The sequence below is a fragment of the Chionomys nivalis genome, chromosome 9 (assembly GCF_950005125.1).
Source record: "Chionomys nivalis chromosome 9, mChiNiv1.1, whole genome shotgun sequence".
Taxonomy (NCBI): domain Eukaryota; kingdom Metazoa; phylum Chordata; class Mammalia; order Rodentia; family Cricetidae; genus Chionomys; species Chionomys nivalis.
Window position 1 is genome coordinate 22,023,071 of NC_080094.1, and position 113,408 is coordinate 22,136,478.

Genomic DNA, 113,408 nt, shown 5'->3' on the forward strand with positions numbered 1-113,408 from the left:
TTGCTGAAGGGGTTATAGACCCTAGAGGGGAGTGTACTGTTACCATTTTCCTCAGTCAATAAAGTTTCTAATTGTATTCTAAGCACTGATACCCGCAGGGAAGTGCAGCTCTCCTCACCAAAGCAGCTTCTTTTTGCAGCACACAGAGGCTACAGCAGAGATCCACAACTGGTCAAAATCCAGAGAATGAGTGACAATGTATTGTTGGCCCCAAGGTTATACCTGTGTAGGGGACACAGAGGTCCTTGTGCTCACAGGTAAGCAGTACGATGGGGTTGTCTCTCAAAGGAAGAGATGTATAACCTGCTTCCCACCCAGAAGACTGGGACTGGATGTGCTGTATAGCCCGGTGACTTGTGGTCTCTGTATGGCCAGGTCACTCCTGACTCCTCCAGACTCTTGTGTTTGTCTCAGTCATCTTCCCTAAACCCTTCTCTTGAGCATTGTTTCTCAGTCACTAGAACCCATCTTTACAGAAGAGGCCACATGGACTTTACAAAGAGTGTTGATGTAGTCAAGCCTTAAGATTTATTGTATGCATGGGATGAAGTAATTACCATGAGGAATCTTTTTTCAAAATTGTGCTCTGATGAAATACGCCTAAAGTAAACTGCCCAGGGTGAGACTCTAGAAGTTTGGACTAACTACTGAGTCGTGTTGAACCAGACTCCCTCTTACCTCACTTGGGTGACCCTCTGCTGGCCCTGGGGGTCACAGAGACCCCCACACATCTACAATGCAACCCCTAACCACCAAGGCTTAGGAAACATGGGAAGAAGGATCAGGAGGATTGTTGTTTTTTTTTTTTTTTTTTTTTTTTTTGGTTTTTCGAGACAAGGTTTCTCTGTGGTTTTTGGAGCCTGTCCTGGAACTAGCTCTTGTAGACCAGGCTGGTCTCGAACTCACAGAGATCCGCCTGCCTCTGCCTCCCGAGTGCTGGGATTAAAGGCGTGCGCCACCACCGCCCGGCTGATCAGGAGGATTGTAAGAGCCGGAGATGCTTCGCCCATGAAATCTCAACAATATGGTCACCTCAACAAGGCCCACGTAGTAACAGCAGACATGCCAGCCTGGTTAGGGGAATTTCTTAAGGCTCCACCTCTAGATGAAGCATTACAGACAAACAGTGGCTGCTGAGAGAGGAAGAATCAGTTTTCCAGAGGCAAACATACTGATAGGTCAGTCCTAAGCACGTGTACATAAGAGCTACACTAAGTGGGCTCGGTAGGGTGTGTGCACATGCAATAATTAGTATAGAAGAGGTCATGACTTGGAGAGGGAATGATGGGGCACAGGAGGAGTTGGAGAGGGAGGGGTGTTTGGAAATAATATAAATACCATGTATGAAATTCTCAAAAAGATTAAGTTAAAAAGCAACCTTTCTTGCCAAGTATGGAGTTCCATGGTGGTTGTTTAGCTTTTTTGTTTGTTTTTGAGTGGTTTTTAGGTTTTAGGGACAGGATCTCCTATAGCCCAGGCTTGCCTCAAACTCACTATGTCATGATGACCTTGAACCTCCCATCTTTCTGCCTCCATCTCCTAAATTCTGAGGTTAGAGTAATTTGGGATTAAACCTATGGCCTCCTGCATGCTAGGCAAGTATTCTACTACCTGAGCTACATCCCCAGTTCTTCCTAATGCCATTAGTGGGACATAAAAGCTGACTCAAGGAGGAGCCATGTTATAGAGCTTGAGGTGTATAACGAGACCCAGTTCTTCTGATGGCCCAATCTTATCTATCATTGCTGCCCTGTACATTCCTTGCATTTCAGTCAAGCTGACCAAATTACAAGTCCTAGGACACACCATTCCTTCCCACTCCCTAAATGCTGACCATGGGTTCCAGTTTCTGTCTCAGATCCTCTTTTAAAGACTACCTCTTAGCCGGGCGGTGGTGGCGCACGCCTTTAATCCCAGCACTCGGGAGGCAGAGGCAGGCAGATCTCTGTGAGTTCGAGACCAGCATGGTCTACAAGAGCTAGTTCCAGGACAGGCTCCAAAACCACAGAGAAACCCTGTCTCGAAAAACCAATAAAATAAAATAAAATAAAGACTACCTCTTCAGCAAAGGGCTTCTGTCCTCCCTCCTGAGAGATTCCCCAGTCCCAACTCTTTCCTACTGTGAAAGTAACAGTGGTATGTTCTTTTCAGGCTTAAGAGCACATCTATATCACCTTTCCTTGCCTGCATCTCTCCATGTGTAAGAACTCAACAAAAGTTCTGCACATAGGGAGTAATTAAAAGGAATAATTGGGAGTCTGGATGGTGGTGGTACACAGCTTTAATCCCAGCACTTTGGAGGCAGAGGCAGGTAGATTTCTGAGTTCAAGGCCAGCCTGGTCTACAAGCGAGTTCCAGGACAGCCAAGCTACACAGAGAAACCCTATCTCAAGAAACAAAACAGTGAGCTTGGTCTACAGAGCAAGTTCCAGGACAGGCTCCAATGCCACAGAGAAACTCTGTCTTGAAAAATCAAACAAACAAAAAAAGGAAGGGAATAACTGGGCCAGGGAGATGGACCAGTGAGGAAAAGCTTCTTGCCAAGCCTGACCAATGACCTGCGTTTGATTGCCAGGCCCCACGTGGTAGAAAAAGAACAGTCACTCCTTCAGGCTGTCTTCTGACCTACACATGCATGCCTTCTGGTTAAGACACACAAAATGCAACTACTATATGTAGGCTAGGGATGTGTTCAACCTCTCATTAATTCGACAAATGTAACACTGGGGACAAGGGGTTCATCCAGACAGTGTGTTTTTGTTCTTTGTGAAACTAGGTCTCACTGTGTAGCTCAAGTTGACCTTGAATGAGAAATTCTCCTGCTTCAGTCTCCCAACTATTGGAATTACAACTGTGTGCTCCCATGCTTAGCCCCAGGACAGAAGAAAGGTTGGAGCCAGGTATGGTGGCATACACCTTTAATAGTAGCATGAGGGAGGCAGAAGCAGGTGGATATTTTTGTTTGTTTTTACTTTTTTTTATTTTTTATATTTTGTTTTTCAAGACAGGTTTTTGTGTAGTTTTGGATCATGTCCTGGAACCCACTCTGTAGATCAGGTTGGCCTCGAACTCATAGAGATCCATCTGCCTCTGCCTTTCAAGTGCTGGGATTAAAGGCGTGTGCCACTACCATCTGGCACAGGTGGATATCTGAATTAAAGGCTACCCTGATTATATAGTGAATTCCAGGACAGCCAGGGCTATACAGAGAAACTCTGTCTCAACTTCCCCGCAAAAAAAAACAAACCAAACCAAAAACAAACAAAAAAGTTTTTTTTATTTATTTATGTCAACCTGACACAAACTAGGGTCATCTTAGAAGAAGGAACTGCAGTTGAGAAAATGTCCCAGTCACACTGGCCTGTAAGCAAGCCTGTAGGGCATTTTCTTGATTAAAGATTGATTTAGAAGGGTCATGTGAAAAGAAGGATCATCAGCTGAGAAAATTCCACATAAGATATGGGTGTAGGCAGGTGTACAGGTGTGCCTACACCTGTAGGGTGTCTTAATTAGTGACTGATAGAGGAGAGACCAGTCTATTGTGGGCAAGGACAACCCTGGACTGGTGGTCCTAGGTACTATTAAAAAAAAAAAAAAGCAGGCTTATCTGGAGCTTCCATGGCCTCTGCATGAAGCTCCAGCCTCAGGTTCCTACCCAGTTTGAGTTCCTGCCTTGGTTTCCCTCAAGAGACCCCAACATTTTGGGGATGCCAATACCATGGGACGACCATCAAGGACAGCAGCTGTTATGGAGTGGTGACTTAGGATATGAAAGTCAAATAAGCCCTTCCCTCCCCAAGCTGCCTTGTGTCGAGGTGGTTCATAACAGCAGTTAACCCTAACGAAGACAGAAGCTGGTACTGTGGACTGGGGTATTGCTTTGACAGTCCTGACCACGTGTTTTTCGGAGGACTGTGGAATAACTTTGGAACACTGTTCTAAAACAGCCATTGGGTGTTCAGAACGGGATGAATAGTTCTATAGGAACTTGGAAGATGAGAATTTGAGAGAAATATAGATAATGGAGACCTGGCTTATGAAGTTCCAGAGGGAAGTCTGAAAGTCACTTAAAGATTCTATTGGGGCCATTGCATATTTTGAATTAAGACTCTGTGGTGTCTGGTGAGCTAGGGATGAAGAATTGACTATGATTAACAAAAAGATTCCAAAACCTCTAATAGGAAAATATTGCTTTCCTGTAACAATTGACACTGGTCAGTTGGAACTGAGAAATTAGAAGAGCCCAGCATTATTGAGGTGAAATCTTCTGGGAATTATTTCTGCAGGGTCAACACACAAGAAGTATTCTAGGAGGAGCCTAGATTATACCTCGTGCTGGCAGCTGAACTTGGTTATTTGTAAGAGTCTCTCAGATGGTAGTGATTTTGAAGGCTCGAAGGGGTCGTGGAGAGCAGCTGTGAGAGGCCAGGAACACTCGCTGGTGAAGGTAGCAGACCCAGCAACAGACCCAGGGTTGAAGGGGTCAAAGAGAGAAACTGAAGCTTGGTACCATGAAGAGAGCATAAGAGAGGCTATTGGTGAAAGTGCAGTCCAGTTGCAGCAAGAGACCCCAACCACATGGTATTGGCAATGCCAGTACCATGGGACGACCACCAAGGACAGCAGCAGTTATGGCGCGGAGCCTGCCTGAGCCTACAAGACAAACTCCGTGTGCTGTGGCAAGCTCTTTGGAGGAGCCCAAAAGATTGTGAGTCCCAGAAGTCTGATTTTGCTTTTTCAGACTGTGACCGTACCCTAGTTTCTCCTTCTTGAAGTGAGGAAGTGTTTAATTTTTTATTTTACAGTAGCCCACAGTTGAGGGACTTTGAACTTTTAAAGAGGGTTTTGAGTTTTATAGAGACTTGATTTTTAGAAACTGATATTTTAAAAAGGCCTTGATGTGGGAAATGATGTACGCTGTGAACATATTTTATTTCCATTGGCTAATAAAGAAGCTGCTTTGGGCCAATGGTTTAGCAGAGTAAAGCCAGGCTGAAAGAGATACATAGAGAGAGTAGGCAGAGCCATGTAGCCACTGAAGATGGACACGCCCAAACCTTGCCGGTAAGCCACAGCCATGTGGAGATACACAGATTTAATAGTTATGGGTTAATTTAAGATGTTAGAACTAGCTAGAAATATGCTTAAGCTATTGGCCAAAGAGTATTGCAGTTAACATAGTTTCAGTGTGATTATTTCGTGGTCTAGGTGGTTGGGAATGAACAAGCAGTCTCCCCCTACAAGGCCTGAATTTTTAAAGTGTTTGAATTTATAGTGACTGTGAGCTGTGGGACTTTTACCCAGGCAGTGGTAGCACAGCCTTTAATCCCAGCACTTGAGAGGTAGAGAGGAAGATCTCTGTGAGTTCAAGGCCAACCTGGTCTACAGAGTGAGTTCCCAGGACAGTGAGAATTACACAGAGAAACCCTGTCTCAAAAAATCCCCCCAAAAACCGGGCGGTGGTGGCACACGCCTTTAATCCCAGCACTCGGGAGGCAGAGGCAGGCGGATCTCTGTGAGTTCGAGACCAGCCTGGTCTACAAGAGCTAGTTCCAGTACGGGCTCCAAAACCACAGAGAAATCCTGTCTCGAAAAACCAAAAAAAAAAAAAAAAAAATCCCCCCACAACAAACAAAAACCTATGAGACTTAAATTTCCAATATATTTTATATTGTGTTACTTATTAATATGAGATCTTGGGGATGAACAAAGGTTATTATTAAATATTGTTGTAATAGTGTGTCAAGCTGACAAGGGTCAATAGTTCTGACTAGTTTTATGTCAACTTGACAAAAGCTAAAGTCGTATGAGAGTAGGAAGCCTCTGTAAGATCGGGTTCAGGCAAACCTGTTGGGAATTTTCTTAATTCCTCCCCAAATTGCTTTTGGTCATAGTGTTTCATCACAGCAATGACAACCCTAAGACATCGCCCTCAGTTACTTATGGTCATGGCATCTCATCACAGCCATAGACAGAAAACCAAGGCAATATCCCTGAAGCTTCACAGGCTAGCAGGGACCACCCTAAGATTCCCGTTTGCTCCATCCGTACCCTATCCCAGGTCCCATCCCATAAAGATGAGATACAGGCTGAAGCTCCTTGCCATCCTGCAGATGGTACAGGCAGAGTTCTGTGCTGACAACAGGGACCTTATCCCAGCCCTCAGCCCTCAATCCTTCCCCCCCCATGACCTCCTTCCCTACCTCTCAGGTCTCAGTGCTTCCCCACCCATGACCTCCAGGCCTTCCCCCTGTATGTTTGACTAAAGGGAAGGGATTGCTGAACCTGCTGGGTGAGCCAGTGAGTCATGGACAACACAGGTGGGCAGAAGGGCAAGCAGGCAGACCAAGAGCCAGAGGCTCGGTGGCCATGGCTCTGACCGTGTGTGTGAGGCACATAGCAGGGCTGCCGGGCATACATGACCGACAAGTGAAGCTCTGCTTTCGGGGTGAGACTTGCATGGATGGTCTGAGGGTTGTTAGAATTGGGGAGCCTTGCATTTTCATTCCCTAGATCTCCAACTTAAATCCTTGCTATCCCTGTAACCTGTCTCCCTCCTCCCTGGCTTCGACTTCTTTCCCTGTTTTCTACTTCTCTTTAAGCCTGGCTGGGGAACTAGACACTGACCCATGGGTGGATAAGGTAAATGATTTGTGTCTATGGAGGGCTGATAAATAACTAGTTTCACTTGTGTCTATGGAAGGGCTGATAAATAACATTTTTGAGCAGGCTTTACCCAGAAAACAAGGAAAATTCACTGTGGCCGAGAAGCAGATGTTGGTGAGGTCTGTATAGCCAGTTCCTAGCTGGAAAGAAGACAGTATCTTTTTTTTGGGGGGGGGCTCCATACTGGGGCACAAGGAGTCATTCCTGGGCTTGGAAGGTGTGGTCTCCAGAAATGGTGTGAGTCTCAGACTTGAAAGATTTGACCTGGTTTGAGACGTCAGTCTCAACACTAGCGGGATTAATTCTTGATTGGCAGTGAGTCCCAAATCAGCCCTAGACTGAAGTCAACTCCATGTTGGGTGGGGGTTGTTCTAGGCTTGGGAGATCAGTTCTAGAGGTAGCCTCATGTTTGGACTGTTGGGGGTAGACTCTGCAAGGGTCAGCCCAGCATCTGGTTATGAGTGTGTCTGTCTCCAGCTGTTTCGTTGGCCCCACTATGGATCTCCACTGGCTGGGGAGAGTCTGTCTGTACAGGTGGTCAACTGCAGCCGTGTGTTCAGCTCCAGGTAAGCAGAGCTGGAGGAAGCCAGGGAGTGGCTTGGTGTCACCACCTGGTTCACTCTTCAGCTCTACGCCTTTCTTCTAGGCCCCTTGGGACCCTGGTGATCTCCCTTCAGCAGTTGCAAAGTGCTGGGCACTTGGTGCTGAGGGAAGCCCTAGTGGATGAGAAACTCCGGGTGTCCCCAGTAAGTGCCACCAGCCCACCATCAACAAACCTGGGACTTCTCCAGACAGAGGGTTCGATTTAACTGAGGGGAAGACTTGAGCCAGACACCAGGGGCAACAAGCACCCCAGCTTAAGCTCCCTTCCGGTAGCCCTTGCCCGAGTCCTACATGGGCCAGAAGCAGGCTATTTCTGAGACCCAGAGGGTGTGGTGAGTGCACTGTTGCTCCTTGGATCTGGGGTAGACTCACTTTTTTTCTTATGGACAATGATGTACCCGGTAGGCTGGCCTCGAACTCCCAGAGATCCGCCTGCCTCTGCCTCCCGAGTGCTGGGATTTTAAAGGCATGCGCCACCATCGCCCGGCAAGGTTGCCTATCCTTAGAAGAGGTAGACTTGGCTTCGAACCTCAAGTCTGCCACTTCCCACTGGAGAGCCTAGAAGAGTTCAGCACCTCTAAGCTGTTTCCTCATTTACGTAATGGAGAGCCAGACTTACGTTTTTCTTTTTATATTTTTAAATTCAGTCATTGGTTAAGTTCAAGGATGATGTTGAGCAATAGGGATTCAATGGTAAGCAAAACCAAATAGAGATTTGCTTTCTTGAAGCTCAGTAGCTGAACCAAGGGGGTCCAACACTGAGCGAGCATCCATGTAGGCAGAAGTGAATCCGCTGTTGGTGAGAGTTACAGAAGGGCTGGTAAGTGTAGCACAAATTCTGATTATTCTTTTTCTTTTTCCTTTTTTTTTTTTTTGGTTTGTTTTGGTTTTGGTTTTTTGAGACAGGGTTTCTCTGTAGCTTTGGAGCCTGTCCTGGAACTAGCTCTTGTAGACCAAGCTGGCATCGAACTCACAGAGAACCACCTTCCTCTGCCTCCCGAGTGCTGGGATTAAACGCACGTGCCACCGCTGCCCCGGCAATTCTAATTGTTCTTAATTATAAAAACTCAGAGTCAGCCGGGCGGTGGTGGCGCACGCCTTTAATCCCAGCACTCGGGAGGCAGAGGCAGGCGGATCTCTGTGAGTTCGAGACCAGCCTGGTCTACAAGAGCTAGTTCCAGGACAGGCTCCAAAACCACAGAGAAACCCTGTCTCGAAAAACCAAAAAAAAAAAAAAAAACAAAACAAAACAAACAAAAAAAAAAAAACAAAAAAAAACTCAGAGTCAGATATCAGGGTCTGAAAGTTGAAGGATCAGAGCAGCAGCAGAGCAGCCAACCACTAGAGTTCTTAGCTCTACCAGTGCTCAGACCAAAGTGGTGATCCTGTCTCTACGACTCCTCAGACTGCATGCTCAGACTGAATCCTCAAACAATATCTCTCTCTACAAAACCTCAGACTGCATCTGAACTCTGTCTTCTTCTGCCTTACATTCTTCTTTCCACCCAGCCACGTCACTCCTGTCTCCACCTCCCTAGGGCTGGGATTAAAGGCCAGTGATCCCGAGTGCTGGGATCTGAGCTCCATTTCTCTTTTAGACAGATTTAATCTCACGAGGGCCCAGAGTGGCCTTGAACTCACAGAGATCCAAAGGCCTCTGTCTCCTGTCTCCTGAGTGCTGGGATTAGAGGTGTGGCCACCACCGCCTGGTCTCTAGTGGTTTAGCTCTGATCTTCAGGCAAGTTTATTTATTAGATTACAAACAAAATATCACTACAGATAAGAGTCTATGAGAGTATAACCAGTTTGTGACCTATATGGGGAGGTCAGAAGAGTTTCTCTGGGGAAACAATGCTTGGGTTCATAACTGAAGGTTATAGATGCTAACTAGGTAGGAATGAGAAAGTTCAGACAGAGAAGCCTGATTATGTAAAATGGCTGTGTGCTGATGGGGGGCTTAGTTGGGGTGCTGAGCAGGACAGAAACCTAGAATGAGATGGAGCTGCAAGAGTTGTCAGGGACCAGCCATGCAGAGCTGTGAAGGCCAAGAACAGAGAAAGAATAGGCTCAAGAGGTAACTTGTACATTGAAATTGAATTTTGTTTCTGTTTATTAAGTGTTTGTTTTGTAGTTTCCAGGCTTAGATTTGTTTGTTTTCAGTGCTTCTGAGTCCAATACCCAAGCCTTTCTGAATGCTAGGCAAGTTCTCTGCCAACTGAGCTGGATCCTCAGCCTTCAATCCTTTTCACTTATTTCCTTTTTTATTAATAACTGAGTGAGGTAGTGCACACCAGTAATCCCGGCAGAGGCAGAGGCAGGTGGGTCTCTCTGAGCTCCAGGCCAGCTTGGTTTACATAGTGATTTCCAGACCACACTAAAACGTTGTCTCAAAAAATTATTTTAAGCATTATTTTTAAGATTAATTTATTCATGTACTTTATGTATATGAGTGCCCTGTCTACATGTATACCTGCATGCCAGAAGAGAAAATCAGATCCCATTATAGAGGCTTGTGCGTCACCATGTTTGTCCTGGGAATTGAACCTAGGTCCTCTGGAAGAGCAACCACTTCTTTTAACACATGAACCATCTCTCTAGTCCCTTAAACATTTATTTATTTAATTAGTTAGTTATTTTGGTTTTCTGAGACAGGGTGTAGCCCTGATTGTCCTGGAACTCACTCTGTAGACTAGGCTGGTCTCTGAACACAGAGATCCAACTGCCTCTGCTTCTTTTTTTTTTTTTTTTAATTATTTATTTATTATTTATACAATATTCTGTCTGTGTGTATGTCTGCAGGCCAGAAGAGGGCATCAGACCTCATTACAGATGGTTGTGAGCCACCATGTGGTTGCCGGGATTTGAACTTAGGACCTTTAGAAGAGCAGGCAATGCTCTTAACCACTGAGCTATCTCTCCGGCCCCTGCATCTGCTTCTTGAGTGCTGGGATTAAAGATGTGTGCCACCACCACCCAATCAAACATTATTTTTATTTATTTATTTATCATGTATACAATATTCTGTCTGTGTGTCTGCCTGCAGCCAGAAGAGGACATCAGATCTCATTTCAGATGGTTGTGAGCCACCATGTGGTTGCTGGGAATTGAACTCAGGACCTTTGGAAAAGCAGGCAAAGCTCTTAACCGCTGAGCCATGTCTCCAGCCCTCAAACATTATTTTTTTACGTGTGAGTGAGCATATGTGTAGAAGTTAAAAGACACCTTCTAGGAGTCGGTTCTCCTCCTCCCCATGTAGGTGCTGGGCATCAAACTCAGGTTGCCAGCAAGCAGCTTTGAACCTACTAAGCCATCTCCCCAGACCGTTGCCCTTAGTTCTCAAGAAGGTTGTAGATATTTTAAAAATAATATTCTTTATTAATTCTATGAGAACTTAATACATTGTATTTTGATCATATTCATTCCCAGCTCTTCCCATATGTCTCCTGTCCACCCTCACCCCCTTTCCCATCCCACTGTGCGTTTTCTTTTTCTTTTTTTCATCCCGACAATAGTTCAGTTCGTGTTGCCCAACTACTCTTAGGAGCAGGGCCTGCCTTGGTGTGTAGTTGACCTACCAGGGGTCATGTCATTAAAACTGACTCCACCTTTTCTAGCAGCTACCAAATGCAGAAGATGCTGACATTATTGATAGTCAGAGAGGAACTCATTGCTACAGACATTGCCCAAATGGTCTCTGTTTGCAGAGGGCGTGTAAGGCATTGTCCTGGTACTCTCTTAGCCCCATGTCAGTTTGAGGGGACCCACGGGCATCCTATCTCTTTCAGATCCAGGTGGAGCTTGACTTAAAGTATCAACCCCCTGAGGGAGCTGCTGGAACCTGGGCAGAGGAGGACTTTGGAACACCCATTCGAGACAGGTAATCTTCTAGAAACTTAAGCAACTGGCCCTGAAGAGAAAAAAAGGAGCATTCACCTCCTCTCTGGATCTGCTGGGCACTGTGACCCTGAGTGGGTTCTCACAGTCAGGTCTCACCCTCTCTGTTTCCCCTCCCAGCTCAGAACTGATCATCCCCAATGTGGGCTTCCAGGAGTTGGAGTAAGTATGTGGGAGCTGACTGCGAGCCACAGGGGTCAGTCCGGGGGTTAAGAACCAGTGATGCGGAGTTAGTTCCAGGGTCTGAGATTTAATTAATAAGGTCAGAGGTCAATCCTTGCAGTAGGTTTAGGTTCTGAAATTAGAATGATGTGATAGCATATACCTTTAATCCCAGGTGGATCTCTGTGAGTTCAAGGCCAGCCTGGTCTACAAAGGGAGTTCCAAAACTGCCAGGGCTGTTACACAAAGAAATCCTGTCTCAAGAAAAAGAAAAGAAAAGAAAAAGTCCCAGAATAAATGTGTGTGGGTGGTCAATCTGAAGGTCAAAGGTCAATCCTAAAATAAGCAGAAACAAGGGATGTCCAGCAACAGTTGACAGGCTAGTCATGACCTTTGAGGGCTTTTCCCATCAGGCCCGAGGAGGCCCGGCTGGAGCGTCGGGCTGTGGCTCTGGGCCGGAAGCTAGCTCGAAGCCTAGGAACACAGGACGACGGAGAGAATGAGCTGGAGCTGGAGGGGGAGGAGGAGCCTGACGTGGAAATTTCTGGAGTGGTGTTCAGCCCCCTCAAAAGGTAAAGTGTTCTCACGCCCTGTCAATGAGTCAGGCTTCCTCATACATGTAAGGCCACGCCCATCCACACCGGGGGAATGAGGGGAAAGGTGGATACTCTGGCGTCAAGGGTCATTCCCTTATAGGCCCAGACACGGTCATAGTCAAAGTCAGTTATAGTGGCTCACACCAGTTTGTAAAGAAATTTGATTACGACAGGTTTTTTCAGTGTGAGAGCTCTTAGAACAGTGCTGGCACCTAGCAGATCTCAACCAACTTTGTCTGAGCAAGCAAACGGGTTCAGAGCTCCAAGACTGAGTCAAACTCTGGATGTAGGCCTGAGATGAAGGTAGAGCAGCGCAATCTGAGAGGACTTAGACTCCAAAAGCTCATGGTGCAGAGACCGCATGCCAGCAGCAGGCAACTGCGTGTGTGTGTGCGTGTGTGTGTGTGTGTGAGGAAGGTGAAGTAACGGTGACCCTATGCTTCTCTCTACAGCCGCACTCTGGGCCTGCCTCATGGGGATCCCTTCCAGGTGTGCAGAGCCCAGGACTTCCAGGTATGGCTCTTGTGCCATATTCTAAGCCTCGTGGAACCTCCCAGGGTTCTCCCCTTATCCAGGCGGGTCTCACTCTCCTCCCTCTTTTGTATTCCTTACCTAGGTCGGGGTCACCGTACTTGAGGCCCAGAAACTGGTGGGAGTCAGTATTAACCCCTATGTGGTTGTGCGCGTCGGGGATCAGCGCCGCGTGACCACAACACAGCGTGGAACCAATTGCCCCTTCTACAACGAGGTGAGCACGATCAAGGAAGAGGGCGGGCCTGAGATAATGGGGGAGAGGGGTGATCCAGACAGACCTCCTCCCTGGAGAGGGCGGGGCCTGGGTGCAAAGACGCGGGTTCTGTGACTGAAGAGTGTGCAGGCACCTTTTAGGAAAGGGACCCGCATTTCTTTGCATGATTTCGGGGCCAGCTGAATGAGCCCGTCCACCTAACCTTCCCTCCCTTCTCTTTTCTCACTCAACCCAGTACTTCTTGTTCGAATTTCACAAGACTAGGCTCCACCTACAAGACTTGCTGCTGGAGATCACTGTGAGTGGGAAAGAAATCTATGTCAAGAAAGGGGCAAGCCGGGCGGTGGTGGCGCACACCTTTAATCCCAGCACTCGGGAGGCAGAGGCAGGCGGATCTCTGTGAGTTCGAGACCAGTCTGGTCTACAAGAGCTAGTTCCAGGACAGGCTCCAAAACCACAGAGAAACCCTGTCTCGAAAAATCAAAATAAATAAATAAATAAATAAATAAATAAAATAAAAAATAAAAGAAAGGGGCAATGCCCAGCTGAGTACGTAGGTGGCTGAGGCAGAAAGAGTGCCAGGAGTTCAAGGCCCTGCCAGGGCTATAGAGTAAGACTCAACGAAGGGGCAGGGAGTAAGGGACTAACAAAGCACCAGGACTAACTCGTCTCTCCCCAGGCTTTCCACTCGCAGACTCTCCCATTTATGGCCACCAGGATAGGCACCTTCAGGATGGATCTGGGCGTGGCCTTGGACCAGCCAGGTACTGAACCCTCCTCTCATTCAAACTCATTCACGCGCACGAAGACTCCAGAAGCTGAACTCTGGTCACTCGTCCGTGCTGTCGCTAGCGCACTAACTTCTGAGACAGCCGTCTCTTGTGAAGGCTGGCCTTCCTTGTACTCAGGCTATTCTCTCTATGGGGACAGGCTGCTTTGACCCAAACCCCAGCCATTGTCCAATGTCCTGAAAGGACTCACTCCTCGTTCTATCCCTCTGTCCTTAGATGGGCACTTCCATCAAAAGTGGGCTCCTCTGCATGACCCCCGTGACACCCGCTCGGGGACCAAGGGCTTCGTCAAGATCACCTTGTCTGTGAGGGCACGTGGGGACCTTCCCCTTCCACTGCCACCTCCATGCCCGGGGACCAGTTCAGATATTGAGAAGTGAGCTGGAGTGCTGTGGGAATGGAGAACTGGACGAGGCCTGGCCTGGGGGTGGGGTCAGAGGATCAGAGGGGCTCAGGCTCCAGCTTTACTCCTCAGCGTGGGCTCTTCCTAGGAATCTACTCCTGCCCCGTGGAGTGCAGGCTGAGAGGCCATGGGCTCGCCTGCGGGTACGCGTGTACCGTGCAGAGGGTCTTCCCACAGTACGCACGGGGCTGCTAGGCAGTCTGGCCCGCGCCCTGCATGACCAGCACGTTCTCCTGGACCCCTATGTGCGGGTGAGCTTCCTGGGACAGCAGGTAAGTGACTCCTGTCCCCCTCTGCCACACCTCGAGTTTTTAAAAAAATTATTTGTTAAAGATATCTTCATTTGCTGGGCGATGGTGGCACACGCCTTTAATCACAGCACTTGGGAGGCAGAGACAAGCCAATCTCTGTGGGTTTGAGACCAGCCTGGTCTACAGAGCTAGTTTCAGGATAGGCACCAAAGCTACAGAGAAACCCTGTTTTGAAAGAAAAAGAAAGAGGAGAAAGAAAGAAAGAAAGAAAGAAAGAAAGAAAGAAAGAAAGAAAGAAAGAAGAAAAGATATCTTTATTTATTCATTTTGAGACATGGTTTTGGAGTTCAGAGATCCACTTGGTAGGATTACAGGCAAGCGCCACAGTGCCTGGCTATTTTTATTCTTAGTTATGTGCATGCAGGACTATCTGTGTGGTGTTCTGTGCACTTGAGTACAGGTGCCCACGAAGACCTGAAGAGGGTGTCAGACCCCTGCAGCTGGAGTCACAGATGGTTGTGAACTGCTCCAAAAAACAAACAAACGCTCCCTGGAAAAGCAATCGCTCTTAACTAACCACCGAGCCATCTCTCCGGCCTTTATAACTTGTTCTGTGTATGTGTGTGGGTGCGCTGAGTGCCATGCACACGTATGGAGATCAGAGGACAACCTGCAGGGACAACCGTATAGGACCCGGGGACCAAACTCAGGTCATTACAGAACCATCTTCTGGGACCCGCACTGACCCCCTCCACCCGACTTTCCTTCAGGGTGAGACTTCGGTGCGTGGAGAGGAGGCGGCGCCCGAGTGGAACGAGCAGTTGAGCTTTATGGAACTCTTCCCGCCACTAACGCGCGGCCTTCGCCTGCAGCTACTTGACGATGCGCCGCTCGTGGATATGGCACTCGCCACGCACGTGCTGGATCTGAGGCAGATCTCGAACTCTGGCCGCGCGGGTGAGCATGACTGGTCCGTGTGGGGCACCGTCTGCCGTAGCTCACATCAGCCCCTCAGAACAAAGACCATCCTTAAAACACGGGCGCCCTAGACAGAACCATCCACTCCCCAGAAGGAACTGTTCTAAGCCAGGCTCCTCCTTCCGACCATGACCCCGCCCCTGGTTTTACAAGCTTAAACACAGTGGCTGCTCCAGTCAAGCCTTGCTATGTAAGGACCACTCTGAAATCTGAGGCTTCAATATCCACCATCCAGCACCCCAATTACCACATCAGTAGTTCCGCCCCAGCCTCAGCTTCCCTAAAGCCCAGAGAGGTTCTCAGTTGGCTACTGTTTGTCACAGGTCCGTGCCCTTCTCCCCCTCCCCCCCACCCACCTGGAGGATATAAAGGTGTACTGTCCAGAGCAGTCTTCATTTACCCTGTGCTCCCCTCCAAAACCTGTTCTTGCCCTCCACAGCGGGGTTTAAACCCACTTTCGGTCCAGCCTGGGTGCCCCTCTATGGCTCGCTCCCCAGTGGCAGGCTCCGGGATGGTCTTCAAAGTCTCAACGAAGGCATTGGAGAAGGCATTTGGTTCCGGGGCCGACTTCTGGTAGCTGTGTCCATGGAGGTGTTGGAAGGCAGAGTTGAACCTAAGTCCCCCCAGACCACACAGGGGTCCAGATTATCCCGACTTGCTGGAAAGAAGAAAAAAAAGAAAACCAAGCAGGATCAGACACCTGCTGCCGTGCTGCAGCCTGTGGATGCCAGCGCCAGTGGGGATGCACCTGAGATTCCCAGTGCAATGGAGGTGGAGGTGGAGGAGTTGCTGCCTCTGCCAGAGGTGGGGGTTGTTGGTGGTGCCCCTCAGCTCTGGGCCCGTAAATCCCTTTCTGAGCATTAGACATCATGATGCTGTTTCCAGTTTGGGAACGTGGATATGAATTTAGTGTATGTGCACATGTGTGCTGATGTGATACATGGTTTATACAGAAGGAGTGGGCCAGGGAGAATCAGTCCCCTGGACCAATGTATGGGGGAGCTACCAGGGGCCAAGGGGGAGGTACGACACACCAGGAGCCCCTGGGACCTTAGTTGGTATCTTTCTGTGGGCATTGTGAAGAGCAGACTGCTCCTTGGGAGGATGGTAGCTGATCTAATTCTCTTTCCTAGAATGCCCTGGCATCCTGTGAAGATTTCCTGCTCTTTGCAGTGGTCTTTGAGGCCACCATGATTGATCCTTCGCTGGCCAAGCAGCCCATCAGCTTGGAGATTTCCATTGGTGTGTGACCTAGATGGGCACTGAAGGTCATGGGATTGAGAGTGGGCCCTCTTGTTTCAGACTTTAGGTTACAGGAGGAATGGTCAGCTTCAGGGATAGTGGTGGGTTCTGCTCTTACTGAGAGAGAGGCTGCGGAGGAGGAATGCATCTAACCCTCAGTTCTGACCTTTGATCCTCTGTGGGGCCAGGTCATGCAGGACGCAGAGAGGAGCAATTGGGCCAAAGGTCAAGGACTGATGAAACTCAAGATAGCACACTGGAAGCTCAACCTCTCCTGGGATCAGAGGACAGAGGGTCAGGGCAAGAGAAGGAAGAGTTGCTGGGGACGCCTGCTCAGTGGCCTGAGCCTGTGGATGGCAATGGGTGAGTGATCCCAGTGACTTGTCAGAGGGTATAGACAAGCCCCCAAGCACTCAGGATGCCCCCAAACCCCTCCCTTCTCTCTGTTTGGCCCAGGCCATACCTCTGCTTGCCTCTGCGTCACCGAAAGCCTTGTCTGCATGTATGGAGCCGCTGGGAGGATTACACTTGGCGCCTGCATTGCAGCAACAGTGTGCGCAAAGTAGCAGAGAGGCTGGTGAGAGCAAGGTGGCCCCAGAAGGGAAAAGCCCAGCCACAGGGCACCCAAGACTCAGCTTTTGAAGGCTTCAAAATAGACACAAATGGGGTGGAGCTCATACCTTGTTGGTGTAGGACCAGGACATGGGTGGACAAGCCTCAAAGTTTCTAGGCAAACTTAGGGGAACAAAATTGTGGGAGCTTGGAGAGGGGTGTGTAGAGTGATGGATGGGAGTGGAGACAGAAGGGCTAGAGAAACCAACCAGTGGTATGAATGGGTGGGGTATGGGCCAGGGACCCTCAAGACTGACTTCTGCTGGAACCCACACAGGACCAGGGCCTGCAGGAGGTTGAGAAGATGCAACGCAGGTCGGGGCTGGGTGCCTGCACACGATTCAAGCAGACTCTGGAAGAGCTGGTGGCTGGGAGCAGGTGAGCTGAGCTGAGTCAGTCCTGAGAGCTGCCGATCCCTGGCCAGTCTCGGGATGTGCAAGAGACTCAAGGTCTAGACCAAGGGTAGTTTCAAGCTGCATTTACCCAGCACCTACAGAAGAAAGAGAACGAGAAGTGTCCGTATCAATGGAGCGTGATAGAAATCACAGGGTGTTGGGCTCCTACAGGCTTATAAGGCTTCTCTTCTCTCCTATGTCCTGAGAAAGGAAAACCTTACCCTCCTCCATCCAGCCTGGCCAGCTTCTGCACCCATTTGTTGGTCTGATTCATTGCTTCCCCAGTTGCCCCTCTGTGAATCTTCCTTCACCTCCCGCATTAACTAGTTCTGCTGTCATCCGACTCACCTCATCCTTAACTAGTCCATTCCCAGTTTGACTAGTTGTTGCTCTAACCACATGAACAAGTTCTAGTCCTTTTCACCTTTCACCCACACTGCTAGGAATCTGATAACTTGCCCCAGATGCTTGAGACACTTTACTCAAGAGTTTTCTCTTTATTCAGCAAACACTTGTGGCACTTGCTATGCCATGGCAGTGACCATGGTTTCTTCTCTGGGTGACAGGAGAGAGCCACTGAAGGTCTTGAAATTCTAATTTATAACTTTAGAAAGGATGAGTGGGAGAGAGATGGTGTGAGAGAAGACAGGATTGCTAAAGAAGGTGTTGTAATAGTTTAGGAGATAGGAGATGAACTGAACCATGCAATGAAATGAGGTAAACAGATTCAAAGGCAAGTGAGCTGCATGCCCGGCATGCATAGAACCCCGGGTTCAATCACCAGCAATGCAGAAACCAGGCATGGTGGTGCATGTTTGTAACCCCAGCACTTGGGAGGTAGAGGCAGGAGGATCAGAAGTTCAAGGTCAGCCTCAGTTTAAGACCAGTGTTACATACACAAGATCATTGTCTATAGAAAAAAAAAAAAATAAACAGCCAAGGGTTCACAGTTGGCATTTGCAGAGCATGGCTAGATGTACAAGAGGGAAAAATGTGTTCAGTCACAGATCTTAGTCCAGTATCTGTGAAAAAATATTTCTCCAAAATGACTTAAAGAAGAATTATTTTGGAGGTACAGTTTTGGGGGTATAATTCGTTGCAGCAGGGCAGGCATTCTAGCAAGAGCAGGACACAGGTGACCACACTGCATCTACATCAGGAAGCGGGGTGACAAACGCGTGGGGCTCAGCTCACCTTCTCCATTTTATTCAACCCAGGACCTCAGCCCATGAGACAGTGCTACCCATAGTTCTAGCGGGTCATTCCAGATAAACGTACCCAACCTAAACTGGACAGTGGTGGTGCACACCTGTAATCCCAGCACTTGGGAGGCAGAAACAGGAGATCTCTCTGAGTTCAAAGTCAGCCTGGACTTCAGCGCTAATTTCAGGAAAGCCAGGGTTATACAGAGAAATCCTGTCTTGAAAAAAAGTGTGTGTGTGTGTGTGTGTGTGTGTGTGTGTGTGTGTCGGGGGGGTTGGAGAGATGGTTTTGAGTTTAAGAGCACTGACTGCTTTTCAATTTCCAGCACCCATATGGCAGCTCACAACTGTCTGTAATGCCAGTTTCATGGGACCCAACACTCCCACACAAAAATACACATGCAGGCAAAACACTAATGTTCATAAAATAAATTTAAAATTAGAAAAAGACAATTTTTGCTTGGTTGTTTGTTTTGTTTTTCGAGACAGGGTTTCTCTGTGGTTTTGGAGCCTGTACTGGAACTAGCTCTTGTAGACCAGGCTGGTCTCGAACTCACAGAGATCTGCCTGCCTCTGCCTCCCAAGTGCTGGGATTAAAGGCGTGCGCCACCACTGCCCAGCAAAAAAGAAAAATTTTTTAAAAGGCATGTTTACATTGAGATTGTTTACAAAGTACATCTGGCCTCTTTCATAAAGATGGGTGCTGTTGGCTCAGAGAGAGTGCCCAAGATTTTGGATCTAGGGAGATTGACTGGGATAAACATGCCTGTGGGTATCAGGATTGGTCTGGCCCTACGATAACACAGAAGTGACTTAGGCTGTCGTAAAGTACAAGTAACATCTTTCATGAGGGTGGGTTTTAAGGCTTACAAGCAATGTTCAAGGTCTTAGTGGGGAAAGGGCTGGGATAAGTAAAATATAAATTTTGGGAGATACAGACAGAGCCTGGCTCATCAGACAGCAAAGGATCACCAGATTGTATATTACTGCTGAGAACCTCATTCCACTGAAGAGATAAGTAATGTGTTTGACTTTCCCCGGCTTCCTCAGAGCTTATCTGTGTGCACAAAGATATGTTACTCTCTGTAATTTATGGAGGAGCAAAGAGGCCAGTGTGACTTGGGTTGTCCTTCACTGGGCAAGGTGTGTTTAATGAGGATGGAGATAATGGACCAGGTGTGCCGAACCTTTTAGGCCATTTTTAGAGTTTGGAGTTTCACCCTTAGATGAGAAGCAGCTGCAGTAGAACAAAATAGATGGAAAACAGTTGACAGCATTCTGGGTGCTTCTGAGAATGTTCTGTGGCGTGAGTGAGGAAGTGATGGCCTGAGCAGGAAATGATGACCACTAGCCGGGGTGATCCTGCAGGAAGATGGGAGAAGTGGTCAGATGCCGGATGCTAGTGTATACAACCATATTACATGCATGTAGTGCTGGACATTAAACTCAGCGTCATTCATGCTAAGTATGTGCTCTATTGCTAAGTCATATACCCATCCTGATTCTGAATTTTTTTTTCCTGAGGCATGTTCTCTCTGTGACGTAAATATTACAACCCTGGATGGAAAGGTATCCTGGCAGTTGGAAGCAAAGGAATACCTGTATGTGTTACAGCTCAGAAGGGAAAGGTATCCTGGCAGTCTGAAGCCAAGGATTACCTACAGCTCTGTCCCAGTGGGAGACGGTTTCCCCAGCAAAGTTTTACAATGCTGGCTCCAGGAAAGGTTTCCCTAATGCAAGTGTAACAACTCTGCTCCAGCTGGCTTGTCACAGTTCTGCTCTGTTCTCTCAGCTTCCCCGGAGTATAACAATTCTTCCCCGGAGTATAACAATTCTTCCCCTCAGAACAATTCTGCTCCAGCAAGGGAAAGTTTCCCCAGCGGAAGCATTACAACTTACAACTCTGCTCTGCTGGTGAAAGTTGTTAGAGCTCTGTGTGCTAAGGGAGTTTCAAGGCAGAAATGTATCAGTTCTGCTCTGCTCCAGATGCAAGAGCTGCTACATCTCTGCTCCGCTTGGGGAAAATTGTTACCACAAGCCTTATCAAGAGATTTATTCCATTGGAGGAATCCAGGAGAGTGGCTGCTTCTGCCAGGGTGGAAAAGGGCAGCCCCAAACTGAACTGATACAGGGCTTATACATGACTTCCCCCCCTCCCCCGAGACAGGGTTTCTCTGGATCTTTGGAGCCTGTCCTGGAACTAGCTCTTGTAGACCAAGTTGGCCTCGAACTCACAGAGATTCGCCTGCCTCTGCCTCCCGAGTGCTGGGATTAAAGGTGTGCACCACCATCTCCTGGCACTGGTTCTGGATTTTTAAGAAAGAATGTAAATAATTTGCTGATAGATTAAGGTAAAATATGACAGAGCATATTTTTGACTTCTATGTGTTTTTTAAAAACACCCTTAATTGCATTTTTTTAAAATTTTATTTTTAATTGCATGCATCTGTGTGTATGTGTGCATACATGTGCATTCATACCATGCTAGGATAAGGAATTTAGAGGACAATTTGTAGAAGTTCGTTTCTCATATTGTTAGGCTTGGCAGCCAGCGTCCTTTCCCCCTGTGCCTTCTCAACAGCACAGCTTTGATGTGTATTGGTTGGAGGAGGTCATTGGAAATCATGCATTTTGTGTGGTGTTGGTGGTATGTTCCAGCTCTTTTTTTTTTTTTTTTTTTTGAGACAGGGTCTCACTACTTAGCCCCTGGCTGTTCTGGAACTCTCTAAACTCTCTTTGTAGAGCAGGCTGGCCTCAGACTCACAGAGATCCATGTATCTTTGCCTCCCAAGTGCTGAAATTAAAGGTGTAATATACCACCTCACCTGGAAGTCCAGTTATCTTCTAGATAGGCTGGTGGAGACTAAAGGCATTCTTCTCTGATTTAGTGCGGGCATAGGACTCTCCCAGAAGGTAAACAAGTAGGGCCTGACACTGTAGGCCTTGGGTGGACAGGCAGGACTGGTCGTAGAGGGTAGGCAGGCTAGGATCTGTGGTCATAACTGAAGTAGCCAGGGCAGCAGATGTTAAATATTGGCTGCCGCAGGTTTCAAACACCAGCCTATGCTTGGTCATTTGGGCACGAGGCTCTCTGAGGAAGGCCTGTAAGGGTCAGGAAATAGGAGGCACTTCCTGAGGGAAGTGATTCTGGCATCCTGATCTTGTCCCTGGCTTCTCTCTGCAGACAGTTTTGCCTCGGTGCTGAGCGCAGGACGATGACTCGACCCAACGCCCTGGATCGATGCCGAGGGAAACTACTGTCACACAGCCTGGTACAGGCTGGGGACGGGAAGGAAGTAGGGCACCTAACTGAGTTCTTCTACTCATATTCTCTTCCTGCCCTTCCAGAATCTGATGGCAAAGCAGGGATTGCAGCTTTTACGGGGCCTGAGGCAGAGCAACATGCAAAGGAAGGTGACCCTGGCCAAGAAGCTCCTGGCAAAACTGCATTTCCTAACTCAGGAGGTGATGTCTTGCCTACCACACTTTCCTACTCTGCGTCACCCCCCACCCCAGTTCTGGAGACCTTTGGGCATATGGAGCAGTTGTCTTTTGGATGGTACCATTTTATGTTACCTGCTTCATGTGGACGTCAGGGATGAGGAAGTGAGGGATCAGCCAGGATCCAGAGTTTGAAGGACAGTTGACCAACTTGCCTGGATGTGACCTCCTTTGTTTGGTACAGTGGCTAGCTGGGATGGATGAGGAGAAATAGTGCTTTGGGACACGTTCTGCGCCCAGCACCTGCTTGAGTTATCCTCTTGGGCGGGGTCTGTGCCATTTACAGGCAGATAATGGAGGCTGACTTCCAGCCGTCAGGCACAGCGGTTAAGCAGCAGTAGGAATCCGAGCACATCTGATAGCTGGAGTTTGGTGTGATAGACATAATGGGTGCCCACGTGTGCAAATGCCCAGGGCTGGTAGGCTTGGGCAGGTGGAACCCAGCACGGGAGGGAGGAGCAGGAGAGGAATGTCACTAAACTGAATCTTAGAGCAAAATTAGTCTTCCTTCCCTTCCATCCTCCGCTTTTCCTCCTTCACTCTTCTCCTTCCCTCTCTCTCTCTCCTTCCCTCCCTCTTTCCCCCCTTCCCTCCCTCTCTCTCCTTCCCTCTTCCCCCCTTCCCCCCTCTCTCTCCTTCCCTCTTCCCCCCTTCCCCCCTCTCTCTCCTTCCCTTCCACCCTCTCTTTCCTTCTTTGCCCCATGATAAGCATGCTTTACCACTGAGTCACACCCCTGTCCCGTCTTTAAAATTTGTAATGAAAACCTCCCTTTGTCAAATGACATTTGAGGACACAAATATGCATTCTGTCTAGTTTCATTGCCTTTTTAAAAGTTTATTAATTTTACGTGTATGAATCCTTTGCCTGTGTGTATGTTTTTCTGCACCATGGTCATGCTTGGTGTCTGTGGTCAGAAGAGGGCATCAGATCCCTTGGGACTGGAGCTACAGATGCATGTGAGCCACCATGTGGGTGCTGGAGACAGAATCCAGGTCCTCAGCCCTGAGCCAGCTCACCAGTCGTAGCTTTGTTGTTACGTGTTGTATTATTTTGTTTTCTTTGCGGTTATTGGGAACTGGACCCTCAGTTGGAAATGGGGAGTTCGTGTCCAGAGGGTGCTGAGTTTCTACTTTGTAAGATGATAAGAGTTCTGCATGGCTGTCAGCACAACTGTGAAAGCCCTTAACACCGTTGAACTGTAGACTTCAAAATGATGAGGGCAGAATGCTGTGTGGAGACATTAGGTGGTCTTAGAGTTGAGGTGCCCTGTGATGCTTCCAGGAGGAGCAGTCAAGGAGCAAGTGACCACAGGACCAAGGGTTCAGGAAAGTCAGGCCATTTGAACTACCCATACAGCCTAAGCTTCAGGCCCAAGGAGTATCAGCTCCAAACTCCCAGGTAACCCTGCCCTCTGCTTGCAGCCGCAGCCACCCCTCCCTGATGTGCTGGTCTGGATGTTCAGCGGCCAGCGCCGTGTGGCCTATGCCCGCATCCCTGCCCAGGATGTGCTGTTCTCTGTGGTTGAGGAGGAGCGAGGCCGGGACTGTGGGAAGATCCAGAGCCTTCTACTCACAGTGAGGCGGGTCTGGGGTGGAGGTGCTGGTGACAGAGTGGGGTCATAAGCAGGTCAGGGCATCAGAGATGGTGGCTCCCAACCAGGAGCTCCATGACTGTTTCCAACTGTCCAAAAGGACAAAAGGAGGTTATGGCTTTGTCCAGGTCAGCTGAACAGCAAACTTATCTGCCCTGGGCTTATGCTGGCCCTTTGGCTAACACACAGACAGGGTAATGAGGAAGGAGAGTGACCATTCTTGTAAGCAGAACTGGGTTACAGACAGAAAATTTCCAAATGAGCTGTGTCTAGAAAAGATACTCAAACAGGTTTCTAACAAAGAGAAGCTGTGACCTGCATATGGAAACTGCCTTTTCATTTCCCCGCCACACAAAATAATCACACAAAAACTATATTAATTACAACTCTGTTTGGCCGATGGCTCAGGCGTATTTCTAGCTAGCTCTTATTGGGTGGTTATATGGCGTCTCTCTGACTCTGCCTTCTTTCTCCCTGCATTCAGTTTAGTTTTCCCACCTATCTATATTGTGCCCTACCATAGGCCGAGGCAGATTCTTTATTAATCAATGGTAATAAAATATATTCATAGTGAACAGGGGGAATCCTACATCAGTGACCTTTGGAGTAAAGGACAGAAAATTTAATATTTATTTATTTATTTGTTATGTATACAATATTCTGTCTGTGTGTATGTCTGCAGGCCAGAAGAGGGCACCAGACCTCATTACAGATGGTTGTGAGCCACCATGTGGTTGCCGGAAATTGAACTCAGGACCTTTGGAAGAGCAGGCAATGCTCTTAACCTCTGAACCATCTCTCCAGCCCGGACAGAGAATTTAAATGTGTTGAGGATAGAGGGGACAAAGGAGAGAGGACAGATTATGAACCTGGGGTTAGAGCTGTAGGTATAGGAAGTAGGGTGGTGTAAGGTGTGTGTTGGGATGGAGGGAATGAAGAAGGACAGAAACAGAGGGCATGCTTTCTGGGGAGCTTGGGTACCATTTGGCAGAGAGATTTGGGGCATGCTTTGGGAGGCCCAACATGCCTCCATCCCACACAGGCACCTGGGGCCGCCCCTGGGGAGGTCTGTGCCAAGCTGGAGCTCTTCCTGTGGCTGGGACTGGCCAAGCAAGCCAAGGCCTGCACCTCTGAGCTGCCCCTAGATCTTCTGCCTGAACCCTCAGCTGGGCTGCCTCACAGCCTCTACCGGGACGGTGAGTATGGGGCCAGGGGACAGTCAGCCTTGCTATTGGTCCTCCATGGGGGCTCATGAGTTGGGAAACTCCAGTGGTTCCCTGAACAAGCATGGCCCCTTCCTTCTCATCCCAGACTTTAGCTACTTCCAGCTGCGGGCTCACCTGTACCAGGCCCGGGGTGTGCTGGCAGCAGATGACAGTGGCCTCTCGGACCCCTTTGCACGTGTCCTCATCTCTACCCAGTGCCAGACCACACGGGTGAGGGCCAGGCTGGGGCACAGACGGAGGGGTTCACTCTTATCCAAGGCCCTAAGTTTCTCTTTCCATTTTGGGTGTCCAGCACAGGGCACTAGGTAGGACCAGGTTCTGACTCAGACAGTGGAGAACAGGAAACCATTGTTTCCTGGGGTTAACTTTAGGGCTATGGCAGGAAGATGGCAGATGACCACAGGGAGACACCAGGGCTGGACACCCATGCCTTCGGTAGCAAACAGTTAAAGTATCTCTTTGACTGTCCGCTGGTGTGTGTACAAAGTCCCCTTCTGATCTGCCTTACCTCTTTTTCTGCATGGTTCTCAAGGTCTTGGAGCAGACACTGAGCCCCCTGTGGGATGAACTCTTGGTGTTTGACCAGCTGATTGTGGATGGCAGGCGGGAACACTTGCAGGAGGAGCCTCCGCTAGTGGTCATCAATGTCTTTGACCACAACAAGTTTGTAAGTGTGTCCCCTCCCTGAACCCCATTTCCAGCCTCTTCATCCCTACTGTCTTGATACCTCCCCTTTAACTTCTGAGCATCTCATCCCCCAACATTTATTTTTTTTTATTTTTTTTTTTTTTGGATTTTTCGAGACAGGGTTTCTCTGTAGCTTTTGGGGCCTGTCCTGGAACTAGCTCTTGTAGACCAGGCTGGCCTCGAACTCACAGAGATCCGCCTGCCTCTGCCTCCCGAGTGCTGGGATTAAAGGCGTGCGCCACCACCGCCCGGCCCCAACATTTATTTTTGAGATAGGGTCTCACGATGTAGTCCTGGCTGGCCTGAAACTCATAGAGGTTATCATTTTTGTTTCCTAAGGGCTGGGATTAAAGATGTAGCCACCACAACCAGTTATATCTCCTTTATTTCCTCCCTGCTTTGCTCCCACAAGGGCCCTTCTGTGTTCCTGGGCAGGGCACTTGCAGCCCCAAGGGTAAAGCTGATAGAGGACCCATATCAGCGCCCGGAGCTGCAGTTCTTCCCACTGAGGAAGGGATCACAGACCGCTGGAGAAGTCATTGCTACGTTTGAACTAATTGAAATGGACTACAGCGGCCACTTCGAGGTTAGAATACTCTGGCCTGGCTAGCAGGATGTACACATTCTTATTCATTAGGCCATGTAGTCTCAGGGTGTCCCAAGGGTAACTGTCTAGTCTCTTTCCCAAGAGAATGTGTCTCTAGGGTTCTCTTGGGGTGACCTCATGTACACCCTGACCCCACAATTATAGATGTACATACATCCAAGGCTTATCTTGCCAGGATTCTAGCCCTAGAGAATCCAGACTGCTGTTCATCCTGGGTTTATCCTTCGTGAACGCCTCAGGTTCCCTCACCACTTTCTGTACACACGTCTGCTTTCTGGGAATTCCTTCCTATACATCCAGCCTTGTCTGGCTGCCCTGCATTTCTGCTTCACAGAGACTGTCTTAGCGAGGGTTTCTAATGCTGTGAAGAGACACCATGACCATGGTAGCTCTGATAAGAAAACATTTCATGGGGTGCCTTACAGGTTCAGAGTTCTAGTCCATTATTGTCATGGTGAGACATGGCGGCATGCAGGCAGATGTGGCGCTGGAGCTGAGAGTCCTTACTTCTTGACTCATAGGCCACAGGAAGTGAACTGTTTCACTGGGTGTAGCTTGAGCATAGAAGACCTTGAAGTTCACTTCCACAGTGACACACTTCCTCCAACATCAAAGCCACATCTCTCATTAATGCCATTCTCTTTAGGGGCCATTTTTTTTTAACCCACCACAGAAACCCATGACCCATCCCTAAGCCTAGGGTTTCTCTGTTTTGACATGAATTCTGATTTATTTTTTCTTATAGCCCTCAGTGCCTAGCGATGTGGAGCCCCAGGATCTGTCATCCCTAGTTCAGCCCATCTCCGGACACCTGGCCCTGCCTCCACATGTGCGCCCTGTGCTCCGGGAGTTCCGTATTGAGGTAAAGACAAGCACGCAAGGCCTCTTTTTCCTTCCCCCAGCCTGGAGGCCCCATGTCAGCTTCAAGCCCTTCAGTCTCCCCCTTTCCAACCTTAGGTGCTGTTCTGGGGTCTGCGAGGCCTGGGTCATGTGCACCTGTTTGAAGTGGAAAGGCCCCAGGTTGTTCTAGAAGTGGCAGGGAGACGCGCGGAGTCTCAAGTTCTGGCCAGCTACCGTGAGAACCCTAACTTCACAGAACTTGTTCAGCATGTGACGGTGGTAAGGAGAGGCCGGGACACGGGCTGTGGGCAGTGGCGTGGAGCAGGCAGTAGGTAGTGAGGTCCAGATGGCTATGCTACACTGATCAGGAGCAGCGTTCTCCATTAAAGACTAACTGTTTGGGAATCTCATCTGCAACTGTTCAGCTTGGCTGCTATAGGGGAAACAGCAATAGACGGAGTAGAAATGCCCACAACTGTGTTCTGATAGAACCTACAAAAGCTGGCAGTGGGAGCCATGAACATGGCTATGGTTCCCTGACCTCTGAATTAACCTGTGGACCGGCAGCATTCTCTTGCCTCTGTTGAATGGAAGGATTAGCCAAAGTCCTGAATGATAAATAAAAGAAAATCCCTCCAGTCTCTGAAATACAGGCATGAGAAGGGAAATACAGTCTAGGGCTTCAGAGACGGCTCAGCCACTAAGAGCCAGCGCTGCTCTTCCAGAGGAAACGGGTCCCTAGCAGCCACATCAGTGCAGCTCCAGGGTCTCTGACATCGCTGACCTCTCTGGGCACCTGTCTTGTGTACATGCCCTACAAAGACACACATGTACACACACACACACACACATAGTTTAAAATGAAATATTTTTTAATCTTTGCAAGCTATCTACTCAAGATGGGGGTTAATATCTAGGAAATATAAGGAACTGCAAAAATTAAACACAAAACCAGTCAATCCTGTTCCTGATATTCAGTGGCAAAGACCCACTATGTAACTCAAGCTGTCCTCAAACTTGTCATGCATCCCATGACTCCCAAATACTGGAATTACAGGTGTGTACCACCACACCTTGGGCATCAAAGACCCTAGTTAATACTATCACCTTATGTCCCACGTGATGCGTTTATGGGAACATATATGTTCAGACTATACTAAGGGGTTCCCTTTCATTCTTTATTCCAAGGCTCAAGTGGGGCAGCACACACTTTCCCGTTGTGCGTCTGAAATGAGTTACTCTCCTGTTGAGCTCTGTGGTCTGTAGATAGGTCAGTTGGGTCAACCTGCTTCACAGCGAGTCTCACACCTCCTGACCAAACCTTCGCTGTCATCTTCTATCTAGTTATTCTGCCCATTATCAATGTAAGGGCATTGCGATCTCCAGCTGTTATCTGTTCTATCTAGTTATTCTGCCCATTATCAATGTAAGGGCATTGCGATCTCCAGCTGTTATCTGTTCTATCTAGTTATTCTGCCCATTATCAATATAAGGGTATTGCGATCTCCAGCTGTTATCTGTTCTATCTAGTTATTCTGCCCATTATCAATATAAGGGTATTGCGATCTCCAGCTGTTATCTGTTCTATCTAGTTATTCTGCCCATTATCAATATAAGGGCATTGCGATCTCCAGCTGTTATCTGTTCTATCTAGTTATTCTGCCCATTATCAATGTAAGGGCATTGCGATCTCCAGCTGTTATCTGTTCTATCTAGTTATTCTGCCCATTATCAATGTAAGGGCATTGCGATCTCCAGCTGTTATCTGTGTCTCTCCATCACCGCTCCTTCTCAGCTCCGAGGACTGGACCCTCTGAACTGTACTCGCTAGACAAGTGCGGCACTGCTTGGCCACCCCTGCCCCAGCCTCGTCTGTCACTTTTTACGTTATTTTGAGTTCTGTTGTTTGGCACATCTTTGTTTACAGTTGTTTTAGCTCCCAGTTTACCACTGTAGAATATCATTTTGTCTCCAGTAATTATTTTGTTCCTCGGCCCATTGATGACATAGATATTCCCTCACTGAGACGCTCTTCCTGGGTGGTTCTAGGTTGTACCAGTTGAGAAAAAGTCACGAGTGTGGATACTGATTTTTCTTTTTTCTTTTTTGGCCTAGCTCTTTTAGACCAGGTTGGCCTCGAACTCACAGAGATTCGCCTGCCTCTGCCTCCCAAGTTCTGGGATTAAAGGTGTGCACCACCACAGCTGGATACTGATTTTTCATAATTTACTTCAGATTTTTTTCTCATTTTTAGGACATAGTAGCATACTTCTGTAATCCCTGGACTTAGAAGGCAGCAACAGGAGAATCACTGCAACTCTGAAGCTAGCCTGGTCTACATAGCAAGTTCCAGGCCAGCCAAGGCTACATAGCATCTTACTAAAAACTTTTAAAAAACTAATAATAATTTAATTCCAGGGAAAGGTAGAAGCTTTTCTCTGATGTAGCTCTATTTTTCCTCCTCTTTGTATATAATGAGCCAGTGATCTAACTAGTGGTATAATCACAGTCTTTGTCCTCCTTGGGTGCCAGGGATAGTTAGGCAATCACTTGGTCAAAATCCATACATATTTTAATGGTTCTGACTATATCTGCAGGTTGAGCATTCATCCTCTAAGAAAAACGCTAACCTGTGTTTCTGGTCACACTTCATAGGTGACAAAGTCCCTTCATATCGCTGTGTCACCATACTTAGAACAGTCCGTGAGTCCAGGGCTGTGTCCCCTCTTCAACTGGGGTACAGAGTCAGAAGGCCACAGTGACTGACAGTGTGGCAGAGCTGAGCCCAGAATGCCCTGTTCCCCACCACTTTGAGCTCCTTTCCTCCTTCCCGGGGCTGGGAATCACTTCCTGTTTTCCTGTCTCTAGGACTTGCCAGAACAGTCATACCTGCAGCCTCCACTCAGCATCCTGGTGATTGAGCGCCGGGCCTTTGGCCGGACTGTCCTTGTGGGTTCCCATATTGTCCCCAACATGCTGCAGTTCACACTCCAGGGTCATGAGGATCCCCCTGAGGAGGAGGAACCAGAGGAGGATACAAGAGACCTGGTGCCAAAGAGACCTCAAGGTTAGGAGTCTTTCTCCATAGGAGCCACAGATAGAAGCCCCTCTGGGTCCTGGTAGCAATGGCTCCAGTGGAGCACCCAGTGGGGCTTGGAGTCTGATGTCTACTGGCCTGAACTCATGGGCTCTCTTCCCTTCTCCCAGGAGAGCAGTCTCGAGACCCCTTCGGGGCTGAAGCAGGACTATCCAGCCGGATCCTGAAGGTAATGGGATTCCTGAGGCTGGAAAGGGGTGTTAGGGTCTGTAGTGGTGCTGGCTGAGAGCAGCAAGGGCCTCTCCACCTCAGGCTCCTCTGAAGAAGCTCACCTCAGGGCTCCTGGGTCAAGGCCCCGAGCTGGAGGAGGACATCCCAGATCCAGAAGAGAGGGACTGGTGGTCCAAGTACTACGCCTCGCTGCAGGAGCTCCAGGGGCAGGTGGGTGGAGCAGGGCCTCAGCAGGAATGGAGGGGCAAAAGACGGGGGAGTCTCGTCCAGCAGACCCTGCGTGCTCCAGAGCTCTTGGTTGCAGCCTTCTCCTCTTTCACATAATTTCAGTAGTTGGACATTTTTTTGCCTCCCAGCGCTCTGTTGTCTAACAAAATAGAACATGAACCCAGCATGGTGGTGCACATCCTTAATCCCTGTATTCCATCCCTGTGAGTTCGAGGCCAGCCTGGTCTACATAGAGTTCCAGGCCAGGCAGGGACACAAAGTGAGACCTGTCTCAAAAACAAATAAAAAATGAGTGCAGAATTCTAGCTCTTCAGCACATACCAGCGAGCACCTGGGAGTTGGTAACAGAAGGGTCAGGAGTTCAAAGTCAGCTTATACCAACATGAGACTCTGTCTCAACTTTAAAAAAAAATTTTATTAATAGCCACATTAAAAAATAAAAGGGAGCCGGGCGGTGGTGGCGCACGCCTTTAATCCCAGCACTCGGGAGGCAGAGGCAGGCGGATCTCTGTGAGTTCGAGGCCTGCCTGGTCTACAAGAGCTAGTTCCAGGACAGGAACCAAAAAGCTATGGAGAAACCCTGTCTCGAAAAATAAAAAAAAAAATAAATAAAAATAAAAATAAAATAATAAAAGGGAAAATAAGAATAATTTTAATAATGTTTTATTAACATATATAAAATATGGTTCCAACCAGTAATTATCATAAAAATTAATAAGCTATTTTACATTCTCCCAGTAAGTCTGGTATGTGGTGTGTAGACTGACCTCATTTCAAGGGCTCAGGGACCCTAAGTGGGTGGCGGTGACTGATGACAACAGCATAGGACAATAAAGGCCACTTTAACAAAGAAGTGGCTGCGTAGCTGGAGGGAGGGTGGGCCAAGGAGGGGAGGGGATCTCTGACCTGCCTTTTGATTTCAGTCCAACTTCGATGAGGATGAGATGGAGGACGCTGGGGACCCAGGTGAGAGTTGCAACTTTTTGCTCTTGCTCTATCCTCACACTCACATTCTCTCTCTCCCCCCCCACCCCCCCGAGATGTTTTCTCTGTGTAGCTTTGTAGCCTGTCCTGGAATTCATTCTGTAGACCAGGCTGGCCTCGAACTCACAGAGACCCACCTGCCTCTTCCTCTGAGTGCTGGGATTGAAGGCGTGCGCCACCACCACCTGGCTCTCCCCGCAGTTCTTACCTCGCTGCTGTTTTCAGATGGCACCCACCTCATTTCTGCGGACAGGGAGGCCCAGGAGCAGGGGAGAACTGATACCAAAGTTTCTGGACCTCGGAAGAAAGCAATCGCCACCTTGAAGGTGATGGGGTGTTGGGGAAAAGGATGCCCCTTGGACTTGGGGTACAGAGTTGTCACTGATACCCCTCACCTTTCAGATCTACAACAACTCCTTAGAGGAGGAGTTCAACCACTTCGAAGACTGGCTGAATGTGTTCCCCCTGTACAAAGGGCAAGGCGGCCAGGCTGGAGATGGAGAGGAAGGATCTGGACACTTTGTGGGCAAGTTCAAGGTATACTTCGGGGAAGAAAAGGAGGCTGAGAAGGGACTGGAAAAGCTTACAGGCTGGAGAGGTGGCTCTTCAGTTAACGCTGGCTGCTCTTGCTGGGGACCAGGGTTCCATTCCCAGCACCACAGGGTGCTTCCCTAACTCCAGTTCTGGGGAATCTGACACCCTCTTCTGACCTCGGGGACCAAGCTCACAGACGTACATGCAGGCAAAGCACTCACACATAAATCTAATGTAATTGTCTCCCCCACCTCAGGGTTCCTTCCTCATTTACCCTGAGTCAGAGGCAGCATCTTTCTCGGAGCCTCAGATCTCCAGGGGGATCCCCCAGAACCGGCCCATCAAGCTTCTGGTTAGAGTGTATGTCGTGAAGGTAAGTGTCCTCAGTCCCTGGCTCATCCCCATGGCAACAGAGGTAGGCCGGCTCCTTCAGGGTACCTCTTCCCCTCACAAAGCTCGTCTGTGGCAAGACTTATGCACACTTTGGTCTAGGAACAGGGCGGCTGAAAGGTGTAGTGTGGGATCCCCAATCCCAGAATGCCTTTTGGTCAAATGCCCTATAACTCCTTCCATTGTATGTCTGTCATGCAGACAGCAGGGCCCTGGAAGTTTCTTAAAGGAGTCTTGGGAAGAAACAGGGAACAAGCAGGTTTCTGTCCCTCTGTCCCTCTCTCCCTGTCATTGGAGCAGATGCTATGACCTGACTTAGGGATTCTAAGGCATCACTGGAAGAGCCACTCTGTGTCACCATCTGACCCTCCTAGGGTAATGCTAGGTAGTGAACTCATCCTGACCGTGTCGTCTAGCAATGTGGTAGACAGGGTGCTCTGAGTTGGAGGCCTTTGTATGTCTAGACATGTTAGATGTCTTTCCAATGAACACAAAGCTTTGACGAAAGGGGAATTTCCCTTTTCGTTGAGCGAGGTGGCTGTAGTTTCAAGACAACCATGGCAGCTCAACACTGTTTGTCCACACCTGAACCTTGACCTTGGGTTCTTAGAGTCTGAGCAAAGGAAGGGCTGGAAACCAGACCCTGAATGAAGCAGGACCTCCTTGAAAGCTGCTGAGAGGCAGCTCGCCCGCGGGGAAGAGAAGCCATTTTAGGAAACAGGGTCTTTCTGGGGAATGTGTCTTTAGAGTGACCACACATCAATTTAAGACTGAGATTTATATTATCTGTTCAATTCAGAAAACTCAGTTCTGAGAGCTGAAGTTTGGCTCAGAACACTTGAGCCTTGGGGTCCATCCCCAGCACTAGGCAGAGGAAACAGCAATTTTAGGATCATATTTGTAATCACAGCTCTCAGGAAGCCGAGATAGGAAGATTACTGTGAATTTGAGGCCAGTCTGGACTACATAGTGAGACTAAAAACAAAAAATCAATAACAACAACAAACAACCCCAAGCCATAACTGGGTGTAGTACACACCAGTAATCCCAAAATTTGGAAATTGGAGGCAGGAGGATCGAAATACCAAACCAGAACCCGAGAGATGGCTCAGCAGTTATGAGCACTGGCTGCTCTTCCAAAGGACCAGGATGGATTCCCAGAACCCTACGGGAGCTCACGAGCCTCTGGAACTTCTCTGTTCCAGAGGATCTGACACTCTCCTGGCCGCTGCCTGAAACATGCATGTGTCACATAGACATACATGCAGGCAAAATACCCATACACATAAAATAAAGTTAAACCAAAAATTTACCAAGTCAGAGGAGTCAACCAACCAAAAACAAGGAAGCAAACATAAAGAGCCAAACAAGTTGGTGTGGCTGATCACGTCTGTAATCCCAAGACTGGAGAGGTGGAGAGAGGTCAGTTGGCTCATTGGTCAGCCAGGCTAGCCAACCTAGCTGGTTCCAGTCCTGTGAGAGATGCTGTCTCAAAAACAAAACAAAACAAAACAAAAAACAACAGCAACAAACCAGAAAAAAAAAAAAAAAAAAAGATGGCCACGGAGGACCAACACCTGCGGTTGTGGAGTCATCCTTGGACCTCCCCATGTGTGCACACACGAAGCTAAGGTAGGACTGTGAGTTCAAGGCCAGTCTAGAACTGGAGCCAGAGCTTTCCCAACATACACAAAGCTCCAAATTAACCTCAGAATCACACAAAGCTGGTGTGCACATGCCTGCAGTCCCAGCACTCAGGAGGTGAAGACAAGGTTGGGAGTTCAAAGTCATCCTCCGCCACAAAGCAAGTTTGAGGGCAGCCTGTGCTACATGACACTGTCTCAAAAGTGCATAGAACCAGGAGATGACTCAGTTGGTAAAGTGTTTGCTGCGCCAACGTGAAGACTTTTGGGTCCCCAGCACTTATGCAAAATGTGGGGTTTGGCAGTGTGCACCCATAATTCCGGCACAGAGAAGGTGAGGTCAGGATGGCCAGTTAGCATGACTGGATCAGTGAGCTCCTGGTTCAGTGAGAGACCAAATCTCAAAAAACAAGGTAGTGATTGAGGAAGGCGTGTACACATATGTGCACACACACACACACACACACACACAGGAATACTTAAAAAGAGGCAGCTGAGGATGTGGCTGTATGGTAGAGCCTTTGCCTAGTATTCAGGGGGCCCTGGGTTTGATCTCCAGTCCTGAAAAAAGGGTGACTGGACAGTTTGAAGGAAAAAAAAACAACCCACATATTTCTAAAAATAAAAAGTTACCGTAAAAACAAGTGCCCAGTCACACAATGGGTGAACAACAGAGTATATTATACAGCTGAAAAAATGAATAATGAAGATCTCTGTGTCCTTGAATAATTCCAGATAGGAAAGTGGGAAGGAAGATGAGTAGTGTATTCTTTATGTAGGTGAGAAACACTGACCTTCACTTCATAATAAAAGTCCTGGAGACTCAGTGTAGCAAAAGCAAGACAGATTTATTTTTCAGTTTGGAAGCCAGGCCCCAACGTGGACAAAAGGCAAAAATGACTGGCATGCCAATTTGGCAAAAGTAGTGAGTTTGATATCCCTTATCACATTTCTCTGCCCTCCATCACCAGCCTCCAGTTCTCACTGACCACACTCTTTAGGGCAGTACAATCTTCCCAATGTCTGGTATGGTCCCCTCCCCAAACTGCATCCTATTGGTGCATTCTATGGGTTGAGTCACAGAGTAGGTTTTTCTAACTTTACAATCCCCGGCTGAACTGTTAACGTTGGATAGGCACCGGCAGCTGGCTGGGGAAGACGGGCCCTAGTGCCACCTGCGTCTCTGATGCCCCAGTGAGTTCTAAACACACCTCATACTGTGGATGGTTCTCACACTGTAACAGAGAAGAGGCCGGGGCTGTGATGTGGCTCAGTCAATAGAGTGCTTGACCAGTGTGGAGGAAGCCCTGGTTTGACCTCCCCCACCTTGCAAAATCCTGTGATCGGTCCGACAAGGGCTTCAGTTTCAAGGATGGTGTCTCTCCTGACTCCACTGGATTTCAATTCTACCCCCTAGGCTACCAACCTGACTCCCGCGGATCCCAACGGCAAGGCAGACCCCTATGTGGTGGTGAGCGCTGGCAAGGAACAGCGGGACACTAAGGAACGCTACATCCCCAAGCAACTCCACCCCATCTTTGGAGAGTGAGGCTGGACCCTGGACTTGAGAGTGGGGGGTCTGGGGCTCCCCACAGGCTCTTGCCCAGGCTGCTGACTTGGTGATGGTGGGGAACTGGACACCGCTACCCCAGGTCCCCTTGGAGGGCGTGGAGCTGTCCTTAGCCACTTTTCTTTTCTGCCCAGGGTCCTGGAGTTGAACATCTCCCTTCCAGCCGAGCCAGAGCTGACTGTGGCCATATTTGATCATGACCTTGTGGGCTCTGATGACCTCATTGGGGAGACCCACATTGACCTGGAAAATAGATTCTATAGCCACCACAGAGCCAACTGTGGGCTGGCCTCCCAGTATGATGTGTGAGTCTGGCAGGGCCCATTCCTGAAGCGAACACATTCAAGTTCACATTTCCCTTTAGAATGCATTTAATCTTATTATATTTTGAATGTTTGAGTATATTCACATATAGTATCTGGGGACATGTGTTCCACAACATGTGAGGGTCTGAGGACAGACTTGGGTGTTACTCTTCTCTGTCCATCTTAGGAGGGAGGGTCTCATCACTGTTGTGAGCCAGACTACCTGGTTCATGAGCTCACAGCGTCTCCTGTCTCCACCTTCCTCTCCCATGGGAGTGCTGGGATTACGAATACTTGCCCTACGTGTCAACTTTCATGTGGGCTGTGGGGATTTGAACTCAGGTCCTCATGTTTATGCAGCAAGCCCTTTACATGCTGAACAATCACATCTCCCCAGCTGTCACAGCCCCGTTCTTGTATCCAAGCTACAGTTCTTACAGAAGGGAAACGCCTCTCATCCCTTGCAAATTGTCTCAGCTCAATAGCCAAGACTTGAACTTGGGTACTGGGGTTTTGGTACTAAGTCATGTGACCTCTTTGGGCCCCACTGTGCCCACACACTGCTCTAGCTCATGCATTGTCCTCTTCTGCCTGCAGGGACGGGTACAACGCCTGGCGCGATGCCTTCCGGCCTTCACAGATTCTGGCGGGATTGTGCCAGCGCTGTGGCCTCCCCGCCCCAGAATACCGAGCTGGGGCTGTCAAAGTGGGCAACAGAGTCTTCCTGACACCGTCCGAGGCCCTGCCTTCAGGTACTAGACCCTCTCTGCTGGGCAGGCCACAAAGAGTACGAGGGAGACAGACTAAGACACAGGATACAGCAGGTGCCAGGCTACTATGCCCAGGAGAGCCCACTGATGGCAGCAGGCACAGGGATGGTTTTGAGTTTGGCTGAGTAAGGGCACAGTTCCTCGATGCAGGGAGAAAATGATCTTAGGTAGTAAACCCCTCAGCACACAGGATACAGAGATCTATACAGTCTGTGGCTATGGAATTGAGCTCAGACTTCAAGCGGCTGGTGGTCTGGTCTCTAAACAGGGTCTGAGTAATCGTGACGGCTGGCTCTTCACAGGTAGTAGCTTTAGTAGCAGCACCCTCCCCCAGCTCTTGCTTTTTGTGAATGGTGGACTTGTTCTCCCAGGCCACAGGCTATTTTGGGGGGTGTGGGGATGGGGGTTGGGAACATAGCTGTTAAGGAGGTCTCTACATAGCTCTGTCTGTTCCTGGAACTCATTATGTAGACCAGGCTTGCCTCAAACTCCTGGAGATCCTCCCGCCTCTGCTGGGATTAAAGGTGTGAGCCGCCCTGCCTGGCAGACCACAGGCTTTATTGAATGTAGCATTAGTCTCAGCTGAACTGAGGAGGTGACAGGTCCACATCCCCCTGTTTCAGACGGCAGAGATCCCAAGGTGAGAAATGAGGCTTCTGAAGAGGCTCAAGCATTGCTCGTGCTGCAGCGTTGGCAGGAGATGCCAGGACTCGGGATCCAGCTGGTACCCGAACATGTAGAAACACGGCCCCTGTACCATCCCCGCAGCCCAGGGCTGCTGCAGGTGAAGGGCCCCGACTCCCCAAGACTCCTGACCCCGGACCCTTTTCCCAAGCCACACTCTACACTGCTGCTAACCCTGGCTCCTGGTGTCAGTGAGAACCTGCAATGGGCTGCACACCCTATCTCCAATTCTGGTCCCACAGGGTCCCCAGCCCTGAGCCAATGAGGGTCAGGCCTCCATCCTCACTCACTAAGGTTCGGGCCTCAAGACCACATCCTACTCTTTGACCTCAGTTTCCTCTCCCTGAACCCAAACCTAGTCTTGGCTGTGGGACCCTCATTTCAGACTCTGCCTTCATCCAAATACCCCCAAATCTGCCCAGTCTGCCCAGTAACTCCTGCCCCTGGCTCTTTTCCCCCTGGGGACAGGGCAGCCACCAGATTCAAGGCTGTAGGGGAAAGGGTTCTTCTAGCAAGACCCTGCAGCCTGGTTTTGTGCTTTTAGGGATCCCTTCATATGTGGATTGACATCTTCCCCAGTGATGTGCCTGCCCCACCCCCAGTTGACATCAAGCCTCGGCAGCCAATCAGGTGAGAGAATTTTGACCCTTCTACTCTCTGAAAATCTGAGCCCCCACTGAGCCAAGACTTCTGACTTAGGCTCATGGGCAGGTGTGAGTTCTGGGTGTCTGGGCGTCTGTATCTTTCAATACACCCTGTTCCTGCCCCAGCTAGCCCAAGCTAGCCCGAGTGCAGTTCTGTGAGGGTGTCGTCACTCAGACACTGGTCCAGATGCCTGGTGACTGTCAGCCGTGTCCTTTTCCACCTCGGGCTCTGTCCCTCTCGGGGAGGATCCTTTTTTTTTCTTTTCACGTTTTCATGTGCATGGCTCTTTTGCCTGCATGTTTGTATGTCTGTGTATCGCATTCAAGCTTAGGGCCTGCACAGGTCAGTAGAGGGCGCCAGATCCCTCTAAACTGGAGCCACAGATGGTTGTAAACCACATTGTGAATCCTGGGAACTGAACCTGAGTCCTGTGGAAGAGTAACAAGTGCTCTTTTTACTGAGTCATCTCTCCAGCCATTCAGAGAGCCTTTTGAGCAGAAATAAAACCCAATCCTATTAGACAAAAGCTGAGAGCCACTTCCTATTGTCTGCTGGGGGTTAGATGCTCCTCTCTGAAGCTGTCACCATGGGCAAGGCTGGAATACCACAGATTGGCCAGTTCTGGGTGGTTCTTCCAAACCTAGAGTCGGGTAGATGCCTATCTCACCAGAACCGCATAGACTGACAGTGTGGCTGGGCAGAGTCAGAGGGAAAACTGGTAGGGTAGTGTATGCCTGTCTATATTCCTTGTATAGAAGGCAGAGACAGCAGGTTCAGGAGTTCAAAGGGCAGCCTCTGTTTCACAGAGAGGTCAAGGCTAGCCTGGGCTACATGAGACCCTATCTAAACTAAACAAAACCAGAGAGAATCAATAAATGAAGGGAAGAAGAGATGTCCAGGCAACCCCATGACAGCCATGGGGCCGTTCCGGGGAAGAACCAGGTTGTTCCAGCACTTTTCTGCTGGTTCTTGTCCCTTCCATCTCTGGCTGTCTTTTCTACTCAGACTTTTCAGTACCCAGAACTTTGGATGGCGTGTCATGTGACTAACCCTGCAGCTGGTGGATGTTGAATCACTCAAGGTTTCAGGCTCCTGACTCCAAGAATTTAGGAAGCAGAACCTCCTGGTACTGCTTGAGTCAGAACTCACCTGGTGCTGCCATTGCTGTAGTGGGGCGTGGTCAGTGACATCTGACCCCGTTACCCTCTGCTTCTTGTCTTTCGCGACAAGGCCTCATGTAGCCCCAGCAGGTCCTTAACTAGTTGTGCAGCTGTGGATGACCTTTGAACTCTCGATCCTCCTGCCTCTCCCCCTCGATACATGTACCACTTGCCATGTATGTGTGCTAGAGACTGAACACAGGACTTCATGCATACTAGGCAAGCACTCTACCAATTGAACAATGATCAAAGATTTTCTGGCTGTTGTGGTTTGGGGACAAGGTTTCATGTAGCCTCAGAGATGAACCTTGAGCTCTGATGCTCCTGCTGCCACCTCTGGAGCAGCCGGGATTACAGTCCTGTGTGCCACCACCTCAGTCTAAGAGTCACTGGGGAACCAAACAAGGGCTGTAGTGTGTTAGGGCCGGACACTCCCAGGATCCTTCTCAACAGTCAGAAACCACTGTGTCCCCAGTTATGAGCTCAGAGTTGTCATCTGGAACACGGAAGATGTGGTTCTGGATGACGTGAATCCGCTCACAGGAGAGATGTCGAGCGACATCTATGTGAAAAGGTAGGGCTGGCCAAACGGTTGTCCTAAGGGAACTGTAAATGGGGACCGTGTCCAGGCCCTCTGTGCTCCGGGAGCTGAGTTCTGGGTGTGGCCGCAGCCCCAATACCCATCTTGCCCTGGGCTGTGTCTTTCCTCACCCAGCTGGGTCAAGGGGCTGGAGCATGACAAACAGGAGACAGACGTCCACTTCAACTCCCTGACTGGAGAGGGCAACTTCAATTGGCGCTTCGTGTTTCGCTTTGACTACCTGCCTACGGAGCGGGAGGTGAGCGTCCGGCGCAAGCCCGGACCGTTCGCCCTGGAGGAGGCTGAGTTCCGGCAGCCAGCTGTGCTGGTGATGCAGGTTTGGGACTACGACCGCATCTCCGCCAACGACTTCCTTGGTACTTAGCTTCCCTAGCCTCAAGCCTACGTTTGATTTGTCCTCGTTTTCCTTGCCTCCACTGTTTTTTCTCTGTCCCTTGGTTCCTACTCCGACCCAACTTTGAGTCTTGTGATTTTAGACCCCAGGCTTGAACCATTGCTTTCTACCTGACCATGGTGTTCAGGGGGCATGATGTAGTAACCTCCTTTCTACTCAAGTCTTTCCCCCGGATCCTTCTGGAGTCGCTCTGGATTCACATTGTGGCCTTTGATCCTTGCTTTGGCAGCATGGTCCCTCAGTTGGGACCTGACAGGCTGGTAGCTGACTGGTTAGGAAGTCTATAGCTGTGGCCTGACCATGGTATTTTCCCTTTTGGTACTCGGCAACACTCGGGAGTTGCCTCGTTGACCCCTCACCCTAACCTCGTGAGTTGTGCTCTCACAGGCTCCCTGGAGTTGCAGCTACCAGACATGGTGAGGGGGGCCCGGGACCCTGAGCACTGTTCTGTTCGACTGGCCCTTGGTGAGGCTGGGCCAAGGTGCAATCTGTTTCGCTGTCGTCGATTGCGGGGCTGGTGGCCGGTAGTGAAGATGAAGGAAGTGGAAGATGTGGAGCGAGAGGCCCGAGAGGCTCAGGGTCGCAAGAAACGGAAGAGGAGGAGGAAGGGACGGCCAGAGGACCTGGAGTTCACGGACACCGGCGGCAACGTCTACATCCTCACGGTGCGTAGTGTAGTGGCTAAGGCCTGGCTCAGGGCTGGACTGTGTCCACTGACGGCCTCACCATCTCCTTCTAGGGGAAGGTTGAGGCGGAATTTGAACTGCTGACTGTGGAGGAGGCAGAGAACCGGCCAGTTGGGAAGGGAAGAAAAGAGCCTGAGCCTCTGGAGAAGCCCAAGTAAGTAGCGGGAGCTTAGGGAGGTGGGGCCGCTGGCAGGGGTTTCCTGGTCATGTGACTCCATCCTTCCCCAACAGCCGCCCCAAAACCTCCTTCAACTGGTTCGTGAACCCCCTGAAGACTTTCGTCTTCTTCATCTGGCGCCGGTACTGGCGCATTCTGGTGCTGCTGCTGCTGCTGGCGCTCATCACTGTCTTTCTCCTCCTTGTCTTCTACACCATGCCTGGACAGATCAGTGAGGTCATCTTCAAACACTAGTCCAAGGGACCAAGGACACACCTCAGGGTGCCAATCTTTCAACCCTGCTCCGGAAGTCCTTTCTTCCAACATGAGCTCTAGGGTCCAGTACTTGAGTTTAATAAACCTCACTGCGGACCTGGTCTTTGTGGGTGGTAAAGGTCAAACGCTCTCAGGGATTTGCTAGAATGCACAGGGATGGAAGATGGCCTACTTACCACCCCGGGGAAGAACAAGCCCTAACGGCTGAGTGGACTGTGTCATCTGGATCAGCCCTGCAGCAGCCTGCTTTGTATTCCTGCTGGAGGCTGGGTCCCTCTGTCTGCTCATGGTGCTGCCTTCCATGACATCTAAGCCTTTTGTTCCGTTAACTTTTTGCCAACCTCGAGAGCAAGGATGCCTACTAAAGCTTTTATATGTATGAAGAAGAAAGAAATCTCAACCCAAATTGGCTTAAGCAAAAAAGGGAAATTATTGGTTTGGTTGGCTGGCTTCGGGTAGCTTGTTACAGGTCTTAAATGTATCACTGGCTGTTACTGCCTCCTAGCTTAGCCCTGCTGCCCCCAGAGGGCAGTTTATGATAGGCAGGGCCCCCTGGAACTGGAGATCACTGTGCAGCTCCCTTGCCTCCCTCCTCCGGAGGGGCCTAGCTTACCATGGGTACTGGTGGCTGGTTACCTTCCTAAGAGCATGGGGTAGACCAATATTGCTCCTGAACCACAGAGGCTGAGAGGACAGGTGGGTTACCAGAAGGACCCCAAGTTAACAAGGGAAATGGTCCTGGGTCAACACCCCTGACTGCTTGGTGATAAACAACTCTGGACAATCAGATCACCTGGCCCTCAGGCTCTGTTGTCATTGCTGTACTTGGCTTCCTGCCAGTTTTAGGGGAACACGATCTGATGAACTGCCTGCTGCCCAGTGTCTTGGCTCCCTGGGCTGTGGAGCACTGAGGCCTCTGGATCACGATTCTCAACAGAGATAAGGGCTCTAATAAGAAGCCCTGGTTAGGTCCTGAGCTAAGGGCTGTGCTGGTTGTGCTCTAGAACGGCAGTACCAGCTTCCTCCGCCTTGCTTTAGCGTTGTTCCCTAAGGACTTTGTAAAGGTCCAGCTAATCGCTCAGTGCGAGACACTACGGAGCTCAGCGGAGAGCAGAAACATCGGTGGAGCAGAACCGCATAGCCCTCTGCTTTAGCTGTCCATCACTGCACAAGGGATACTCTAGCCTGGACTTGGAGCTCTGGAATAATGGCACTGGTGTCTTCTACTTCACAAGCCATAGTTGCTCCAAGATATTTTTCCCTAGAAAGGTCTATCTGGTCACAGAAGAAAAGGGCCTAAGGACATGGCTGGGAAGTCATATTAAACGGGATGCACGTGTGGGACTCACAAAGGGCTGGCCCCAGCCTGTCAGTCATGATGGACTTCCGTGTATGACCACAAGGAGGGGCTGTTGTAGGTTTCAGCCAGATCCCAAGAACCACACTGAGACCAACATTACTATCACAACATTTATCACCCCGGGCTGACTCTGGAGAGGAGGCATAGGAGGCAGGGAAAGAGGCTGCGGAATAATCACAGGGGACAGAGGAAAGGAACGACGGGGAAGGATGGGGACTACGTTGTCTTCCCTAGATCGATTTTCTTCTGGATGGCTCGAGTAGAGTGGTAGATGAGTGAGTCGATGAGTCCAGCCACTGGGGGAGAGACCACGGCTAGCACTGGACCCCGCAACGTGGACGCCTGCACTGTCATCTGCCGGGCTAGGCTAGCATTTTCCTTGGCCCTTAAGGTACCCTCTTCCCCAACCAAAGCCTGGGACATTGCTGAGGATGTCACTCAGCAGGGGAACACCTGCCCAAATCCACAGCACTGGGAAGCTTGGGGCCCCACTGCCCAAACAGGCACCTTGGGACTTACCTGTAAACATGCCCCCAATGATGGCGCACACACCCGTTAGGAAGTGGGTGAAGGACCTGCAGGAAGACAGGAGGGCGTGGTCGGCACCCTACTCTCAGGCTCAGAGCCTTGGCTGCTCCCACTCCCTGCCCTCACCTGTGCTTTTCTGTCAGCTTCACCATCATGGGGGAGAGTTCATAGAGCACGAAGACCCCTGGCAGGCCCTGGTCCCCCAGCAGCCCATTAGCAACCTTCTCATGCCTGGTCACAGAAAACTGGTTTGTCCTCAGCACCTGTGGTAGGAACGGAAGCAGAGGCAGAGTGAAGTTACAAGCTGACTCAGGGCTATGCTGAGCCTTGTCAAGCCTGGCAGTGTATGAAGGGACAAAAGAAGCTTCACACTGGTAACCAGCATCGCGAGGCCTGCAGGCCACGCAGGCCCCTCTGGCTATCCTGGTTTTCCTTCCGGTCACCATCTTAGGGTTTTTACCTGTCCTCCCTCCAACTGATTGATGCTTTCAGGTGGTCCAGGGATGAGAAGAAACTCTTGCAGGCAGTACCCTAAGGCTGAGTGAGATTCACTTCCTTGCCCCTCAGCCCTGCCACGCCACTCCACAGACACTGCTCCACAGACCGAGCAGGCCCAGGAGGCTTGGCCCCAAGCCCCATGCCAGCACAGACAATGGGGGTCAGTAGCCACCCAAGGACTGTCTGTAGGCAGTGTGGGAAGCAGGAAGACCAAATAGTGTCTGTCCTGTGTCTCCAGTGAGGGCATCACTAGCCCTGGGGCCTCGGCTTTGCGTCCATCACACGGGAGAGCACTACCTCACTCCCAGCTGGAGGAACCACAAAGCTGGACAGCTCTACTCGCCACTCACCTCCCCATCCACTTTCATGTACACCGTGGGTACCACCTTCACAAAGTACTGGAACATCATGGAGGCTGTGAGGAGAAGAAAGCACAGGGCATAGGTGCCAGGCAGGGCTTTGGTGACAGAGGAGGCTACCTCCCAGGACGGTACCTTGGGGTGCAGTGACATTGGTGTGGTCCAGGGGGTTCACAATGCCCGGGTAGTCCTCCCCGAATGACAGGTGCTTGATGTAGTGGGTCATGTTGATCTGCAAGCAACATCAGTGTCTGAGGCCTGACAGCACGCAACCCACGCACAACTGTCTAGACTAGCAGAGAGGGCTGCCTGAGCCCGTCAGCACAGCTGGGCAGAGGGGAGGGTGAAGGGAGGGGCTGTGTGGGAGAGGCCATGGCTGTAATGGAAGAAATGCCTACACCAGGCATCTGTTTTTACTGAGGGCTCCCTCCTCAGCCCACACGTTCCTGGGGCTAGAGGGCTTAAGGTAGAGCTTCACAGCCAGTGAGTGCACAGCAGGTACTAGTCCTGCCCAGGTGCCTCAAGGGATGGAGGCCTAAGCCAGAAGCCCCCCATTTGCCAGCTTTCTTAAGGGACAGTTAGAAATGTAAATCTGACTGTGCCACACCCCTGGTTAAGGAGAGCCAACAGCTGCCTTCTGCTGAAAGGGCAGACTCCTTAGTGTGGCTCTAGTCCCAGGGTCTCTGGGCCTGCCAACTGTGCCAGCCTTGGCCATCTATATCCACCCTGGTGGTTTCCTAGAAATGTCACACTTCATCTTGGCTTTGCTCCGAGCTTCCTTCTGTTGAGGATGCACCTATACAACTGTCTCTGCCCTTGGTCTGCACACCAGCAGAACAGAGTGATTTCTCCCCATTTCAGACATGAGCAGGGCCCAGTCTCCATGCCATCTGCCCTCCATGGTTTCCACCTGGTACGTACATTGTCAAGGCCGAAGCTCTGCAAGTCATGAACTAGGAAAGAAGAAGAAAGAGTCACCAGCAGGCAGGTCCAGGTTCCTGGCTACTCCTGGGTCTTGTCTCAGGCCATCCTCCTCCCTGTGGGGTATGATGCACCTAGCTCCTCTCTGACCCCCGTCACCCACAAGCTGGTACCTCTGGTCCTGCTTCAGCACAGCTGGCCAGGGCCTGCCCTGGATCTGGGTGAGAGTTCAGAGCCTCCCACTGGGGTGGACAGGAACACAGATCTCTCTCCCGGAACAGACAGGGAGCTCCAGGCACTGACTCCAAGCTGGGCTTTTATTTCAGGAAACAAAACCCATCAAATCCCGGGACTCCCTTGCTTCTACCCTCAAAATTCCCCAAAGAGAGTCTCATGGGTTCCCTGAACCAGCAATTTCTTCCCTCCTCCTAGTCCCAACTGCCCACTGTAAGGAACCCCACATCAAAGGCTCATCCTAGGGGTGAGTCACCCAGCAGCCAGGTCAGAGAAGGCTCTATCCCAGACCCATCCAAATCTCCCTCCCATTCTAAGAGGGCAGGCTGCCTTAGAAGTGGGGGGAGGGCCACTTACTCTCCACAGCATGAACTGCAGCATGGGGGAGGGGAGGAGAGAGGAGGAAGAGAACAGAGATTCAGAGCTTCACAGTGAGATCTATGGAGCGAGACCCATGGGAAGAGGAAGGACAGATAGTCCTGCTTCGGCATAAGGGTCTAGCCCCAGCTAAAAGGCCTCTTCCAGGGCCAAAAAGGCATAAAAAAGGGCTTAAGTACAAAAATAGCCAGCCTGAGAGCCTCCCAGCTGTGTGACCTGGGCAAAGCACTTGGCCCATGTTCTCTGCAAAGGGCTGTCCTGAGGACCTAAAGGAGGCTACTGGTCAGCCTCATGATGGTATACGCCCCTCATCAGTCACCCTGCAGTCAGCAAGGATCTTAGAACTGCGGACTCACGCAGATGCCCGGCCACAGGCCACTGTAGCTTGTACATGAGCATCCTTGTACTCAAGAGTCAGCTGCCCTGGGGCTCATGACCCGAAGACAGACCTAGGCAGAGGTGCTGCTGCCCACCAGCCCCACCTCCCAAGTGTGCACAAGGCCTGGAGCCCACAGCTTTACACAGTGACACGGATGTCTCCCTCGAGTCTCAGGAAATCCACTCTACTCGGCAAACTCCAGAGTAAAGGATTGCAGAGTCTGCAGGGTGCTCCAGGCCGCCTACCTCTCCACGTGCCTTTCCCCCACTGCAGGCACAGACTACACAAGAAACTGTAGGACCCCATGCCTGCTCAGTCACATAGAGCAGCTCAGGACCACCCGGTCCTGCTCGTCCTCTGGACCCCTCGTACCCGGTAGCTGTCCCCTAATGTGACCGTAACTCCCACCCCACCCACAACTCGCCAGGCAGCAGAGACACTTGTCAGCCTCCACGTAGGCCCTCCACTCTTCTGCCTCCTCCATGGCCTGGCTTTCTCTTCCAGGCGCCAGCTCCATGCTATCGTCTCAGTTACTACTTGATCTCCAATACTTTCCCCTCTGTGACCAAAAGAGTGGTCCTTCTGGCTCCTTACTGCCATTTTCAGATTGCTGTCCCCTGATCTTCTCAAAGTTCCTACTTGTTAAACATGAAATTCTACCAGGCACCCCCAGGACAGTTTCAGCAACTAGCTGTCCATCCTTTATGGTACTCAAGTCACACTCGAGCCTTCCAACATCCTGCCCTCCCAGACCACCAGCTGCTGGTCATTAGCAGTAGCTACACGCTCTCTAGCTGCAACCACAGTACCCATGCTCCGACTCCCGGCTTGCTAACTTCTTCCTCTTCCTCCCATCCCCTCCCTCCAGTACCTGTGGTAGTCTCTTGTACCTCATGCTTCCACTCCGCCCCCAAACTTCCCACAGCCCAGCTCTACGATGGCCTCTTCATACACTTCTGACTCCCTTGTCTTTGCAGCAGAGAGCAACACCAAACCCAGAAAGCCCCACAGGTGTTGCCTCTCTCTGATCTCCAGCACGCCATCCCCCTCTCCTCAGCCTTCAGCTAATGACTTTGCGTCCCATGCTAGAGAAGCCAGAAGAGACACTGCCCTGTCAGAGCCAGCCTTTCTCCAGAGCCGCTGCGGTACAGACGATGGTGCTCGTCTCTAGCATCATTTCTGCCCTTTCCACAGGTGACATCCAGCACACGAGCCGTCTGATGGCCTGCACACCAGTGCCTACACGTACTGTCACTTCTACATCAGTCATTCTCAACCTGGGGTTTGCGATCCCTTTTGGGTCTGAACAACCCTTTCACAAGGATTGCCTAAAACCATTAGAAACCACAGAAGGGGGCTGGAGAGATGGCTCAGCAGTTAAGAGCTTTGCCTGCTCTTCCAAAGGTCCTGAGTTCAATTCCCAACAACCACATGGTGGCTCACAACCATATGTAATGAGGTTTGGTACCCTCTTCTGGCCTGCAGGCATATACACAGAATATTGTATAAATAATAAATATTTATAAAAAAAAACCCCACAGATATTAAGCTGGGTAGTGGTGGCGCACGCCTTTAATCCTAGCACTCGGGAGGCAGAGGCAGGTGGATCTCTGAGTTTTAGGCCAGCTTGGTCTACAAGAGCTAGTTCCAGGACAACTAGGGCTACACAGAGAAACCCTGTCTCGAAAAACTAAAAAACCCAAACAAAACCAGATATATTCATAACAATAGCAAAATGACAGTTATGAAGTAGCAACAAAAATAATTTTACGGTTAGGGAACTGTATTAAATACGAGGAACTGTATTAAAGGGTCACAGCACTAGGAAGGTTGAGAACCAGTGCTCTAGACTGACAATGGCAACGATGACATCTATCTAACGCAATCCTATTTCTAGTTGTAGCCGTGTTCTACCAGGGCCATCAGAGACCACTACACTAACATCCCACATTCGGCTTTTGCTAGGCATCCAGAAGCACCCACCCTTGGCTCTCAGGATGCCGCGCTCCTTGCTCAAGCTCCCATCTCACCAGCCGGCCTTTACAGTTTCCTCCTCGGTCCCCACACTGCTGGCCTCTAATGCAAGAGCCCTGAGTTCCCTTCTCCAACAAACTTCACCTGCATGGGGAATTCATGGAGTCCCATAGTCTTAAATCTGTGGGAGGCTCAATGTCTGTCTCCTGGCTAGTCTCTGTCCTCGAACTCCAGGCAAACACTCACTTCATCCCGAGGGCCCACGGAATGAGAATCCTATTGGTCTGAAGTGTCAGAAGCTGAGGATCTCTCTACTCACACCTTCAAACAAGTGCACCACCCTGAGTCCTCTTCGTCTCCTAAATGATCATTCTAATCACTCTACAGAGCCTTCCTCATGTCTCCTAAAAGGGAGTTCCAGTCTTCCCACTATTTGAGCATGAGCTCTGAAATTATCTTGGCCTCCTTTGTCCTTCTCTGTCACATCTATCAGCTGCTTCTGAGCTCCACCTGTGACACATCTAGAACCCAGTTCTTCTCCAGCTCCACCACCACCGCTCGCTCCGCCAGGACTGCTCACTGCCACCTTCTCACTGACCTCTCCTGTCCTGTCCTCTCTCCACCAGCCTTGCACATGCCATCAAGACCTCCTCACTGACCTCTCCTGTCCTGTCCTCTCTCCTCCAGTCTTGCACACGTCATCAAGTGCTGCCTACCACGTGCCTTCATCTTTCTCTTCTGGAGACAAGGTCTTGCTATGTAGACCTTGTAGCCTGTAGATTCAGGCTGTCTTGGAACTCAGAGATCCCCGCCTCTGCTTTTGAGTGTTGAGATCAAAGGTTTTCACCACCATGCTTGACTTTACTTTTAAGGAGAAATCAGATCACACCCCCTGAAAACCCTTCCTGGCATCTCACACAGCACAGAAGCCTGGGGCCTCTTGCGCTACAAGGGTGTCCTCTCACCCTGAGTCAAGCACGCTCTTCCGCTCACTCTGTTCCTGGTCACCCTTTCTTACTGCTCCAGGCACTTGCCAAGCGCACTCAGGCCTTCAGGACCTATGGCTGCTCCTCTCTCTCCTTGCTATGCTTCTTTGGCCATCAGCCCTGCTGCTGCTTCACTGTGCTCAGGAGTAACCCACAGTCTTTCCTTTTTTTTTTTTTTTTTAAATTTATTATGTATACAATATTCTGTTTGTGTATACGCCTGAAGGCCAGAAGAGGGCACCAGACCTCATTACAGATGGTTGTGAGCCACCATGTGGTTGCTGGGGATTGAACTCAGGACCTTTGGAAGAGCAGGCAATGCTCTTAACCACTGAGCCATCTCTCCAGTCCCCCACAGTCTTTCCTAAGTCACCGTAACTACAACGGCAGACACACTGTCCCTCAGCTCTCTCTAGTCTGCCTTGTTTTCGTCCACATTATTATTTTGAGACCAGGTCTCACTATGTAGTCCTGGCTAGCCCAAAACTAACCATGAAGACCAGGCTGGTCTCAAACTTAGAGATCTGTCTGTCTCTGCCTGCCAACTGCTAGAATTAAAGGTGAGCACCACCATGCTTGACTTGGTCCACACTATTTTTTCCTTGTGGCTTTTCAAGAAAGGGTTTCTCTGTGTAGCCCTGGCTGTCCCGGGAATGTCTCTGCTAAACAGGCAAAGCAAAGTTTGGCCACATTACTTAATAGTAGAGGATATATCATGAATTTTATAAATGTTTCTTTCTTTCTTTTTTTTTTTGGTTTTTCGAGACAGGGTTTCTCTGTGGTTTTGGAGCCTGTCCTGGAACTAGCTCTTGTAGACCAGGCTGGTCTCGAACTCACAGAGATCCGCCTGCCTCTGCCTCCCGAGTGCTGGGATTAAAGGCATGCGCCACCACCTCTTGGCTAAAGAGTAGACCGCCCAACGTGGGGCTCGAACCCACAACCCTGAGATTAAGAGTCTCATGCTCTACTGACTGAGCTAGCCGGGCGTCCTAAATGTTTCTTTTTTCCTTTTTTTCTTTTCTTTTCTTTTTTTTTTTGTGGAGAGAGGGTGCTGAAGCAGGGTCTCATGTAGCTAAGGCTAGTCTCAAATGTGCTCCGTAAGTGATGATGACCTTGAACTGCCCCTTCTGTCTCTACCTCCCAAGTGCTGAGATTACAGGTATGTGGACCATCCCCAGATGTCTGTGTGGAATATTCTGAGTGCAGGGACTTTGTGGACTGCAGTATCTTTCTATCTAGACTAACATATGGTACCCAGGGGGTGATGACCAGATATCTAAGGAACGCACGCATAAACACAGCTCAGTGTACGGAGCCTGACTTCCAATCCGGCTTAGCATAACCAAAGCCTCACCTGCAGTCACCTGACTGGGGAGGGAGTCTACCAATTAACCTGGGCTCTGTGCTACCACCCCACTCCTGCACCACACAGGCTGGGGGTCAAATCCAGGGCTTCATGCACGACAGGTGAGCACTCTACCGACGGAGCAGAGCCCTGCCCCCGAACTCCTCACAACTGTGCTGACTGCTCAAAGCTAAAGAACACTGGCCTTAGCGAGGGGCAAGCCAACCTGCACGAGGGAACCCGACAGCTAGACACCCAGCTGGTTCTGGACCACTCACCATGCACATGGGACTGTTGGAAGCTCTTCCCAGGGGCAAAGTGGAAGTTTCCAGCCACCTGTAGGGGACATGTCCTCTCACTCTCCACTTCAGCTGTGGAGTCCTCCCAGCCTGACTCGGCCCAGCCACCTCGCCTTTTTCCCTCCTGGTACCTTGTTGACTTCCAAGAAGCCATACACCTGGCAGCCTTCATTCTTCTGCTCCTGCATCTTCTGGCTGAAGCCTTCTCGTCGACACTGCTCAATAGTGTCTGGGTTCTTGAAGGCCCAGCCTCGACGGCGGTACGCTTCGCGCACATCCTCGCAACTGTTACAGCACCTGCAGGGAAGGAGGGATGAGCACGAGGCCAGGCTGGCACTCTGGGAAGGAAAGCCCCAACAGCTGTCTGCTGCCGAGGCTCTGTCAGCCTCCTCCCTGATCACCAAGCCTTCTCGCTGTCTCCTCACTGTGAGCAGAACATTCAGAGCACACCCCTATGCTGCTTGGGGCTGTGACCTGTCGTAGGAGAAAAGGCGGTGGATGTCCTTAAAGCCAATGAACTGTCACACAAAGATGGTTAAAATGCAAACTTTCAGCTCCACATACTACTACTATTATTGTCTGTGTGTGTAGGCCTGTGGATTCCAGGGCCTTGTGCTTGTTTGCCACTGACTGTAACACAAGCCTTACTTCCCCCAATTTCTTCCCTAAAAAAAAAAAAAAAAAATCAAGTCGGGTGGTGGCAGCACATGCCTTTAATCCCAGAACTCAGGAGGCAGAGGCAGGCGTATCTCTGTGAGTTCAAGGCCAGCCTGGTCTACAAGAGCTAGTTCCAGGACAGGCTTGGAAAGCCACGGAGAAACCCGGACTTGAAAAACCAAAAAAAAAGGGGGGGGGGCTGGAGAGATGGCTCAGTGGTTAAGAGCACCGCCTGCTCTTCCAAAGGTCCTGAGTTCAATTCCTAGCAACCACATGGTGGCTCACAACCATCTGTAATGAGATCTGGTGTCCTCTTCTGGCCTGCAGGCAGAGTACTGAAAATACTGTATACATAATAAATAAATCTTAAAAAAAAGTCAGGGCTGGGGAAACCACACAGCTGTTAGCACATATCAGAGGCTTAATAGCATAGCTTTGGCCTTGTACTTCAGGGCTTTACCTATAACATACACTCGATCCTTATATGACCACTGCAAGGAACATGTTCCTATCCTTCTTTATTAACAGATGGAGAAGTAATGTGGCCTGGCCTGAGGACAAGCACTGAGAGGCTGGCAGCTAGACTCCAGAATCTCCTTTGAGCTGCTTCTCCAGGCTGAGAAGCAACAACCAACCACTCCTGCCGTCTGCCGAGGTCCACAGCTGTCAGGGCAGGCCTACTTATCAGCCCTCATCATTTGAACCAGGATCAGTGACAGGGCATACACCCTACCCCCTCTAAACTCTTAGTCCGTCTTTCCAGGCCGAGCAGAAAGACTGATGAGAACCCACTCCCTACCCGGGGCTCTGCTCACTTGATATCTTCTGATTCAGCTCCGTAGCAGCTCTCACAGCGGTTGGGGTCCAGCGAGTCTGGGTCAAACACTGTCACCTCGACTTTCCCAAGTTCTGAGGAGAGGGCAGAGGCAAAGCACAAACAACTTGAGTAGACACAGTGACATCACGAGTCCCTTGGCCACTGGGGTGGGAAAAACCAAAGGAAAACCAAAATCTAATATTTATACAACATGAATGATGGTCAGGAGTTAAGCGCTTTACATACACCGAGCGCTAATAAGGAACAGATAGGACTCAGCTAGCACAGCTGCTACAGGTAACTCTACCAGGTCTCACTGCATTGCTATAAGATTGTGAAAATGGGTTGGAGCTGGGCATGGTGGCGCACACCTTTAATCCCAGCACTCAGGAGGCAGAGGCAGGTGGATCTCTGTGAGTTCAAGAAAAAAAAAAAGGAAATGTACATAAGGGTAATGGAGACAGCTGCCTAGAAACAGGAAGTGAAAGTGAGCTAGCTATACAAGGTCCTTCATACACATTACTGGTGATCCCCAACTTACGACGGGGTTTACATATGGATAAACTATCATATCCCGAAAAAATGCACTTAATACATCTAAAATACTGAACGCCATAGCTTAATCTAGCCCGCCTAAGACATGCTCAGATACACACACAGCTTACAGCTGGGCAAACCCATCTGGCACAGAAGCTATTTCCTAACAAAGTACTAAGTATTGCAAATAACTTCCTGACTCCTTTACTGAAAGAGAGCAGAAAGGTTGTATGGGTGCTTTCACACCCTCACAAAGTCAGAACATTGTAAATGGGGAACCATCCGCCCGCAGCTGAGCCTTTCTCTCTTGTATGGGGAACTACAGTTTACTACTTTATTGCTGATGCTCAGAGACCGCATGCAGGATGGCGCTAGATCTGAACCCAGGAAATTCTACTTGAGAACTTAAACTCTTAACCTTAGGCCACGTGCATTGCAAAGGGGGAAAGCCCTTTAGTCAATGCTTTGGGAAAGCAAACACATGACAAGCTTCTATCTATGGAAGACCCCTGCTCAATCTTGAGAGTATGATAACCAAGTAAAGTGTTCTGCTCTTAACCACCAAGCCATTTCTCCAATCCCTAAGGTATTCCACTCAATGTGCTGATACAAGAAACATGATTCAACAGTCTTGATTCTTAACAGCCGAAGAACCCTAGGCAAGCCAGCTGACTTCTGTCTAATGTGTCACTGAGCCTGCAACAGTCCACTTCTGGATGATAGTGTGAGTGTGTCCAGGTCTAGGATTGGAGACCTGCCCCCCCCACCTTGGTTACCATGACGTTCTGCCTCTGAGCTCACGGGGATTCCATCCTTATCTAGTCGTTTCTTGAACAGGTTGTGCTCCACATCCAGCTGCTGCTCCCCGGCCACGTCCATGGCATCGATGCTCAGATCTTGAAAGAGAGAGGTACTATGTATGACTCCAGGGACCTGGAGATCGGAGCTTTGATAGGAAAGACGTATCTCGTGGAAGAATTGAACTAGGGGCATGAGGATGACCTGGCACCCATTCGGGGATCTAAGGCTAGAGGTGTAAATCTGGACGCCCACCTCGTACACCCAAGAGTCCAACTCCCACCCACAATCAGGTACTCACAAGCACAAGGCATGTGCGGGAAAAGAACATCGATGTTGATCTTCAGTTTATCTCCCCGAGACTTGTCCACATAAAGCTCAGGATGCACCTGCAGAGACACCCTCTCAGTCAGATTGGGCCTTACCCCTTACCCCGCTTTAAGGGTCCTACCCTTAGAACACCAAGCCCCGCCCACGTTCTAGGGCACGCCCCTTACCTCAGTGGTGAGATAATACTGCAACTCGGACAGGAACAGCAGGAGCATGAGAAGGCCACTGACTATGGTCACTGCAAGGCGGGAGCGAGATTTGGAATGGCCTGTGTCCCACCCCTCAGCCTCCAGCAGGCCAGGGAGAGTGCGGGAGCCCGGGTCAAACGCGGGGACAGCTCCCTCCCCACCACCCCTCCCGCTCCGAGACCTACCCGTGGCGCCCCCGCAGGTCTTGACCCGGAAGTCCTCCAGAGTCTTGGGGTAGGCATCGAACTGCTTCAGCTTCCCCAGCGCCTCCATGGGGACCGCCCGGAAAGGGGACACTAGCCGGCCCGCCCCTTTAGCCTCCCGTTTCCGGCCTGGGGTCTGGGCCACGCCCCTCGCTGTCTCGCGCAGACGCGGCAGTGCCTACGAGGGCGCCACCCTTACCCGCCTTCTTACAGGCTGTGTGGCCTGTGGGCGTTGTCCCGCTCCCTGGCGAGGATTGGGCAGGACCCGGAGGTGGGCGGGCCGGGAACAGGGAGGGCGGAGCTTGAGCGATGCCCCAGTGCTAAGCGCTTCTCGTCGGACCTTAGAACCTGCTAGGAGAGCGCTACTGACAATTCTCCCGCAGTAGCTGCAGCAGCATCAGTTCGAATTGGTTCCAAGTGCAAATAATTGTCCCCCGCCGACCGTATCGGAAAGTCCAAAAGTGGCTCCGAGGTGTTTCCAATGCGGTTAAGACTCGAGAATCTCCGCCCTGAGAAGTGGCGAGTTGGCTCAGCGGGTGAAGGCGCTTGCTGCCAATCCTGATCACCTGAGTTTGATCCCCAGGACCCACGTGGCCGAAGGAGAGACCTGATTCCTGCAAAATGTCCTCCTGACCTCCACACGATTGCCGTGGCACTCCCGTGGCCGCACACAAATAAGTAAATATATTTTTAAAAATTATTTTTAAAAGAAAGTGGGAGTTAGCTTTCATTTTTCTCAAGCGCAAATTGATCAATAATGGAACCCAGTTCTACTGGACCTCAAAGTACCCTGGGTTCTTAACTCAAAAGCTCCCCAGCGTTACTCCCAGTGCTTTCTGGGTTATCCCAAATCATTGTATAGAACGTAGGCAGTTCACCCACCCTTTCCACCCCTCCAGGCCTAGGCTATAGAGTGGAAAGTAAGCCAGCCCTTTTTCGCATTCTCTTGTGACCCATTGGCTGTAGAGGAATGACTTCGGCTTAATCCAGCTGTGCTGACTAAAACGAAGTGGTCCTGAGTTTTATTTTGAAACAGGGTCTCCTTGTGCTGTCCAGGCTGGCCCAGAACTCCTGGACACCACCCGTCTCAGCCTCGCGGCATCTCATGGGAGGTTTTTGTTTTGAAGGTTTATTTTTGTGTACGTGTATCTGCATGTGTTTCTATGAAGATAGCAGAGCTCATTGGATCCCCTGCTAGACTTAGGGGCAGTTGTGAGCCATCCAGTGTGTGCGTGCCGGGGACTGAACCAGGGTCCTCTGAAAGAACAACAAGCACTCCAGGGTCAACCACGCTGAGCTCTTTCTTAAGCCCTGAGCTTAAAGGTTTTGATTTAGAATTCCTGCTTTGAGTCATAAATCTCTTTAGGAATCCCATGCTATGCTGTTGAGTGGTTATATGCCCATAATAGCCAATGGTTTCCCTTCCACCTACAGAGTTCTTCAAAGTTTTTTTTTTTTTTTCTTTCTCGAGAAGGGGTTTCCTTGTGTAGCCCTGGCTGTCCTGGAACTCACTTTGTAGACCAGGCTAGCCTCGAATTCAGAGATCCACCTGCCTCTGTCTCTAAAGTACTGGGATTAAAGGCATGAGCCACCACTGTCCAGCAAAGTTTATTTTATTTTAGACAAGGTCTCACTGTGTAGCCTTAGCTGGTTTTGTATTCATAGAGATTTGCTTGCCTTTTCCTCCCGGGAGCTGTGATTAAAAGCATGTACTGCCATACCGAGCTCTGAAATGTTTTTATTAGTATATACTGGTTATCCACAATAATAGGTTTCATTATAACATCTTCATACATATATATTAAATGTATTTCTATCATACATGCACACACACACACATACGAGTGTACCCAGTTAGGCACCCTTATTTCTCCTTCACTGACAGCCAGGCTTCCCTTCTGCAGAGAGCACTCAGCAGAAAACTATGCTCTCTCTGTCTGTTCCAACATCTTCCCTCTAGGCCCAGTCAGAGCTCTCCCTGGGGTCAGGAAAATGGACAGGGGGTGAAGGTGATGCTGGAGCCAGCGTGGAGGAATGCTGGCACTGTCCATGGCCTCAGCCCCATGTCCTTCCAGGAGGTGAAGTCAGTCTGCTGCCTGCCACATGAGCTCTTGTCTGGGCCAGACATGGAGTACTGCTAGGTCTTCTGGGGGCTCGTCTTGTGACTGAGGGCTCCCTACCTGAACTGGACACATGAATCAGCACCCCAGCAGGAATGGACATACATGGTACCACGGCACTGTAACTGGCTGTGCTTCAAATTCGGGGAGCATGGCTGCCTTCAAGGACCCCCCAACTGCCCCACCTGCCACCATACAGTTGGAGGATGGACCTGTTTTGAGGCATGTTATGAGAAGACCGTGGGGTACCTGAGGAGGACCAAGCTCTCTGGTGGCTGGTCAGTGGACAGCACTGGGCCCTGAGCTGCTCACTTTCCTCCCCAGGCCCAGTTCATCCCCCATCCTTTGGCTTCTGTGTGCTTCTCTCCTCTCCAATCTTGGCCCCTGGGCTCACCCCACCCCCACCCCCAGAACTGATGGCTGGTGCTAGAACCCCAACTTCTTCTGCTGTTACCAGGACATGAGCTCAGTAAGCGAGCTTGGAAAAGTGTGGAAGGAGCTATAAGAAGTGATTCCCAGGCCCCTCGTGCACCTTTTTGATTTCCTCTGTGTGCCCTGTGTCATGCTGGGGAACTCTGGCCGCAGCAGGATCAACCAATTTTACATGGCTTTCCGTAGGTACTAAGGAGAAGGTAGGCCGGTCAGGCTTGCCCCAGGTTCTGTCAGTTTCTGCCTTGTTCCCAGGATAAGTCAGGACACCACCCGCAGCTTTGAGGAAGGTGTAAGGAGCAAACCCCAGGACCCTTCACCCGTCTCAGGAATACCAGGGTTCCTGGAGGCAGAAGGGGTCCCCGGATCTTGCTGATCCGGTGTCCCAAGTGAAAAGGTATGGAGATAGGCTGGACATTCTCAACATGGAGGTATGAGAGTTCTTGAGGAGGAGGGGGGAATGTGGGGATCTCTGCTGCCTTGCTGGGCACATCTAAGGGATTTTCTTAAGTCTCAAGAACTTTCTAGAATTTCACCATCTCCAGTTCTTTCTCAACTGTAGATTTTGGGAGAGGGTCTGATTTCCTCGGAGGCATGAACAGAATAAGGTACAGAGGATGCGGCTCTGATCCGCAGTGGGCAGGGACTCAGGCTAGCCAGGGCACAATTATAACATGGGCAGCTAGCTAGATAGCCAGGGTGAGTGACCAGTGCTGGAACTCACGGTCTGGTGTGCATGGTCAGCATGATCTCATTGTATTACCTGATTTCTTAGCATGGAGGACAAAGTTCTGTGTGCACAGTCATCCCCCTCTTCCTTCCTCTCCTGTTCTGCACTGATTTTTAAAAACTATTTTCTGTGTATGAGTGTCTGACTGCATGTGTATGTGTGTGTGCGCGCGCGTGCGCGGGCACCATGTGCATGCCTGCTGCCCTCAGAGGCCAGAAGGGGAAGCTGGATTCCTTGGAAATGGAGTTACGGGTGGTCCTGAGTCACTGTGTGGGGGCTGAGAACCAAACACAGGTCCTCTGCAAGAGCAACCAATGCTCTTAACCCCTGAACTACCTCTCCAGCCCCTACACAGTTCCCCAGCTGCCTTTGGCCTTTTCAGGGCCCTTCCCTGTCTGGAGTCCCCTTCCCAGGGCACAACAGGGACCAGCTAGCTGATGCTCTTTTTGAGGTCCAGGGTGAGTCTATGAGAGTGATTATCACCCTATGTCTTCCCTAGAAGGGAAGTTCTATTCTCTCAGCTCTAGAAACAGCCTGTCACTAGATGGCGAAAGAGGGAACAAGGGCTAAAGGACAGGACTCAGCTGCTGACGTGCACACCCCACTCTCATGTGCTAGGCCTCCCTCTCTGGATTTGAGTCTGAACAGCAAAGTAAGTGGTTCCATTATGGTGTTCAGACCAAAGCCCACCCCCCCAGGTCCTGCCTGCATGTGTGTAGGTGTGTGTATGGACAGGCACTCACATGTAGGCCTTCATGGTCAAGAATACAAAGCGTGGGAGCACATGCACAGCGTGCTCAGCTCAAGCACAGAACACCGGTGATGGGGGAAGCTTTGTTAACCAATCACCTCTAAGAAGTGGAACCTAATTAAGGCGTGGCTACCTGGAGCCCAGGAAGAAAAACTGGGATGGACCAGGTGCTCTCTCTCTCTCTCTGGGTGATTCCTGCAGGACACAGTAGAGCTTGGACTTCCCATTCTTGTGGCGTGAGTTTCCCCTTATAATAAGTAAAAATAAAATTGTTTATCTCCAAGCTGGCCTGGTTATTTCATCAATCAAGTTAACAGTTACACACTTACTGTCTGGGTTGCAGCTAGAAGCCTGCTGTAATCTGGTTCTAGCCTTGGTCCCACCCTCTGCCACAGACAGACACAGACAGACACAGACAGACACAGATACAGACACAGATAGACCAGCCCCACCAGGGTGCTCAGCAGCACTCTCGGGTGCCTCCCTCGTTTCCTTGGAATTTCCACAGGACTTCTGCTCATATGCAGGACTGTCTAAACCGTTAACGTGTTACCTGGTTCTCCTTTTGTTTATTGTTTATATGTACGTGCACATGTATGGGCATGTATGTGCTACTGCACATGTGTGGAGGTCAGAGGGCAACTTTCCCTACCATCGTGTAAGACGGGATAGAACTCAGGTTGTCAGGCTTGGCAGCAAGTGTCAAGCATCTCACCAGACTTGCTACACGGTTCTCATCAGTCACCCTTGAGGCTGGACCAGGCTTGGCTTCTGTAACCTTCCCAGCTAGACAGCATCTCATGCAGTATGTTTCTCTCCCCCCGCCCCTGCCCCGGAGACAGGGTTTCTCTGTGCTGCTTTGGAGTCTGTCCCGGAACTAGCTCTTGTAGACCCGGCTGATCTCGAACTCAGAGATCCGCCTGCCTCTGCCTCCCTGGGATTAAAGGTGTGCGCCACCACTGCCCGGCGCAGTATATTTCTTAATTGCCCTGATGTCCTGCTTCCGCCCAGCTACAGAAGTGGAGACAGCAGCCCAGGATGGATGCAGAGACCTGGAATTTATTGATGAAGGGGAAGATGGCGGAGACACTGAAGCCAAGAAGGCAGTGAACACTCCTTGCACTCAATGCATTCAGGATGCTCCTGCCCAGGACAGAACACCCACATGCTGCTGGGGCCTTCAGGCTTAGTACAGACTGTGGTTGCTTCAACAGGGAAAGACAACAGATGCCCACGGGCAGGGCAAGGCACTTCTTGGGTAACAGTAGGTTAGCAAGCAAATGTGATTTGCCTCATTCCCATGTGAGATGCAACCGCCTCCAGCCTGGAGGGTTCCCATTTTCTTCCTGGGACTATCAGCTGACCTGGGCCTTCTAGCTGGGTAAGAGCTAAATCTTGCCTTTGGCAAACCCGCAGCTGTTGCGAGGAGCTGTGACCCCCCTCTGCAGTCATCTGATGTGTGCCCCCTGGCTGTGGCTGCTACCTGGGCGTAGTGTGAACAGTGTTCAGACTGGGATGTAGCAGGGCTGGTCCTGGGGAAGTCAGACTCTGACTCAGGGACTCATCCAGCTTCCGGGTCTCAGCCTCCAGAACAGTGGCCTCGGGGGCCTGGGCCACTGTGAGGAGGGAGTGAGACAGGCTGTGATGGAGGCCTGCCAGCTCACGGCTGGTCTGCACCGATCGCGCAATGTACTCCTGCCTCTGCTTCCGCTCCAACGCCAGCTGGGCTCGCAGCAGGGCTACCTAGTGGACAGGAAAACCAAAGAGGAGAGCAGTTGAAGGTTCTGAAGCTGTCCTGGCCCTTCTGCTCTGTGCTCTTGCAGCTCCACGCTGGAACCAACTCTGTATGTATATGAATCTCAGAATCAGGCTCTGGTGTTAGAAGAAGGGTCTCATGGACTCCAAATCCAGTGATTCCCAATGCTGACTCCACAGTTATGATGGCTGGTTTAATGTCAACACAATCTAGCACCTGAGAAGACCTCAGTGAGGGACTGCGTACATCAGGGTGGCCTGTGACACGTCTGTAAGAGACTGCCTTACTGACATAAACAACGTGTCTATGGTCCTGCACTGTAGTGAGCTAAGCAGTAGGCATGCATGCATTCACCCTGGCTGCTGACTGTGACGCCACTAGCTGCTTTGACTTCCGGCATCCTCTACTTCCCTGCAACAATGGATTGGTACCTGGAATTGAGAGCTAAAACAAACCCTTTTCCTGTCCATGGCTGTCATCAGGGTGTTTTATCGTGAACTAGGACAACAGATGACATGGGGCGCTACAAGCATAATTAAACTCAACAACTTTATTTTCTTTAATTTTTAAAAGATTTACTTTAAAAAAAAAGTGTATGACTGTTTTGCCCGCACATATGTATGTGCGCCATGTGTGCCTGGTGCCTACAGGTCAGAGAAGCACATCAGATCCCCTGAAATTGGAGTTGGGGGTGGTTGTGAGCTACCATGTTGGTGATGGGAGCTGAACCTAGATCCTCTTAACTGCTGAGCCATCTCTCCAGCCCCTCACTAACATCACTCAAGGGAAATTTACATTTGCTCAAATACCCAGAGTTTTAATTTTGATGATTTCAATAATGTGTGTGCTCAGGCTTAACCACAATCTAATCAACACATAGAACACTTGGATCAGGAACAAGTTCCACCACATCTTTGGGAGGAAACATTCCAACTTAACTAGAATGGGGTGAGGCCCCAGTATCAGTGTTTTTCCAAAACTCCTCCCCCATGTGGCTCTAAGATACTGCCAAGGTTGAGAATCTCCAACTAAACTTCCATGCCTCAGACGGGAACGGTGAGATGGCAGACACGGTGAAGTGACTGGACTCTCAGGACCATCCAGAACTAAGGTGAGGGGAGGGCCTTAGAGGGCAGCTCTGAGGGACACACCAGGAAAAAGCAAGTCCCAAGGCTTGTCTCAGACTCTGAGTCAGGGGCTTCACAGAAATGTAACAGACTACAAAGCACAGCCCAGGTCCAGCTGGACTCAGCCCGCCGACAGTAAACACTGATTCTGAGAGAGGCTCAGGAATCCTATCTATCTCTTCATTACTCCTACGTAGGGCAGGAGAAAGGTGTGGAGAGGAGGAGGGAGGAGAAAGAGGAATGTGGGACCTTTAGGTAAGGCATAGGTGACAGGAGGCGTTAATTTCCTGGATATGGCAGCTTGCCTGACCGTGTCTGAGTCCCTCTGCTACTGTCCAAGTCCTGCCTGCCTTCAGCCGCGGGCCAGGCCTCAATGCTTCCTGTCCTGTTCTGCCCCGGACCCTCTGTGTCTCCTCTCCCTCTGTGAGGACGGACCTGGAGGCTGCCCCGGACCCTCTGTGAGGACGGACCTGGAGGCTGCCCTGGACCCTCTGTGTTTTCTCGCCCTCTGTGAGGACGGACCTGGAGGCTGCCCCAGACTTTCTGCCACCCTGCAGGGGGAGCTGAGACTGGATCACATTTGCCTCCTATGGAGATCAAAATTCTCTGGGGTCGAAGATTCTCCCTCTCAGCTGGAAATACACAGACACAAAACTCACTGCCTGAGTACAGTGAGGGAAAGGGGGAATAGAAGATGGATCCTTCCAGAACATACCTCTCTCTGAAGCTCAACCATGTGCATGCTATCCGAGGAACCCCTCTGACCTCCTCTTCCATCCTGAGGGAGATAAAAACAGACCTGTCAGAATGGGCTGTCCGCTCTGGAGTTTCTACAGCACCCACCTCTGCCCCTGGCTCAAGGCCAGAGAGGCTTCCAGGGTCCTATCTGTTGAGCAGGCAGTGCTGAACTCATCCCACTCCTGGGAGGTGGCAACATCCTGAGGGCCAGGAGTACCTGAACTGAATGAAGCCTGAGGCATGGCTCCAGGCCAAGGGGAGGCCCTAGAGGGCCCACAGCAGCATCGTGGGCAGCATCTTCTGTGAGGAACCTTTTTTTTTTTTTTTGGTTTTTCGAGACAGGGTTTCTCCGTTGCTTTGGAGCCTGTCCTGGAACTAGCTCTTGTAGACCAGGCTGGCCTCGAACTCACAAAGATCCACCTGCCTCTGCCTCCCAGGTGCTGGGATTAAAGGCGTGCGCCACCACCACCCGGCTGTGAGGAACCTTTTTATTTAACATTAAGGATTCATGGTGGATCTGTTTTGTGGCAGCCTTGGGATGAAGGCAAAGAAAGTATCTGCCCTTGGGAAATATTCATTAAAAGTGGGGTGAAGCTGGAGATGTTCATGATGAGAAGCAGTTCCTCGGCCCATGCTGATAGGAACAGCTTACCCTTCCCTGAAAATGGGCTCTGTGCCAGGACATATCAGAACACTAACATTGTAAACTTAGAACTAAGGGGCTCGTAGATGTGGAGCTGTGGTGAAAACCCTGGGCTGGAAAGCACAACACAGCCACTGGACGCCGGGGACTCTGGGTAACCGGGGAACCTGAGGCACTGCTCTGGGAGTGAGCGGATCTGAACCCACTGTCCCTGACTGCAGTTACCCACTGATGTCAGACCTCCTCCTAAGGCAAGGACAGACAAGCCGGAGGGTGGGGGCGCTCTCTAAATTCGAGTGGCTGTCTCTATGTCTATACTGGCCTGGGATATGCACTACAGAGGGTTGAGTCTCTATAGGGGCAGGAAGAAAGAGGCAGGGGAAACAGGTAACCTGCTGTGTAGGGGATGAAGCCATCGCTTCTCTCATCTCCAGTGATCCTACTCGGGATGCACGCATGGACTCCCTTTTCAGCTTCCTCCGTTCTCGCTCCACCTGCCAATACGCAAGAGAGAAACACATCTTGATTTGGAGTCAGCACATGTGCAGGGGTGAGTGCGGAGAGCTGGAAGCCATGGGCAGTGAGACTCCTGCCTGGGCTGGGGGGACGACATAAGGTAGGAAACACAGAAGTGCTCCTGGTACAGAGGAGGCCGGCCGGCTTTCAGGCTGGCTGTGTGGGTTGTTCGTGAGCTGTCCCCACTGTCATAGCTAATCTGCTCTCATGCATGACCAGCAGGCTCCACAGACAAACATTGCTGTAGCTTAATAAAACTCAGAAACGGGCACAAGAAATGGAAACTTGGGGCCCCAGAGGGGCACTGCCAAAGCTCCAGACCTGCTCTAGTGCAGTCCGCAGCTGTGTGTTGTGGTGTTGCAGCTTGCTCCGGTCAAACTCCAGCTGAGCCACTGCTTGCTGCAGACGCTCCAGCCTTTGTGTCCACTGCTCCTTCTCCTCTGCCCCAGGACTAGGCTCAGCCACAGCTACCTGCAGGGGAGACCCAGGATGCTCATCCAGGCAGCCCGACAGACAGGGAGAAGAGATGGAGGGAAAAGGGACCAATTTGTCAGCTTGGGTCAGAGGCCCATTCCTAAAGGAGGGAACAAGCTGCTGACGGGCTCCTCCTACGCCACGGGGCCCAGCTCACCTCTCCAGGCTGTGTGTCTTGTCCATCTTTGGGCCCCTGGTCTGCTCTGCTGGCTGAGCGTGGGCCACATGACTGCTGCTCCTCCAGAGCCTGTCTGCTGAGCACCAACTCCTCCTGAGGTTCAGAGCCAAGGACAAAAACCACTCTATGCCAAACTCATATCCAAGGTTGTCTCCTCTTCTACCCTCTTCATAAACAGACCATGTTCAAGATGGAAGACAGACCTGGGAGTGTGTGTGTATGTATGTGGTATGTGTGTGTGTTTGTGTGTGTGAGAGATAAGCTCACAGGGAAAGGAAGAGCCACATGGTCTAACCCTGAGCCCTCCTCAGATTGTCAGAGCTAACCACTTCAACCAGATGTCTGACTTTGGACAAGCTCAAGTCCCTGACTGCCATTTTTCAACGATAAAATGGACAGAGTATCAGTTCCTTCGAGGGTAGTGAAAACTGAGAACAATGGAATGTAAAAATGTTTAAATATGTAAAATGCTAAGTGGTAAAGAGAACCTGCTGCTTTTCCAGAGGATCCAAATTTGGTTCCCAGCACCAATTGTGGCATAGCTCACAACTGTCTCTAACTCTAGCTCCACAGACTCCAATGCCCTTTTCTGGCCTCCATAGGCACCTACACATACCTACACATACCTACACACACACACACACACACACACAAGCAACAAAGCAGCACAGAGACACCTGTCTTGAAAAACAAAAAAACAACAACAAAAAGCCAATCTTAACCAAAAGCAATCTACAGATCCAATGCAATGCCTAATAAAATCCCAGCAAAATTCTTCAAAGACCTCGAAAGAACGGTACTCAACTTCATATGGAAAAACAAAAAACCTAAGGTAGCCAAAACAATCTCGTACAATAGAAGAACTTCTGGAGGCATCACAATCCCTGACTTCAAACTCTACTACAGAGTTACAGTACTGAAAACAGCCTGGTATTGGCATAAGAACAGACAGGAGAACCAATGGAACCAAATAGAAGACCTGGATATCAATCCACACATCTTCGAACACCTGATCTTTGATAAAGAAGCAAAAAATATCAAATGGAAAAAAGAAAGCATATTTAACAAGTGGTGCTTGCATAACTGGATATCAACATGTAGAAGAATGAAAATAGACCCATATCTATCACCATGCACAAAACTCAAGTCCAAATGGATCAAAGACCTCAACATAAAGCCAGCCACACTGAACCTTATAGAAGAGAAAGTGGGAAGTATACTTGAACACATTGGCACAGGAGACCATTTCCTAAATATAACCATAGCAGCACAGACACTGAGAGAAACAATTAATAAATGGGACCTCCTGAAACTGAAAAGCTTCTGTAAAGCAAAGGACATGGTCAACAAGACAAAACGACAGCCTACAGAATGGCAAAAGATCTTCATGAAGAATGGATAAGGAAAATGTGGTACATTTACACAGTGGAGTACTACACAGAAGAAAAAAATGACATCTTGAATTTTGCAGGAAAATGGATGGAGCTAGAAAACATTATTTTGAGTGAGGTAACCCAGACACAGAAAGACAATTATCACATGTACTCACTCATAGGTGGTTTTTAAACATAAAGCAAAGAAAGCCAGCCTACAAACCACAATCCCAGAGAACTTAGATAACAATGCGGACACTAAGAGAGACTCACATAGATCTAATCTACATGGGAAGTAGAAAGTAGAAAAAGACAAGATCTCCTGAGTAAATTGGGAGCATGGGGACCTTGGGGGAAGTCTGAAGGGAGGAGGGGAGAGATAGGGAGGGGAGCAGAGAAAAATGTAGAGCTCAATAAAAAAAAAAAAAAAGACTGTTCCTCATATGGTGACCTCCACCCATAAATTGATTTTGTTGCTACTTCAAAACTATAATTTTATGAATCATAACACTGATATTTTTGATGGTCTAGGGCAACCCTGTGAAAGGGTCATTTGATCTCAAAGGGGTCTGGACCCACAGGTTGAGAAGCACTGTCTGTAATCAACCACCTACTTTCAAGTTCACCCCTTCCTATCACAGGCCCTTCACTGAGCTGCCTGCTGCAATGTCCCTGTGCGTTCCCTCGGTGCCTCACTCTACTTTCAAACCCAGTTCACCCTCCTCAATCCCGCTTTTCTTCATCTTCGTGGGCTGCTCCTGCACTGTGCCTGGCTAGTTCCCTTCCAGTTCCTTCCAACTTAACCTTAAACACTACTTTTACCAGAAAACCATTTGGTGCCACCCTTGGGAAGCCTGGGTGTCCCTGAAGCACGCTCAGAGCACACTGAAATGCCTCTATCCGGCATGGTCCTCAGTGATTACAGTAGCTCATCTGCTCTGCCAGCTGAGGAACAGAAGGGCTCACCACCTCGTTCTCTCAGTCTGAGGTACCACAGGCAGGCAATCAGCTAACAAACTCTGCCCCATGCCTGTCTCTCCACACAGTGACTCACCTGTAGCCGCTGCTGTTCTGACTCCCTCTCTAGGACAGAGGCTTGTAGGAACACAGCTATCTCCTGCAGACTGCTGATGCTGACCTTGCTCTGGGCCAGGGACAGTGCCAAGTTCTGAGCCTTCTCCCTCCATTCGATCTCCCTGGCTTCTGTCTGCCTCAGGGCATTCTGCAGCCGCTCCAGCTCCTGTTGTGCTGGAGGCGACTGTGCAGCTGGCTTCTCTGCTGGGAAGGCTCTGAGGCTTGGGGAAGAAGTGTCCAGACTTTGCCTTTGCTGGGCCTCCCTCAGCATCAAAATTTCTTCTTCCTTTTGGGCTAGAGTCAGCTGTAGTTCCCTTAGGCTTTCCACAATGTCCCTTGCCTCCTCTTCTCTCTCTTGTTCCAGACCTTGCTTCTCTTGGATCCCATTTTCTTGACTCCTCTGGGCCAGAGCCTTTTCCAGCAGCCGCCCCTGCTCCTCCTGCTGCCTTAGCTCTTCTTCCTTCTGGGAAAGGGCCTGTTGGAGCTGCTGCATAACCTCTTGGTGTTGGAGAGCCTGGGCCTGGATCTCACTTTCTCGCTTTCTCAGGGCCTCCTCCAGCTGCCGGGCTCGTGCCTGGCAGGTGTCCAGGGTAGCTTGCAAGGTGGTAGTGCTGGCCTCCAGAGTGCAGCTCAATTCAGCCTGCTCAAGGAGACTCTGCTCTTTGTCCTGCAGGGCAGCCTGGGCCTTGCTGAGGGCCTCCTGCAGAGCCTCTGCCTGGCCCCAGGCAGCCTCCTCCTGATGGCGGGAATACTGATTTTCTGCTCGCAGAGCTGCTAGCTCTTGTTCTTGTTCTGTAAGTGTGGCCTGGGCCTGCAGCCAGCTGTCCTGCAGGGTCCTGGCTTCGGCCTCATGCTCCTGTGCCTGTTCAGCACACTGCTGTTGAAGGGCCAGCACAGCCTTCTCGAGCTCCCGAGACTCAGCCCTTAGGTCTCCCAGCACCTCCTCCAGGGCCAGCACCTGCCGTCCCTCTGCTGCCAGCTCTTCCTGGAGCCTTTGCACCTGTTCCCTGTGATCATCGAGCTCCCCCTGGCGCTCCTTCATTGTCACGTGGGCCTGCTCCAGCGATGCCTGCAGAGCACTTGCCTTTTGCTTCATGCTTTCCTCCTGATCCCGGGTCTGCTCCTGTTCTTGACGAAGGGCCTCCAGTTCTTGGTCCTTCTGGGTCAGAGCTCCCTGGGCCTCCTCCAGCTGACCCTGAAGTGCCTGCTCTTTCAGCTCCCCTTGGTCCTTGGCTTCCTGGAGGTGCCGCTGCAGGCTCGCTATCTCCTGTTCTCGGTGGGTCAGGAGCAGGCTAGTCTCACCCATCTTCCTGTGCAGGCCTTGGAGCTGCTGCTCCAGCTGGCTGGTGTGTTCCTGCAGTTCCTGGATGCGCTCGTGCTGGCACTCAACCTCCTTCTCCTTATCACGCAGAATCAGCTTCAAGTGCTCCAGGCTCCCACGCTGGGCTTTACTAGGGCTCTTCCCATCGTCTGCCCGCTCGTGCATCAGCTGCCGCTGGGAGGCCAGCTCCTGCCCACGCTCTCTCAAGGAATGCTTGATCTGTTCCAGGTCTTCCTCCAAGATCTTGGTCTGTAGCGTCCTCTGATCTTCCAGAACCTGGATCCTCTCCTTCTGCAGCATCAGCTCCTGGCCCTTCCTCTCTAGATCTTGAGTCAGTTGCTCTTTCTGTTTCTGTAGTTCCTTAATCTGCTGGCGCTGAGTCTTCACCTCCTGGTCCCTCTCCTGCAGCTCTCTCGCCAGACGGGTGCCGTGGTTCTCCAGATCATGGAGCTTGGTGCTTTGTGCCTGAAGCTCCTGGCTCTTTTCTTCCAGGTCCAGGGTGAGGTGGGTTAGAGCCACCCTCTGCATTTCCCTCTGGTCCTCCAGCTCCGCAATCACTTGCTGCTGGCCCTCCACTTTGTGACGGCTTTCCTCCAGTTCCAGGGCCAGGCATTCCAGTGTCACCAGCTGCTTTTTCAGATCCTGAATCTGCCCCCTCTGGGACTCAATCACTTGAGCCTTCTTCTCCAGTTCCAGGAGATGATGTTCCAAGACACCCCTCTGGGTCTCCCGGTCTTTCTCCAGTTCTCTGATCTGGTCCCGCTGCAGGCACAGCTTCTGCTCCCGCTCCTGGACGGCCATGGGCAGGTGCTCTAACACCGACCTGCACTTCTCCAGCTCCTGAATCTGTTCTTGTTGCAGGTCTACCTCTTGACTTCGCTGTTTCAGGTCCAGGGAGAGCAGCTCCAGAGCTGCCTTCTGCATTTCCCGCTGCTTCTCCAGGTCCTGGATCTCAGCCTGCAACGTCTCTACCTCCCGTTCTCTGTTAGACAGGGTCTGGGCCAGCAGGGCTAGATTCTCCTGCAAAGCCTTCCCCTGGGCCACTTTTAGCTCACCTTGCTCTTGCAAAGCCTGGGCTCTCTCCCGCTCACTCTCGACCTCCTCATTTTTCAGTTTCAGTGCTGAGCGAGCCGTTCTCAGATCTTCTTCCAGGACACCGGCTGCACTTGCCTGAGCCCGGGCTTCTGCGACACATGTTTGCAGATGTTCAATCTGGGCAGTCAGCTTCTCCTTGGATGCCTGAAGCAACTCTCGCTCATTCTGGAAACAAGAGGCAAAATGCTTTAAGACAAGATAACTTCCTTTTTATTTTGGTCTTTTGAGACAGGGTTCCTCAGTGTAGCCCTGGCTATTCTGGAACTCATTTTGTAGACCAGGCTGACCTCGAACTCAGAGATCTGCCTGCCTATGTGCTTACATTAAAGATGTGTGCCACCACTGCCTGGCCACAATTATTATCAGAGTGAGAGATACTGTCACTCTGATATTGGCCTTTTATTTTATGGCACCATCAGCGACCAGGTCTTAGCAAGGACTGAAGTGATGTATTCCACTTACGCAGATCCTATACAGGAGTGTCCCTACCATCTTCCAGGGCTCCTCTATGTCCAGGGGAGATAGCCTGATGCAAAGAGCTTTCTAGACCCCGATCTTCCAGAGCAAGGAATAGGAATAAGAGTCTAATCTTAATTCAGAAAAAGTAATTAGATGAAGGTTCACTATGACCTTCATGATGGGAAGGTGGGAGGCATATGAGCACAGGCCAAGGTGGGTCTGAGAGGCAGGATCGTGAACTCTAAACTCTACTCCTGAGGCACTCTTCCCCAGATCAGCACTTTACCTGAGCTTCCATTTTCTGCAGCTCTGCCTGCCGCAGGCGACTCTGTAAGGATACCACAGTCTCGTGCAAGTCTCTCAGCTCAGACTCCAGGGAGTTCTGTTTCCCTTCCCACTTGGATTTCTCTTTGAAAAGAACAGAGGTGCTGGAGTCAGGTGCATGGGCGCAGGTGGGAGAATACAAGGGTGTAGACCAGATGGAGGACAGGGATCAGAATACCAGGGGAACACAGCCAAGGAGGAGAAAATGACACCCAGTGTCCTGTGCCTTCGCCTGTCTATCAGCAGCTGCTTCCAGCCTCGCACCTGTGTCAGCCGCGGGCCCTGGCACAGCATGGCACGGGCTGCCAACCGTCCTACACTTCCTATCCTCAACACCCAGGGGTCCTCAGATCCGTTCTCTAGACACGAGAGGCAGTGGTCATGACAGCAGCAGCCGCTTCTAATCCCAAATCATATGAGTTTGTAGGTGGTTCGAGTCTGAAGATGCCCCAGGACAGCTGTGTGTACAGACCTCAGAGAACCCTAAAAAGGCTCACCTCTTTCCTTCTGCAATAGGACTTCAGAAGGGAACAGTCTTGAGGCTCCTTTCCTTTCCAGGTGGTACCCACCCCTCCAAGTCCGTGGCAGAGGGACAGGACAGCATGTTCTTCCTGATTCCCCTGCCTGGCCTTTCTCACAGTACGTAAATTATTCTCACAATAATCCTTTAGTCCTCAAAGGCTAATTTTGAGGGCATAGTGGGAAATGATAAAAATAAGAAACATGGATAAATGATGACAAACACAATTTTATGGTCTGATAGTTCCGGCCCAGGGTCACCAGGATTTTGTGCTTGAAAAGAAAAAAATCTTTGCATGGGCTGAGGCTCAGAAGGGAAAAGTTCTCACTACTACACCTGACTACTTAGGCAGGATGCCTGGGGAACCTGTGAGGTAGAAGAGAGCTGGTTTCCACAAATTGCCCTCTGACCTCCACATGTGAAATGGCACACCCTCCCCCCCACAGTAAATGCAATTTTAAAAACTAAAAAGCAAAACCAAAACCAACTCCCTGCAGAGACGAACAGCGGCCAAAGCAGCGACTTCCACCAGACTTTGAAATCTGTTCCTTCTAACTCCTTCTTCCAGTGCGCCCACAAAGGCCAAGCAAAGGGGAACTAGAGTTGAAGAGGCTCACCGTCCCTCACACGTGCCTTAGCTTGTCTTCCGTCCCTGTCACCACCTGCTCTTGCCTCCTGTCAGCCTGCTGCCCCGAGCATCTCACCTTCCCTGCTCTGTGAGAGCTGTCTTTTCAGGTCCTGCAACTCTGAGTGGACCTGGCTCTTCTGGGCCTCCGTATCAGCCAGGTGCTGTGTCAGCTTCAGGATCTGGTCCCTCAGGTCATCCTGGGAAAGGAAGGGCAGGGTTGAGCTCCTGCTCTGTAGAGCTCAAACTGTCCATACTCTGCAGTCTCTGCCACCATGACCCTACTCTCTAAACCAGTTCTCAAGCTTGCTAAGGCTGTGACCCTTAAATACAGTTCCTCTTGTTACAGTGATCCCCAACCATAAAATTATTTTTGTTGCTACTTCATACCTGTATCTTTGCTTCTGTGACGAATTGTAACATAAATATCTGCTATCTGACCCCTGTGAAAGGGCCGTTCAACACCCAAAAAAGTTGCGACCCACAGGTTGAGAACCACTGCTCAAAACCCTTCTGCATTTAGTTCCCTGAAGGGCGGGTGAACCTGAGGGGCACCCCTGGGCCTATGTTCTTGTTGTTATTTCAGATGTCTCACATAACCCAGGCTGGTCTTAAAGTAACCACAAAGTCTAGGTTTGTCTTGAACGCCCGATCACCCTCCTGCCGAATTCTGGGACCACAGGCCTGTGCCACCCCACCTGGATTATTTCTTTTGAAGTAACTGCTCAGTGTCCTATTCCAGCCACTCCTTCTCTCTTAGGAACCCCTCACAGTTCAGAACACGGTCACCTCTCCCCTGACATGCTCTAGCCGTGTGTGAGCCAGTCCTTCTGTCGGCTCCACGTCAGAGTGAAGCCTGGGCTCCCCATGGAGGACTCCTTGAAGGCGGGCTGGGTCTTTACATTCTGTATCAGCAGCTCTGAGTGGTGGTGCACAGGCAGCTCTCAGTACTGACTAGCAGGCACAGTGAGGTGGAGTTAGCTCAGTCTTAAGCCTAGAATGTTCTTATAAATGGTGACTTCAAATTCCAATGCTCCCAGCTTACCTGACTTCTCAGAGGACTCGGTACTATGCATAAATTCTCGGACGAGAAATGATACAAAATAAAACCCATGTGTTGTGTTGAAGGGTTTACAGTGTGGAGGGCTCCTTCAAGACCCCCACTCCCAGCAGTGGGGTGTGGAGTGCTGTGTGAGGGCAGAGGCGGCAGGGGAAGGGAAGCATGATCCGCCCACTTTCCAAGGGAAAACAAGGCTCCAGAAACCCAGATGCTTCGGTTACGTCTGTCGGGCAGTAAGCAACCCGCGGAGTGACAGAGGCCGAGCTCAGGATGAGCAGCACCCTTTGACCCATCTTCCTCCATGCTACCAGTCTGTTTGAGCATCGTGGGGAAAGTCAAGAAAAGGAAGGAGGAAAGCAGAGGACATACCCGGGCCTGCTGAGCCTTCCACAGGTCTTGATGAAGCTTCTCGAGAGCCAATGCTACAGCCTCGGCTGACAGGGTGGTCAGGAGGGGCCCTCTCTTAAAGAGTCTCCTAGCTCCATTCTGATCTGAGGAAGAGAGGAAAACACTTCTCACCTGACTGCCACAGTCAGAGGCAGCCGTCCCTCCCCAGACAGGGCCTTGGCCTTCCTGCTGGCTCCCCTCTCCAAAGCATCCCTTCTAGGTGGTCCATTCGTACACTTTCCATTAGCCCAGCGGTTCTCAACCTTCCTGATGCTGCGACCACTTAATACAGTTCTTCATCTCGTGGTGACCCCAACCATACAATTGTTTCGTTGCTACTTCATAACTATAATTTTACTACTGTTATGAACTGTGATGTAAATATCTGATATGCAGGATGTCTGGTATTTGACCCCAGTGAAAGGTCATTCAACCCCCACAGGCCGAGAACTGCTGTGTTAGATAATGCTGGCTGTTGGCCGCTATGCTTTCAAGTGCAAGCTGAAATTTTTTTTTTTTATTTTTTTTTAAAAGATTTATTTATTTATTATGAATACAATATTCTGCCTGTATGTGTACCTGTACCCCTGAAGAGGGCACCAGATCTCATTATAGATGGTTCTGAGCCACCATGTGGTTGCTGGGAATTGAACTCAGGACCTTTGGAAGAGCAGGCAATGCTCTTAACCGCTGAGCCATCTCTCCAGCCCCCCAAGCTGAAAATTTTTTGTCATGTTTTAAAGACAGGATTTATGGAGCCCAGGCTGGCCTGAAATTTACTAAGTACTCAAGGATGACTCTGCACTCTCAATCCTCCTATTCCAACCCCCACCCGAGAAGGCACCATGATACCCAGCAACTCACTATGGAGCTCAGGCTGGGAGCACTTAAAATTCTACAGAGCCCTGAGTGCTAGGGTTCCAGGCAGGCACCCCACATTTGGCCTAGCTCTTTATGTTTATAATCCTGGAAAAATTCTAAGGTAGGACTTTTAACACTTCCATTTTATAGTCAAGGAAAATCAAGTTCAGTGAGGTTTAAATGGTTTGCCTGCTACCAGACAGACTGGGATTCAGGCTACCTGGAAGCAGCTACAGCATTTGCCACCTTAACCTCGATGCTATTTTACAAGACTTAGCTCTCATCTGGCTTCCTCACCTTTCTCAGGGTCCCACAGGGAAGGAGCAGAGTCGCCCCCGCCACTCAGCTCAGGCCGGCTCTCACATGCAGACCCCAGGGCCTGCTGCAGAACAGAGTAGAGGCTAGCCAGCTGGGCCTGGGCCTGCTTCTCTGGCTGCCGTTCTGCAGCCAGTACCTCCAGCTGGCTCTCAGTGCTGTGCAGCTGCAGCTGCAGTTGGGTTGCCTTGGCCTCCTGGGCCCACAAAGAAGAACGTAGCTGCTGCTCTGTGATGCGTGAGGCCTCCAGCTCCTCCAGCAGCTGTGCTTCCCGGGCTACAAAGTCCGCCTCCTTTTCCTTCACCTCCTGCCTCAGTAGTCCCACCTGCCAGAGGAAGTAGACTCCCTGAGCGAGCACGTGGCACCCTTTCCTCAATCCTCCCGCACTTGACCCTGGATGGGGAGGAGTCCATTGGGCCCAGCTCTGCGGCAGGTAGCAAGGGCCCTGAAATGAGTAGTTCTGACAACTGGGGGTGACCAACATTTGACACAAGGGCTCAGGCTATACTAATAGGACCTGGCCATGTTCCCAGGCAAACAGATATGCCGGCCCCCGCAGCGACTTTTAACTCTGCGCTGAGACCTCGGCACGGGCTAGCCAGACTGCATGACGGCAGACCCGAGTCCCTTCTCTCTCCTTCCCAATGCCATCTCTCCTCCAGGCTCAGGTTTGGGTCTCAGTGAGCAAATTGAGAATGGAAGTCATCTTGCTGGTGCTTACCCGATCCGGGTGGGGTATTTGCTGATGCCCTCCAAGTCCCTCCTGTTGTATTTTGCCAGCTAGATAAAGCACATTTGCAAGTGATTGTGCAAGAATTCGGCCCACTTGGGCACTCTGGGAACGCTCTGTTCAAGATGTCAGGTTCCTCACAGAGAACATAGCTCATCTATCTGTAGGTCAGGTTCCCACCTGGCCTTCCCAGCCTCACTTTTCCCCTACTGGTGGGGACACTGAGGTCCCTAGCCTATCCCGTTCTTAGGACAAAAACGATTCACCCAGCCCCTCTAAGAGCACGGCTCAGTGGGGCACCTGTACACTGAGCTCTCTCTGCCCTTCCTGGGCCTCCTGTATGTCCTGGCGCAGGGAACTCAGCTCCTGCTGTCGAACAGAGTCGGCTTCTTGTAAAACCTGGAGCCTTCCTTCCTTTTCCACCAGCGACAGTGCCAGGCTGAAAACACAGGTTGGAGAGGTAGGGGTGAGAGCATGCTTCACCTGACCGTTCAAGTCAGGGCATTGCTTGTTAAACAGAAACAGCAATGCTGACTGGAGGGGTCAGTAAAAACTGTCTATTTAACACCTACTAAGGGCTCTAAGGGCTCCTAGGAACTTCATACATATGAGGACTCATTTCACTCAAATTTACTCTTCTCTGATAAATTATACACACATTTCAAATATATATCTGATAAATATATGCACATATTTCAAATTCACTATATTCCCATCCCTCTGTGCTCCCAATCCCCCACCCAATCATCTCTCTCTGTCCCCTGGCTCTGGGAATGGCTCTTTCATTTACAGTCACAGCATGGAAGCCATGACCATTCCAGTTTCCTCTTCATCCTACCCACATCCAATCTATAACTGTATATAATTGGATTAACCCCATAATGTATCTTAAGCTCTTATCTTCTTCCCTTCCCTTCTACTTTCTTGCCAACTCTCATTTGGACACCTACACCAGCCTCCTGACTTGTTTTTAGGACGCAGTTGTTACTATCAAAGAGATCATCCCTTCCTTCTCAGACCCCTGGGGCACTGAGTGTATGCTGCTCCCCATTCTGAATGGGCTCATGCCGCTCCATGTTCCAGGCCATTTCAGTCTCTTCCAACACATCGGAAGTCTGACTATGTTGGTTTCCTTACTTGAAATCCTTACATTTTCTTGCTAAATGTAGCCTACAAGCTCCTTCCCATGGACTTTAGCAAACATGGTCATACCACACTGTGGCTTCACCGAACACTGAATGCTTGCATTCGCCTCAGGCCTTCTGCTCTTCCTGAGCAGAACTTTTCGATTGCAGGGGTGGCTCTGTTTCATTGTTTAGCATTCTGTTTGCTTATTTACTGTGTGTGTTGAGGGGCATATGGAGGTCAAAGGACAACCCTCAGGAGCGGGTCCTCTCCTTCCATTGTGTGGCTCCTGTAGACCAGACTCAGGTCACAGGCTTGGCAGTAAGCATCCTTACCAGCTGAACCTTCTCGCCAGCCCTAGTATTCAATTTATTTTTATTTTTTAAATTTTTTTTTTTAGGATAGGGTTTCTCTGTATAGCCCAGGATGTCCTGTTACTCACATTGTACCCGTGGCCAGCATCAGAGATCTGCCTGCCTCTGCCTCCTGTGTGGATAAAGCTGTGCACCACCATGTGTGGTTTCGCATTTAGTTCAAATGCAACTTCCAGGGAAAGATTTTTCCATATATCTTTCTAAAGCAGTTTTTTTCTCTCTCTCTTTCTAGTAGCACCTTATCTCTTTCCTCCATACCATATGTAATAATCTGTAACAGCTTATTTAAAAAATTATTCGATTAAAAATTTCCTCACAGAACATAACTTCTATTGGGGTAGGGTCCACATTGTAATAGACAATGGTCCATAAAAGGTCTTCTCCAAACATGTATGAAATAAAACAAGTGTAATATTTAAAGCAGAGACCATGTCCACTCTCGGCGGCTCCAAGTGTAGCCAGAGTGAGGCATGGGGAGGGAACCTTGTGCAGAAGAGCCAATGCCACTGTGACTACGCGTGGACGGCAAGCCACCCCTCTGGCTTTCCAGCCTACCTGGCTTTTTCTTTCTCCAGTTCCTTCTGAATCCGGCTACACTCCTGAGCTTCTTTCACCTTCTCTTGAATCTCCTGTCTCACCAGTCTGTGGGAGTCATCCTGGGTTACCAGCTGAGACTTCAAGTCCTCTACCTGGAAGGTTATGAGGCTGAGATGGCAAAGCCCAGGGAGCCAGGTGGGAAGACACTTCCACCTAGGGCTTTAGGCTCCTACACCACACCAGTCAGAGGCCTGTCTCCACACTCTGGAGGGTTCACTCGTCCTTACCTACCTTGTTTTCTTTTTTACATTTACTGTGCATGCAAACACTCAAATACATGCTACGACATGCTTGTGGAGGTCAGTAGACATTTGGTAGGAGTTGGTTCTGAACTATCTAACTGACGTGTGCACACACACACCATTCTTTTCCTTTCCTTTCCTTTTTTTTTTAAAAAAAGACAGGATTTCTCTTTATAGTCTGGCTGTCTTGGAACTTGCTCTGTAGATCAGGCTGTCCTCAAACTCAGAGATCCACCTGCCTCTGCCTCCTGAGTGCTGGGATCAAAGGTGCCACCAACACCTGGCTTCATACCCTGTTCTTAATCATTCTCTTCTCCCAGACCCTTCAGCCTGTTTGTCTCCACAGCCTTATAAATGCTATATAAATGCAGACACAAATCTTGGCTGAACACAACTATACCAAAAGGCAAAGGGATGGGCAAGACCACAGTGACTGTATACACACACACACTTTTTTAAAAAATAAAAACTCACAGTATCCTCTGCTATTGGACTCTGAGAAGCAAAAGTCATGTGGTAATACAGGTTTAGGTGAGGACAAGAAGGACAGCTGACACTGGCTTGTCTGAGAAGTCTGCTTATGGTCACTCCAGACAAAGATAACAGTAGTCCCAGTATCCTGTGACATCTCCTCTGGATATCCAAGTTTGCAGAAGTTTATATAAACCGTTAAATATAGTGGTATCTTTGCTCTGTAAATACGGTGTGTGTGTGTGTGTGTGTGTGTGTGTGTGTGTGTGTGTGTAGGTAACGGTTAATGTGAGTCTTCCTCTATCATTCCCACCCTTCTTTTTAGAGGCAGGGTTTTCCTCTTCCTAAACCTGATGTTTACTTTCAGCAGATTAGCTGGTAGGTGGGTTCCAGGGAACCCCGTTTCTGCCTCTTCAGCCCCAGTATTTTCAGCACATGTCACTGCACCCAGCTTTTCACAAGGGGGCTAGGAATCTGAACTCAGACCCCTATGTACATGCGGCAGGCACTGTATCAACTGAGCCAGCTTCCTAGACTGTTCTTGTTTTAGAGACAGAGACCCACTATGCAGTTTGGATTGACTTCAAGCTCAACAGTCCTCCTGCCTCAACCTCTTAAGTGCTAGGATTAAACTATATAGTATTTGACTATAACCTATTCACATTCTCCTATACATTTTAAATGATCTCCATATTACTTACCATATTGAATACAATGTAAACAGTACCTAATGCACTGTAAACACTATGTAAACATTAGTTAGTGAATAAGAAAAGGTCTGTATATTTACAGTACAATTTCCTCCCAATATTGGCTGTTGGTAGAATCTGTGGATAAGGAGTGCTAATTATAATCCCAGAACTCTGAGAGGCACACGCTCAGCTCTGAACACCCTTCAACTCTAGCACTCATTTCTGTAGCCTGTCCTTGTCCTCCAGGGGTTGGCTGTGGTGGGAAGGGCTGTGGGGCAGGTAGAAAGGACGGACCTGCTTCTGTAGATCTACCCTGTCCTTCTGGAAGGCGGCACACTCCTCCCTGTGCTGCTGGGCAGCCTCCTTCAGCTCCTGCTGTGCTCCCTGGAGCTGGGTCTGCAGCATGCTGGTGGTCTCCTGCAGAGGAGAAAGGTTCAGTGAGTGCAGAAAAGCTTCCACAGGAGCTGGCTCCCCAGATCTGCGGTGTATGAACACCGTTTGCTCCTACTGAGTTGGCAAAGCTGAGGCAGGAACTAGCAATGCAGTTCCCCCCTCTATTCTCACACCCTATTTCTCCTTCTTCCACATGACTGCATGGGCTCAGTCAACCTTTTGGACAGCCCAAGTTTGTGACTGACGCTAACCCAGACTCCCTAACAGCCTCCTGAACATACCCCTCCTTCCATTTGATTGCATACACACATGCACATACTTCCACTTAGTCAAGTACTGTATTAAAAGATATCCTGGCTAGGCATGGTGGCACATGCCTTTAATGCCAGCACTAGGGAGGCAGAGGCAGGTGGCAGCTACATAATACAGAGACCATGCCTCAAAAAGATATTCTAGGCTGGCATTGTAATTTAGTAGCTGAACATTTGCCTAACATGTACAAGGCTTCAGGTTTGATCCCCAGAACTACAGAAAGATAATGATAATAAAAGAATAAATACTTAAATATGTATATAGAAATACATAAAATGATGTATCACGGGGATTGGAGAAATGGTCACTGGTTAAGAGCACTTTGCTCTTGCAGAATACCCAGGTTCAATTCCCAGTACCCACATGGAGGCTCTTAACTGTCTGTAATTCCAGTTACAGGGGAATCTGACACCCTCTTTTGGCCTCTGCAAGTACCAGGCATGCACATGGTATATACACACATACATGCAAGTACAACACTCATACATATAACATAAAAATAAATAAATAAATCTTTTAAAAAAATCAGGTGTTGGGGCTGGAGAGATGGCTCAGAGGTTAAGAGCACTGACTGTTCTTCCAGAGGTCCTGAGTTCAATTCCCAGCAACCACATGGTGGCTCACAACCATCTGTAATGAGATCTGGTGCCCTCTTCTGGCCTGAGGGCATACATGGAGGCTGAACACTGTGTATACAATAAAAAAAAAAAAAAAAAAAAATCACGTGTTCTCCCTGCTCTTAAAATACCAGTCACCAGTTTTCCACTGGCCTCAAAACAAAACCCGAGCTCCTGCTATGGCTAGAGAGGCCCCTCTCATCCCCTCCCCTCTCTCCTGTGCTATCCCCGAGTTTATCCACTAGAGCCATGTACCTCTTTTTGTCCTTGAATTTTCCAAGCCCCTTTCTGTCTATTACAGGGCCCTATGACAGTGAAATCGTGTGCATATTGTGTCCTTCAAAAACTACCCTCAGTGGGTACAGGTGCTTGCTGCCAAGTGCAGTAGCCTGAGGACAATGCCAGGGTCCTATATTGTGGAAGGAAGGAACCAACTCCTACAAGTTGAATTCCACATGCATGTCGTGCCATGTGCACACGCATATACACATACACACAGAACAAAAAAACAACTAAAACTGCCTCCTCATAGCAAGCCCTGGGGTTCGATCCTTAACAATACATAAAACTGGGTCTTGTGGTTCACACCTGTAATCCTGGCATTTAGGAGGAGGCAGAAGGACCAGACCCAGGAACCTTCCATACCTGCTCCTGTAACTTCTGAACCTTCATGTCCTGCCTCAGCCTCTCCAACTGCTGAGTAGCATCTGCCAACTCCTTCTGGGTCTGCAGCAGCGTCTCCAGCAGGGACACTCTCTCTTTCTCTGTTTCCAGCTGCATCTGTGGACAGGCAGGAAGGGCAAGGGTTTCAAGGCTCCGGATTATCATGCTGACCCGGGAGGCCATAAGCCTATCACACCTGCTCCAAGTTCTTCCAACAAATAGGATGGGGGCTCAGAGCAAAGGAAAGTCTAAGACCATTAACGCAGAACCAGGAAGTGCCAAGATTGCCACTGGTTTGCAAGCACACAGGATGTGGTAAACGCTGGCCCTCCCTCAGGAAGTATGACATACTGCCTGCTGCAGCTAACTGCTACGAGCCCACTCATGAGCAGCGCAGCGGTAACTACACTTTCTTCAGGAAGCCCCGCCAAAGCCTGACCTTAGGAACAGGAAAGTGGGAAGACTGGGGAATCACAGGGGGCGATCCTAATACTCCAGCTGCTTACTTGGTACAGGGCGCTGTCAGCCTGGGTTCGCTCCTCTTCCCTCTGGGCGCGGAGAGCTTCGGTTTCTGTCTGTTGCTCTCTCAGCCTCGCTTCCAGCTCTGTCCTCTCCCTTTCTAGGGTCTCCAGGGTCTTATCCAGCTCCTGCTGAAGCAAGGAGCGCTCTTTCTCCTGACCATGTGAAGGAAGCCACAGTTAGAAGCAGAGGGTGAGCAGAGGAGGCAGGAGAGCTTGTTTGGAGTTCAAATCTCTGCACTGCCTCATGTGACTTAGGGACAGCTGTCCGCCTGCTAAACATTTCTGAAGGGAGGCTTGGTGATCCCTGCCTTATCAGTCTCACTAAAACTGAAGGGTCAAGTGAGATTTGTGTTTTAAAAAATGATGTATAGGCCAGACAGTGGTGGCGCACGCCTTTAATCCCAGCATTCAGGAGGCAGAGGTAGGTGGAACTCTGTGAGTTCGAGGTCAGCTTGGTCTACAAAGTGAGTTCCAGGATAGCCAGGCTGTTACACAGATAATTCCTGTTCTCAAAAAAACTAAACAAAAACAAAAAAAGTAGAACAGTAGTATAAAATATCAATCACAAGACCATCGTAAATGACAAACCTTACATTTGGGTTCAGAAAGCCAACTGCAAACGTATATGAATGATGAATTTTAATGGTAACAAATGCTTAAAAAAACCTAGAACAAAATTAAGCTATTTGCTCCATTCTGTGATGTCAAAACAGGAAGTAGTAGTCTATCACTGCTGGTTAGACTATGACCAGAATATTTTGCTATTCAAAGTGCCACATTCTGAGCCAGCAAGATGGCTCAGAGAGTAAAAGAACTGGCTGCATCCTCTTGAGGACTCGAGTCCCACCCTCAGAATCCACACTGGAAAGAGAACCAACTTTCAAAGCCATCAAGTGCTAGTAATCCCTAAGCTAGAAGTTTGGCCTCAGGAGCCCCAACCTCCTCCACGCTGGAATTTTTAACTGGCTTGATCTTGTAGGTGCTGGGAACCAAACATGGGTCCGCTGAAGAACACAGGACCTGCCTCCTGGGTTCTGGATTACAGGCATGCTCTAAGTACCACGTATAGCTTTTGACTATTGGTTACTTGCTTTTAAGTATTTATTTTTCTGAGTGTACGCATGCCACGTAAGTGTGTGCGCGCAGGGGCCGGGGAAGGCTTTAGGACCTCTAGAGCTGGCTTTCAGATAACCGTGAATCACCTGAAGTGGGTGCTAGGAACCTCTCTAGCCCCTTGACTATGGCTTTAAGGCAGGTTTGTTGGCAAGATCGCAGGCAAAAGTTTGCCCACTTGTATAATTATGTGCCTTGAAAACAATTGTTGAACAGTGTCCACAAGGTTCCTCTACTAAGAACCAGGCATAATACCCACTAAAAACTCCAAAGTAAAAGATATTATAAACCTCTCATGAGCTAATGGCCTCAGTTTCCCTGGAAGGACTAACTGTCATGGTGGTCCCTTCTCTTTTCCTTTCCACACTTAGATAGTCCACACTTAGGTAGTCAGTTGTCTCTGTCAATTGTTTCACATTTTGGATATCTCTCGATTGTTAAATAATATTTATTCCCTTCTCAGATCTTTGACGGAGTTGAAGATTATATAATTGTAGTTACTCTTTATGTTATTTAGACTCCTTGAGATAAAATGTTTAACAAAACTTTTGTTCTCAATATTGTTTCTTATATTTATTATTTGTTATTATTGTATATAGTTCTATTTGGTTTAGTTCTATCTTATTTAGACAAAAGGGGGAGATATAGGGATATAGCCCCACCCATTGGGGGCGTGTTCGCCTTCGGCTAATGTTTACTGATAAATCTGCCGGGCGTAATCCCAGCCGCCCTTTTTTTGCTCTGCTTCTCCTGTTCTCCGCGGGAACCTGTGGTCCTGTAAGTCTATTTCCTTATTAAAGCTGTATATATTTTTATAATCTTTCTGCATTCATTTACGCCGCCACAATCCCCCCCTTCTGACTGCCTGGCTTTACAATCTTCCTGATGATTAAAAGGTAGACTGCTTTCTTACAACTTTTTTTTTTAATTTAAATATAATTTTCTTAAAGATTTATATATTGTATATAAATATTGTATATTTATTATGTATACAATGTTCTGCCTTTATGCCATAACAGGGCACCAGATCTCACTATACATGGTTGTGAGCCACCATGTGGTTGCTGAGAATTGAACTCAGGACCTCTGGAAGAGCAGCAGAGATCTTAACCTCTGAGCCATCTCTCCAGACCAAACTTAAAGTTTTAGAGCGGGCCTCATTAGGCAATCCTGTCCTAGAACTCACTCTGTGGACCAGGCTGGCCTCAAACTCAGAGATCCACCTGCCTCTGCCTCCCCAGTGCTGGGATTAAAGGCATGCTCCATCACTTCTGGAAGTTTCTTTGCGTTTTGAAAAAGGGTATCCCTAGCCAGGCATGGTGGTGCACGCCTTGAATCCCAGCACTTGGGAGGCAGAGGCAGGCGGATCTCTGTGAGTTCGAGACCAGCCTGGTCTACAAGAGCTAGTTCCAGGACAGGCTCCAAAACCACAGAGAAACCCTGTCTCGAAAAACCAAAAAAAAAAAAAGAAAGAAAAAGGGTATCCCTTGGTAACACAGATAGCCTTGAACCCACAAACTCACAAGCCTCCTGTCTTCTGAATGCTGGGATTATAGTTGGGCTCTGCTATGGCTACTTCCATGGTCCACGCTTAATTCTTTATACATACCAAGCAAGCAAACAAGCAACACACAAACATACACACACACACAGAGAGAGAGAGAGAGAGAGAGAGAGATACAGGGCTCACACTATGCCAAAAACCAGTCTTAGTAAGAACCAGTCTTAGTATTTTTCGTGTTAATTTACTTAATAGCTAGAAGCTGTTCAAGTCTGAGGCCCACTAGGCCATCAGGAGGTACCCTGTCTCAGAAAACAGAGGCTGAAGTAGAGACAGAGATTGAGACAGAGACAGAGATTCTGGGATTGAGGATTCTAAAACTGGATTTTATACTTGGGTGATCAAATTTCATTCTTTTAAGCAGTAGTAACTGGACCAAGAGGCATCAGACGGCAGACTCACTGAAGGGGGGCCATGTCTGCCTCTGCCTCTCCTATCCCCAACCACGTCCGTCACCTACCCATTTCTCTTGGAGCCTGTTCACCTCCTCCTCATGAGCCACCTTCTGTCGCTCCAGAGCTGCCTGCCCCTCTTGTTCAGCTTGGGCCAGCTGCCTGGCTACTGCATCCCGCTCCTGCTCTGCCCGGCTCCTCTCGGCATCCAGTTCCAGTTTCAGGCACTTCACTTCCCCTAGGATGCCAGGCAAGACCACCTCTGAGCCTCTGCCCCACTCCGTTTACCTAACAATACTCTCCATCCCAGTGGGCTCTCACCTTGAATGACTTCCTTGGCTTGAGTAATAGTTTGAATCTGGATCTCCAGTTGCCCCTTGGTGACCTCGATCACAGAATTTTGCTGTTGGGCTTCAAAGAGATTGCTCTCCAGCTGTTCCTTGGCTGACCTGAGATTTGGGAATCAGGAAGAGTTCTAACCCATCAAGCCCCTTACCCTTTCTTAGGAGGGACTGGAGCAGTACAAGCTACAAGAAGTTATGGGGCAACTGCCTGTCTACAGCTCATTGAGAATTCATACTCTTAGGACAGGGAGCTCTGCTTAGCCTTGCAAAGCTCTCTGTGCTTGCCTGAGCTAAGTGTGGACCCTACCTGAGCCCCAGAACTTGTTCAGTGAGGTCATGTCGGTCCCGCTCCACAGTCTGCAGGCGCACCTCAAGAGCTGCCCTCTCCCGTACGAGGGCCTCTTTCTCCAGGACTGCTCTAGCAAGTGTTTCTTCCTGTCGCTCTGCATCCTGATGCAGCTGCTCTAGCTGAGCTGTAGCTGCTTCTTGCTGGTGACGGACCTGAGGAAAACGATGAGCTACAGAGTGAGGCAGAACCCCAGGGCTGCTGCCAGCAGGTCAGGGCGAGGGGTCTTTGAAGATTCTGGACTCAGTACTGAACATTGCTGACTCAGGAATAACTGGTGTCTGTTTATTTCCTTGATCAGGAGGCCTAGGGCAAAAAGGATGCTCTCCTATGAGTGAGACTCTGCTGGAGACAGCAGGACCCATATATACACCAAGAACCTGATTAATATCTGAGAAGGGACTCTTAAGAAAGGATTATGGTCAAGTACTAGGACAATGAAAGGTTTGGTAGGAAAAGCAAGACTGTTATCATTAACTTTCATTGTCAGTTTGGTGATTTAGAATCACCTAGGAGGGGGCTGGAGAGATGGCTCAGTGGTTAAGAGAACTGACTTCTCTTCCAGAGGACCTGGGTTCAATTCCCAGCACCCACATGGCAGTTCACAACTGACTGAAGATCCAGAAATATAAGTGCGTGACCACCATAGACTCACCTAGGAGACAAACCTCTGGGTGTGTCTGTGAGGGCGTTAATAGAGGGAAAACCACCTGAATATGGATGGCACCATCCCATGGGTGGAGTCTCAGACTCAATTAAAAGGGCAACAAGAAAAAGCCCAGCAGACACTTCATTTCCCCTTCTCTGCCTCCTGGTGGCTAAGATGCAAGCAAGTAGCTGCCACAAACCCTGGCCAGCATATAGACATCTGTTGGCATGCTTTCCCACTAGGGAGGGCCAAAAATCAAACCAAACCAAAAACAACAAAACAAAGCAACAGATAGACCCCATCTCAAAAAATCAAACAAAAAGACAGAGACACAGCCTTCGCTGGACATAGTAGCTAATAATCTTGGCACTCAGGAGGCAGAGGCAGGTGGACACTGCAACCTGCCTGATCTACATACTGAGCTCCAGGCCAGTAAGGACTGCAGAGTTAGACTCTGTCTCAAAAGACGAAAATAAATAAACAAGTAAACAATAGAGCTGGCCTTTAGGACAGCAAATAATTACAGCACGAGAACTGTAGATGTTTGAACCAAGTATGAAGAATATAGGGAAGACCATGCCAGAATAGGGAGTGGGGGAGTCAGTGAGCGTGTATCACACTGTGGGGACAGAACATTGACACTACATTGTCCTCTCACCTCGCTCAGCTTCTCTTTAAGTTCTTCCCTTTCTTCTCGGACACTCTTCAGTTCTGCCTGTAGTTCAGCCCCTGTCTCCTCCGCCTTCTGCAGCTGAGCCTGCAGCTGACTTTTCTTCTCCCACAGGGCTTCCCTGCGCCTTTCTGCCTCTGCCAGGTCCACCTGCAGAGCACTTCTCAGGTGCTCGGCCGCCTCCACTCTGCCGCACACAGACTGGTTCTCCTGCTCCAACTACTGGCCAGAAAGAGAAGGGAGTGCAGCACACCAAAGCTAAGTGGGTACAGTTTGCTCCCCCGCGCTTCTGCAGCTCTGCAGAGTGCTTTTAAGAGAAGGGGAGACCCAGCCATTTGATCTGGTGTTTATATTCTAGGCACCAGACGGGCCTGATGCTGGGATTAAGATCAAAAAGGCGGCCGGGCGGTGGTGGCGCACGCCTTTAATCCCAGCACTCGGGAGGCAGAGGCAGGCGGATCTCTGTGAGTTCGAGACCAGCCTGGTCTACAAGAGCTAGTTCCAGGACAGGCTCCAAAGCCACAGAGAAACCCTGTCTCGAAAAAACCAAAAAAAAAAAAAAAAAAAAAAAGATCAAAAAGGCGAACTCTCGCTTCCAAAGAATTCAGAGTAACACCAGGTGGCGGTGCAAGCCTGTGATCCCCACACTTGGGAAGTGACGGAGGATCAGAACAGCCTTGGTAGCATGAAACAGGGTCTCAACAAACAAAACACCCAGAATAATGACATTTCTGGGTCTCAGGAGAACGGGAAACAAGAAGTTTTCCCTACTAAAATGAGAGGTTAAATTTTTAAACCAACAGAGGTGATTAGCCTGGGCTAATGGATAATCATCAGGTAAGGCCCAGCCCCTCCTGGGAATCAAATCTTTGCTCACCTGGAGAAGCTGCTGGTTCAGTCCCACTTTATCTAAAGCCAAAGCCTCATTTAAGGCCCCAAGCTTGGCAGCCGCAGCTCTAAGATCAGCTACCTCTGCCTTCAGGCTGTTCTCAGAAGCTGACAGATCTGCAATGGACTGTTCTGCCTAAAAACAAAAGGGTTAGTGCTTTCTGCTTTCAGTTTTCACGGAACAGTAAACCGAACACACTCCCAATACCTGCTTTCATTTGTAAAATATCATCCATCTCTTCCCTTCCATTCTAAACAAGGTATTCATTCATTCATCCATCCATTCATGAGAAAGGCACTCACAGCATAGAAACACAGAAAGGTGTGCAAACTACAATTGTCACGACAGTACAGAAAGTGTAAGCACAACTGAGAACTCAAAGGAGGCATTCATTCAGTTTGGGAGCGCAGAAAATGCTTGGGACAAAGAACAGTGACAGGGAGATGGTGCTTGGGAGTCAAGGTGACGGAAACGTGTATCCAGTGTATTAGTCATGAAGGAAGGGGACCCGAGAGTGCAGCTGATGCTTTGTGCAAGAGAAAGGATACCTGGAGTGTGGGGGGCTTGCGTAGGTAGGCCAGAAATAGTTGAAGCAGATGGCAAAGGGTGTTGAATGTGGTACTAGAGTTGAGAAGCCACTGATTTTTTTAAAGACATATATACATATTTTTTAATTAATTAATTAGTTTGTTTGGTTGGTTTTTCAAGACAGGGTTTCTCTGTGTAGCTTTGAAGCCTGTCCTGGAACTCACTCTATAGACCAGGCTGGCTCAAACTCACAGAGATCCAACTGTCTCTACCTTCTGAGTGCTGGGATTAAAGGCATGAGCCACCACCACTCTGCTAAAGACTTATATTTTTAAATCTTGTATATATATATATATATATATATATATATATGTCTCTGTGTCTCTTTTCTTGTGAATGAATAAATGTGTAAATATGAGTGCTATGCCCACGACATTGAGAAAGGACATCAGAGTCTCCTGGAGTGACAGGCAGTTGTGAGCGAGCGCCTGATGTGGGTGCTGGGAAGTGGACTCAGGTCCTCTGCAAGAGCAGTATGCGCCTCCAGCCTGCATGAAGCGACTTTAAGAGACTCACAACCAGATTTTACTTTAGAAAACTCAGTGAATCTCACGTAGAGGGCATGTTGGGAGGGAAAGGACCCAAAAGCACACTAGCGATTGAAGAGAAATAGATGATTTGAAGTCTGAAGGGTGAAGAATGAGCCATCCAGCCCCTTTCCTAGGTACACAACTTTCCAAGGGAGAAGGCCCACATACCCTGGCCAAGGCTGCAGTCACTTCCACTCGCTCTTGCCTCAGTAACTCTCCTTCTAGGCGGCTTGACTCCAGGGCTTCTCGAAGAGTGATCAGCTCACTAAGTGATTCTGACTGTTTGGCTTCCATGCTCATCAGCGTCTCCTGACTAAGAAGGAAGAAGAGGGAGTTAGGGAGTGTTTGGGAGTGTTTGTGTCCCAACAGGACACGGGAGTCTAATTATTTTTTCTATTAAAAAATGTGGAATTATCTTCTAAAAACTAATAAGGAAAGCTCTCTATGACACAGCAAGTGAGGAGAGCAAAGTGCGTAGTAGTGCGTTAGTGTACTGCCTTTCGTGCAAAAGTGAGAGGAAGCAGACTATCTGCACGAAGTGGACCGGAAAGACCAACACGAGGGGCTGGAGAGATGGCTCAGCGGTTCAGAGCACTGACTGCTCTTCCAGAGGACCTGGGTTCAATTCCCAGCACCCACATGGCAGCTCACAACTGTCTAAAGATCCAGTTCCAGAAGATCTGGCACTTCACACCAAAGTACATAAAATAAAAGTTAAATAAACCATAAAAAATTTTTTAAAAAAAGACAAACACAAAATTAATTGAAACGGTGACCAACAGAAGGCAGGAGAGGAGAACGGAGAGAGCAAAGATGAAGGAGACCTCCATATGTGCATCTTCTTAAATAGGTGGGATTTTTGTTGTTTATTGTGACAGGGTCTTGCTCTGCAGGCCAAGCTGGCTTTGAACTCAGAGCAATCTTTCCAAGTGTTGGGATTGCAAGTGTGAGCCAATATACCCTGGTATCTTTTTAAACAGCTTTGACTTTTGATTTATCTAACTATATATCAAGTCAGATAGAATACATTTTTTTTGTTGTTGTTGTTTTTGAGACAGGGTTTCTCTGTAGCATTGGAGCCTGTCCTAGAATTTACTCTGTAGACCAAGTTTGCCTTGACGTCACAGAGACCCACCTGTCTCTCCTTCCCGAGTGCTGGGATTAAAAGCATGCGCCACCACTGCCCAGCGATAGATCACATTTTAAACACATACGTATCTGTGTGGATTGTCTGCTGTGCCCTCAGTGCAGAACATGCGGCATGACCCTACCCTTTGGCAGACCTTCGAGCTTCTTCAAGCTTCCACTGTTTACTAACTAGACGCAAGGAATAAGGCACAGGAAGGGACCATGCCAAGGAACGAGCTGCTACCAGGGCTCTGCTGGCATTAAAAAGTGAGTTCACGGTTGGCCAGGACTACAGAATGAGACCCTGTCTCAAACAAACAAACAAACAAACAAGAAATTAATTAAATTTACTTGTGTGTGGAGGTCAAAGGACAATCTATGGGGTCAGTGGATTGAACTCACTGTGAGCCATCTTGACAGCTTATTCTAGCATTTTGTGAAGCATTGCCCATCTTTCCAATAACTCTTCAAATATCATCTCTATTTTGCCAAGAGACTAATCCATCCTGGCGGCAAAGCCACAGTCTGCACCAAGCCTTTGTCCTGCTCTACAGTTCCTTTCCGCAGCATCACCTAGTGGACTTTACAGGCTGGCTTCCCTTCCTGAGCAGTGACTTTCCTATCACTTCCCAGCGGTCTTACCTTTCCACAGCTAACTCTGAACACACCACAAAACTCCTATTCCTTTTCTTTGTTATTCTGTCCCCTTGGTCCTTTTTCCTACAAATTAAAACAGGTCAGGGCCCCGCTCAAAGTCTACCCCTCCTTCATAAAGTTGTCCGGCTCTCGATATTAACCATTGCTCCTGTGCTTTCAAAACACCAAGCTCGAGCTCTCGTGCAGCCGTATGTCTTCTAGCTTTTATGTCACGGCTGTCCGCCTGTCTGACTTCTAGATAGATTTCAAGATCCTCGAGATCATGGCCAGAATCGAATCTTTATTCGTTTCTGTAGCCCTCACAGCCCCATACCCCTACAGGGACTCAGCAGTGTCCGGATGACTTTCTACCTCGGCTCCCTACAAAGGAGGAAGCAGTGAGCTAACATGAACCACGCGCACTCGACTTCCTAAGAGAGAGGGATGGGATGGGGAGGGCCAGGCCCTGGTGACAGGGGCCCAGTCATACTCACAGACGCTCCCTCTCGCGGACAGCCATATGCAGCTCCTCTTGCTGCTCCTGCTTCTCCCCCTGAGCAGAGTCCCCCTGCAGCTGCAGCTCCACATTGGCTCTCCGCAGTCGCCACGCTTCCTGCTCCAGCACCTCCAGCTGCTGCTGCAGCTCTGCCCTGGCCTTCTGCAGCAGTTCTCGCTCCCTGAAATACAGATTGGAGATGCCCAGGCCTGGGGACCAAAGATGCTGGTGGAAAAAGACCTTGTAGAGCAAAAGGTGAAAGACAAGTTTGTTTCTTTTCAACATTTATAAAAATATATAATGCTTTTTTTCAAACAGAAAACCATTTATTATATGATTTTAAAGACCCCAACACAAAGGGTTTTTCCACAGGAAATAGAATAAAAACCAAAGCAGCCTTAAGCATCATTCATGGATCCAGGGACAAAGACAGGACAGTGCTGGGTAAGTGGCTAAATAAGGACTAGAACCAGACACTTAAGAACTAAGAATGCAGTTCAGTCATAAGAGTGCTTTCCTAACAAGACTAAGGTTCGGGGTTTGATTCCCAGCCCTGAAAAACCATAAGTAAAACCAGACATGGAATAAAATAAAATTACGAAGGCTTTGCTTTCCTTTAAAACAAAAGCAAAAACCAGACACGAAAGGGAGGAACAAGCAGCCTGCTCACTCACTTGCTGAGAGAGTCCACCTCTCCCTGAAGGTCCACAGTCTGCCCTGCCAGAGCATCCCGCTCTCCAGTGAGCTTGTGTAGCTTTTCTCTCAGAGCTTTGCCCTCCTCCTCCCACTGATTGTGCTGCTGCTGCAAGAAGCTCATCGTCTCCTGGCAGCCTGAAAGTTGCTGCCTGAGGTCCTGTGAAAGGAGAGCCACAGAAACGGGATGCAGAGCAAAAAGCCAACACCAAACGAATGACTCCAAGGCAAGGGGACTGGAAACAGTAGCAACAGCCAGCTGAGAACAGAAATGTGGCCAACTGAGATGTCAACGAACCAAGGGTTCCTGGGTTCTGTGGCTCTAGAGTCTTGGAGAGCACCATCTTCAGACATAGTAGCATAAGGGACAGCAAGGGCTGCTTGGAGTTAGGGACATTTACATTTTCCCAGGACTCTGCTTAGTAGCGCTCAAAGATACATACACGCAATTGGTGTGGAGAATACAGACACCTGTAGGTCACAGGCACCACTGGGCAAACAGAGAAATTACGAGTGCCAGCTGAAAGGATACTCTAGACTCGAGAGACATGCCCGGGGCACCCGTCCCTGGGGCTGAGGAGCAGCTCTGGAGCTTCTCACCTGTACAGCCAGCTGTCTCCGAGTCAGCACCGAGCGCACCAGAGTAAGAGCCTTGTCTGGGTCCTGGGGATCAAACGGGGAGAAGCCTCTACAGTCCAACTGCAATGAGCCCTCATGATCTGAGCTTTGGGTCATAGTGTCCTCTTCTTCCACTGAGGCCTGAAATGCAACCAAGTGTCACCGAGAGACTTGCACTACAGAGCTGAGGAACCTGAAGGTTTCCTTTGCAGGTCCTATCCTGAGGCAGGAACCCTAAGAGCAAAAAATGACTGGTCTCTTCAACTCTTCATGTTTGGTCATCCAAGCAATAAGACTACAATCGTCTATGGGCAATAAGTGAGGGGGGAGGGGAAGAAAATGCTGTTGCAATGACAAAGACAGAATTCAGCCTATGGCCTAAGAACCAGAACAGCAACAAGATAGAGGACCTGTCCACTACACAGGGTCAGGACACGAATGCTTACCTATACTCGGGGTCCCAATCTTCAAGTACCCTGAGAGAACTTATCCTACATGATGACCCTCAAACCAAACCTCAGTCTAGAAATCAAGGCAGCAGAGAGGACACGGAGAAGGGGGCACTGTCCAGGTGCAGAGAGGACACGGGGAAGGGGGCACTGTCCAGGTGCAGAGAGGACACGGGGAAGGGGGCACTGTCCAGGTGCAGAGAGGACACGGGGAAGGGGGCACTGTCCAGGTGCAGAGAGGACACGGGGAAGGGGGCACTGTCCAGGTGCAGAGAGGACACGGGGAAGGGGGCACTGTCCAGGTGCAGAGAGGACACGGGGAAGGGGGCACTGTCCATGTACAGAGCACTCACGAGCGCCTGGGTTATAGCCTTGATCACATGCTGCAGAGACAGCTTTTCCTCTTGAGCGCTCCTACTGAGAGAGGCCTCATGCTCCATTAGCTCTGCATGGTTTGTCTCCTGGTAAAGGAACAGAAGAGAGTCTGAGAGTCAAACTCTGCAAGGAGAATTCACCATTCTTGTCCACAAATCCATCAAGACATATTCTATTTCGTCAACCACACTTTCCCAAGGAGTCTGAAAACAATGTAATATGGCAATAAAAGCTCAGAATAAATGATTAGAAATCTAAGTGACTGCCTAGATTAAAGTTCTTGTTCTATCAGCGGTAAATACTACAACAGCCTTGGAAAACCAGAACTCTGCACTCTGACGTCACTCATTCTAAGTTACTTGAGTCCTGTGGATGTCTGTGTTGGCAAATTCCTGATAAAAAGGAATTAAAGGGGCACAAATCTGCCTTCTAGTGGACTCCAACACAGATGAGACTAGGGGAACACATGTGGATAGAGGTTCAGAGCCGCCAAAAGTCGATGACCAGAAAACGTGCTGAGACGAAAGGCAACATGGAATCGAGTCGGGGACTCTGTCATCCCATGGTGGAGCAGCACTTCTGTGACATCCTGACAGACGTTTAAGTCAGTAAGCACAACCACACTCCTCATAAGACACACACCACTCCAGTGACAGCTCCAGCTTGAGCCAAAACCTACGACTGGAACTTCCACCGCTGGTGATGGCTCTACACTGGAAAACATGAACGGCTTTTTGCCATCGACTCTTCTTTCAGAGATGTGAAGGCAGTAAGCCTATCTTCCTCATATCTTTTCTGCTCCAGGGTAAGCAGTCTCCCATGTGACTTGGTTTTTCAGCTCTCCACAGATCCCTTCCTTGACACCTTGCTTCCTTAGGGTCTCATGTAGCTCACACTGGCCTCAGATTCACTATGACAAGTCCCTCTCAGACAGGACACATTTTATATCTATGCCATTGTGTTCCCAGGATTACAGTCAGGATAGTGGACAGTTGTTGTTTTACTGAACAGGAAAATGAATGAGTTAACTAATTTTCAGATTTGGCCAAAGTTCACTTTCCAGCTTTGGAGGATTCATCAAGGACCATCTAACTGGTGCCATTCACTACTGTCCACAAAGGACAAGGAACCTGTCAACCCACGCAGCTCCTTTGCAACCCAGAATCACATACCAGGATCTCCATCGTCTCTCTCAGACCCTTCACCATCTTCTCATAATCTTCATTCTGCTTCTGAGACTGGGTCAGTAGAGCAGAGAGCTCTGTCACCCTGAGGAAAGAGACATAGCACTGTCTCCTGGATAGCCCAAGGACATGGGCAAAGTCACACAATAACACACCTCAGCCCCGCACGACACTCCCACTACAGCTCCCAGAATCCCTTGGGTATGCCCAGTCCTTTTACTCCCTGAATAACATCTGACTCTAGAGTTCTGATCTGGTGGGGAAAGCCAAAAGCCACTCAGACACATGCAGGGATTTACCACATCTCAAGACTGGAACACGCGTTTGTGGGCCCGAGAGCTGAAGGAAAGCCCTGGCCTAGGCCCTTCCAGGCCTTGCTTGATTGTGAAGTCAAGCACCCTGAAGCCAATAAGAACATCAGAATTGCCACCACAGGGGATAGTCCCAAGGTCCCTCCAGCCCAAGGTTTTGACTCTGATAGGGAAAAAGGACAGATGACTTGGGAGACAATATAGCTAATGATGCCCAGCAAAATTATCAGCAGCTCTATCATTTAACAGTGCATCTCAGAGCTTTGGGAGCCGTATTACACTCATGCCTTTCTTTCCTCTGTTTTTGTTTCTATGTAGCCCAGTCTTGCCTGAAATTCTCTATGTAGTCTAGGATAATCCTGAACTAGAAATCCTCCTGCCTCAGCCTCCTTAGTACTAGGATCGTAGGCATGAGCCATGACACCTGGCTAACAAATATGTCTTAAATTAATGTTACCTAGGAGTCTTTATTTCTCTATTCATTCACTCATTCATTTATTCACTTTGGAGGCAAGCTCTCACTACATAGCCCTGGCTGACCTAGAATTTGCTGTTAAGACCAGGCTGACCTTAAACTCAGAGTTCAAGCCAGCTTATAACTCTAAAGAGCTGGGATTAAAAGTGACAACTACTAGTCAGGCAGTAGTGGCACATGTCTTTAATCCCAGAACTCAGGAGGTCTCTGAGTTCGAGGTCAGCCTGGTCTATAGAGTGAGTTCCAGGACAGCCAGGGCTACACAGAGAAACCCTTTCTTGGAACCAAAAAACAAACAAACAATAAAAGTAATGACTACCACACCTGGCTAAAAGAAAATTTTAAACCTTAATAATTTTATTATGAATCACCTCTGGGGGCCTAGATCACTGTATTGTCTTTTATTTAAATATTGCGTCATTCAACAAATTATCTATTATATGAGAGATAAAGTACAAAACATTAAAGATATAAACTTAGTAAGATATGATCTTTGTTCTTAAAGTTTCCAAAAGCAAAAAGAAAACAAAATTGTCCCCAGCTTATGTACACACACCAACTTATGTCCCACCAATAGATAGGGACAGAAACCCAGCCATAACACACAGGCTGTGCCTTGATAGTCAGTGCTACTTTGCTCATGTCTTCCCTTCTTAATTATTTTAAAAATCCCAACTTATTATAATCCAAAAGTTAAAATAGCCAAGGTAGGATAAAGCTCAATGGTAGAGAGTTCGAAATGCAAGGCCCTGAGTTCAATCCCCAACACAAGAAAGACAACTAAGCTACCCATCCACCACCACCAAAAGAAGGAAGGGATACAAAGAAATAAAGGAACTAAAGAGATACAGTAAGATTAGTGCTCTAACAGGCAAGCCAAAAAACTCACAGGACTAAAAGCTACTGAAGTCAGAGAAGTCACAGGAGAGGGAACATTGAACTCCACCTTAAAGGGCAAGGCAGAGGGAAGAAGGGAGGCATCCCAGCCTCAGGCCACACACGGGAGACAGAAGTGTGGAGGAGCACGGCTGCGGGGAGACACTGTCGACAGAGAACAGCCAGCAGCACAAACTATCAGGAGAGGGACTAAGCTGCAAGGTAGCTAGGGGGACAGTAACAGACCCCAAATGAGACACTGGGTTCCTAACCGGACTCAGAGGTCACATTTCCTTCCCCTCTCAGGGTGGGTGTGTTCTTGACGTCTTTTCTGCCCACCCACAACTCTCTAGGGAGTTGGCTTTCCCTCAGTAAATTCCTCCTGGGACCACGTGCCACCTTACCGGTCCTGGAGCTCAGCCTTCTCCAGATCCCCTTGGCTCTTCAGCTGTCTCAGCTCCTGGCTCTTCTCATGGGCTTCTTTCTCCAGCGCCTGGGTCTTAGCTACTAGCAGCAGCAGCTGGGCTGGCTCACTCTCCTCGGTTCTCCCAGAGCCACTAGATTCACGAGACTGAGCTCTCACGGTCATGCGCAGACAACAGGTCAGCAGGGACCCCGAAAGCCTGGCGTGTTCAGCCTTTAGCTCTGTCAGATCTCTGAGCAAAGGAAGGAACACTGAAGACTCCAAGGAAGCAAGGGAGAGAGCTGGGCCACAAGGCCCAGGAAGCCTAAGCGGCAGGTCTGAGAGGGTCATCTGTATCTAGTAACAGCTCTCCCTCTTAGCCCATGCCTACTGCCCCCAGATTCTCTCCTACAGAGCCTGCTGCCTTATGTCCAGCTCAGCAGGGGCAAACCTCTCTTCTTATCCCCATACTGACCTGTCAGTAGCTGACTTCATTTTCAGGAAGTGACGTCGGAAGGTCACCACCTCACGCCACAGACTGAGCAGACGGCCATGTTCACCTTTCAAATAGCCCTTGAAGAACTGTGTTCAGAAAACCAAGTCATACCCAAGGGCAGGGGACCTTGCAGTAACACAAGAGTCCTAGATTCTTTATGGCTGCTGCGTGAAGGCGACAGAAGGGAAGGACTCCGAGGAGACAGCTTATGAATGGGGTGTCTACATTCAGGCTACACCGAAGGGCTTGCTAAAGTTGGCAGTGAGGTTCAAGAGGTCAAAGGGCCCTGTGTGAAAAGTGGCCTTCCACTTGGCCAGAACAGAAAAGGACATGCAGTGGCAGCTTGGCAAATGGGAGTTATTACCATTGACGGGAGAGTTGGGTATCTAATACATGTAAATCACCCACACCCAGCACCCAGCAAGGGTTCCGGAAACATTTGCCATCTATAGCTGTGATATATGGACCAAGGTCCATAACTATGTTTTCTCCTCTATTTAATCCAGCAGCTACCTTCTTAGTATCTAGCTAGGCAGACCTCCAGACAAGGGCAATCAGTAAGTTTTCAGATTCATTTGAAAGCTAGGCTACTCGCGTTTGCAAGAGCTGAGTGTTCTGCTACCTGCCAGCAAAGCCCAGACCAGGCAGAACTAGGAAGAAAGCTGAAATAGGGCACAGCTGTTAGCCTGGGCCGTCTAATCAGTGGCTGGAACAATGACAGATCAGTTTCCACCCAGGTCCAAGAGTTAACCCTTTCCAGCGCTGCCCAGAATAGCACCCAGAGTGCACATACCACTCCTGTTTCCCGTACCTCCTGCTCCATCCGCCACTGGCTCTCCTTCCTCACTAGCTCGTCCCGGGCCCGACTCCAGTCCACTGTCAACTTTTCCACATCTTCCTGAAGGGCCTTATTCACTACATCGGCTTTCTCCATATGCAGCCGAAGCTCCGTGTTCACTTCCACTAGACTCTCACACCTGCTCTGGGAATTGAGAAGAGCAAGGACGAAATAAAGGTCCGGTCCCACCCTCACTCCTGGGATTAAGACAGTGAACACAACTTTCCATCACCAGGAATCAGAGGACTGGAATCCTGTTTGCCCTCAGAACACAAGGTTCCCGAGCGCCCTCTCCCTTCCTCCCTCTCTTTTTGCTTTCTGCCTGCCCTATTACCCACTTGAACCACCACACCCAGCATTTCCCACCACATGGTCAGCCTTTCCACCCTCTGATCAGTCAGCTAGGAAGGCTGGGGTCCATCACCTCTGCTGCTCCTCCTCCAGCCGGACCAGCAGCTGTTCCAGGTTTGGCTCTTCTGCACCTTCCCACCGCTGAGGGATCAGTCCCTTAGAAGAGAGTGACAGGCCTTAGAATACCACACAAAAACATCACCCAGGACAATTCCCTGATGCCCCCTTCGACAGCAGCCCACTTCCTTTCTTATTCTTTCTCTTGGGAGCAATTTGCTTCTTTTCTCAGTCAATGTCATGAAAGCAAACACACTGCACTCCTTCTCCAGAGTGAACCAATCCCCAGCCCTTAAAAAGATGGCATTTAGGGCAAACAGCACCTAACCCGAGGAGCGTAAGCTGCATGTTTCACTATGGCCCTAACTTCTAGTCCGCTGATTTGGACCTCGGGAAGTCACTCATTATCTCCAGACCACAAAGTGAAGGTGGCTGTCATTCTTCTCAGAGAGTCTGCAAGCCCCGTGACACAATACAAAATGCCTAGTGGTACCCTGGCCTGCACAGAAGGTGCTCAACACATTCTGGTTTTCCTTCTTCTGAGACGTTTTCTAGGGGGAATGAGGAGCTGACTAAGAAAGCTGGAACAGACAGTGACATAAGGGTCTTTCAAAGCCAGTCCTATCCAGGGAACAAACATAGCCCTCTACTGCAGGCACGCTTGGAGGCATGCAGAGGCGTGCATCTTCCTAATGTATAAACACTAACACTAACCCCTGCTGGATGAAAAATGAATTTCCCTTATGAGTCTACATGCCCATTCGACTATGTTAAGTCCCCAGAATCTGCATTTATAAAAGGAAAACCATAGGATGGAATTTCTCAGGCCAAGGATCTCTAGAAGAACTTATTGATAGCTCTTCACAGATAAAGACAAAGGAACTCCTACCAAACACCCTGTATAACTCCAGCCTTCCTTGGCATCATATAAAGCCAAGCCAAGTATATTCTAAGGGTTCAGGGGAAGTCCAGAACTCAACCTCACTTACTCCGGTAGCTTCTAGGCGCTTCTCCAGCTCTTGACACCAGCTCCGGTACTGTAAAACCTAAAGCAAAAAGAGCAGGCCCTGAGCACGCATATAAACAACACAAGCCAAGGCTCCAGGGTTCGTGGGCAAATCTGCTGTCAACACGGGAAGCAGGTGGTGACGGTGAAGTAAGGCCACAGCATCTCAACAGTATCTAGCTGAGTGTTTAAATAATACTTTCCGGGGAGGTGGCTCAGTGGGGAAGCACTTGCTGTGCAAGCATCCTAACGCCTGAACTCAGATCCCCGGAACTCAAGCACAGCCAGATGTAGTAGTGTGTGTCTCTAGGCCAGCACTCCTATGGCAAGACAGGAGGCAGAGACAGGAGCATCCCCAGAGCTCACTGGATAGCTCACCTGAGGCATAATGTGGCAAACAAAGAGACCCTCTCTCAGCAGGGTAGAAGCAAGGTGGACACCTGGAGATGGCCCTCTGACCTCGACCCGTGTCAGGTGTGTGCATGCTTGCACTTTCCCACTTACTGTTCTTTCAGGGGACCCAAATTTGGTTCCCAGCACCATGCATGGCTCACAACTGCCTGTAACTCCAGCCCCCAAGGGCATCAACACACACGATACACGCTTACACACACACGTATGCATACAATACACAAAACAGTGATAGACAAGGATACTCAACAGTGACCCCTTGTTTCCGTATTCTCACTCACAGTTGACAAGCACCTGTGCACACGTGTGAGCATGTGTGCGCACACGTATTTCCTATATGCCTTGTATATTGAGTTTGGGAATAGCTCTAGACTAGCAGGTCTTATCCTGTGGGTCGTGACCCCGTGAGAGAGTCAAACAACCCTTCACAAAGGTCACCATCAGAAAACACAGATATTTGCAAAAATACAGTTATGAAGTAGCATAGAAAATAAGCTTATGGTTGGGATCGCCACAACATGAGGAGCTGTATTAAAAGGGTTTTAGCATTAGGAAGGCTGGGGGCCATTGCTCTAGTCCAAGAGAACAAGCCTAGACAACTAATTATTGTGAATGTCAGATTGAAAGGAACCCAAACCACACTTCCTGGTATAGTGTGACCATCAAAGGAGAGGCTATGGTTGAAAGGTGAACTATCTGGGCCCTCCTCAGCAGGATGTTTCGTCCATTCCCCTCCACGGTCTCTCCCTCATCCAGCCCTCATTCAGCACTCAACTCGGGGTGGGGCTTTCGTTTTCCCTTCCCCAGAGGGGCAGCTGCCTCACCTTGGCTTGCAGCTTTCTCACAAGGGTGGCTTGCCTCTTCTGGGCATCTTGGGAGTTCTTCAGCTTCCTCCAGGAGGCGGCCTGGCTCTCCGCCATCTGCTGCTGCAGTGCGAGCACCTGCTCCTCTAGCACCAGTTGCAATGGCTGGGGCTTCATGTTCAACCTGGGGCTTCCTGTCTCCATGCGAGCATCCGAGAACAGACTCACAGTTCCTATGTGGCTACAGATTGCTTGCAGCAGGGAGTCTAACCATTGATCGATGTGTCTTAGATCTCCTCTTGAGCTAGAGACCAAAACATACAAGAAAATCGAAAAGGCTAGGTTTCTCAGATTTACTCAGCAAACATTAAGTGGGGTGAATCTGGCTGAATGAAGTAAATAAGTTCCTTTATTACAGGACTCCTCAGAACTTCCTTTTTAAATATTTATTTATTTTTATGTGTGTTGAGTGTTTTGCCAGAATACACTTATATGCATCATGTGTGGTCTTGGTACCTGAAGAGGCCCAAAAGAACATCAAATACCCAGGAACTGGAGTTACAGATGGTTGTGAGCTACCATGTGGGTACTGGGAACTAAACCTGTGTCCTCTGCAAGATCAGCAAGTGCTCTTAACCAACGAGCCACCTCTCCAGTCCCCTCTTCAGAACTTTGAAAAGACTAGGATGGACCCTACCCTCCAAGAGGAGCTATGATGGGCACCGTCAGAGGACTCCCGCTTCCAGGTGTGCCTTTGGGACCCGGCATTAAACTAAGAGCCCCGGCTATGCTGCTGCACCCTCTGTCCGCACATGACCCACAGCAATCTGTGGGATCAATTGCGAAGGTGCTGTCAGTTTGGCAGAGGCGACAACACAACAATTAAATTCAATGTGCACACACAGAAGTTTCTAGAACCCCAAATCTTTTTCATGTACCAGAATATGATTTACGTCATGACTCAGTCTACCTCCTACCTGCCCACCCAGATGAAGTCTTGAAGACGTCAAATTCTGACAGCTATACACGTGTATGTGTGCCCATGCACACTCATTCACGCGTACTCAAAAATAGGTGTTCTAATGTCTACATTACCTTTTGAGACAGGTTTTCTCTGAGCAGCCCTGGTTGTCTCCCAAGTGTTGGGATTAAAGGAGTGCACCACCACTGTCCGCCCGTCTCTGCCATCAGCATTTGTCTGTCTTTGCTACCAAAGTGTGAGTGTCTCAACAGTAATAACTGTCCAATTCATTTTAGTCACAGTCAATTGTCAGTAATACACACTAAAGAAATGTGTATGGGCCCCACTCTTGGCAGACCTCAACCTTAGTCCAGAGGTTATAAATTTAGTGACCTGCAGGCGCTTTCTCTCTCTCTTTTTTTTCTTCTTCTTCTTTCTTTTATTTTTTGATAGGGTTTCATACAGCCCAAGTTGGCCTGAAACTTGTATGTAGCTAAAGATGACTTCAAACACCTGACTCTCCTGCCTCTACCTCCCAAGTGCTGTAATTATAGGTGTGTGCTACCATTCCATAAAAATTTAAAAAATTCAAAAACAGATGCCAACATTCATGATTGAAAGGACGCACACACAATAAGCCTTTCTGGCTCTTCTGAATAACCAGACTACTAACAAACAAGGCAGTGACCCGAGATCTCCTGCCTCTCCATCATCTAAAGACTGACAGTTCCAGGGCTCAGCCCTAAGTCTCTCTATACACTCACTTTCTAGGTAGCACTGACAACTATCTCCATTAGCTAAAATTGGTGAGTTCTGCGTTCAAGTACAAGACCCTGACTCAACATATAAGGTGGAATAAGATCAGGGGAGACACTCAGTATTAATCTCTGCTCCTGCACAGTGAACATGGATATACACTTGCACATACACAACACACATAAAACAAGAACAGAAAAAGAAAACAAAAAAATCCCACCAAACTACTACCCTCACCACTATCACCACCAAAAATGAAAGGGAGCCTAGGTTGGCTGTGGTACAGTCCGGGCAGTCAGGAGGTCAAGCAGAAGGATCTAGTGGGGGGCTGGAGAGATGGCTCAGAGGTTAAGAGCATTGCCTGCTCTTCCAAAGGTCCTGAGTTCAATTCCCAGCAACCACATGGTGGCTCACAACCATCTCTAATGGGGTCTGGTTCCCTCTTCTGGCCTGCAGGCATACACACATTCAGAATATTGTATATATAATAAATAAATATTTAAAAAAAAAGAAGGATCTAGTGGTTAAAGTCATTTTCAGTTATACAGTGAGTTCAAGGTTAACCTGGTTACATCAAATCAAATCTAAAATTAAAAAGTGAAACCAATTTTTCTCTTTGAGTGTAGTATGACTAAAGTAGAAACGACTAACACTAGACAGTGGCTCAGCAGCCAAGAGCACCTGATGCTCTTGTACCTGATGCTCTTGCAGAGGACCAGTGTTCAGGTCTCAGCCCACAGATGGTGGCTTACAACCATCTGTAACTCCAGCGCCAGGGGCTCCAACACCCTTTTCTGACTTCTGAGGACATATATGTAATGCGCATATATACGTGCAGGCAAAACATCCATACACATAAAATAATAAGATAAATCTTTAAAAAATGTTTAAGGACGGGTGGTGGTGGTGTACACCTTTAATCCCAGCACTCGGGAGGCAGAGGCAGGCGGATCTCTGTGAATTCGAGACCAGCCTGGTCTACAAGAGCTAGTTCCAGGACAGGCTCCAAAACCACAGAGAAACCCTGTCTTGAAAAACAAAAACAAAAAAAACAAAAACAAAAAAAAAAAAGTTTAAGTAATGCCAGGTAGTTGTAGCGCATGCCTTTAATCCCAGCACTTAGGAGGCAGAGGCAGGCGGATCTCTGTGATTTCGAGGACAGCTTGGTCTACAAGAGCTAGTTCTGGGACAGGAACCAAAGCTACAGCGAAACCCTGTCTCGAAAACCAACCAACCAACCAAACAAACAAACAAACAAACAAACAAAAGAATGTTTAAGTAGAAATGCCTTCCGAGACGAGGTCACAGAAGGTACTGTGGCTTGTTGCTCGCTTACTCTTCTGAACAACCTCTCTGGAGAAACACCTGCTCTGTCCTGAGGACACACAAGTACCTCTGAGGAGGCCCGGGAGAAAGCATTGGGACTTCTGCCAACAGCCTTGGGAGTGAGGCATCTTGGAAGCAGATTTTCCAGCCTCTGGTTGAAACCTCAGATCACTGTCAGCCTTGCCTGTGTCTCCTAAGCCAGAAACACCAGCTAATCTGCTCCAACTTCTGACCCACAGTGGCTGTGTGAGACCGTAAACAACTGCCCCTTAATACCAAACTCAGGATAATTCCTTGTACGGCTGCGTAACTGGAGCACGGCCAAAGCTTCCTCGGTGCTCGTGATACCTCCTAAAGTCTGTTTTGTTTTTCCTCAACAGAACAGTTACAGGATCCTTTTAAAAACACAACAGGGCTGTTGAGGTGTCTCGGGGAGTAAAAGTACTTGCTGCCATCCTGACGGCCTGAATTCAGTCCACAGAACCCAGAGTGGAAGGAGAGAATTGCCCCATAAAGTTGTTCTCTAACCTCTACCTGAGAACTGCAGCACACACTTGCACACACACATGCACACAAAATCAATCAATCAAACAAACAAACAAACAAACAAAACATAAGCAGCCAGACATGGTGGGACATGCCTAAAATCCTGGCACTTGTGAGGCTGAGGCGGAAAGAGTGCTCAAAGTTAGTCTTCCATGGACTATGTAGTAAGTTTGAAGGCAGCCTGGGCTACACATAGACCCCCCCCGTCTCAAAAAACAAAACCCCCCAAACCCTATAGGGGTAACAGCCAACTACAGTTAAAGAAGATCTTTATAATCGTCCGTAGAATCCTAATTGACCCATCTTAGCCAAATGAATTAATCCTCTCTCACCTCCCCTTGGCCATGCCTCCGACCACATAGCCAGCCATCCTCATGAGCTTAGAACACAGCAGGGGCCGCGCTCACGTATTATCCACATGATCTGCTCTAACCAGGTCTCCGATCAACTGTCACCATTTTAGTAAGTTGTGTCGTGTAAAGTGACACCACTCCCAGACATAAGCACTGGCAATTCTACTTACCATGTCTAGCGGCCTCTATTTATTATGTGCAACGACTTACCAAAATGTAAACCCCGCCAGCACAAGAACACTCTCTCTTTGCTTGAGATGGTGTCTTGCTACAGCGGCTCAGGCTGACCTAGAACTCGTGAATCTAGTTTCTGTCTTCCAAGTGCTTAGATGATAAATGTGTGCCGTCACCCCAGCTAACATCACTTTACTAAATGCTGTGTTCCAAGCTCCTAAAATAGACCTGGTGTGTATGAAGTGCCCAATAAACCTGACTGGCTGATAGCTAACATTAAGTAACATGATCCTTATGTTTTACAAAGTGTTAGCAGCTCCATAACCATTCATAAAGCAAAAGTAAGATCATGTACAGTGTGTACAGTGTTTAACTCTTAAAATAATCAGTTGCAACCTTCATTATCAAAAAAAAAAAGAACACAAACACCAAAAAAAAAAACAACAACAAACAAACTTAGCGGTATAGGATTACTGTCTCAGTTGGGCAGTGGTGGCTCTTGGGAGGCAGAGGCAGGAGCATCTCTGAGAGTTTGTGGTCAGCCTGGCTACAAAATGAGTTTCAGGACAGCCAGAGCTGTGATATAAAGAAATCTTGTCTTGAAAAAAAAATTACTATCCTCATTTTACACTGAAGAAAACTAAGATTCAGGGCTCCACAATTAGGAACACTTGTTCTTGAAGAGCTGGGTTCCATTCTTAACATTCACTAGTGACTAACAACTACCTGCAAGTCCAGCTCCAGAGGGCTTGAGGTCCTCTTCTGACTTTTGATGGCACCAGGCACACAGATGGTGCGCATACATACTTGTAGGCAAAGCACTCATACATACAAAATAAAAATAAAATCCTAAAGAAGAAGAAGAAAGAAAGAACGAAGGAAAACTGGTGTTTTAAAAATGTTAGTGTGAGTGGGGTATCGTAGCCATGTCTTTAATCTCAGCACTCAGGAGGCAGAAACAGTGGATCTCTGAGTTTGAGGCCAGTCAGGTCTACAGAGTGAGTTCCAGGACAGCCAGGGCTACGTGGAGAGACTGTCTCAAAAAACAAACAACAAACAACGAAACAAAGCAAAACAAAACAAAACATGGAAGTATGAAGGAGATGGTTCTTTGGTTAAGAGCCATATTGCTCTGGCAAGGGATCCAAATCCAATTTTCATTGCCCACTCTGGGCAGCTGACAGCTGCCTCTAACTCGGCTCCAGATCTAAGGCCTCTGGGTTCATGTGCACCCCACACACAAAATTAAAAGTGAATATGATTTTTAGATGAGAAGAGAAATAGAGCATGGCTCAGCAGGGAAAGGACGGCCTGACGACTCGAGTGTGACCCCCATGAAGGTGGAAGGAGGCCCCAACCCCTCAAAGCTGTCTTCTAGCCTCCCTGTGTACACACAGCACAACTCCACCTTCTCTCTCTCTCTCACACACTCACACACTTTTTTTTTAAAGTTAGAAACACAACTAGTTAGTGGCAAAGTAGAAACCAAATTCTAATCTGATTCCAAATTCTACGCTCATCTCATTAGCTGTCAAAGCCAAAAATTAAAATCACAGCCCCACGGAGCATTTCCCAATGGGGTGGGAAGTAATGGCTTCAATGTCTAAAGCTTTCTGAGATTGAAGGAGCAAAATACAGAAGAATGTTCCTGGAAGAACACGGGCTGTCGGTGTATCAGTAGGACAACTCAGATCTCGTCTTGATTATTTTTGTTATGAATTCTATCGATCTGGTAAGACCAATTGTCCTTTATAAGCCTTCTCAGCGCCTGGCCTTGGATGTCCAAGACCTGAAATCTCAGCTTCTAAGGAGGCCAAGACAAGACGACATCAAGTTCAAATCAAGCCTTGGTAAATTGGTAAGACCTTGTCTCAAAATAAAAGAGTAAAAAGAGGGCTTGGATTAGCTCAGTGGCAGAACACTGGTCAGCATGCATAAAACCCTGGGTCCAATTCCCATTACAAAAGCCCTTTTAGTAAAATGTGAATTGTAACCCTGGCCTCCGTATCTTACAGGCTAATGTAAAAACAGCAACTCAAAGACAATCTAGTTAAGTCATCAATCATATACATTGGCAGATTCTAGCTCTAACTTGATTTATGAGGGCTTATTTCTTCATGCATAAAATGTGAACAAATGGAACCCACATCGTAGATCGCTGCGTGGATTAACGGGGCCTTTGCATTTAGCAGAGCTGTCATCTTGTGACCATTCAGTAACTTTACTAACTACTATCATTGTGGGTCACAGAGCTGAAAGAAAGACATGACTTCTAATAAACAAGCCCCGAACATGAGCCAGGGGAAGAACACTGACTTGAGCAAAGATGGCAAAACCCAAGAATCGAGATTAGCTGCGCCTGGAGCAGGCCTCTAGGAAAGATTCTGAAGAAGTGAGGAAGTGGTCTTCGAGCTGGGTCCTGAGGAATTAGAAATCTGAGAGGGAGCAGCGGAAGGGACCGGACTTTCAAGGGGTAGATCACGTGCAAAGCCCTAGGGGCACAGGGCGCTGCGAAGCTCGGGGGAGCACGAAGTGAGATCTGCCGGGAGCGCAGCGTCTCAGCCGGTTAGCCCTGGCTATGGCTGTGGGGCAGCCTGGGGTGCAGTTCTCCGGAGCTGTGGCTGCAGCAGGAAGCTCAGGCAGGCAGGCCCGGACCCCTGCCCAGCCGCTGCCCAGGCGAGATTCCCGCGGGCGCCCGGGCTCTGGACCGTTAGACTCGGCACCTCCCGCCTGCCCCAGACCCACCTCTGCAGCGCCGGTCCCCGGGAATCCCCGAGTGCTCCTCAGCAACCGCAGAAGCGAAACAGCAGCCTGGCGGCCAGGCCCGGGGCGGCCCTCAGCCCGGCGGCCAGGCCCCGCCCCCCAAACTCCCGCCCTTTCTTGGGGGACCGCCCAGCGGAGCCGAGCGCCTGGAGCCGGTGCGCCGAGGCTGCGCCTCTCGCCATATTAGGTACTGGCAGCCAACTTCCTAGAGAGCCTCAAAAGGAAAAGGGGGTATAGTGAGACACACGCTCGCTCTCCAGAAATAGACACAGCCACAGTCTCTGAATTCTAGCACTGAACGTTCAGAGGGGAGAAGAAACACTCGCTCTCCGACTTCCGCCCGCGGCTTCAGAGTTAAATAACGCGCACGCGTAAAACCAAGAGCTAGGGGCACCTGCGCACTGTTACAGTAACGGAGCCGTGAGTAGTGACTGCTAGAGAGGGTCTAGTTGTGGTTAAATCTGGGCGAGCGACTCAACTTTCCATCTTTCCGGGTCCTCCACGCAGCCTCGGGCAACACAGCATCCACAAACAACTTAGTGTCGTTTGGAATACTCGGTACTGCACAAGCCTTTGCACAGTATTGCTTTGCTGGAACGGTTTAAATGCCAGGAGGGCTGCGGTTTGTCCAGTTATGACTACCTCTAGACGACTGCTTTCCGCTTTTTTCTTAGCGTAGAAATTTCATTTGTCTGACTCCTGGTTGTCTCTAGTTTTAGTAGAGACAAAGGTCGGAAAAAAACAACAACAACAAGGAAACCAGATGATTTTTCTCTATGGGCACTACATGAGACTGACCTTGAGGATACAGGGCCCTCCTTGAGCATCTCTGACTCCAGCATCCAGTACAAGGGCTGGCACAAAACAGATACCCAGTAAGTGTTGAGAGAACCAGTGTATAAACTGTGTGTACCCAAGAGAAGTCGGCTGGGCCGTGGTGACACACGCTTAATCCCAGCACTCAGGAGGCAGAGGTAGGCAGATCTCTGGTTGGAGGTCAGCCTGGTCTACAGAGAGTTCTAGGACAGCCAGGGCTACACAGAGAAACCCTGTCTTGAAAAACGGAGAGAGAAGACACAAAGAGAATCTGAGAAGGGAGCACTCCGTTAAGCACCTCACAGCTTTTTATGTGATTTGAGTGATTTTGTTGGAACGAAGGTCCACGCTTGGGGAGCAAGCATCTGTGATGCCATCTATTCCGATCTCTTATATAAGAACCTTTTGTTTGTCTGAGTTTTTTTGTTTTGTTTTGGTATTTTTTTGATTTTGATTTAGGGTTTTTCCTTTGAGTCCTGGCTGTTTTTTTGTTTTGTTTTGAGCCTGTCCTGGAACTAGCTCTTATAGACCAGGCTGGGCTTGAACTCACAGAGATCCACTTGCTTCTGCCTCCCAAGTTCTGGGATTAAAGGCGTACACCACCACCGCCTGGGGAGTCCTGGCTGTTTTGTAACTCACTCTGTAGTCCAGGCTGGCCTCAAACTCTGGGATCCACTTGCCTATACCTCCTGAGTACTGGGATTAAAGGCGTGTGTCCACACTGTCCAGCTCAACCCTGTTTATTACATTGGATTTAATTTTTTTATGGGTATATGTGTTATGAATGTACACCTGCGAAGGTCAGAAAAGACAATGCAGGAGTCGGTTTTCTTCTTTCAGTCTGTGGGTTCCAGAGATCAAACTGGGGTCTTCCGGCTCTGTGGTAAATGCCTTTACTTTCTGAGCTATCTTGCAGGCCCTTTAATGATTATTTGGGTAGGGGGTGAAGTAGCGAAAAATCAAATGGTTCTGAAAAACAAGCTGTGTAGAGCAGGAAGAAGAGGCACCTTCGACCTAGAGAGAGCTGCAAAGAATTGGTGAGGACTCGTCCCAGAAAAACAATCCCACAAGCCCCGTGGAAGCATGTTCTCCATTACTGCATTTGGAATGAAGATAAACAAACCAACCTGTTAGACATACCCGATCTTTTCTACCTCTAGGCCTTTTAATATATTTTACCCTTGACCTAAACCACTACTCCCTCCTCTTTCTCTCAGCTGTTGGCTTAACTGGCATTCATTCATTCATTCATTCATTCATATAGCATTGTACTATGTAACCCTGGCTGCCCTGGAACTCATTCTGTAGACCAGGCTAGCCTTGAACTCACAGAGCTCTGCCTGCCTCTGCCTCCTGAGTGCTAGCTAGCATTAAAGGCTTACACTACCAGGCTGTCTCCTTCTCTAAAGGTTCCCTCAGTATGATTTCTACAGTGAAATTCGAGCAGCTGAGATGGATAAAAGTTGAGCCTCCGCAAGCCTGAACATCTGTGTTAGATCCTGGGCGCCTATGGTAGAAGGTACTGACTCCCAAAAGTTGCCTTCTGACCTCTGCACATATGCCAAGTCACATGTGCACCTCTGCTCGCGCATGCGCACACACACATACACGCAAGCCCTAATAAAATAATTTTTGAAAAGTAAGACTTACCCTATATTTTCCATCATGGTTCTTTGTTTCTTTATAGTAATTCTATTTTTTATTTGCTTACTTACTATTTTCATACTTTTCCCCTATGAAATTTAAGCTTCATGAAGTTATGAGCATGAGTTATTCTGAGTGTTTCTTATATAGTCTGACAAGTGTGTGTTAAATATTTTCTTAGCCAACAGATCTCTCCGCTGATGCAAATAATCCCAATCGGACCGAATTAAAAGATGTCCATATTTAATGGATGACAACTCTCAGGTGGCCCCAGGAAAACATGGAGAGAGGAAGAGAGAGAAGGGGAGACCACAGGGAACCCGGAGACCACGTGTTCATTCTCTGGGGGAGCAGTTTAAATAGCCTGTGGGAGTGGTCCCGATCTTCTCTGGGGAGGGTTCACCATTTGGCAGGGTTTTCGGGGGTTTTTTTGTTTTGTTTTGTTTTGGTTTTGGTTTTTTCGAGACAGGGTTTCTCTGTGGTTTTGGAGCCTGTCCTGGAACTAGCTCTTGTAGACCAGGCTGGTCTCGAACTCACAGAGATCCGCCTGCCTCTGCCTCCCGAGTGCTGGGATTAAAGGCGTGCGCCACCACCGCCCGGCTTGTCAGGGTTTTCGTGCCCCTCCATGGAGAGGGGTCACTTTTTGGCGGGCTTTCTCAGAGGTGGGATTTGGACTGAGGCAACTCTTATGCCAGAAGCTGGGGTGAAGCCCCCAGGCAAACAATCCAGACTTTTTGTATAAAGGGGTGCCGGGAGCTGGGGTGACCCTTCTGACCAAACAGTGTTTTTTAATAACTATCCATTGAACTGAGTAAATCAAATCATCCTCAGGATTAAAAGTTACTGAGACGAAAGTCCACCAGCAGGGTCTGGGAGTGTGGCTCAGTTTAGTGTGCTTGCCTAGCATTCGTGAAGCCCTGGGTCTGATGGAACTGGGCATGGTGGACAGGCCTGTATCCCAGCATGTGAGAAGTGCAGGCAAAAAGATCAGAAGTTCAAAGTCATTCCCAGCTACTCAGAGTCACTCTCAGCTACATAAAGAGTTTCAAAGGAGCCTGTTTCAATAACCAAAAATTAAAACAGAAAATCCATCAGCAAACTGCCAGCCTACTTTAGGGAATAGACATAAGTTTCAATCACCAAAATATAACAATAAAAGGGGTCATTGAAGTAGAAAATCAATCCCGAACAGTAATCATTGACATTTGTAAGGGGGATCATTATGTCCTTATCCCTTTATGCAGCAGGCCTTTATTGGACAGTTGTTATGTTTTGCTATGAGATAATAACACAATGTGTTAACAACCTGTTGGAAATTCTTTGAAAATACAATAAAGTGATACCACCGGGAACTAGCTGGGCCAGAGCAGAAAGTGGAGTTCCTGATGTGGAATCGTGGGTGATCTTGTCCCTCGGGAATTGTCTAGGCACACAGTAGGCACATCAGCCTTTGGGCATCCTGCAAACTGCAAGGAACATTTGGGACACCAACTAAAATTAAATTGGACCTAGAGTCTCAGTAGCCAGACTGGGGAGGAGGAATGAGAGGAAAGAAAGAGAGAAATGGATGTAAAAGAAAACCAACCCTGGTCCCCTCAGGTAAACTGTGTGTCTTCCTTTACATCCTAAACTAAATCTCGGTGAATTTGCCTCCGAGCAGGCCCAATACTGGCTCTACAGCCACGCATCCTTGTTTCTTTCTTTCTTCTTTTCTTTTTTCTTTGAGACAGGGTTTCTCTGTGTAGCCCTGACTGCCCTAGAACTCACTTTCACAGAGAGAAACCCTGTTTTTCTCAGATGTGCATTTTTGTGTGTCTGTGTGTGTTGGTGTGTGAGCACAGCTCTGTGTCACAGCTGTGGAGGTCAGAGGGCAACCTTGGGTGTCAGTCCTCATCCTCTCTGTCTTGTAACAGGGTCTCTGGCTCACCACTAGCTGGCCAGCAAGTCTCTGGGAACTCTGTCCCTCCTGCTTCTGCCTCTCATTTCTCTGTGGATTCTTTTGGATTTCCATTTGTGCTGCCACATCTGGCTTTATATAAATTCAGATTGTCCAAACTGTGGTTATCCAAACTTTAAAAAAAAAAAAAGTGTTTTTTTTTTTTTTTCTTTTCTGGAGATAGGATCTTAGTATGTAGCCCTGGATGTCCTAGAACTTGCTCTGTAGACCAGGCTGGTCTTGAATTCACAGTGATCCTCCTGCCTCTACCTCCTGAGTGCTGAGATTAAAGGTGTGTGCCACCACTGCCCAGCTAATAAGTTCTTAAACTTCTTATCTGTTACATATCAACTGAAACTGGGGTTCTTGGGGTTTGGAATTTATTTTGCTTTGCTTTATGTTTTGCTTTACATTTATTTATTTATTTATTGATAGTTTCCAGGAGTTAATTCTCTCCTTTTATATGGGTTCCAGGAATTGAACTCGGGATGTCGGGAATGACAGAAAATGCCTTTATCTGTGAGCCATCTTGTTGCCCTCTACAAGGGTTCTTGGTATTTCTGTTTTATGCTTGTTTCTACTTGGGTATTTCTGTTCTTCTTCTTTTAAATGTATACAGTGTTCTGCCTGCATGTATACCTGCATGCCAGAAGAGAGCGCTTGAAGAGGGCACCAGATCTCATTATAGATGGTTATGAGCCACCCTTGTGGTTGCAAGGATTTGAACTCAGGACCTCTAGAAGAGCAGCCAGTGCTCTTAACCTCTGAGCCATCTCTCTAGCCCCTCTATTAGGGTTCTTATATGTAATGTGGAAGGTAGAATTTACTTGCCTGTGTATTTTTAAGTTACTTTATGTATGTGCATGTGTGCAGCGGTGGAAGTGTGTGCATATTGTGGTGTTTGTTTAGAGGTCAGAGCACAACTTTCCTGGGGTTCATTCTCTCATTCTTCTTGCTGAGACAGAGTCTCTTGTGTCTCTGCTGCTGTACTGTGTATTGTGGGCTCTCTGGCTGGGAGCTTGCAGTGATTCCCGTCTCCTCTTCCTAGCTTTCTGCGAGAGTGCTGAGATTACATACTCTAGCCACTACATCCAGCTCTTTGTGGGTCCCAGGGATTGAATTAAAGTCATCATGCTAAGTGGCATGCGCTTTTACCCACTGAACCATCTCACCAGCCCGTTTGTTTTATTGTTTAGACATAGTCTTAGTATGTAGTTCAAGCTAACCTTAAGGTCATGATCTTCCTGCCTCAGCTTCTTCCCAAGTGCTGGGATTACAGGCTTGCATCGCCATGCCTGATTTGAGAGACAGAATCATCAGAATCCCTGATCATATGGTGCTCTGGTTAGTGCCTATCTACAACACTCTCAGTTTCCATCTTCGTGGTTGGTTCTGGGATCCCTGCTGTCTGTGGGTCTGTAAACAGACTCACCAGTTGCCCTGATCCCAGGAGTCTGACTGGTTCATTCTCACCTCCCCAAGGAAGTTCACAGACCAGGTTGCCGGTGGTGACACTTGCCCTGACTTATACAATGGGTACACCTCAACTAGATGTACTCCTCCCACTTCCCCGTCTCTTTCTCCCCCGTGCCACTAGGAATCACAGACATCCCGACTGCCAGCTTCTGCTATGAAACCTCTTTCCTCTGAGACCTATGCGAAGGGACCCTCTCACTCTGCATAGTGTGCCTGAGCTTAGAGCCCTGCTATACTGCTGTCTATCTGTCCATGGCGTAGATAACTCTTGTAGTAAATCTCTTACTTCCAAAGGACTATCTGCCTCAGTGTTCTCCTTGTATCCTAGACCCGCGGTAAGAATGGCAGGAGGATGGTAGGAATGGGAGGTAAAAATGGAATATTCAGCAAGAATCTGAGGTTTCTGAGTTCAAGAATTGCAAGAAGCTGAATATGGTGACTTTTTTTTAATTAATTAATTAATTTATTTATTTTACACATATTCTGTCTGCGTGTATGCCTGCAGGCCAGAAGAGACCCCATTACAGATGGTTGTGAGCCACCATGTGGTTGCTGGGAATTGAACTCATGACCTTTGGAAGAGCAGGCGATGCTCTTAACCACTGAGCCATCTCTCCAGCCCATGAATATGGTGACTTTGAGGTCAGTCTGGGATACACAATATTCTTTCTCAAATAAACCAAATGGCAAGAAAGTTTCCAGGTGCCTAACTTTTACCCCTGAGGCTTTAAGAGCTTGGGGGGGGGGGGGGTGTGTGTGTAGGATTTTTTTTATCTTTCTTTAAAACACTGTGTCAACTATATAGACTCTTCTCCAGTTTGGGATCTTCTTGTCTCACACTACTATGCCAGGATAATTTGATTTTTTTGTTGTTAAGGGTGTGCGCATGCATGTGTGTCTATGTACATATACTACCCGCATGTAGTACCCTTGGAAGCCAGAAGAGGGCACCAGATCCCTTAAAGAATTAGTCAACAGGAGCTTGGGCAGCACCTGGATATCCTAGAACAGAACTCAGGTCCTCTGAAAAAACAGTAAGTGTTCTTAACCACTGGGCCATCTCTCTGTCCCTCCCTCTTCTCCCTCCTTTCCTTCCCTCCCCCCTCTTTTTTTTTGAGACAAGGTCTTATATAGCCTGCTGTGCACTGGCTTTGAATAACTTACACATGTGTGTGTATATGGTTGTGGGTGGGGGCTCGAGTGTTAAGCTGCCCATATGGAGGACGTGGAACAATTTGTTGGAGTCAGTTCTCTCTTTCCACATTTATGCAGGTTTTTGGGAATCAAACTCAAGTTATCAGGTGTAGTATGAATTCTAATTGGTCTTAATAATAGAAACCTGGAGTCAGATATTAGGGGGTGAAAGCTGAGAGATCAGAGAAGCAGTGCAGTCAGCCACTAGGGGGACCTTTTACCTCTACTGAATCCTCAGACTGAAGGGGCAGTCCTATCTCTACACATCCTCAGACTACGTGCTGGATGAGCTCCTGTCTCCTCCCACCTTATATTCCTCTCTCCTCCCAGCCTTATCACTCCTGTCTCCACCTTCCTAGTGCTGGGATTAAAGGCACGTGATCCCAAGTGCTGGGATCATCTTTGTGTGAGCTCTGTTTCTTTTTTAGACAGATTTAATGTCCTGTGACCCAGGGTGGCCTTGAATTTACAGAGATCCATCTGCCTCTATCTCTCAAGTACTGGGATTAAAGGTGTGTGCCACCATTGCCTGGCCTCCACGGCTAAACAGTGGCTTAGGTCTGCACTCTGATCTTCAGGCAAGCTTTATTTGTTAGATTACAAACAAAGTTATCACTGCAATCAAGCTTGTTCAGCAAGAGCTTTTACTAAGCACTAAGCCATCTCAGAGCTTCGCAGCTATCACTCTTGACACTGTATTTGGCCTATTCTATTGCTTTGTTTTAAATAGTTTTCTTGCTGCATTTGCAGCTGCTGTGAGCCTTTATCTCAGTTCCTTGAGTAAGAAGTCAAGAACCACAGGGTGTGGTAGTATACAACTTTGATCCCAGCACTCGGGAGACAGAGTCAGACAAATTGCTGGAAATCTGAGACCAGCCTGGTCTACATAGCAAGCTCCAGAGCAGCCAGGGCTACACACCAGTTTGTGTGGTGATAGGGATTGTGCTGGACAGTTTTATATCAAACTGACACAAGCTAAAATCCTCTTGGAGGAGGGCATCTCAATTAAGAAAGTGCTTCCAACCGGGTGGTGGTGGTGCACACCTTTAATCTCAGCACTCTGGAGACAGAGGCAGGTCG

At 49.1% G+C, this 113,408-nt stretch overlaps 4 protein-coding genes across 6 annotated transcripts; 2 read left to right on the forward strand and 2 right to left on the reverse strand.

Moving 5' to 3' along the window:
- The first annotated feature begins 6,369 nt into the window (after window positions 1–6,369).
- On the forward strand, window positions 6,370–41,310 carry LOC130881562 (fer-1-like protein 4). Its single transcript, XM_057781189.1, has 45 exons — window positions 6,370–6,448; window positions 6,730–6,785; window positions 7,144–7,232; window positions 7,313–7,412; window positions 11,055–11,146; window positions 11,284–11,325; window positions 11,739–11,897; window positions 12,374–12,434; window positions 12,538–12,669; window positions 12,905–12,967; window positions 13,349–13,433; window positions 13,677–13,836; window positions 13,952–14,135; window positions 14,885–15,071; window positions 15,532–15,896; window positions 16,226–16,334; window positions 16,523–16,697; window positions 16,791–16,911; window positions 17,224–17,324; window positions 21,728–21,815; window positions 21,892–22,008; window positions 23,467–23,619; window positions 24,679–24,832; window positions 24,948–25,072; window positions 25,395–25,529; window positions 25,962–26,135; window positions 26,902–27,018; window positions 27,114–27,275; window positions 29,865–30,063; window positions 30,204–30,262; window positions 30,346–30,474; window positions 31,416–31,458; window positions 31,702–31,802; window positions 31,879–32,013; window positions 32,267–32,383; window positions 35,461–35,588; window positions 35,748–35,918; window positions 36,516–36,670; window positions 37,312–37,472; window positions 37,917–38,002; window positions 39,653–39,751; window positions 39,893–40,134; window positions 40,560–40,837; window positions 40,912–41,012; window positions 41,090–41,310. Exons 1-45 carry the CDS (start codon window positions 6,370–6,372, stop codon window positions 41,268–41,270), a joined length of 5,970 nt encoding a protein of 1,989 aa, XP_057637172.1. The 3' UTR covers window positions 41,271–41,310.
- Window positions 41,311–42,753: 1,443 nt separating this feature from the next.
- Ergic3 (ERGIC and golgi 3) lies at window positions 42,754–54,216 on the reverse strand. 2 transcript variants are annotated; one of them, XM_057781901.1, is made up of 13 exons: window positions 54,065–54,216; window positions 53,859–53,929; window positions 53,663–53,750; window positions 53,340–53,459; window positions 52,025–52,118; window positions 50,684–50,849; window positions 50,532–50,589; window positions 44,958–44,989; window positions 44,172–44,268; window positions 44,028–44,092; window positions 43,306–43,442; window positions 43,171–43,226; window positions 42,754–42,947 (listed from the first exon to the last, which is right to left on the reverse strand). In XM_057781901.1, the coding sequence occupies exons 1-13, from the start codon at window positions 54,150–54,152 to the stop codon at window positions 42,868–42,870; spliced, it is 1,152 nt and encodes a 383-aa protein (XP_057637884.1). In that variant the 5' UTR covers window positions 54,153–54,216; the 3' UTR covers window positions 42,754–42,867. The 2 variants fall into 2 exon arrangements, with proteins under 2 accessions (XP_057637884.1, XP_057637883.1); XM_057781900.1 differs by having other exon boundaries at window positions 53,331–53,459.
- A 1,992-nt stretch (window positions 54,217–56,208) lies between these two features.
- On the forward strand, window positions 56,209–57,831 carry C9H20orf173 (chromosome 9 C20orf173 homolog). The gene is given in 3 exon segments (XM_057780309.1): window positions 56,209–56,457; window positions 56,460–56,480; window positions 56,660–57,831. Coding segments are annotated over 3 exon segments (438 nt in total). The 3' UTR covers window positions 56,828–57,831.
- Window positions 57,832–58,121: 290 nt separating this feature from the next.
- Cep250 (centrosomal protein 250) lies at window positions 58,122–105,357 on the reverse strand. 2 transcript variants are annotated; one of them, XM_057780307.1, is made up of 33 exons: window positions 105,245–105,357; window positions 98,405–98,687; window positions 97,153–97,209; window positions 96,180–96,262; window positions 95,729–95,894; window positions 94,897–95,003; window positions 94,423–94,674; window positions 92,345–92,441; window positions 91,151–91,258; window positions 90,331–90,489; window positions 89,712–89,890; window positions 89,036–89,218; window positions 86,946–87,090; window positions 85,648–85,794; window positions 84,759–84,989; window positions 83,413–83,606; window positions 83,083–83,210; window positions 82,830–82,999; window positions 79,681–79,848; window positions 79,157–79,291; window positions 77,484–77,606; window positions 75,743–75,876; window positions 73,989–74,127; window positions 72,941–73,283; window positions 71,765–71,886; window positions 70,415–70,535; window positions 69,153–69,274; window positions 65,972–68,572; window positions 63,524–63,637; window positions 63,214–63,363; window positions 62,769–62,870; window positions 61,711–61,773; window positions 58,122–59,855 (listed from the first exon to the last, which is right to left on the reverse strand). In XM_057780307.1, the coding sequence occupies exons 2-33, from the start codon at window positions 98,585–98,587 to the stop codon at window positions 59,592–59,594; spliced, it is 7,290 nt and encodes a 2,429-aa protein (XP_057636290.1). In that variant the 5' UTR covers window positions 98,588–98,687; window positions 105,245–105,357; the 3' UTR covers window positions 58,122–59,591. The 2 variants fall into 2 exon arrangements, with proteins under 2 accessions (XP_057636290.1, XP_057636291.1); XM_057780308.1 differs by lacking the exons at window positions 97,153–97,209; window positions 98,405–98,687; window positions 105,245–105,357 and having other exon boundaries at window positions 95,729–95,899; window positions 96,180–96,251.
- Between the last annotated feature and the right edge of the window lie 8,051 nt (window positions 105,358–113,408).

What these genes read in the sequence shown, in the direction of transcription:
- LOC130881562 (XM_057781189.1), top strand. Translation starts at nt 6,370, where the DNA reads ATGGCTCTGACCGTGTGTGTGAGGCACATAGCAGGGCTGCCGGGCATA. An exon ending in ATTGCCCCTTCTACAACGAG is followed by an intron (nt 12,670 to 12,904) that starts GTGAGCACGATC and finishes CACTCAACCCAG; the next exon opens with TACTTCTTGTTCGAATTTCA. An exon ending in TGAGCTTCCTGGGACAGCAG is followed by an intron (nt 14,136 to 14,884) that starts GTAAGTGACTCC and finishes ACTTTCCTTCAG; the next exon opens with GGTGAGACTTCGGTGCGTGG.
- Ergic3 (XM_057781900.1), bottom strand. Translation starts at nt 54,152, where the DNA reads ATGGAGGCGCTGGGGAAGCTGAAGCAGTTCGATGCCTACCCCAAGACT. An exon ending in AGAACGTCATGGTAACCAAG is followed by an intron (nt 52,119 to 53,330) that starts GTGGGGGGGGCA and finishes CCCTCTCCTCAG; the next exon opens with AACTTGGGAAAGTCGAGGTG. An exon ending in CCAACAGTCCCATGTGCATG is followed by an intron (nt 44,990 to 50,531) that starts GTGAGTGGTCCA and finishes CTTCTTTCCTAG; the next exon opens with TTCATGACTTGCAGAGCTTC.
- Cep250 (XM_057780307.1), bottom strand. Translation starts at nt 98,587, where the DNA reads ATGGAGACAGGAAGCCCCAGGTTGAACATGAAGCCCCAGCCATTGCAA. An exon ending in GTCCGCGAGAGGGAGCGTCT is followed by an intron (nt 87,091 to 89,035) that starts GTGAGTATGACT and finishes CTTCCTTCTTAG; the next exon opens with TCAGGAGACGCTGATGAGCA. An exon ending in TGACTGCAGCCTTGGCCAGG is followed by an intron (nt 85,795 to 86,945) that starts GTATGTGGGCCT and finishes TTTTGTTTTTAG; the next exon opens with GCAGAACAGTCCATTGCAGA.